This window comes from Myotis daubentonii, chromosome 18 (genome assembly GCF_963259705.1).
Source record: "Myotis daubentonii chromosome 18, mMyoDau2.1, whole genome shotgun sequence".
Lineage (NCBI taxonomy): Eukaryota > Metazoa > Chordata > Mammalia > Chiroptera > Vespertilionidae > Myotis > Myotis daubentonii.
In genome coordinates, this window is record NC_081857.1 from 38,185,672 (window position 1) to 38,309,967 (window position 124,296).

A 124,296-nucleotide genomic window follows, 5' to 3' on the forward strand; every position below is an offset into this window, starting at 1 on the left:
CCGTTGATGAGCAAACATTTACAAGCCTGAGAGGCGGCTCCCCACGGAACCCCGGGTGGGGTTGCCTGCGCTCTCCAGCCTGCTGCTCAGTGGCCGGCAGGGGACAGCAGAGACACGCCGATGCCAAACTGCGCAGCCTGCTGCTCGGCGTCCCTGCTGGGGAAACTGGGTCACTCGGTCCTGCCAAGCGGCAAACATGCCCAGGCAGGTGGGCACACCAGGCTTCCCGGCAAGGGCTTTGCGGGCCAGATGCCACTTGACGGGGCCACCGGCGCCCTCGGGCCTCTGGCCTGGCAGAAGTGGCTCCTGGCTCCTGCCGGCAGAGGAAGGGGGAGGCTGAGGACATGGGATGGCTCCAGGCTCGGGGCGAAGGCTGGAGGGATCCTGTCCCAGCCAAGGGTTGGTTTAGCTGGACATGCCCCGGGGGCCGAGTAGAAGGTTGGAGGCGGGTCTGCCAAGGCTGGGGCGCATGGGTGTTGCTTCAGGGAGAACCGGGGACCTCACTGCGGAGTGTGAGGCCCTCTTTAGGACTGGGTTGACTCTCCATGCCAGTCAGTAAACGGTAGGCCTGCCAGCTCCGTGGGTAGCAGGTAGGTGTGGGGTGAGACCTGGCCACCTATTCGTTATAGCACTTGGATGAGTCATTTTCAGACCCCAGTTTCCTTTCCCATAAAACAGGTGGCTCTATTATAAAGAGGAAGTGGAAGACGGATGTGAAAGTGCCCAGGTATTGTTCTTTCTCCTCCCACCCTCCCGACCCAGGTGGACACCCTCTGCAGGGAGGCCCATGCAAGCCGAGGCCTGTGGAGCACAGCAGTGGGGGGGGGGGGTTGGGGGGGGGGGGGGCAACGGTGCTGCTAGTCCGGCAGGGCGAACTCATCCTGCAGGGATGCTGTCTTGGTCCATGGGGCCGCCTCTCCCACAGCCCTCTCCACCTGCTAGCACTCGCTGCAGAGAGATGGGAGGGTCTGGGGGAAGCAGATCTCCACTCTCAAGCTTGGTCTAAAGTCAGGGAGATGCAACAGACCCGGAACAAGGGGGGACCTGGAGGATGGGAGCAGGAAAGAGCCGCCCCTGACACTCCAGCTCTTCCCGTGGATTCTGTGATGGTTAGAGGGCCATTGAGCCCAAAGTCAAGGACCCGGTAATGTGTTCTTCCAGACTGTGTGCCCCTCCACTCATCTAACACCCCACAGCGCGGGCCCCTCCTCCCCAGCACTGCTGGGGCCAGGTGCTTCCATCTGAGGGCTCGGCTCAGCGCTAGAAATGGAGGAGAAATTTTGGAGAACTGACTTGAGCCTCCAGTTTTACTGATTTGGAAAAAAAAATCACAAACAATCATTAAAAAACACACACACTGGGGCTCAAAGAACAGTGGGAGCGCCGAAAGGAAAGTTCCTACCCTTTTAAATTGCTTCTAGAATCTTCCTCCCACCTGTGACTGTTGGGAGGAAGTGACTGGATCCCTGCAGGGAGCTGCCCAAACCTGAGAGTATCCCCATCTCCTTTGGGATTTCCCTTTGCTCATATACTTCCTGCTTCACCTCGGGCCACTACCCAACCTCAGGCATGAGAAAGACTGAGTCTCCCAGCACAGCCTGGCCTGTAGCATGTGATAAGACAAGTTGCTTCCATTGGAACCCCACCACTGCCGTGTGCCAGCTGTGAGAGTTGGGCAAGCTACTTCGTATCTCTGAGCCTCAGTTTTCTCATCTGTGAAATGGGGACAATGATAGTATTTTTTTTTTCCATCAGAGCAGCTATTCTTCCCAGTCCCTCTTCATCTGAAATGAAAAGCAATAATAAACTAAAGAGCCAGCTTCTTCCCTGGGAAGGCCGAACAGCAGGGCCCAGAAAGAAAGGGGGGGAAGTCAGACTTCGGAATCTTCCAGTCCAGGCACAGGGGGCTCACGGGGCGGCAGAAATCGCTCAGGGGCCGGCACATCTCTGCCCCCAGAGTGCACTGTGACGGTATCCGGTCGCTGGGCCTCTCCAGCCCCTAATATGCTCCACGGCACACGGGGGACGTGGAGCTTGGTCTCCAAGGCCCCTGCCGCCGCTGAGATTCTCAGCCACGGAGCGGCCCTCATTCTCTGGGATGCAGCCCAGGCCTCCCGCAGCCACAGCCGCGGACGCAGCACTCGCCTGGGCCCTGGCCCTCGGCCCGGAGGAGGTCACTGGGCCCCAGGGAAGCCCCTGGTTTGCAGCAGGAACTCCGGCCTGTTGGCATCTGGCTCCGGCCAAGGCTTTCCAGGGAAGGAGGAGAGGAACAGCGGGGCTGGCGGAGGCCCGGCCAAAACAGCCTGCAGCTCGGGCCGGTGGCCTGGCCTCGCCGTCCGCAGCCTCGGCCGCCTGGGAAAGGAGGGGGTGGGCGACACCGTGGCTGGGGCAGGGCAGCTTCCTGTTGGAAAGGCCTGGGTCAGGGGTGGATTCCATGTGAGGGGAAGTATTGGAAGGAGGAGCTCTGCAAAGGGGCCCCAGGTGCCCATCACCGACTGGGTCAGTCCGTAAGCAGTGATGCAGCATGTCCTCTGTGTGTGCGCGACACTGGGGGCAGCTGCGGGGGTGTCATCAGAGGGTCAGGCAGGGCTGGCCTTGGAGGACTTTACAATCCACGGTGTGGACCGTTCGGTGGGGCCGGGCCGGGCGAGGAGAACTGAATCCCAGGGGGCTCCCAGGAAGTGGCAGGAGCTGGCTCCCTTCCTGTGACAGGAGGTCGGTCCGTCTTCCTCCCCTGGGCAGGGAGCCATCCAGAACACCCACCGCATCATTCAACAACTACCGCACGCCTGCTGCTGGGCAGCGGGCCCCACGTGGTGACTCGTTGGCTCTGGGGACCACTCTCCGAGTCACTGGAGGCCAGCGTGATGAGGACCATCCTTGTCTGCAGACAAGCAAACTGGAGACCAGTCACAAGTGCCTCGTCCGGGTCGCTCAGCTTCTGAGGCTGGGAGCTGGGGTTGGAATCCAGGTCCAACTTTCTTCCAGTCCTGGGCCCATTCCATTGAGATGCTGACTCCCTCTGCTGCCTGTAGCAAGGATGGACCCCCCCCCACCCCGTCCCCCGACACCCATCCCATGCAGACGGGGCAGATTTTGCCCGAAATGCAGACATTTCCAGGGGCAATTGGCTGCTCTGGTTGTCCGTCCGCACCGTAAGCAGGAAAACAGCTCAGCGTTTGCAGGGTCACCAGGAGATACTTCAGCTGGGGACCGGGTGTCCTCCGAGGCCCCCTGAATGCTGATGCCTTCACTTCCACTTGGTGACTCCACTCCAGGACTTCTTGGTGACTCCTGCAGAAGAAAAGGCACGGCCTGGAAGAGCCAGGCAGAACCCACTGGAGAAGGCCCTTCAGTGACCAGATGACCTTGAGCAAATTTCAGAGCCCTCGGAGCCTGGCTCCCTCGTCTGTTAGGACAACGACAGCCATGCCAGACAAAACTGACAGCCTGAGCCCGAGACTTGCTGAGTTAATCCGTGTGAGGCCACCGAACGCTGAGAAGATATTTAGTAAATGCTGTGCTTCAGGGGATCCCTGAGCCTTAAAAACATAGTCCAGGTACCATGCTCAGCCCTTTACTTATATGCTTTCCCGTCTCAAGTGAGGCTCCCAGCACTCCTATGAGGCAGGGAGTATCTCCCCATTTTGCAGATGAAGAAACTGAGGCTCCAAGATGTTTGATTACTTGACTAAGGTCCAAGTGATGAAGAATCTGACCCAGCCCTGGCCCGTGTGCTAAGTGATTAGAGTGTTGGCCTGCATACTGAAGGGTGGCAGGTTCGATTCCCGGTCAAGGGCACGTACCTGGGTTGCAGGTTCAATCCCTGGCCCTGGTGTGTGCGTAAGGCAACCAGTCGATGTGTCTCTCTCACATTGATTTTTTTTCTCTCTCTCTGTCTCTCTCTCTTCCCCTCCTTCCTCCTCCCTTCCACTCTCTAAAAAATCAATGGAGAAATAGCCTCAGGTGAGGATTAACAAAAAATAAAAACATAAAAATAATAAAAGAACTCTGACCCAGAGCCCAAGAGCTAAACATCTAAGCCGCTTTGCAACAATTCCCACGCTCCTGCAGGGTCTGGAGGCTCTTCCCCTGACATTTGCTCTCAGCCCATCTGTGGATTTTTGTTTAGATAAACAAGACCCCCGGAAGGGACCTTCACATCCCTCACGCGAACATGACTTCTTCTGAGCATTCAGAGCACTGTGGCTACTGGTCCCTCACACTGTCATGTATGACACGTCTTCTTGACACTCTCTTTAGGGGCACGGACAGAACCTTATTTTACTTCTATTTCCTCTCCAAGTAACTATTTCCCATAGTGCTTTGCATGCTGTAGACTTCTGATAAATGTTTGTTGACCTGAGGGATGGTGTGTTAGGCAGAGTGAGTAGAGAGTATGGCAGACCTGGGTCGGAATCCCTACTCCCACTGACGGTGCGACCCTGGGCAGGTTGCTCAACCTCTCTGGGGCTCCCTCAGTTTTCTCACCTCTAAAATGGGATAACAGGCTACCACCCCGGGGTGCTGTGAGGATGAATGGGAAAATGCAGGCAAAGCATGTACACAGTGCCTGTCACATGTGACACACTCAGGGACACCTGGGGGGGAGGCTGGACAAGGTAGATGGTGGCGACTAGGCTAGAAGGAGGCGGCCCCAGGAGAGAGGCAGAAGGAACGAGAAAGCTGCTAAAGACCAAACTTGCTTACTTCTTAGGGCAGGGTGGAATAGATAGAGATATTTTAAGGAAAACTCAATAAAATGGAGAGGAGCCAACAAAACGAGTGCAAGGCTGCTGGGACGAGGGGGGAGATTGGTTAGAAGCCAGAGGAGTCTGGAGCTGCCTCAGAGGCTCCGTTCAGGAGGAGAGAAGGGGCCTGGATGAGACAGAGACGCCCCCACCCAAGCAAAGTACGAAGGAGGCTGGGAGTGGGGGTGGGGGTGGCCGGGGTCCGACGTTACCCACTAAGGTGGCTGTGGAAGGAGCAGTTTCTGGATCCCAACAGAGGATCCGAAAGCCAGAAAGGATGAATAATGCAGGCGCTGGCTCAAGCCGGGAGGCAGCTGCTCACTTATGGCGCGATGAACACTCACTGAGCTCCTCCGCTGGCGAAGTGACGCCCTCCCGCGCAGTTCGGACTGAGGGCTTTAGCGGGAGCCCCGCCTCCAGGAAGACCCGGCAGGGAGAGCGCGGTCAGTGGGACAGAAGGAGCCCAGACCTAAGGACACACAGTCCGTGGACACTGTCCCTGCTCTCAGCCCCGGGGCGGCCTCTTTGTCCCCAAAAGCGGGGTCTTTCTGAGCTTCAAAACGGGGGCTTCTGCCTACCCCAGGCAGAGGGAGGGAGGAGGTTAGGGGCCTCTTCCGTCATCTAGAAACAGGGGCTGCTTCAACCAGCGCCCGGCTCTCTCCTCTGACCGCCACGTAGCTCCGCTCTCCACAGCGAGGGGGAGAAGCTAGACGCTTGCCCAGTGGCGGGTGTCGAGTCATTCACCAGCCCGCAGGGGCAGAGGTACCTTTCTGGCCGCGGGGCCCGAGTGAGATTGTCCACAGCAATCTGCAGAGCAGCCTGCCCGGTGACGTGGACAGGGACGTGTGTGGGGAAGGAAGTTCCTTCATGCGCGGAGCTTTAGACAGATATGCCCCCCTGTCAGCCAGAAATGGGACCAAACGCCTGAAGCCTGGATGTCGGGACGCCCCGTGGACAGACGCGTGCGTGTGTGTGTGTGTGTGTGTGTGTGTGTGTGTGTGTATGTGTGCATGTGTGTGTCCCCCTCACTCCAGTGCAGGTGGGGCTCTGCTGGACGGAGCTATTCCGGGACTCTGGTGGCCCTGGTTTTGCCACCTTCAACACAAGGCGCCCTGCAGCTGATGCGGAGAGAACAGGAGACTGTGCCTGGCACATCTCCGTGGCCAGGCCCAGTGCACACGCCCGCCATGCCGCCGGCTGGAACTCATTCCCAAGGACACAGCTCAGCTGCGAGGGAGGCTGGGACACAGAGCCCCGTCGTACGGCAAGGAAAAAGGTGGGATGGGTTTGCTGATCTGTCAGCAATCTCTGCCACGCGCCCTCAGGCACATGGGGCTTTTGGGGACCAAAGCTTGGGAAGAGGAACCGGAGAGGCGCGGAGGATTTGCAACCACATGGCACCTCGAGGTGGCCTGAATGGGTGGACCCTCCATAGCCTTGCGGGAAAGACACGTAGGAGTCGGGTGAGCTTTGACTTGGAAAGTGAGAAGACGTGGGGAGCTGTTGGCCTGGGGGAAGGCGTGCTCTAGAGGCCTGGAGAATGTTCTGGAGCGAGGACCAGGGACCAGTCACTCAGGGCGAGATCTGGAGTGAGATGAGGCGGGTGCTGAAGATCCAGCCCAGGCCACCAGGGTAGGAAAGAAGGCGGGGCCCGGGACACACGCGCCACACTGCAACACCCACGCGCAAGTCCTCTGCGCCCCATCTCTGTGCGAGGGGCGCGGGGCGCCAGTGCCCAGCAGGAGGAGGCAGCCTGGAGGCCAGCAGACAAGGGGAGCGTGGCTGCTCAGGAGGTCAGCCAGGAGAACAGGGAGCCCGGGGCGCCTGAGCAGGAGGGCACAGAGTGGGGGGCAGGGACCTGAAGAGGAGGGGGATGGTGCTGCGGACACGGGGTGGGGTGTGCATGGCAGAGCTATGCAACGTGAAAATGCTCTCCCTCGGCGCTGCCCTGCCCGGTCGCCAGGAGCCGCGTGTGGTATTGGGCACTTGAAGTGTGGCGAGTGTGATTGAGGAGCTGAATTCTAAATGTATTCCATTTTAATTAAGTTCCATTGAAATAGCCACATGTGGCTCGTGGCTGCAATATTGGGCAGCGCAGGTCCAGCTCAGCGCAGCGGACGTAGGGGTGGGTCTTCAGGACCCACTGACTCTCCATTCTCCGCCTCCCACTCCTGGCCGCCCCGCCTCGCCCCACGGTGAGCCCCGGGTGCATGGCTTTGGGCCTCTGAGACTCATTTGCTTCCATCCCTGTGGGTCCCTGAGACGGGCCAGCGCGGTGCGGGGAAGACAGATTAGTTATTGGCCGGAGCATTCTAGAATCTTCGTGGTCCTAGTTCTGAGCTGCAGAAGGGACCGGGGCCCTGTGTTCTCGGCCTTTGATTTCAGGGTGTTGGGCTTCAGTCGGAGGGTCTGAGCCCCTGAGGCCTGGCCATGCCTCCTCCAGATGCTCCAGGCAGCGTCTCCCCTGCTCGAGCCTCGGCTGTCTAACCTATAAATGCTTGATGCCCGCTCTTCCCGCCCCTCACCCCCAACCACGCCCCGCCCCCAGCTTCTGAATCATGGCACTGGGTTCCTCTCTGGCACATCCCTCCCCTGGTTCCAGACCAGCGGAAACAGCTCTGCTTCCCGGCTGCTGCTGCTGTCTGTCATCCTCTCTCATCACATCACAATACGGACGGGGAGCATTATTAATAGACGGGACTGTCTGTCTCTGTCCCTGAGGGGCCCCCGGACCCTGGGCTGCCCTGACCGGCTCAGAGCAACCCGGGGGCCTGGAGGCTGCTCTCCCCTCAGCACTGCCCCCTGCCCACCTCCGGGCCCAGGAACAGAGCTGGAGACGAATTCCCACAGCATTTCCTTCCCCTCCTCGCCCAACACACTTCTTTCTCCTCCCCTCCTTTCCCCTCCCCTCCTCTCCCCTCCCTTCCCCTCCCCTCCTCTCCCCTCCCCTCTCCTCCCCTCCCCTCTGCTCCCCTCCTCTCCCTTCCCCTCCCCTCCTCTCCCCTCCCCTCTCCTCCCCTCCCCTCTGCTCCCCTCCTCTCCCCTCCCCTCCTCTCCCTTCCCCTCCCCTCCGCTCCCCTCCCCTCCGCTCCCCTCCTCTCCCTTCCCCTTCCCTCTGCTCCCCTCCCCTCCCTTCCCCTCCCCTCCCTTCCCCTCCCCTCCTCTCCCCTCCCTTCCCTTCCCCTCCTCTCCCCTCCGCTCCCCTCCTCTCCCTTCCCCTTCCCTCTGCTCCCCTCCCCTCCCTTCCCCTCCCCTCTCCTCCCCTCCCCTCTGCTCCCCTCCTCTCCCCTCCCCTCCCCTCCCCTCCTCTCCCTTCCCCTCCCCTCCGCTCCCCTCCCCTCCGCTCCCCTCCTCTCCCTTCCCCTTCCCTCTGCTCCCCTCCCCTCCCTTCCCCTCCCCTCCCTTCCCCTCCCCTCCTCTCCCCTCCCTTCCCTTCCCCTCCTCTCCCCTCCGCTCCCCTCCTCTCCCTTCCCCTTCCCTCTGCTCCCCTCCCCTCCCTTCCCCTCCCCTCCTCTCCCCTCCCTTCCCTTCCCCTCCTCTCCCCTCCGCTCCCCTCCTCTCCCTTCCCCTTCCCTCTGCTCCCCTCCCCTCCCTTCCCCTCCCCTCCCTTCCCCTCCCCTCTGCTCCCCTCCTCTCCCCTCCGGAAGGGCTGGTCTCCAGGATCCCAGGCTGGCTGGGCCACAGGGCAGTGTCTGAAGGTGGCGAGAGGGAGTCTACAGGACAGAGTGGGCGCAGCGGGGCTGCAGGGCTGTGGGCTGGAGTACAGGGGGCTGGGCTGTTCCCCCCCCCACTGGGTCTGGGTTGACTTTTCCTCAAGCCCAAGCTTTTCTTCCAGCCTCGAGGCTGCCCACTCTGCACAGACCTGAACCGAAGCCGCCCTCACGCCCCAGTGAGTCCCCGCCTCTGTTCTCACCAGGCCCTCCAGGCTTCTCAGACGGCCCAGAAAGCTCTTTCTTTTTTTAAAAAAACCCTCACCCAAGGATATAGTTTCATTGATTTTTAGAGAGAGGAGAGATAGAGACAGAGTTAGAGATAGAGAGATAGATAGAGAGGAAACATGGATCAGTTGCCTTCTATATGTGCCAACCAGGGATTGAACCTGCAACCTGGCCTGTGCCTGGCTGGGAATTGAACCTGCAACCTTTCGGGTGTACGGATGACCCTCCAACCAACTGAGCCACCAGCCAGGGCCAGGAAAGCTCTTTCTCAAGGACAAAGCCAAGGTGTCCTGCCCTGTGTAAGGCCCTTGGCAGCTCCTCCGTGAAGGCGGGGCTTCTCAGCATGACGCAGGGGCGTGTGGGAGCCCATTCTCTCCTGTAGCCCTGCGCTCTGATCAGGCCAGATGCTCAGCTCCCCCGGCCCCACCCCGCCCAGGTCACCCACGAGGTATGATGGCCCCACGGCAGGTCTAGTCCCCTGGGCATAGCCAGGATTACTCAGCCCCTGCGAGCTGCCCCTAAGTCCACTCATTTCTCTTCTGCACAAGAAATGGCCTCACTCGCATCACCTTTCAGACCTGACGGGCACACACCCCTGGGAGAGAGTCCTCGTCCCCCTAACACCTTCCCGGTTCTGCACAGCACCTGTGAGGTCACACAGGTGACATTCTCACTTCATCACCTACCCTGCACCTACCCCCGGCACCCGGCACCCAGCACCCAGTGGGCTCATTCCCATCAGCTGGTTGGATGGGACGAAGCCCGCCCTGACCGCCAGCCCAGGAGGCTTCCTCCCGACCTGTAGCCATTGCAGGTCCTGCCTCAGAACTGACCGGTGAGAGGAGGACGCAGGACCTACAGGTGATGCCATTTATCAAGAGCTCTTCACGCCACGTATGGTCCCGGAAGCTGTCGATTCCCCTGCGTGGCCTTCCCTCCCCCTCCCCCCTCTAAGGAGTGGAGACCCGGTTAGGGCTGGTACGGCCCTTTCGGGGAGCAGATGCTCCATAAATATTTATTGATGATTAACTCCCAGTGCTCAGTTCTCAGGATGGCGCTGGGCTGAGATTCAGGTTTGTCACTGCGGGTCATTCTTTGTTGTTTTCTCGTCTGCGGGGAGGTCTGGGGACAGCGGACGTAAGCCACCACTCTCCGCCCACTGCCCTCCTAGGGACCCAGAGCCGGAGATTTCAAAGGAGGGACCAGCCAGCTCTCCCGCCTCTGGACTGCTCTCTTGGGACCAGCTTCCCACAGCCTCCCCCATCCCGGGAGCAGCCAAGGCGCCTTATTCACGAATGCTCCTCCGCCACTGCCACTCCGCCACTCGCTCCAGCGGGGCCTGCCCAGCTCCCTCCTCCACACCTGATGGCGCACCTGGCTGGTCGCAGCCTTACTCCGGAGCACGCTCTTCAGCGCCAAGTCAGGCTGTTTTTCCCCTTCTTCTTGGAAGGAACGCCCATGGTGCTGGGCCATCACCGCCCGACCCCTTTTCTGTCCGTGGGCCTCCTCCCCGGTTGCCTCTCTCTCCCGGGCACTGCTGGGCCCCCCTCAAGCTGGTTTTGGCACCAAACCACACTGGGCCTCTTGAATGTCAGCAGGAAAGCTCTCTCTCCCTCCGTCTTGCTGTGCGTTCCTTGAGGGCAGGTCTGGGACCAAGTACTGCTTTGTAGGCTCCGCATTCCCTGTCTTATCCCACAGGACCTTGCACGCGGCAAGCGCTAATGCCTCTTTATTGATTACTCTGGTGGAGGCTCCTCAAGGGGCTGGTGGAGCTTGGGGTCACTCCCATTAAGACAATGGAACCTGGGATCCTCCCATTAAGACAATGGAACCTGGGATTGCTCCCATTAAGACAATGGAACCTGGGATCGCTTCCATTAAGACAATGTTTCCCAAGGTGACTTCTGCAGGTTGCAGGATATTAATAAGTTGTATAGGATTAGGAGATCCATGATCAACTAAAACGCATTTCTTTGAGCCTTAATTATGTTAGTGTACATGGTGATTTTTCACATATATATATATATATATATATATATATATATATATATGTTTTTATTGATTTCTTACAGAGAGGAAGGGAGAGGGATAGAGAGTCAGAAACATTGATGAGAGAGAAACATTGATCAGCTGCCTCCTGCACACCCCCCACTGGGTGATGGGCCTGCAACCAAGGTACATGCCCTTGACCAGAATCGAACCTGAGACCCTTGAGTCCACAGGCCGACTCTCTATCCACGGAGCCAAACCAGTCAGGGCTACATGGTGATTTTTCCAAGGAAAAAGCTGTGGGAGCCTAAAGGCCCCGGGGACTAGGGTCTGCAGACACAGGAGCCTGGGACAGGTGGGGAGGCTGCTACAGAACATCTGCTCATCTCAGGTAGAGGGGAGAAGGCAACCGGTTAGGGCAGCGACCAGAGTGAGGTCCGCATGGAAAGCCAAGCTCACAAAGATGCTCTCTGGACCCCGCTCACACAGCTAATGCCAGAGGGGGACCCGGCAGGTGAGGGGAGCACGCGTCTCCTCACCATCAGGGGCTTAGCTCCCCAACCCCGGGGGCGCTGGGCTGTCGCCAACAGCTTAACCACTAAACCTCCACTCCAACCACCACACCCTGGACCCCACAGCCAGATTGCAGAGACAATTTCTAACTGAGCTTCAGATGAAGACATTTCTAAGCCAGGACTTAGAGCCAAGCAGGGGCCTCCCCGGAAGCCGCAGCCAGCCACATTTGGCTGCGAAACCCGCATCTCGGGCCTGATGTGCCGAAGAGCACGCCTTGGCAATGGTCTCAGTGGCGTCTGTGATGTTGATAGTATCACAGAAGAGCACTCTGTGGCCCTGGGTTCATAAAGCACCTCTGGCATCTATCCCGGCAGGTGGGCATGCACCCTTCCGCTGGACGGCGAGGCTCACCTGGCCCCTGGCCCCAGCGCGCAGGTGACAGAAGGCAGAGAGGGCACTGGGAGGGAGGGGACATGCACTTGACATCCTGCTCTGCCTGTCACTGTCGGTGGCCAGCTCCCTCCAAAATGGGAAGCTCTCTCTCCCAGGGTGACCGCCAGGACGAGAGGAACATGTGTGTAACACCAGGCCTCCAACAGGCATTAGCGGGCCCGTGCTGTGTGGCTGGGCTGGTCACCAGGAGCCTGTGGGTGCCAGGCCCATTCCCAGCACGTTCCACATGCTATTTCACGTAATCCTCACAACAGCCTGGTGGGGTTGGCGGTCATAATCCCCATTGTACAGATGAGGGAACCGAGGGTCGGAGGTTTGAGGAGGTATGCCCAAGCTCACAGACCTAACATGACAGCCAGGAAACTGAGCTCAGGGCCAAGTCCAAAGCCCACGTTCTATGCGCTTGAATGTTAGGAGCTAAGACGCCAGTTAAAAAAAAAAAAAAAAGGCCTCCCTCACATGCAAAAACAAGCGTAAAAATACTAGTTCTAGCCTGGCCAGCGTGGCTCAGTGGTTGAGCATTGACCTATGAACCAGGAGGTCATGGTTCCATTCCCGGTCAGGGCACATGCCTGGGTTGCAGGCTCGATCCCCAGTGCCGGGTGTGCAGGCAGCAGCCAATCAATGATTCTCTCTCATCATTGATGTTTCTAGCTCTCCCTTCCTCTCTGAAATCATTAAAAAGATGTATTTTAAAAAACAAAACAATAAAACTAGTGCTAAGCTGGGCTGTATATGGTTCTACAGAATGAAGACGAACAGTATTCATGTGAATCTTTAAAATTAAAAACTAAGTTCGTGCTAAAAGAAGTGTGTCCCAAAGCTGAGTTCCGGGAGTCCCTGGCATGGCAAGACCCCCCATTCTCCCGGTCTGGAAAAGGGGGAGAGATTGCGGCTGTTTCCCAAGGCTGTTGCAAATTGACCTAGAATATGCGAAAACAGCTCCAACAGTGCCTGGCTGAATGAGACTCTTTGTAGCTTATAATCTAACAATGACACACGGACAGACATACTGGAGATGCACTGATCGTTAACGCCGCACATGATCCCGGCTCTAATACCGGCCAGCCCATCGGTGCTCATTTTTATAATTGCGTGTGAACCGTCAAGTGGAAAGAGACGGGAGCAGGCGGAGAGCCTAGGGGTTAAGGATCCCCATCCACTTACCAGCTTCGGGCCCTTGGGACGGTGACTCAGCCTCTCCACGCCTGTTTCCTGGTCTGCAGAGGGACAGGGGGCGGTGAGGACGAGAAGAGTGATCCACGCAGAGCGCTCTGAGCCTCTCCAGCAGCCTCCACAGTCCTTGCCGACGCCTCTGTGTGGTTCTCGCACCCGCTTCCCTTCCTAATCCCAGCTGAGGGTCTTTGTTTCCTGCTGGGGCCTGACCCAGCCTCCCAACACCCACCGGAGGCTGCTTAGAAGGAAGGCCAATGGCTTCTTTGCGGGTCAGGCAGGGCCAGGGCTTTCCCGGCTAATCAGTGACTGACAGCGCAGGGGCCAGGGCCTGGAGGCCGGCTCCGCCGGTGGAACTTCAGCTGCGGCCACTCGGCCTCTCCGCTTCCTCTTCAGTCCGTGGGGTTTAGGCAGAGGTTCTCTCTGCTCCCTCCCAGGCCTGACGCCCAGAGAGGGTAAAGGCCTTGCCGACGCTGCACAGCAAGGCAGTGCCGTGAGGCCTGAAATCAGGGGCTGGTTCTCTGCTTGACGCTGCTGTGTTTCCTTCATGGCTCAATAGATACTCCGTCAGGGGCGACTCAAAATGCTCGCCCCGCTTCGTGCCATCCCAGACAGCTTATAGCCTAGAGACTGTCACCGAGCTGACATATCCCGCCCCTGTGCCTGCGGGTCCCCATCCTCTCACCCGCCTCTGGCTTTTCTCACAGGAGAGAGCGGATTGAAAACCACATCCCCAGGTAGTATTTCCGGGGAGGAGCTCGGGCGAAAGGAGGAAGCCGGATCTTCAGGTGGAGACGGGCAGGCGAGCTGCCCTCCCCACCTGTGGAGGTACCTAGAGGAGGTGGGTGTGTCATTCTGGGAGCTCAGCTGTCTTCTGGGACAGAAACACCTCCATTGCCCGAATACATAATCCATTCTGGAAAACATGGTCCCTGGCTGACCCTGCCGCTGGGCTAGGAGAGCTAAACCGCTTCTGTTCCCAGCCCAGCCCCTGGCCTGGTGGGTTTGGAGAAAGAGCTGGGGGAGGGAAATGGGGAAGGGGTGGGGCAGAGGAGGGGGAAGGGAGGGGGAGGGGGAAGCAGGGCCCAGCACCTCTGGGAAGGGAGCATGGCTGGAGGTACAGAGGGTCAGGAGGACACCCCCCTGACTCTGTTGGGGGTGGGGGGCATATAGAGAGGCTCATGGGGGTACGCAGGGGCTGAAGAGGTGGGCACAGGGTCAGAGCCCTCCCAGCCAGGCCGTGTATGGGAAAATGTAGCTTCAATGTTGCCTCCACTCCTCCCTTCAAATCAGTGCTCGTCCCTGTGTGCACACTAGGATGCCGTGCCCTGCGGGGATGGAGGTGGAGGGGACCCCAGCAGCTCGGGCGGGAAGCTCCTCGGAGGGGTGCTGGAAACAGCCTGGGCCGGGGCCAGGAGGAGCCGGAGCCGCAGGGAGGAGACCAGTCAGTGTCTGTCCTCACCCGAGGGAGGAGGAGTGTGTGCAGACAGCTGGGATGCGCAGCAGACAGCCCGGCTGAGGGGAGGGCCTGGGGCCGGCAGCTGCTGGCGGAGGGCAAGTGGGGTGAGCCAATGGGGGAGCCGAGCTTCAGGTATAAGAGGGGGAGGTGCTGTTCCCGCACTTCCCTTTGGGCCTTTGCTGTTTAATTGAGTAATTTCTGGCCCCAGGGCAACTCAGAGAGGCTCTCTGCCTTGCACTAGAGATGCCGTTTAATCGCCTTAGATTCTGCTTAGGGTTTTTCCTCCTGAATTTCCTCCCATGGCCCAGCTGTACCCTGACTGCCACGTGAGTGTGTGCTGTTTTCTCGGCCACCTAAGCCCCTGAGGTTCCCAGCAGAGCACACCCTTCTGAAAGCCCGGGCCAGGCCTGGGGAGACCGGCTCAGGGGCTGCAATCTGGGCTCTGTGCCCCCCTCCCCCACCCAGTGCCCTCCTTCCCAGAACACAGACTCTTGGGCAGTGTCTGAAATGCCACTCAGTTCCTCCTAACGGCAATTCCCTGTGAGAACGGAGAGGCTCCCCTTTAGACCTGGGGGTTCAAGTGCAGGCTCGAGGCAGGTCAGCCGTCTTGCTCCTTGAGGATGAACTTGTTCACCCCTCAGGGTTCGTCCTCCAGGAGGCGCTGATCTGGGAGAGACCGGGCTGCTCTGTCTCTGAAACGTTCATTTCCAACTTGGCATTCTGGCTACAGATCTGTCCTTCCCCCTTTCCCTGAACGTGCCATTCTTCCTCAAGTCCTTCAGCCCTAAGCCCCTGTGAGTCTGTTGTTCTCTCCTCACCTCGCTGCTCCCTGACTAGGTCTCCACTCCTTGGTTGACCATTTAACCCAACCTCCACCAGCCTCTGTGGTCTGGCTGCCATAACAAAGTACCACAAGCTGGGGTGGGGGTGGGGGGGCGCTTAAGACAATGAGAAATGTATTATCTCACAGCTCTGGGGGCCAGAGGTTCAAAATCGAGGTGTTGACCGCATTGCTCTCCCTCTGAAGGCTCCAAGGGAAACCCCTCCCTTAGCCCTTCCAGCTCCTGGTGGCTCCTGCATTCGTTGGCTTGTGGCAGCATCACTCCAGTCTCTGCCTGCATCTTCGCATGGCTTTCTTCCCGTGTGACTTTCTGTCTCTTATACTGACCCCAGTCACTGGACTTAGGGCCCACCCTAATCCAGCATGTCTCCTCTCCATTCTTACCTCGTTGTATCTGCAGAGACCCTATTTTCAAACGAGGTCACAGTCTGAGGTTCTGGGTGGATATGAATCTTGGGAGGACACTGTTCAACCCACTCCAAGACCGCCTTTCTCCTTCTACTGCCCCTGCCTCCCAAACCCCCCGCTCGGCTCATGGCCACAGTCAGCATCTCCCTTTTGACCTTGGGGCTGCTGACCCAGCTTCTTAGCTCTTCCATTCTCAGCTGGTCCTCAGCCAAAAGAGGTCCTCCCACAACCTCTTCCCTCCTTTCCCTCAGGAATCGGGCTTCCCAGAGATCATGGAGGTCAGTGGGCAGGAATTCTCTCGGCTTCCAGCCCTAGGGCCCTACAAACGCATCCCTCTTTTCACCTTTCCCACCTTCCTTCCATCCCATTTAAGGCCCAGGATGTCCCTTCTCTTCTTGGAGCGTCATTCAGACCCTCATAACACTTCTCTGATCTACAGAAAATTATCCAGACTGTGATTTTTTTTTTTTGCCTTTACATTCATTCCACTCTTTTCTCTCCTCTCACACCGTTCTGCTGCTTAAAAGTCATCCATCCACCCATCCATCCATCCATCCATCCACTTATTTATCAGGTGCCTACTGTGTGCCAGGCATGATACTAGCTCCTGCCTGGTACTCTGCCCTCATTTTTTACAACCAATGAGATCCCTGCCTGTTCAGAGCTTGCAGTAGAGAAAGAATTTTCCATGGCTGTGCTATATATAGAATAAAGTGCTCGTCCTTTAGGTTGTGGCTAACCACCTTAACACGTGATCCAATCTCCCTTTGACCTCCGTCTCCCACAGTCCACATTGCTAGCCAGGCCAAGTCGGACTCTTACACTTCCGTGCCATGGTGTTTTCCTCTGGTTGAAACGCGTCTGCCTCCTGTCTGCCTGGACATCTCCTACCCATCCTCAGAGATTCAATTCTAATGTCACCACCTCCTACAGGCCTTCCTGGACAATCTACTGTGGACCACCACCCCACCACCCCTTTTGCCACATCAATTTCTTGTTGCATGAATCACACTGTCTTGCAATGATTTGTATACACGTCTTTCTTTTCCCTTAAAGTCAAGGGCAATGTTTTATTCATTTTTATAACCTCTGCATCTGGCATATGTGGACATTTAATAAATGTTTAAGTGCTTACTATAAGGGCTGGTGAGAGACTCAATCCAGCTGGAAGCTGAAGCTGCCCAGAAGGGTTGGAACCTCTCCCCCTTACTCCACCCTGCACGTGACCTCCCTGCGCATCCTCCTGGGCTACCCACTGCCAAGGAGGGTCCAATGGGTTCATGGAGGTGTCCGGGGCTGAATTCTGCCCCCCAGTTCATACATGGAAGTCTTCACTCGCAGCACCTCAGAATATGATTTTATTTGGAACGAGGGTGGCTGCAGATGTAATTAGTTAAGATGAAGTCACACTGGAGGAAGGTGGGCCACTACCTCAATATGACTGCTGTCTTTACAAAAAGGAGAGATCTGGACACAGACACACAGGGAAAATGCCTGTGGAGATGAAGGCTGAGATCAGAGTGGCATTCTCCATGCCCTGGGATGCCAAGGACAGCCAGCAAGTACCCCCTCCTTCCCTGCCCCAGAAGCCAGAGGAGAGGATGGGACAGGCCCTTCCCTCACAGCCTCAGAGGGAACCAGCTCTGCTGATGCCCTGATCTTGAACTTGTAGCCTCCAGAACCGGAAGACAATAAACTCCTGTTGCTTAAGCCACTCAGTTTATGGGATTGTATGACAACGCCCCCGGCAACTACCACAGGAGAGAGAGGTGCCCAGAGAAGACAACTGTTTTCATGCCTTTGGTCCCCACATAAACCAGTGCAGCAGGGTCCTCAGTGATTATTACCCCCTTTCTAATGTTGAAAATAAAAGACATAAGATTTTAAAGGAAATCAATTCCTTTGAAATAGCTATCAAAAATATTTAAAAATTGTGTGACATACTATATATGCTTTATTACTATTAAATATTAAATAGCAATACCTAGATTCAGATCTTATCACTTGTAATTTTGAAGTGGTAGTGAAATACATGCTATTTCAAGATATCAAAAAATGACGGGAATGTGTTATAAAAATACCCATGACTTCTATCGGTGACAAAGCCAGAGCATTGCTAACCTTGCTGTGACTTGCTGTGCACATCCCTAGTTGAGGTAAATGCCAAATTTTGGCTCGTGGTTAGTGCAAATGAAGATGTGATATTTCTTTTCCCCATTCAGGTTCATGGTCCCGGGTTAAGAGCCTGTGCATAGGAACCACCCGGGCGTCCCGTTAAAAGGGAGATTCTGAGTAGGCCGGGGCAGGCCTGAGGTTCTGCATTCCCTACAATCTCCCGTCCTGGGGCTAATGGTTCCTGGGACAGGGACACACTCCGGGTAGGGAGGTGCTGGATAGTGGTCACCACCCAGAACCATCAGGAATCAGAGCAGGAGCATCAGCTGCTGAGCCGGAGGGCGGGTTAGGGCCTCAGAGCCACTGAGTGAAGTGTCACTTCGCAGCAGTCCTATGGTGACATAGCAGCTGAAGAGAATACAGAGGACACGCCTGGCAAAGCTTCAGGGGACCTGCCATCTCTTCAATGCTCCAGCTGAAGGACTGGGCCTTTAACCGGGATCCCATGTTATCTCCAGGTACATAGTGTCAGAACATAATGAAATGGAAGGTGACCCAACTAGAGTGGGAAAACCCCACACGGGGAACTGGTGTCAGAATCATGGGGTCCAGTCTATCCCGAGACGCGACTGAGATACGACACTTCACCGTGTCCCTTGGTCCTCATGCCCTGTGAGATGACCACCGTTTTGTCCTGAGAAAACCACGGCTTGTGGGGGGTTCGTGACTTGCCCAGAGCAACACGGCTAACAACTGGCTGAGCCAAACCTCAAACAGAGACCTCCGCGCCCAAATCCCCAGGTCAGGGGGCCTGATTTATGGTTCATAAAAGGACTCCATGTACCTAGGGAGCTAAAGAAAGATACTCTTAGAACCTGGAGCTTAAGCCATTGTCAAGAAAGTAAAATAGCTGGTGATTAACAAAAATTGGGTACATTTGGCCGTTTATAGAAAAGATCCACTCTCCCCGAGGTTTGTAAATGTGTATTGAAGAGATTGGGAAATACCCAAACCCAGGAAGGTGACCAGGACTAAAAACGTCGCCAGAGACTCGCAGCCCAATCAATAGTTCTCGAACCGGCTGAAGAAAGGGGATGGTAGCTGAAGGCCTGTGGTCGGCCTGGAGCCCGAAAGGGGTGCTCCGAGGACAAACCCACTCGGTGTGTCTCCAGCTTCGCCTGGGAGACACTTCTTGGCTCTGGAGGGAGAGACCGCGCTGTGGGCCAGGCACAATCCCTCCCGAGTCCTAAAGCCTTGACAGCGCGTCCCTTCGCTCTGTCCTCACCGAGCAGCCTGCGGAGGGTTCGTTTTCTGGGTTAGCTGCTAGGAACGGTCACCCCTTTGGCATTTGCCTTGGGTTTCTCCGTCTCTTGGAGGTTTAATGACTGTGAGTCAGTCCCTCTTGCGCTTGGTCTCTGTCCGATTCTGGCCTCGGGTTCATCGGTGTCCTGTGAATTCCGGGACCGTAAGCCAAAGCCTCTGGGGCATTTGCAAGCCTGTTTACAAGTAGAAACCCAGCGTCTGGAACGGCAAAACAGCCCTGGTGCTCAGCGACCCTGCCAAGTGCCCTGGGAGACCCCCAACACGCACACAGGACGTCTGTAAGGAGACTCCTCCTCCAGCCACATACCTGCAGGGTCCAGCGCGGTTCACAGGTCGCTTCAGTGAATCCCCGCTGGGCACCCCCCACCACCGGAGGCACAGGGGTGCTCAGAACACACAGGCCTGTTGGAGAGAACGAGGACACAGGTGCTCAGTACCCCAAGGTAGAGGGAGAGCAAGAAAGCCTCTTGTCATTTTTCTCCGCGCGGTCAGACGTGCGGTGACTCTCAGGGGAGAGGAGGAAGCAGTGAGCGCGCACAGAGGGAGGCAGGAGGCTTGGTAAACACTGGAGGCTGCGTCTCAGCTCCTCCAGGGAGAAGTCACACGGGTGGGGGCAGGTCCTCCAGCTCCACTCAGGGGATGACAGTTCCCTTTTGTCTCCTTCTCCCCTCTGGGATTTGGGGAGCGATTGAGATAATTTACCAGTTAATGTGGGCAGATGGCTTAATTAAGCAAAATCGAAAGGCATTAGCAGCAGGCTCTGAGTGTGTCGCTGACTCAGGGCCGTGGGACCCTGGGAGTTACCTGCCAGATGTGTCCTTGGCCCTCCGCAGGGTGTCCTGCTTGGTCCCCAGGTGCCGGGGTGCAGGCTGCCTTTGGGGTGAGCTGCGTGGGAATTCAGGATCCTGACGTTGGAAGCAGGTCCCTCCCGCAGCCTCAGCCAGAGCAGCCTGAGCAGGTCCTGGCTCACGCTTGGGCAAAGGCCTCTGGTTTCCTGGGCATCCCCAGGTCTGGAGCTGGACCGGCTCTGGGTATGCAATCACCCCGGGGCTGGTAGCCAAGCTCCTGCCCTCGGGGAGTTCATGGCGGGTGGGGACACCAAACTCCTGGGATTTCCAGGCGACGCCGGAGATCCTGGTCCTAAACTGGACAATCAAGCTCACTGAGGCCGAGACAGGAAAGCCACTGACTCACCCTGAGCTGCAAAGAGGCGTGAACACCAGCTTCCCGGCTCCTGTGCTGGGAGCCTGTGTGCGTGCATGTGTCACGTGTGTGTGTGTGTGTGTGTGTGTGTGTGTGTGTGTGTGTGCGCGCGCGCATATGGGGATGAGAATACGAAAAGCACGGCTTCTCTCATTCCTCCTCCCTCCTCCCAACCCCCCGCTCCTGTCTTCCTCAGTGTATGGGGTCCTTGCCCCAAGGCCAAGCCCCTTCCCCTCTCTATGGCCCTGTCTGAGGGAGGGGTGGGAGCCCCCAGCAGGCTGTGGCTCCAGGTTCCACCAGAACAGGCCCCGGAGGGTCTCCGCTCATTTCCCGGGTGCATTCTGCTTGCACAGCTCATTAACCCAGCCTGTCTGCCGCTGGGGAGAAACCAACAACAAACCGCCCTCCTCTCAGTCGCCGCCCCAAACACCTTAAAATGATTGCCTGGCCCAGAGCCAGGAAGTGGTGATGTTTTCCAAACCGCAAGGCGACGTCTCTGGGTTCATTAGCTTCATTATTTTGCTGGCCAGAAGCTCCTCTACCACGCCCACGGGGAGCCCGAGTCTTGGACGAGGATGCTTGGGGCCCTGGCGCAGGGTGGCAGCCGTTCCCTTCAAGGAGCCGCTAAGCGGGTGAAGGTCACCCAGCGTCTCTGGGCGGGGCGCGTGGCACAGCCCCCAGGGAACTGTGCGGACCAGGAGTTTCCACTGGGGACAGGAGGCGGGTGGATCTGTAAAGCAGGGTTGGCAGGGGGATCTGTGCAGCCCGTCGGGACCTCTAAGTCATTCCTCGCCCACCCTGGGGACAGTCCCAGAGTCAGGTGCTGAGAAGCGAAGTCCTAACCAGGCCAACACCCTGGTCTCCGGCCTCGGCTGTCCCCTGGCACAGGCTTGGCAGAGAGGCGGACCGCCGTCTCCCCCACCCCGCGGCCACCAAGCAAAGCACCCAGACTCCTTCTCTTCCGAGGTTTGTGAACCCCATCTTTGGAGGCACATTGGCCTGGGCGTGAAACTGAGCTGAGTCACCCACCAGCTGGGCATCTGGGGGTGCAGTTAGCTCCTCTGGGCCTCGGTGTCTGAGGAATGGGGTAAAAAGAGAGCCGGCCTATTGTGACCAACCAGTGGGTTCGTGTCTATAAAGCTGTGAGAACCTAGCACTCAATAAATGATGGCTTCAAATGCCAAAAGCCCTCTCATCACGGCAGGGAACCAGGAAGCGGATAATAAAAAACAATCAACGGGGGAAGTACACAAGAACCAGATTCTTTCAAAGTTCCCATTCACAGCCGTTACTCCTCTTATTAAAATAATGGAAACCAGCCTCCCGCAGTCCCCTCTCGTACCTGAGAGTGCAGCGCACTAGGTCACCTGTCCTCCTGCCTTCCTGTCCTCCCCAGGGCGGCTCCATCCAGCTTTGGACCAGAAGATAAGCTATGGATGAGAGCCCATTCAGTCCCCAGAGCCAGGGGGGCAGCGTGCACCGGAGGGAGAGTACAAGCTGGGGGGCTCTTCATTCATTCTACAAACTGTTATTGAGCCTCTCCCGTGTATGCTGGGAATAGACTAGTGAATGAAGCAGACCTTGTCCTTGCCCTCATGGAACTTACAATCTAGTGAGGGTCTCATCCTCTTGCCTCTCCCAACTGCTGCCATATTCCCTTGAATAGTTCAGAGGCTGCGATGGCAAATTGGTTAAAACGAGAATGCCATCTTGGATTATTGGGAAGTGGCAGTGCTGTGTGTAGCCATGCTCCAGTTCAATGGGGAAGAGGTTTGTGATTGATTAGTGATGTCTGCCATGGGTGCAGGGAGAGAAGCGGTACCACGTGTGTCATTGATACGCACCGCACATTGAATGTTGCCTTGCATGCCAAGTCCTGGCATAAAAGCTCACAGCCTGCATCCTGCTAGCCCTTTTAGGACTGAATCCAAGTCTCCCTAAGTCCCCAGTTCAGATGAAGGTGAGTCTTGCAGCTGGCAGACCTAAGTTCCAAAGGAGGAAAAGAAATGGACAGTGAAGTAAGATCCCACTCCCGGGCGCCTGACAGATGGGAACAGAGTTCATCAGATAATGAGAGAAATCTGGCAGTGAGATAAGTCCAGAGACAAGTGACAACCTAGCCAACGGGTGGACTGATGCCACCATGGCCTCTGGCCCCACTCCCATCAGGCGAAATGGGAAAGCCTTTCTCGATGACGAACATTCTGCTCATGGTGGGGATGATACATAAGGTGACAGCAGATGGCCCTGGATCTTGGCTTGGAAGCTGAGCCCCAAGAGGTAGGGATAAAAGCAAGGTTCCATCCTGGTACCCGAGATAGGTGCCTTAGGTCTTGCCATCAAAACTCAGGGGGTCCCCATTATGCATGCTCATGTGGGTCTGTAATACTCAGGCAAAAGGGCAGATACGCTTGTAGCTCGAAGGGAACTTGGATCATGAACTCCAGGGTTTCCAGCCTAGACACCTATCGACATGTTCAGGCAAATACTTTTTCATGGCCAAAGGCTGCCCAGTGCGTTGTAGAGTGTTCAGCAGCATCCGCGGAGAGCAGTGGCCCCGCACCCGGTTACAAGAACATCTCAGATGCTGCCCACTGTCCCCCGGGAAGCAAAGGCAACCTCTCGGTTGACAAGCAGACTCCAGCCACCTCAACTTATGGCTAAAGAAGCGGAGGTCAGTGGGGCGACCTGGCAGGGAAACTTGGCCTTGCTCTCCGGGCACTCTCCCTGGAGAATTCTTCTGTAACACCTCACACAAAAGAAAGGGTCTTGCAAACATGCACCTGATGGGATCGTGCAACTTCGAGTGCAGCTATCTAAAATACTTTGTTTATTTTAAAAATATTTTCCTTGTTCTCCTTCAGTTATAGTCAACGTGTGTGTTTTGTTGTTGTTTTTAATCCTCACCAGAGGATATTTTTCCATTGATTTTTAGAGAGAGTAGAAGAGAAAGGGAAAGACAGAGAGAAATATCGATGTGAGAGAAACACATTGATTGGTTGCCTCCTGCATGCACCCCAACCAGGGCCCGGGCTGGGGAGGAGCCTGCAACCGAGGTCTGTGACCTTGACTGGAATCGAACCCGGGACCCTTTGGTCTGCAGGACAATGCTCTATCCACTGAGCCCAGCCTGCTAGGACTGTCTAAAAACCTTGTCGGGTTAGCCTCCACTGACACAGAGGGCCCTGCTCCTACACCTTCTCCTGGGTGGGGTGGGGCTGGAGCCCTTCACAGCATTGCTTCCCACTCAGCCCTCCCTGGAACCCGTTTAGAACAAAATGTACCAGGCTCTCGAGGTGGGAAGTGACCCTCAGCGCCCGAGGCAGTCCTGCTGGCTGGAATGGCAGACTTTACAGGTCTTGGTATCAAAGGGAACCGAAGACTTGATTTCACCAGGAAGGAAAGTAGCAGGTGAGCCATTTCAGGGGCGGAGAAGGTGACTGAATAAGAAACGTGGTGGGCCGTCCATTTCACTAATAAACCTCCTTTTCTTTTTCTTAAAGAATGTCCCACTGTTCATTTGCGAGAGCCCAGAGTTGCCCACGGCCTTAAAAGTGGCGCCAGGAATAAATAGCACGATCTCTCTGTTACTATTATCTTCCTCACACAGGGAAGGCCTGCTCCCACTAGGCTATTTCACATTCCAGCTAAAAAGCAAGCAACTTCAAAGGCACGTGGCTGGCTGGCCCTGACCGTTTGCAATGATGCGGGCTTTCTTGATTTCATTTACAATACCACCCCTCCTAGCACGTGAGCAGGAGCCCCTGCGATGGCTGAGACAGTGCAAGGGGGATGCTAAATTGAGATTTTGCAGGGTGTGGGGTGTAGGCAATGCAGAGGCTTCCAAAGCGAAGGCCAGTTCACAGGCCCTTTGCAATTCGCCTAAACTCGAGCCTCTGATGAATGAGAAATGTGGGAGCCACATTGGTAAATACATCGGAGCCGGTCTCGCCACGGAGGAGAACTTACTGCGAGAACTGCCTGTCATCCACTCAGCTCCCTGCGTGTCGATCTTTAGTTCGCTTTGGACTTCGTGACATGACGCATTGGATCTGCACGAGGAACGAAGCTGTCGGAGCTCCTAGGACACTTGTTTCTGCGCCGTGTTGAATACAAAATGCCCTTCTCTCTCTGCCCAAAGATGACGCGCATGCGTTTGGCTGCACTGGAGGGTCAGCTCCTGCCAACTAACCTCCTAAGAAGATGGCTGGTAAATCTGAATTGTCTTGAGAAATGTCATTCCCAAGCCTGGAATCGGGAGTTCCTTGGGTGGCCTTGAGGCTGGATGTTGGGGCAGGAGGTTGGCTTAGGTTTTTCATGGGCAATATACCGTGGCACGGGAGCCAGGTCTCTGCTCCGGAAGGGTTTCTGTCAAGGGGTCCAGGTACCCACGGGGGCTGGTCAGAGTCCCTCGCCTTCCGACAAAGCTAGAGACACCATGGTTCATCAGTCTTGTTTGGCCACCATGAAGAGCACCCCATTTCTACTCACTCATCTTTTATGTTTATAGGTCGGAAAGCATGCATTCGGTTCTTAATGACATTCTAGTCCTGGGAGTATTCAGGTCCCTCTACAACGGTTAGAGTCTCAGGTCTGGGTGACCCCCTGGGGACAGGAAGAACATGCAGTGACCTTGGGGGCAGCTGGTTTTGCTACTGGCTCTACTCACAGAGGAGTGGCTTTATCTATCAGCCTCGGGCTCCTCCCACAGACATCACTCACCCATACCCGGAGGGGGTCCTTCCCCTGCAGGGATCTCAGCGGCTTCACCTATGTCCCTCACCCCTCCCTGGTCTCCTTTTATGACCCAGGAGCACGTATTTCCAAGATTTTCTGCCCAGGGCCAGGGTGACCCCCAGAGGACCTCAAAGAGCAACACAGTTCAAACCCACAGCCCAGACCTCCACTCACTTCCTGAGAGCCAGGCTCCGCACAGGCCTCAGTGGGGGGAAGAGAGATGATAACCCAGGGTTCCTGTTCTTTCTGGTCTCTCATCTCATAGAAGAAACCAACACAGAGATGAAGAACTCTCATGGGAGGCTTCGCCCTGGCCAGGGCAGCCCAGTCGGTTGGGCGTTCGATTCCCAGTCAGGGCACATGCCCTGGTTGTGGGCTCAGAGGAAGCCGATGGATGTCTCACTCTCACATCGATGTTCCTCTCTCTCTCTCTCTCTCTCTCTCTCTCTTCCTTTTTCTCTCTCTAAACACCAGTACAAATATTTTATTTTATTTTATTTTTAAATATATTTTATTGATTTTTTACAGAGAGGAAGGGAGAGAGATAGAGAGTTAGAAACATCGATGAGAGAGAAACATCGATCAGCTGCCTCCTGCACATCTCCCACTGGGGATATGCCCGCAACCCAGGTACATGCCCTTGACCGGAATCGAACCTGGGACCTTCCAGTCCGCAGGCCGACGCTCTATCCACTGAGCCAAACCGGTTTCGGCCCAGTACAAATATTTTAAAAAGAAAGGCTTAGTCACAGTCCCAACCAACCAAGTGCTCACGTGTTTGTCTCCCTCACCAAACTCTGGGAAGAAACCGTCTTAGTTCTCTGTTTCCTCGGCACCAAACCCAGGTCAGGCTATATTTGTCCACAATAAGGTGTCCATGGAGTGAATGGAGGGACCAGTTGAGGAAACACTGGTTCCTGGGACCCAGCCAAGCCCGTGGAAGCCACGCTCTCGCTCGAACTCGATGCCTGTCCTCGTTTAGCTCCAGGAAGTTTCCCTGCAGCTCCAGGAGCTTCCCTCCTTCCTCGCCTCACTCTGCTCCTTAATGATCTCTCATCCTGCCAAGCAATCGTCATGGGAACTGTAAAGACTTAGGCAGATACTGCCACCCGCTCGGGGAGATGGGGGAGCGATCGCTGTTATAATACATAAAATCAGATTATGTGGAGATAAAGGCATTTTAGGACGGATTTACTGGATGCAGAGGACGGAGAAGCATTCACGCAAGCCGGAATAAAGGAGGTGAATAAAGTGCAGCCCAGTTTCTTAGAAATTGGACCTGGGAAGTCGGAACTCTGCGGGCTCGAGGCGGGCACTCGCTCCAGTCCTCTTTCTCGAGGGCTCCATGGTGTCTCATGTTTGCAAGTGTGTGTCCTTCTCACTTCGGCATGCATCCTCAAGAAGCTGCTCTGCCTCCTGGGGCTTTGGCCTGTTCGCAGCTCTGGTTTGTGGGAGCAGTCCCCGACTCGCCGCCACCTTTCGATGCTGATGGAAGTCTGGCTACGTAGAACTTACTTAAAATTCCCTCGAGGGTGAATCCGATTGGTCACTGAGAAGCCGATAGATTGTTCAGCATTGAGAAGGCCTGATTCTGGTCCAATCGGCTGTAGCCGGGGTCTCGTGGAATAAATATGGCAGTTTAGGGCTGTCCTCTCAGTAGGCTTTTTAGACTAAGATCTCAGAGAGAGAGTGGGAGAGCGAGAGCGAGAGAGAGAGAGAGAGAGAGAGAGAGAGAGAGAGAGAGAGATCCAGGCAAAACTACGTTAGGTCAGTTTTGAGGTCATCAAAACTGTGGCAGGAATATCTTGGTCACGGTGATGAGCTCGAGGCATATGGGTGATTGTGCCGTGTAAGCTTCGGGTCACTGTTAGCCTTTTATATGTAAGCAGAGCCTCCTCCTCCACCACAAGCTGCCACCCTGAGTCACTCACTGTACAGCTGTCAGCAAAGGGGAAGATTCCGGAATCATGTGATAGGACAGTCCCCTCCCCCACTCCAGAGCCTACCCCCTTCTGCCACAGCCCAAACTGGAAACAGCTCCACATGGCTGTCGGCTTCCCACCAACCCGGGCCTCATGTTTCCAGGAGCAGCTAGCCCACTCCTGTGGGAATGGCCTTGTAATGAAGGAGAGGGGGTCCCTGTGCACCCCACTTTAGGCTTAAAGCCCTGCAGCCAGAGGCCACATAAATACAGCTATTTTGGATAGGAATGAACCAGTCCAAACAGCTCTGGGCTCCAATGAGTCTGGCTTCCCATTTTTAGCTTGTTACTCTTTAAGAGAAGTTTTCTAGGCTAGATTTTCGTGATGCGCTGCCAGGATTCTGATTCAGAACTGCTCTCAGCACAGCCCAGAGACCTGGGGTCCACTTTTATCTCTGCTGCTGTGGCTGTGTGACCTCCAGCAAGTCCCTGCCCTGCCCCAGGCCTCAGATGTGTCCCCTGCAGGCATTTGGAGTAGGTCTGTTTTTTCCTTCTTGACCATCCTTATCCACCTTTGCCAGGATGTGGAGTATCTGCGTCTCCCACACATCGCTGGCAGAAATGCAAAATAATACTTTGGAAAAACCGTTTGGCAGTTTCCTAAAAGTGAAGTATATACTTACCTTACAGCTCAGAAATCCCCTTCCTAGGTATTTACCCAAGAGAAATGCAAACATGTCCACAGAAAAACTCTACACCAATGGCAGCTCTCGTCACAATTCCAGTCTCAGGCAATTGTGACAGGAAACAACCAAATGTTTTTCAGCTGATGGCTGGATGAGCAAGCTGTGGCACATCCGTACTTCGCAATACCACCTCGCACGACGAGGGCACGCATTGCAGCCACGTGCCACGACATGGATGAACCTCAAAAGGATTCGGCTGAGCAAAGAAGCCAGGCTCCCGATCCCACCTACACAACGTTCTGGAAAAGACAAAACTAAAGGGGAAAAGAAACCCCCTTGATTGGTGGTTGTAAGGGGTGTGGTTGACTACGGGGTGCGGTATGAGAGAACCTTTGGGTGGAATCGTTCTGTATCTTCTCCGTGCTGGACATTTGACAAATGACCGGTAGGTGCCTGTCAAAAGTCAGAGAGCTGCAAGCTAAAAAAGGTGCATTAATTACACCTCCGTAAAAGTGACTGGAAACAAAACAAGACAGCCACGTGGTTTAGTGACTATGGTATCGGAAGGCCGAGGGGCCTTGCTTCCTCTGAAGGTGGCCCTGTCCTGAGGGTGAGGATACGGGAAGAGCAGCCAGGAGGATTCAAATGGTGACTGAATGCAGAGGGCCTGCTCCCGCTGAAAGGAGGAGAATAAGAGCAAGGCCAAGGGCATGGCCTAATCCTGAGAGAGGCTGAGATGAAGTTTCACTGTACAGCAGAGGGAGCAGGAGCCAGATTCTAAATGTATTCAGGAGTGTGTTTATGTGGGGGCCTGGGGGTGGTATGAGGAATGTTCAGGAAGGAAGTGGAGGCCGTGGGGAACAAGGATGGGCCTTGGAATCGGCCGAACCGACGTGTGTGAGCACAGCCCTGAGCCAGAAATGCGCTTTGGTGCCTGGGAGCTCAACATTTTGCTTCACAGAAAACCCCTAGACAGCAACTACAATATAAATAGCAAACAGGCAAACGCCAGCCTCTTCTGCAGCAGAATGGAGCGAAAATGCTGGCCCAGAGGCCGCCCGAAGGCCTGCAGGGGGTCCAGCAGCCGCCCCGCTGGTCCCCCACCCCTCCCAGTTGCCCCTCAGCTCCCAGAACCCCCCCCAACCCCCGACCCACAGGTGCCTGAGCCAAGCGGCCACAGGAGCGAGGAAGTGCAGCCCTCCCCCAGGACACGCCGCAGAGGCTCGTGGCGCTCGCTAGGTGGGAACTGTGGAGGCCGCCCGCTGGGGTTGTGCGGCTGTTGTGCTGCAGACTCCGTGGCAGATGCTGCTTGCTCAGCCTGGCTGAGGAGAGAAAGTGGGGTGTCCCGGGGGAACTAACCAGGAGATGGTGCGGGACCTCAAAAAGAGCAAACACCCCACGACCACGGTCATCAAGGCCTGGGGTCCTCAGGGGACGAGGGAACCCAGGATTTCAGGGACCTCCTGCTATTGAGGTGCAGATGCCAGGGATTTCAGGGGGAGAAATGGGGCCGATCATCAAGGGGAATTTGAACAAAGGGGCCAATCGGGGCCAGGGAGTAGCGACAACAGCCGTGCCAGCATGGCTGAGAGACTGGGCTGTTGTTTGACCTTTAGGCAAGTTGTTTAACCAAGTTGTTTAAACTTTCTGTGCCTCATCTGCCAAGTGGGGAGAGTCCCCACCTCCCAGGGTCAATGGAGAGACAACGGAGCTGCCCAGGTTTAGAGGGAGCCTGGTGAGAGTGAGGACTCAGTACCAGATTGCCCCTCCCAGGCCTGTGCCACGAGCCTTTCAGGGTCTGCTCGGTTCAGTGCAGCCACGCCGGCTCCTGCAACCAACCACGTGGGGATCTGGACCACAGCCTGATGGGCCACTTAACTTTCTTTTAAAAAAAATATGTTTTTATTGATTTTTAGAGAGGAAGAGAGAAATAGAAACATCAATGATGAGAGAGGATCATGGATCAGCTGCCTCCTGCACGCCCCACACTGGGGATCGAGCCCACAACCTGGGCATGTGCTCAGACCTGGAATAGAGCCGTGACCTCCGGGTTCATAGGTCATTGCTCAGCCACTGAGCCACGCCAGCCGGGTCCTTCCTTTCTTTCCTCCCTCCCTTCCTTCCTTCCTTCCTTCCTTCCTCCCTCCCTCCCTCCCTCCCTCCCTCCCTCCCTCCCTCCCTCCCTTCCTTCCTTCCTTCCTTCCTTCCTTCCTTCCTTCCTTCCTTCCTTCTCTTTCTTTTTAGCTGTTGCTGGAGACCCAGGAAGACTGAAAATTCTACTCTTCACTCACCTGCCACTTGCAAACCCGTTTTCCAGTCTTCCTGCCTAGCAGGAGCCTAAACACTTTATAAAGGAAGCATCCTTCCCAGGACTTTCAAAGCGTAGGGGCGGCACAGGGTAAAGAGGTCGCAGGATCGTGTCACTGCGTGATGTTCTGATGTGGCAATTGCTTTTGTACTGTTTTCCTCTCTTCTTTTCTTTCCTGCCGAGTCCCTTTCAGAGTCCCAACCTGCCTCATCTGTACCAAGGGCAACACGACACAGGGACTTCTTTCCCACTCGTGCTCTCAGGGGAGGCAACGCCCCGAGGGAAACAGATGCGGGGAAGTGGCCCCCTCCAAGGAAGACCCCCCATTCCCATCGCACTCAAAGCTTGGAGGAGTTTGGCTTTCTGGGGACTGTGCTTCCCAGCGTAGCCTCCCCACTGCACGAGCTGGGTTTTTTTTTCTCTCTGTGTAAAATCTGACCTGGAACTCTCAGGCTCCCACATGAAATGTCCCCCTGTGGCCGGCTCCTTTATGTAAGGGCCACTTCAAACCCCAGAGACAACTGTGGGTCAGATGATGGCCCTGTTTGGAGTGACCCACATATTTCTGGGTGTCTGGCTGCCCGCGTTGTCCAGACCCGCTCCTACTCAGCCTCGGTAATCCTTGCTGGGCGCAGGGCGCCAACATAAACATCAGTCACCCTGTCTCCGCAGCAATCTCAGATGGCCAGCGGGTGTCGGCCACGGGAAATAAATAGCCCTAATATTAGCCCGGACGTGCAGACATGTCCCCCAGCAGGAGCATGTGGGAAAGAGACCCCTTGGGTTCTTAGGTATTTTTACAGCTTGCCTCATGCACCCAAACCTCCCAGGCTGTCGCTGAGTGTATTTTGGTCCAGAACGGCGGTTATTACCGTAACTTACCTCAGCGATGAGCCAGCACTGGCCCTCAGGCCCCTGGGATCAGGGGGGCCGGCTGTCCCCAGAGCAGGCTGAGCAGCCCATGGCTCCTGACCCCACGTGTCCCCTCTGCCCCAGGCAGCCAGCGATTCTGTCCCTCCACCATAGAAAGTGTGCACACGGCTGATGCGGACAAGTGACAGCCCGGCCCCGGACCACGCTGTCACCGGTGAGCACTGACCGTGCCGGCAGTCACGCTGCCCAGTGAGGCCGCGGCTGCGCCCAGCGGGTTCCGTGGCTCACGGGGCAACGTCCTCGGCGCAGCTACACAGGGGCTCAGGGTCCACGCTCCAGTGAGAGACCGTCCCCGATGTGCAGATGGTGCTGTAGAAACGCCCTCCGGGGCCCGGGGCCAGCCAGAGAGGCAAGGAGGAAATGGACGTGAGCGGGTGGGTGCCAACCCAGACCTCAGCTGAGGAGGGAGGAGGAAGCTCCGGGAGAAGGATCCGGAAAGGCGGGTTGATGAGGTTGATGGAGACCAGGTCTGGCAGACGCACAGCTGTGCTGCATAGACGTTAGGGTTTCCCTTGGCTCATGAGGGAGCCAGAGAAGGTTGTTAAAGAAACAGGCCTTAAAATAAAGGCTAGTCCTGGCCAGTTTGGCTCAGTGGATAGAGCATCGGACTGCGAACCAAAGGGTCCTGGGTTCGATTCCGGTCAGGGGCATGTACCTAGGATACAGGCTCCTCCCCGGCCAGGCCCTGGTTCAGGCTCGTGCAAGAGGCAACCAATCGATGTGTTTCTCTCACATCGATATTCCTCTGTCTCTCTCTCTCTTCTGCTTTCTCTAAAAACCAATGGGAAAATATCCTCAGGTGAGGATTAAAAGAAAAAATAAAGTGTTAAAAAAAAAAAATAGAGGCTACCGCTAGAGGCTGGGATCCCTCCTGGCCTGAGCTTCATTCCCAGTAACAAACATGGTTCCTGCAGAACAACCGTAGGGTCAGGGCTGGTGGGCGCGGAGGCAGACAACCAACTGCACAGCGCGGTATGCAGCAAGCACCACATAATTGCTCCCACACCCAAAGTCTGTTCCTTTAAGCAACATTTTCATAATTACTTACTATGTGGTATATATTATTATTTTTTAATAAAATGGTGTCAAAACCGGGGGAGACTTCTCATTTGAAAGATTTTAAAACAAGGTATAAAATTCTGTTTCTAGCTCTTTCTTAAGGTACAGATGTGCAAGATTTAAAGGTATGACAAGCAGGGCTTTGGGCAAAACTGGGTAACAACGGAAACATCCAAACATCTGTTTTCAAGTGCTTTTCCTTAGCACAAGTATATATTTTTTTAAGAGACGACAAAGCATTTATCTGGAAGGGGCAGGTTAAAAGTGTTCACTAAAAAAAAAACCTGACAGGCATTTGTCCTCACAGCGGAGGGCAATAAAGATGGAGCATTTGTCTTTCTAGGGAAAACCTGGGATTGCCCTGTGAGTTGGTAACTGTCTTAAGAACTTGCCATGAGACCGTAAAGAAGGAAGACATCTTACCCTTTGCCACAGCAGGGAGGGACCTGGGGAGGGTTCTGCTAAGTGAAATGAGCCAGTCGAGAAAGACAAGTACCATCTGATCTCACTGACATGTGGAAACCAATGAACAAAATAAACTAACAGACGAAATAGAAACAGACCCGCATACACAGAGAACAGACTGACAGCTGTCAGAGGGAGGTGGGAGGGGCTGGGTGAAAAAAGGGATTCAGAAATCAAAAACAAAAAACCCACAAAACACTCATAAACACGGACAACAGTATGGCGATTACCAGAGGGAAAGGGGTGGGGGAGGTAGAAGGGACAGATGGGATAAATGGCGATGGAAGGTGAACGCACAATATAATACACAGGTGATGTCTTACAGAACTGAGCACCTGAAGCCTATTAATTTTGTTAACCGATGTCACCCCAATAAACTCAATAGAAATAAAAATTAAAAAAGGAAAGGTTTGGAGACTTTGCAAACTCCACCTCCCAAAAAAGAACCTGAGTGAGAAAAGTGGGAGCCTCTTTGCACCTGGAGGCGGCAGGAGTCAGGGCGTGGGCGCCAGCCTTGGTCTGCCGCGGAGCGTCTCTACGCCCTTGACCTACCTGATGTCCTTGAGGAGGACAGGTCCAGTGCATAACGAACCCGCCACCTGTGAGCCGCTGTGCAAAGGCTGAGCCTCCTGGCGGGCCCACGGCGCCCACCCCTGCTGAGCAGCGTGACTCCAGGTGGGCGGGCAGCCCGCAGCCCAGCGCCCAGCCTGGGGCTTCAGCGAGGGGGCAGTGGTGTGTGGGAGGCGTTCCCAGACCAGATGAGCTGGGGTGCGGGGGCTGGAGGCTGGCAGCGGGGGAGGCTCAGGGCTGGGGAGCTGGCTTTGCATGAAGCTATGATTTGCTTCAGCTCCTTGTGGGATCTGCCACTTCTGCGCCAAGCCCCTTCCAAGGGTGACATCCACCAGGCCTGTGCATTGCATTCAGAATGAGCTGAATTGCTGTTCTGGTCAAATCTGTTTGCACCGTCCTTGTGAAAGTAGCATGACATGGGCAGGGCCCACACTCACCTGTGTGGCAGGAGGAGGAGGGATGAGTGGTTTTGTGTGTGTGTTCTCATTGTCCAACAAACATACACACACTGCACACCGTTTAGAAAGTGCAGACAAGGATAAGCAGAAAGCAAAAACCCTGCATAAGTCTTAGGACCCGTGTCTCTGGTGATGACAGCTGACGGTCAGTCTTAGCTGACCTAGTGCCTGACACAATGGGTGTCCGGTGACAGTTGGGGCAGCACGGTCCTCTGCAAAGAGCTTCGGGCGATGTGAAGAAGAGCGGGCAAAGAGCCTGGCCCTCACCCGCCAGCTCCCGGAGCGGCCAAGTTTCGGGCTCCCTCTGGGCCTCAGCTTATGTTCTGTGAAGCGCGAGGGTCGGGCTGAATGCTCTCTGAGAGCGCCTTGGGGTTCTATGGACGGACAGACCTGAGCCCACCTCGGGCTCCATCTCTCGTTAGCTTAGCAACGGTAGGTGAGTCACATGGCCCTCTGGAGCCTCGGATCGGTCATCTCAGTTGCCTCGCGTACCAGGCGCACAGGGAGTGTTTGTTGAATGAATAGGAAGGTGGGGACCACGCCACCCGTCTCGGCTGCCTCCCGGATGACAGCGAGGATGACAGAGACAGCCCTGCACACAGCCATCGGGAGAGCGGGTCGCTGTAATTCCGTGGCTCCAGGACTAGGCTGACCGGGACCCCCCAGCCCCCCACAGAGCTTGTGTTCTAGGTGTTTGTCAGGACTGGCTTCTACTACAAAACGGCCCTGCTGCCTTCCACCCCAGGCAGCTTCCAGGCAGCGTCTTGGATGGCCAAGCCCTCGGGCGAAGGAACAGGGAGAGACAAGCCAGTCCTCCGGCAGGTGCGAGGAAGACAGTCCACCCCTCCCTGGACGAAGTTCCAGACGCGGCGTCCTCCATCCCCCAGCTGACCCCTCTGAGGACACGAGGGACGCCTGCCATCCTCTGCCTTCAGGAGGGGGCGCGTGGCCATCCAGGGAGCTCCTGGCTTCCCATTGGCCTGGAGATCTACCTGGGCCGCTGTTTCTCAACAGGAAGATCGGTTGCCCTGGCACTCAATCTCCATGGCAACCCTTGCTTCTGAGACACGGAGTAGAAACTGCTGGTGTGGGGAGGCCAGTAGCAGAATACTGATTTGCCCGGTGCCTGTAACGCCAACGGCATCTCAATACCTTTCCAGATACCCAAAGAGCTAAAAATACCCCCGGCTCTGTCTAGGGCCCTCCAGCCAGGCTAAACATCTTCAAGTGCATCTGGCTGGCAATGACTCTCGCGTGTGTTATCTCCCGCAACTTGGGCGCGGGGAACTCGGAGTAGGGCGCTGCCTGTGAAATCACAGAGCGCAGGTGTGGCGTGGGGAGTATGTTGGAGAGAAGGTGGGCAAGTGAGGAGGCTCGCTTGAGAGGAAACTGAGGGGTTCCAGGGGGGCGGGGGGACAGTCATCAGCGAGCACATTGAACCCTAACTCCCTGCAGGACGCAGGCGAACGTGCTGGTCCAGCTCCCGTGACCGGCATCTGCTCATTTACTCAACACACATAGCTGCTCTGTTCCCAGCTGTGCCAGGCACTGGGGTGACAGGGGTGAAAAAGACAGCATGTGTGTTCCTTGCTCTCACCAGAGCCTACGGCATGTTTGAAATCAGCGTTGTTTCTGAACGTGCGGGCATCCCGCGTGTGTGGCAGGACGTCTCCTTTGCTAGGCAGCGAGTCTCCCGAGCTTGGCGGTGCGTCAGCACATAGTAGGTGATGAGCTAATACGGAAGGGACTGGAGCGGGATGGAGGTGAAGGGCGTGGCGGGTGCAGCTGTGGCCTGTGCGGCCCTGGGGCCAGTGGGCCTCTCTGTGGGCCGCCCTGGGGCTCCGGCCAGCCCTGCAGAGGCCATGCTCAGGCTGTGAGGCGCTGTATTCGGGAGAGAGGAGCCCACCGCTCCGTGGACACCTGCCCAGGGAGCTCAGTGTAAAGTGACAGGTTGAATGAATTCCTAGCCTCCGTGGCAGGATGGACAGACAGCCCTCCCCCGCCCGTCTCCTTCCCGTAATCCTGCACATGTCATTCAATTAATTCTGCATTTCCCAGAGCAGGAAGCTGTGCGGCGTAGAACAAGCAGTCCCTGCCAGGCTGCTCGCCGAGCAGGTGTCGCACGCTCAGAGATGGAAAGTGACCGTGCTCTTTGGGACTGTTCTGGGACGCACGCAGGCAGAGGAGGGTCCCACGAACGAGGCGCCAGGCTCTTGGAGGGGGCCATCGTGACCCCGACCACCCTCCTGAGCCTCAGGGGGTCAGATCCTGCAGCTGACTGGCTGGTTTGGAACAGAGAGAAGGGGCTGGGCTCCTGGACACACCCCAAGTGCTTTAGGCTGGCTGGCGGGGATGGGATGGTCCCATGCAACCCAATCCTTCTTTTCTGTAAAGCGGATGTGCCCAATGGGGGCACCCACTGCCCGAGGGGGCACCCACCGTTCTGCTTCTGGCTCCTTCCCTGTGTCCTCTGTCGAGTGGGGCAGGAGCAGGCCTATGACGGCTGTCCTTTCCCCTCCGGCTGGAGGAAGGGTGTGGCTGTGGGGATGAGCTGTAACTGCTCACCTGTCCTCACTGCACCGCCCCGGGTGAGGCAGGGCCTGCAGACCCCAGACCTGGCATGGACCCTTTGGGGGCACTGGGAGCATCCGCTCTTGGACCAGGACCTCACCCTGTCAGGTGCCAGGCTCATCAAGGCTTCACCTGAGATGCTTCTTACACCTTAGCTATGGCCAGCCCTGCAGGGCCTATACCCACCTCACCAGGCTCTCAGGACGACTCACCAAAATCACAGACATTCAGGCCTTGGCCGGGGAGCTCACTTGGTTAGAGTGTCATCCCAAGGTGCCAAGGTTGCGGGTTCGATCCCTGACCAGGGCACATACAAGAAGCAAACAATGAATGCATAAATGAGTGGGACAACGAACTGATGTTTCTCTGTATCTATCTCTATCTTCCTCTCTCTCTCTCTCTCAAGTCAATTTTAAAAAAAGATAATGAATTCAAATGCTTTGAACAATAACAAACACATGTGTGGAACTGAGTCAACACCCACGCTGGTTGGCACAGAGTGGGAGGATGTGACGGAGACAGAAGGGCGGCCTCCACCCGGGAAGCTTGTATCCTCAGGGTTGACCTCTCGGGTCCGCAAGCAATATGGCCTCTCAGATGGTGGCTGTTGTTTAGGGACCACAAACAGATCATAATTAAGTGCCTTCTGTTTACTAAATGCCATAGGAGAGCGGGAAGGGAGGAAGGGCCCGGCGTGTCGGGGAGGCGCCGTGGAGGAAGCCGTTCAGGCCGGGCTGCACAGGGGGGCCATGAAGATCGTGTCACTCCAGAGACGTGGCCGAGAGGATGGGTGTGGAGGGTGAGGGGGCCTGGTGAGCCACGCTGGGCCCAGTGTGGGTGGTAGGAGGGAAGACAGCGCACCCGGGGCAATGGGAGATAGGACTATAAACATAGGTCGACCACTGAGCGGCAGTTTGCCCTGGACACGCTCAGTTAGCCCGAGTGTCGGTTCTCTCACTTATGCAAAGCTGACAACAGTCCGCCCTGAAATGGCCCAGTGAAGGTCATGGTGGATCCAGGCCCGGCTTCTGCAACTCTGATCCGCAGAGATAACATCTCTGAACCTCAGATGTCTCCTCTTCAGAGAAGGGGCTACACCTCCTCCAGAGGGTGGGGCTGGGTTCAATGAGCGAATGTCCCTGAAATGTGGGCACAGAGGAGATGCCCGGGGGGTGTGGTAAGCCAGGCCCGCTTAGGGAAGTGGGAGCATTGGGAGAACTTGAGCCAAGAGGCAGGGTCTGCGCCCAGCCCTCCACTCTCTCTCCCTCTGACCAGGGAACCGCGCGTCTGATGCTCCCGTCTCAGGAGGCAGAGCCCAGTGGGGAGCAAACCCCATGAACCGGCTAACCAGTTAGCTGGAGTTTCCCAGGCCAGCCACAGCCCTGAGGGGGGGACTTCCATCCCCTGAACCCAGTGGCCCCTCCAACGGCCATGGCCGAGGCAGGGACGGGACTCGGAGAGGGCTCCCTCTGGCAGCCCGGATGGATGGTCAGCCTCGTGTCTTCGTTGGAAAGAAAAAGAAATCCCTTTAGTGGATTTATGTTCTTGCGGGCACACTGAGGCACAGAACCCGCACATCCGCCCCCAGCCAGAAGCCTCTGAGCTCCCTGGCCAAGGCCCGACGGGGAAACAAAGGCACTCAGGCCGCCAGGGCCCCTATATGAAGAGTGGGGGTGGGGGACCCAGAGCCTCCCCCCCCACCTTCCCCCCCAGCAACCAAACAGCTCAGCACCGTGGGCGTGGTCTCACCATGGGGGACCCCTCCTGGCACCCACGTGGTCAGGCATGCAGCATGACGTGAGCAAGGACCCGGGCCGAGGACAGAAACACTGCCCTCGAATCTCCTTCACCGATGCACTGAGCAGCCGCGAGGGCCTTGGCTTTTCATTGCGTTTCTTCGCCTGCACAATGGCACGGGCCGCCCTGCTCATCTCTCAGGGCTGACTGGAGGACCGTTGGGTTCCTGTCGCCCTCCTAGCACCTTACAGATAATCATGAGTGATCGAATCATTAAAGGGCCTCCTCTCTTGGGCAAATAAGCTCAGTCCTGCCATCCAGTCAAATTCAAGTCCCGCCTCCCTTTCTGCTGCACGTGTTTAAGTCTGTAGCCTGTGGGGCTTGAAGCCTCTGATGGGCAGGCGCTCCCCTTACCCCTGGAGGTAAGCAGTGGCCTCACCAGATACCTGGCTCTGGCTCTCTGTTTGCCTCCTGCCCACCCCCACCCCCGCCTGCTGCATGGCCCTGGTCCACCTGTCCCCTCAGCAAGGCTGGAGCCCCCCCCTCCCCGCCCCCCAGCCTGCAGGTGAGGCCAGTGCGTCCCGAAATCCAGGGGCTCCGCTGCAGCAAGGCCACCTGCTCCCGGCCTGCAGGCTCGGCGGGACTTCCCTGCACAGCCTCTCTCCTCCCAGAGAAGCCCGGCTCCCAGGTGGGGTGCCCCCTGGCCTGACTGCGGTGGCCTGAGCACACAGCATCTCAGGAGTGGGGCTCACCTCCTCTTCTCCCTCAGGTGTGCGCTGGGTGCCGCCTTGGCGTCTGGCTCGGAGCCCGTGGGCGTGTGATACCTGGGGTGACTGTGAATGGAGGCATGCGAGTCACTGCCGCAGGCCTCACAGATCACTTGTCCCCTGGGGATACGCTTGTCCTCCGGAGGTGGAATCTCTACAGCGCTGACGGCCCCTCCTTCCGCGGCCAACCGGCCAACCGTGTGGGCACAGCTCTCCGGGAGGGGAGTTCCATCACGTTTCCTGGGCGTTTCCAACCCCCAAGGGGCTCAGGCTGGTGCAGGGGCGCCCAGCGCGGCACAGAAAGTATTCTGAGCGACTCACAGCCGGGCCTTCCACAAATAGCGAAGCAGAGGAGGATCCTGGTTTCCTGTCTGCCTTCCCGTCTTCCCCGCTGCCACTGATTGGGGGCGTCCCTCCTTCCCGGGTTCCAGCAGCTGCCGGGCACTGGGCACTGGGAGGTGCAGGTGTGCACAGCGACCATGTGAACTGTGCCCCGAGGACCTTGCAGCCAGGAGGGAGTTAGTGGGGAAACCAGCAGTACCAGCAAAGGGAGGCCTGGACGCCCAGGGGAGCATGGAGGAGGGGCCCTCCCCCCAGGGTGTGGCTGGGAAGGACTTCTGGGTGGAGGCCAGGCTGGAGCTGACTGGTGTGGGCTTTAGCCAGGAGGGGGGAGGGGGAGGGCAGGGCAGGAGGCCCTGTGCCTGGGAACCATCTGGAAAACAGCGTTACCTTGGGAGAAAACAGCGATGACCCGTCCTTCGCAGCAACGGATTCCTGCTCAGGTGTCGATTGTTAATTAAGGGAACGTGTTGGCTGCTGCTAAACCTTCTAAGGTGCGGCCCCTCCTTTTGGGGACTGGATTTTTTCATTCCCCAGGTGGCGGGAAGAGTGTGGCTTTGGAATCCAAGTGTGACCTGAGTCCCAAACTTGACTGCTGCTCATCACCTGCAACCTTGAGCAAGTCACTGAGTTTCTGGAAACGTCACAGGGCTGTCGAGTGGATTAAACGCGAGGTCATTTGGACAAGGGGCCGAGCTCAAAGCCAGCAAAACACATCCCTGGACCATTATTCACGAGAGCCGGAGCCTGGGTTGAAAGCAACCCGAGTGCTCATCAAGAGAGGAGCGCACGGACACGATGATGTATGGGCAGTCGTCCCTTTGCCAACTTGCTTTTCCCCGTTGCAGTTATGTGCGGTCAACAGAGGTCTGACAATATTAAGTGGAAAATTCCAGGAATAAATCATTCATAAGTTTTCAGTGGCATACCTTCTGAGAGGCATGATGAAATCTCATGCCATCGCGCCCGGGACGGGAGCACTCCCTTTGTCCAGAGCCTCCGAGTTGTACACGCGCCCCGCCTGCCCGCCCGTCCGTCTGTCAGTCACTCAGCAGCCATCTGGGTTATCCAGGGGACTGTCCAGGTCCTGCCGTACTTGTGCTCAAGTGTCCCTGTTTTACTTAAATGGCCCAATGCCATTCCGTGACTTCCAGTGTATTGTTATAATTCTTGTGTTTTATTATTGTTTTTAAAGATACATTTTTTATTGATTTCAGAGAGGAAGGGAAAGGGAGAGAGAGAGAAACATTAATGATAAGGGAGAATGATTGATTGGCTGCCTCCTGCACGCCCCCTACTGGGCATCCAGCCTGCAACCGGACATGAGCCCTCGACTGGAATTGAACCCGGGACCCTTCAGTCCGCAGGCTGACACTCTATCCACTGAGCCAAACCAGCTAGGGCTGTTCTGTTTTGTTATTAGTTACTGTTGTTAATCTCTTACTGAGCCTAATTTATACACTAAGCCTGTAATAAATATGTACATATAGGGAAAAACACAGTACATGTAGGGCTTGGCATTTTCCTCCGATTCCGCTGTCTCTTGGAGGTCTTGGAACCGATCTCCCGTGGATATGTATACACGATGGAATAGTTTTCAGCCTGAAAAAGGAAGGAAATTCTGACACATGCTACAATATGGATGAATTGTGAGGACATTCTGCTAAGTGACACAAGCCAGTCACGAAAGGAGAGAAACTGTATGATTCCACTTACACGCGGTACCGGCTGTCGTCTCATTCATAGAGACGGGAAGTAGAAGGTAGCCGCGGGACCGGGCTGAGGGGCTGGGAGGGGAGGTTGAGGGGGGGGGGGCTGTTGCTTACTAGGCTCCGTGTTTCATTTTCACGAGATGAAAGTTATGGGGATAGATGGTGGGGTGAGGCCACACCCGTGCGGATGTGCTAGGGCCACAGAGCTATACACTGACAAGTAGTAAATTTCGTTCTGTTTATTTTACAATAAAAAACGTTGCTTTTATTCTCCTTCTCCCGCAGCAGAATCTTAACCGAGGTTTCTTCTCTGTGCAGGGAGCATGGGCAAGGAGACAGTGTGACACTTCTAGAAGGTCACCGCCCTGTCGGCTGCCTCATTATCGGCATTGGCCTCCCAGAGGGGGCGCTGATGAGTCCATGTCTGGCCAGGCCTCGGGGTCCATACCTCAGGCTCACGGAGGGAAGCTGGCTATAGGCTGGGGCTGGGCAGAGGGAGGACTTCACCGACGTCCACTGTGCGCCCGGCAAAGTGCTCAGCAGGTGCCAGGCATACAGATGCCCCGCTCTGCCCTCCAGGAATTCGCAGTCCACTTCCTCCCCTACCTGCCAGCGGCCTTTCCCGCCGCGGAGCCGGCAAGCGGGGCAAGGGGAGGAGACGTGGTTTTGCGGTTGTCCACCTGGACCCAGGACCCGGAGACCTTCCAGGGCCCCCAGAGGACCTGGCTTCTGAGGCCAGGCCTGCTGCCGAGCTTCGACACGGCCGTGCTCTGTGTGCAGACCTGGAGGAGCAGTGCTGAGGCCGGCAGGAGCCCGGGCCAGGGGACGGGAGGGAAGGGGAGCCCATCTGGGGCCCTGCGGGCGCTGGGAGGACCTCTCCTTGAGCTGACTGAAGGGAGTTGCCTTGGCCAGCATCCTCTTGGGATCACAGGCCCCCCATCTCGGGCAGTCTTCATGGGGACCACCCAAATCATTTGGGGCCCTAAAGAGGTCTCATAGTTCCTACATCCCCACTGCCAGGCATATGGCGGAAAGGATGCCACTACGAACTGTGGCTGGCAGTGAAACATAAGGTCCCAAGGCCAAGCTTTTTATTCATTCAACAAACATTTGTTGAGTCCCTGTTTCATACAGGTCTGTTAATTATTCAGCATCTGCTCTCAATCTGGACAGGAGACCGAGATCTGTGTAAGCATAATTTCCAAAAAGTTAAAAGCATGAATCTCATATAGATACAAAGATTTTATTGAACTCATTAACAAGAGAACCAATGAGACGATAAAGCTAGCTCGGAGAGCATTTAAGGAAACTAGAATATAAAAGAAAGGCACATCAAAATACTTTTTTAAAAGTTAAGAGACAGCCCTAGCCGGTTTGGCTCAGTGGATAGCGCGTCAGCCTACAGACTGAAGGGCCCAGGTTCGATTCTGGTCAAGGGCACATGCCTGGGTTGCGGGCTCGATCCTCAGTAGGGGGCGTGCAAGAGGCAGCCAATCAATGATTCTCTCTCATCATTGATGTTTCTACCTCTCTCTCCCTCTCCCTTCCTCTCTGAAATCAATAAAAATTTATTTTAAATAAATAAAAGTTAAGAGACAAATCTGGTATACATCCAATAAAACCGGGGCGATCTCTCCTCCCGGGCAGAAGCCACCCCAATCTCCACCGGACGGAAATCTACACGTTCACAGGAAACCTCACAGCGGAGCCTTCACGAATAGCAGCACATGACGCAGTCAAACCATGAAACCCGGCCGTCCAGGGGGTACAGAATGGGAGCCGCGTGTACAATCCAAATTGTCCTCGAGGCCACATTGACAAGTAAAAGCGAACAGGCGAAATTTATTATTTTAACGGGATATTTTATGTAACCCAACCTGTCCAAACGTTGTCATGGGGACACGGGGCACGTGCCCCATCGCAAGTGCTCAGCACTGAGTCACGTGGTGACAGCACAGTGTGGGGAAGCCGCAGATCCGTGTGGCGGTCCATGACACAAAGCTTCCGGATGACAGCGGGGGAACAGACAGGCATGCTCCCGGCCTTATCTAAGTTTCGGATCATCTCCCCTAACGTAGCTACCCAGGTCCCCGTGACCTAGTGCCCGGGGTTCAGGAGAGGTGAGTCTGCGGGTCCCAGTGAAAGGGCTTGTGCAAGGCAGTCAGGGGAGCACCCAGAACAGCGAACGCTCTCGCACGGATGCCGCGAGGGCCCGCGCTCGGCCGGGAGTTTCACTCGGGGAGAAGGCAGAGTGTGACCCAAGGCAGTTAGTTCAGTGCAGGCCTCCCAAGGGCACTCCTGCTTGGGGTGCGGGGAGGGAGGGCGGGGGCTGAGGCCTGAGAGAACAGCTGGGACATGATGGTCAAGGGTCTCGGGAAGCCATGGAGGCACCTCTGTTACCCAACAGGGAGCCATCCAGGGGGGTCAGGAAAGGAGGGGCGTGGCCAGGCTGGTCTCTTAGGAAGACCCTCCAAGGAGCTGGGGGCCCTGTGTCTGGCCAGACCTGCCAGGCTCCTACCCAGCTGTGAACGGGGATGAAGCTGGCGTCACGGCTGGCAGCTAAAAATAATGTTATAGGCATCAGGTGACAGACGCGATGCCCAGACCCGGAGGGGAGAAAACACGGGGCCAGGTGGCCTCTGAGGTCAAGGCGGAGGGAAGATGACTTGTATGGGCTGGTGGTTGGTAGCTGATACCCTGGCAGCCTTCGGGGAGGTTTGCCCAGGGTCAGAGAAGGCTCGGCAGGACTCAGCCGCTGGCCGAGCGAGGCAAGAAACAGCACGTGCTTGGCTGGCTCGGGTCCCATCATCCAGAGGCTTTGGTTTCTCTGTCCCTTCGCTTCTGAGAAGTTCCAAGTACTTTAGGGCATTGCCTAACATGCTGGCCTCTCGCTCCTGCGAGAGGCGGGTCACACAAGGGCAGGCAACGCCGGAACAGGCACCCAGCGGGCAAAGAACCAAGAACTGGATTTTCTGACCCCCCCCCGCCCGGGTCCCCCACCTCATCCCTGTCCAAGAGGAGGAAGCTGACTTGCTTTACTTCTAGTTAGTCCTCCCGACACGCACGGAGCAGCTCCTTCAGGCTGAGAGGAGGGGGGAGACACTGTAGGAAGGAGAGACTGCGGGATGGCTCCTCAGCCGAGCGTCCCTCAGGTGATGGGTGCACGCATGTGCAAAGGGCCGAGCATCCCTCTGGTGATGGGTGCACGCATGTGCAAAGGGCCGAGCGTCCCTCAGGTGATGGGTGCACGCATGTGCAAAGGGCCGAGCGTCCCTCTGGTGGTGGGTACACGCATGTGCAAAGGGCCAAGCATCCCTCTGGTGATGAGTGCACGCATGTGCAAAGGGCCGAGCATCACTCTGGTGATGGGTACACGCATGTGCAAGGGGCTGGGGAGGCTCCCTCCGCTTCCTTGTGGCTGTTGTGTGTCTCAGCGGCCAGTCTGGGAAGGCAGGCGACTCTGGGTCCTGTTTCCACGTGGGGTTATGTAATCACCATGTTCAGGACCAACCACCCGGTCAAAACAGCCCAACGGATCTGATCTCCAGGGAGATGAGACTTCCCCCGCTTTCCGCCATGAACCCACCACCAGCTGGGGCACCAGCGGGAACGTCCTCTGATGAGAGCAGGCCCAGAGCAGCAGAGGGAACCGAGCTGCAGCTTGGGGCAGGGCCCGGCCTGCAGGTCCCCGACCTCATGGTGGGACACGAGCTCCACAAAACGGCAGATGCGTGGGTCCAGGCACATCCGGCCCGACGTCAGCCGGGTTCCAAAGACCAGAGGTGGGTGTGGTCGCCTGTCCCCACCGTTGAGACCTTGTGCTCACTCAGATGCCCGCTCCCGTCCTCCACCAGATCCAACCTCAGCCCTGGCCCCTCCCGGGGAGGCTGCGGAAGGACCCGCCTTCCTTCTCTCTCCAGGTCAGGGTTCCGCAAAGGGCCGCGACCTGCCCGTGGCCAGGCTCAAGAGCAGCTGCCAGGGACCATTCCCTCTGTCCTCACAGCCTGTGCTGGCCCCACCCCAACGTCTAGATAACAGTTCTTCATAGTGGAGTGGGGGTGGGGCGGGCACACAGTCCTCTGAGTCCGATGAGAGGACTGGATCTTGTCTCTAGAAAATGTCTATCCACACACACCTACGTACGACTTTGGCTGAAATGTTGGGGGTTTCATGGGCCCCGAGAGTCAGTGAATTCTCTTTGCAACCAGGAGCCTCCCTGGGGGCCTAGTTGGGGAAAGAGAGGAAGAGGGAGGAAGAGGGAGGAAGAGCGTGCTATCTACGGGGAAAGAGGTGGAGTCGCTGGGGGTCAGGGACGGAGGCAGCGCATGGCAGGGCCTCAGGTGGCATGGGCACCTGCCAGGGTGGTTTGCTGGCATCACGTATGGTCAGCAAAAGGCATGGGAACCGGGGGGGGGGGGGCTGGGAGAGGCAGGGCCCCCGGGCTAGTCCAGAGCCTTCTGGGAACTGGGTTTTGTTCTAATAAGGGAGGTGACAGTCCGTCAACCGCTCAGATTCCTGTCTCCATTTGGAAAGTGGATTAAGATCCCTTCCCCTGAATCAGCAGCGGCCGCAGTTAGAACAAAACCCCGAGTGGTCTTGGTTTCAAAGTAACCAAAGCTCCCCCGGCCAAGGATGGGGCGGCATCAGGCTAATCCAGCCGCCGGACCAGCCTGTTAAAAATAATGGTTACGTAAAGAAAACGTCTTCAGAAAACGCACCGGCTCCGCTGGCTGGGCTGGCAGGGCCCCCGCTCCGACCAGCCTCTGCGGGGAGTGACCCGCTCCTGCCTGGAATTGCGCCCCCAGTTCTGTTCACTCGCGCGCTCAGCAGACACCCAAACAGAGCGTTTGGGCTTGCCCAGCTGTGCTATTTCCAGCCTGTTCGGTTCATTCTAGGTCCCACTGTCCAGATTGGTCCCTCCTCCTTACCCCTCCTCCCCTCCCAGTCCCCCCCTTCCGGCTCTCTTCCTCCTCCTGCCTGGTTTTCCCTCCCCACCTCCACCTTCCACTCTTCCTTTCTCCCTGCTGTCCTCTCCCTCCCCTCCCCCTCCCCTCCTGAGATCCGCTCTGTCTCCTTTGCTGCTTCCTCTTACCTCACTTCCTTCCCAGTTGCCATTCCCAGGGGGGCACAGGTGTGTGTGGAAAAGACTTGGGGGCAGCTCCTGACCCCCAGGCCTCAGGGGAGACCCAGGTGCCCCAAGCACAGGTGGCGGCCTGGGGGGCAGGCAGCTTCGAGGGCGGGCTTTGCTCTGACTCTCACTGCTTTGGGAAGCAGGTACACAGGTGTCGCTGCTGAGTCACCAGGAGCAGCCACACCTCATTCATGCCCCACGGCCCTGCATCAGGAGGACAGACGGACAGACGGACAGACGCAGCCACCATCTCGTCATCTGCGCAGTGAGCAGCCCCAGCAAGGACATTCTGGAAAAGGCTTTCTAGTACTTTCTGTTGTGGAAGTCGGGCCTGCCGACTCGACCCCCCAGCCCTTCCTCTCAGTTGACATGGGGAAGGACACGCACGGGGCACCATCCCCCTCCTGGGTCTGCATCCCCCTCCGTTCACTCCTCCTGGCAAACTGCAGGAGGTGTGTAATTTCACAGATGGACGGCCAGGCTCAGAGAGGTTAAGTCATTTACCCAATGTCACACAGCTCCTAAGCGGCAAAGCCAGTGGCAGTAAATCAGCGAGAGTGGTGCTGAGGGCCAGCTCCTACCTGTGGCTGTGTGTGGCCACAGAGCCAGGGCCCAGGAGCACCGAGGGCAGAGCCAGGCGGCGTGGGTTCGGGTCAAAGTCAGGCTGTGAAATCTACTGAGATCTCTGTCCAGGTCATCTCTGTGCCTTGATTTCCTCATTTGTAAAATGGGAGTGATTAGAAGAGCCCTTACCTCCTGGATTTGTTCTGAGGACTGATTCACACAGAGGGCTTAGAACAGTGCCCAGCCCTGTATTAGCTGAAAGCACTGTATTAGCTGTTACTATTTCCCACGGTACTAGCTCTCTGGCTGTCGAGGTCCCAGAAAACCCATCCACCCACTTTCCCATTGAACCTTCATATCACCCTTGGATAAGGGCCAGGGAGATTGGATTCCCAGGGAGGCCCTCATTCCATAAATTGAGAGGGGTTCTGGTAATCCCATGTCCTAGGAAATAAAATATAACTGGGCCCTAATTTATACTAGAGTGTGGTTGACTGATACGAGGTACTTTCCTATGCATGGATTAGAAAACAGACTGAAGAGAACAGAGGGACCCTGGAAATGTGTGTCTGCTTAAGGGTCAGTGTGGCAGTTAGTGGGAGCCCCTGGCAAGGGGAGAGAAAACCCCAGGAAGAGAGAGGAAGAGTCCTAGTCCTATCCAGGAAGTCCAGCGGGTGGCAATTCAGCACACAGAGGCCTAGAGGGAGTGGCACCACTGGAGCCTTCTCACCTACCCCCCCCCCGCCCCTCCCATCCTCAACACTCAGCCTCCAGACCCTCTGGGAGCTGGTTGCCACCTCCAGTGGGGTCCTGAGAGAACCGAGGTCCCTGGTCGATTTGCCAGGAGCACAAACAGTGTGGGCCTTCAGGGGAGTGCGGGGAGGGGGGTGTCCCGAGGCAAGGCTGGCTGCAGCTGGGGTGGTGGAAGGGGCTGGGTCTGACTCCTGTTCCTGGTCGTATGGTCGCCTGGGGCACTGAGAGGATGTCACAGGCCGGCACCAGGCTGACCATCCAGAGGCCTCGAAAGGGGTCAGGACCCCGGGGCAGCCTCTCCGGGGTGGGGTGGTGGCAATGGCACAACCCTGCTCTCGACAGCCACCTGGGAGCCGCCGCCCCAGGGAGGGCACCATGGCTACAGCTGGTCCTGGCGCAGCATCTCTGGGCCTGGAGCCTCCTGGGCTCGCCCAGCCTTCCCGAGGGCACCTGGCCCGGCCTGCGCCTGGGCCGTGAGGATGGAGCTGCAGGTTTTGTGTGTGTCCCTTTGTTGCTCTGAACATTAGATCGCTGGTAGCAAATTTGAAGTCATTGTCCTTAGACCTGGGGCCTAAATATGAGGCACTGGAAGGAGGTGCTATAGGGGGTCTCTAGGGACATGGGGTGGGGTTGTGCCCGGGGTTAAGGCATCTCAGCTCTGGTGCCTGCAGAGGTCTCCTCAGGCGCAGTCACAGCCCAGAGGCCGCAGGGTCTGTGTGCTGAGAGCTAAGGTTGCCGCTGGCTGTCCCACCGAGGCCTGAGCAGGAGCAGGAGCAGGAGGCTCTGGGTTCCGGAAAGACTGCATGGGGATGGGGGTTGGGGTGGGACTGGCTTGAGGGCCATGCCGGGCCAGGCAAGTCCTGGCTCCAGGTTTTCCTCCCGTCTCTCCCACATCCCAACCTCACTTCCCTCCATCCTTCGGTTCATCTCATCCCCCCTGCCTCGCCCCTCCCTCTTCTTCCTCATCTCTCCCTTTTCCAGCACCGTCTTCATTCCCTTGGACATTCCCTGAGCACCTGCTGTGCCAGGCCCTGATGGGAGCCAGGGGGAGGGGAACCTTCCAGCTATGCAAGCCACCGGTACAAACGCTGAGTTCCAAAGGAAGAGAAAGGAAGAGCCATGGGAACTCTCCCCTCCCCTCCCCCTCCCAACCCCCCCCCCCCCCCATCCTCCTCGATGTTCCTACAGTCTCTCAGGCAGGAAATGAATAATGTAAAGAGGGGAGCTTTCAGGCTGTTCCCCAGGGCTCCCCGGAATGCCCTAGAAGTGAGGTGCAGAGCCAGCTGGGGGGGGGGGGGCTGGAGTTCAGCAGGGCCTTCTCCACCCGCCGCTCATTCATAAAAGATGGATGGGCCCGAGCACTGGGCCAGGCCCAGGAGCTTACAGGGAGGCAGGCGAGACCCAGCACAGCCTGACAGGGGGTCTAGGCACCAGGAGGTGAGCCTGCGGCAGTGACAGAAACACGAGGGGGAAGGGAGGGGGCAGGAGGAAGGCATGCCGAGGAAGGGACCCTGAAAGCCACCCCAGAGGGTGAGAATTCAGCCAGGAAAGGAGCTGGGGTTTGGGGGTCCGCATGAGGGATCAGTGAGCGCAAACCCTGAAGGTGGAAGAAGGCTCAGGGCTGGGGGAGGGGGCAGGAAGGCCCTGCTGAGCCGCTGGGATTTTACTGGAAATGCAGCGGGAATCCAGCCACTGAGGTTCGGCAGGGGTAGCAGGATCACCTCCATTTTAGGAAGCTCTCTCTGGCTGCGGGGTGGAGGCTGGGTGGTATGAGGGCGGGGGGACCTGGGGCGACCAGGTCAGGGGCCGGGATGGAGCCCCACCACCCTGTTGGAGTGAGGACGGGAGATGGAGACGGTGGAGATCTCAGAGCTGGGCAGGCAGAGCTGGCTGATGGGGTGGCATGCTGTTGGTCCCCCCCCCCCCCCCCCCCGATCTTTTGGCCGACCTGCCTCATTAGACTGTAAGCTCCGTGAGGGCCGGGAGCCTGTTGGTCTTGTTCACGGGTGGTTCCCCAGGACACGGCACAGGCACTTCATAAAGATCTAACGCGCGATGAGTTAAGGAATGAGAGCGTGGGCGGACGTAATGACGACACCCCCGTTTCTGGCTTGGCCCTGGGAAGGGTGGTGACCGCACATGGAGAGGGGAGGACGGGGGCAGAGGGGTGAAAGCAAAGCCCGGGGTCAGGGGGCGGTGGAGGGGCCTGGAGGGACCCGGCAGGCAGTGCGAGTGGCATGGAGAGAGGGAGGGAGGGGGGCTGGCTATTTGGGTCACTATTGTGCCCCCAGCATCCTCTGGAATAGAGAAAAGGCTCATTATGTGTTTGCTGAATGAATGAGTGAGTGAGTGAATGAATGAATGAATGGAGTTGAGAGGAGAGTTCTGGGCTGGAACTGTAAACGTGGCTGTCACCCGCCTGGAAGGTGTTTAAGGCTGTGGGAGTGAGTGAGGTCACACAGGAAAGAGGAGGGACCCCTGCTGCCCACCCCATCCCCCAAGCCAGGCATTGCTGATTTAGGAAGCAGAGCCCGCAATGCCAGCAGGTCTTAGGGAGTAGCCCAGAGGCAGGCAAATGTGGCCTAGGGGGGGCTGGCCCACAGCCCAAGGGGGAAGGAGAAGCTTCCGGCGCCCACAGAGAAGGCCCTGACCCTTGACCTGGAGCCACAGGTCTCCTGCCTCCCTCTCCTCAGACGACGCCCAACTCGGCGTGTTGGTAGCGGCATCTGCCCGCCGGGGGGCTCCGTTGGCCGAGTGAGTGAGTGAAGGGCTGCTGTTCGATTCCCAGCCGGGCACGTACCCGGGTGACGGTTCGGTCGCAGGTGTTTCTCCTTTCCGCTCCCTCTCTCCTTGCCTCTCTCTAAGCCTGTCCTCAGGTGAGGACTGAAAAGGAATAAAGAAAGCGCCTCCTATTCAAAAGGCCTGCAAGGACCCACACCAGACGGGAGCAGTGTCACCTGGGGGGGTGGGGGGGGACAGCGGGGCTGAGGGGCGTGGCGGGGCTGCCTGCTCATTTGTGTGCGACGCTTCGACACCACGTGTCAGACGGCCACGGCCAGGGCCACAGCAGGCTCCTCGCTGAATGCCGTCCGCCTCCCGCACATTTCCACCTGCTGGGCCGGCTCTGCTCTCTGGGACCAGGGAGTCTCTGAACCCCCTCCCCCTCGCGTGCCCTCCAAGGGCCTGAAGGGGGGGGTCACCTTTGCACCGGGTCGTCTAACTTGGTTCCCAGACGGGTCCCCACGGGTCACCCCCTTCCGAGCACAGACGATAAGACTCAGAAGGAAGAAGCAAGGGCCCCCTGAGCGGGGTGTTACCTCCCGCTAACCAATCCAGGAAGCCTTCTCGACCTCATGTGAGGGGCGGGGCAGCGACAGGATCAGATCCCTCACTTCCTCCAGCCTCGGTTTCTTTTCTACAAACGGGGAAAACAACACCTATGCTACGAGAATCGACGGATGGTGAGAACATAAAAACGTGAAAAAGCACACGCCCCTGCCCTCAGGGTTAGGACTTAGGTGCTCCGTCCGTCCGTCTGTCTGTCCGTTCAGACGGCAGCTAAGCGCTGGGCCCAGAGAGCCAGACTCCTTGGGTTCGGTCCCAGCGTCGCACGTATGTGCTGTGTGACCCTGGAGAAGTGAACTGACATCGCTGTGCTGTTCTCTCCTCTGGGGCACGGATGACGACACCACCAGCCGTGAGGGCATTTTCAGGAGCATCGGCGGCCCTGCCCAGCACCCAGCGTCAGCCGCCGGCCATTGCCACCCTGGGTCTTGCTCCTTTGCCAGAGGAGGGCGTCACCACCATGAGGCGAATCACAGCACCGATCCGAAAGGCGAGGCCGTCCCCCAAACTGGTCGTGTGTTACCAGGGTGAGCTGTCCCCCCACCTCCTAAGTGATGATGATGATGATGATGAGTGGGCGCTGTGCTCCGGCCTCACTGACCTCTCCCAATGGCTCCAGACGTCCACAGCGTTACTCCCATTTCACAGATGAGGAAACAGAGGCTCGTACAGCATCAGTAATCAGCCCAAGGCCACACACGTGGAGTGACGGAGCCAGGACTCGAACCCGAGTCCCTCTGACCACCGAAGTCAGTCTGTCACCAGCGCCCCGCTCTTGAACCAGCTCCCTCCCTCGGCTCCCCACCAGCTTCCGGACCAGAGGAAGCCCAGCCTGGTCCCCAGACAGACCTGCCTGCAGTTTCTGGAAGATGAGAGGAGGGGCTCCCCGGCTCCTCACTGAGCTCTCCGCCCTCTGGCACCCGGCGCCGCTCCCCTCCAGGGGCCACCGGGACCCCAGCTGCATCCCCTCAGGACCACCTGGCAGCTGGTACCCGGGCTGCTCGCTGGGTTCTCTGCCCGCCATGAAATGGTGCCACATGATCTATATATACAGACCCAGCCGTCTCGGACGTGGGCCCTGGTGCGTGACGTCACGGAACCAGCAGCGCTTCCCACCCCATTATGGCTGGCCCCGCGGAGCTGGCTGCAAATGGCTTCTCCTGTCTGGGGGGGGAGGGGGGGAGGGTCAAAGCCCCGACTTGCCCTCCACAGCCCAGGAGCGATCTTATCTTTAATTGACAACTGGCTGCCTGCCATGCCTCGCCTCTGCGGCCCAGGCTCCAAGCCCAATTCTCCCTTTCGCTTCAGGAACAGGCTTCCCTCGCATTCGCATCTTCCCTCCCCTCCCCTCGGCCAGTGTCCTCAGTCCTCACCCGGCTGCTCTGTCCTCTGTCGGTGTGGCTGGGTGCAGACGGCAGAAACCTGGGGAGAAAGCCTGAGAGCTACAGGAGAAGGGTGGGGCAGGAACGGATGCTGTCTGCATCGACCGCATGTCCTACAGAGACTCCAGGTCTTTCCGCTCGCTGCTGTCTCTGGAGTGGGGCTACCATTGTCCCCATTCTACAGACCGGGAAACTGAGGGTCAGCGAGGCTGTCCCAGAGGGCTCACCTAGTGAGTGGCAGGTGCAGACTTTAAACCGAGGCCCTGTGACTCGATTATGCCTGGAGTAGGAGGAAGAAGTAAGACAAGAGAAAAGGGACCAGCCAGGCCGGTGTGGCTCAGTGGTTGAGCGTCAGCCCATGAACCAGGAGCTCACAGTTTGATTCCTGGTCAGGGCACATGCCCACTTTCAGGCTCAGTCCCCAGTGGGGGGCGTGCAAGAGGCAGGATGCTTCTCTCATCATTAATGTTTCTCTCCCTCTCCCTTCCTCTCTCTGAAATCAATAAAAACATATTTAAAAAAAAAAAGAGCAAGGAGAACAAACATACACCCAGACCTGGCTGCGTAAGCCCAGGGCCCCTACAGAGCCATGAGTCATGTCAAGTCAGCGGCAGCTGAGATAAGTCAAGCGTCGGGCCCTTTTGAGCAACTGCCCAGGCCACAGGCCCGTGAAGCCAGCCCTGCGTGTGCCCTGATGTGACAGTGAGGGGCGGCCCCGACACTTCCCACCGCCCCACCCTCTCTGGGCCCTAAGTGGTCCCGGCTGTGCCACCAGCCACTTGCCGGCCTCGGTTCACCAGCCATCCAGGCTGCGCACGGCTGTGGCATCCCCAGGGCCCTGGCCCACATAAGGTGGTGCGACTTCGGGGGGAGGGAGGCCCTCCACAAACACGCAGGGACACAGGGGCGGCCTAACCAACGGCCTCTTCTTCCAGGGGCGGCGGGAGGCCCCGTGGCAGGGGGACCCAGAACCCGCCTGGGAGGCAGGGGAGGCTCAGGGTGTGACCGTGGGCAGCTCACGCTTCCCCTCTGAGCACCAGGGTCTCGCTGCTTCCCCTCTGAGCACCAGGGTCTCGCTCCGAATGGATGGTGCCCGTGGGGGCGGGGTTACGCGGAGGGCGTCGCATTTCTCAGGTGTTGGGGTGGGAGCCCTGGGGGGTCCCCACAGACACAGAGCCGGAAAGGAGAGGCGGAGGCGGCCGCTCACACGCAGGAGCAGCTGGTCGCTCCAGATGTCTTTATTGAGGGTCGAGCACAGCATGACAGTCGAAGGCATGCAGACAGGGTGACAGGGCCCTGGCCTAGGCTTGCCTCAGACACACAGGAGGGGGCAGCTTTAGAAAAGGACCAACACCAGGGAAGGGCGGGGCGGGCGAGGAGTGCGGAGGGAGAGCCGAGGGAGGGGCAGAGGCCAAGGTCGAAGGGGTCACCCGGCCTCCGCTATTGCACGCATCCTCTGGCCACCGGCCAGGAAGTACAGTATTGCAACTGGTCTCCACTCGCCCGAAGCTTCCCCCTTCTCAGACCCCTGAGCCCGGTGGGCAGACAGGCCCCTTCCCTGCCTGTCTGCCCGGCAGCGTCATTGAAAACAAACGGACCAGGGAGACAGAAAAACCAAAGATTAAAAAAACCCAAAATGAAAAAACAAAACAAACAAAAAAAAAACCCAAAATGCCCCCTCAGTCAAGGACACAGGGAAGGGGTGAAAGAAGCTGCAGAGAAGCCCCTGGAAGTCCCCCCACAACTGGGGCGTGGGGTGGGAGGTAGAACCCCAGTCTGGGGTGGGGTGGGGCTGGTGGGGCAGTGACCCCGGGGGCAGCCTGGCCTGGCACAGGCCACCGGCCCACAGGGAAACACCCCCACAGGGAGAGTCTAGCCTGGGCCCACCCAGCTGGACGGGCGGCTCCCAGGCAACTTTTCCTGGGACATTCCACACGCGGCACGTACAACGCGAACAGGGAATCGGTGAAGGGAAGGGAGGGGGGCCTGGGGGAGGGGCGAGGGCTTGGGGAGACGGCCTGACGGAGACAGACCACCGATAGCACGTGCACTACACACACGAGTACAGTATGTATGAATATAGATGCTATGTGTGCATATACATCTCTTCAATCACAACAGGACAAAACGCCGGACCCGGGTGGCTCCGGGCCCCAGGGGTCGGACGGGAGGTTTTCCATCAGTCCTGTGCCAACAGGTCTTGCCCAGCGAAAGGTCCTTGCCTGGGTTCCAGAGTTCCCCTAAGCCTCTGGCTTTCTGTCTGTCTGCCTGTCTCTCTCACGTTGCTGCCGCGTTAAGAGAGGGTGAGGACTTCGGCCTGGGCATAGTTGGACGAGAGAGCGTCTTGGCAGGTCTCTGTGTTAAAGAGCACAGGTGTGAGACACTGGGACGCACACTTTCGGCTCAACATGGCCTTCAGGGGGCGGAGGGCAAGGAGTTCAGCAAAAGAAAGGGAGACACAAAGAACGAGACGTTAGGAGGAAGGCAGCTGCCGAGGAGGTGGTGGGCTAGAGAGCAGGCCAGGGGCAGAGCTGGACAGCGTGGGGACACAGGGCTCAGGGGCCCGCAAGGGCAGGGATGGGTCAGGGTCCGGGGTGAGTCCCTTCACCACCCTTCTGCCTCCCGGGTGATGTGATGGCTCAGCTCCACACCTGCTCGAGACAGAGGGACCACTGGCCCAGGAGAGAGGGACCCAGCTCTGCAGCCCGGCACAAGGCAGGGGGGACGCTCCTGCTTGGCCTGTCACCCCCGAGCCAGCAGCCGGCTGCTGCCTGCCCACTCGGGCTCCCCCCTCCCCTCCCCACCCGGCTCCATCTGCCACCACCACCTGGGGCCCGCCCATTGTTCCAGGGGCTCAGCCATGGCATACCCAGCCCCCCTCCTCCATCAGGCAGGTGGAGTCCCCGGGCTGGAGGCTGAATGCTGACCAGGAGGGCTGGGGAGCGTGAATGTGCCCCTCCTTGTTGAGAAAACAAACCCGGCTGGTCCCAGCTCACAGCCTCGCCTCTCAGAAGCCCTGGGGCTGAGAAGTGGCCTCCAGCCCCGATACAAACTGTACAAACTGAATGTGAGGCTAACTCCCAGGCTGCTCCCCTGCTTGGCGGGAGAGGCTGGGCCCAGCTGTGGAGGAAAGGCTTCTAGAAGCCAAGGACCGGGTACAGGTCCAAGTCAAGATCCAAGGTGAAGTGCACAGGGCTGTCAGACTGTGGGGGAAGGGCGAGGAGAGCCTTCCCGGGAGGGGGGAGGCCCGAGTCTGGGCCAGCCTGGGGCCTTGCAGGCAGTCGCCTGCCCCGCCGCCCCCCCCCCGGCCCCCCGCCCCCAGGGTCTCTGTCAGCTCCAGAACCTGCTTTGCCTTCCCCAGGGCCCCCGGAGGCCGAGGTGCTGAGAGCGAGAGGGGCAGACACCCGTGTGGCTCTCCATTGGCCAGGCGCTGGGTCAGGGTCTCCCCTACAGAAGCCAGGGGGCCGGGAGGGACGTGGGGGAGCCCCTCTCCCAAGGCACTAGGGGCTCCAGCCTGGCACTCCTGCCTCCCGTCGCCCAGGGACATCTGTGCCCACCACCGGGGTGCCGTGAGCATGCCCATCCCCGTGGGAGGAAAGGGGGCGGTGGGTGCCGTGGAAACTTGGGCTCCTGACAACTCAGGGGACGGCTGCCACAGAAATAGCCGCCTCGGCTCCCTGAACCAGAAGCGCCAGGCAGAGGAGAAAATAGCCGCGGCGCCCGTGCTAAACTGGACGCCCAGCTCGTCACGTCCCGGCAGAGCCAGGCCCGGGGGCCAGGTGCCAGGGAGCCCCGCGGGGCAGGACCAGCCCGTCCCCGTGAGGAGCGGCTGGGCCCTCGCACTCAGCCCCGAGAGAGAAGGTCCCTGGCATCTCCATCCAGAGCCCAGGGCTGTCCGGTCCCTGTCCCTGTCCCTGAAAGGACCTGCTCCCTCTTAAGGGTGGTCCCATGGATCCCCTGTGTCTTCTCCACTCTTAGGGGGACACTTCACTGTGAGAGCCAGTGGGAGGCAGCCCCCCGAGACCACAGCAGGGCTGGGCTCTCCCAGCCCCCCCAGGGAACAGACCTTCTGGAAGGCGCACCCCGAGCCTGCCCAGGGCTGGAGACACCAAGGGGGTGCTCCCGGTCCGGAGCGAGCTGACCTTGGCTCCCAGTCCCGCCACACCCATCCCTGCCCACCCTGGAGGCAGCAGACGCGGCCCTTCTTAGTCACTCCCGCAACCAAGTTGCATAATCTGACTCTAAAAATTGCCAGTCGCACGGCTCCCCTGTCAGCTCTCATTCCCATCAGGTGGAACAGGGAGCCCTGGGCTGGCCCTGGCTGTGGAGGGCCGGCCTGAGGGCCTTGCTCTGCCCACTGCTGGGGACGGGCCCTGCGGCTCAGCTCCCCCCCCCCCCGCCCCCCCTCCCCGGGCAGTCCAGGGTGGCTCCTGCTGGAGTGGCGGGCAGGGTGGCTCTGTCCCCCCACTACCCCTCAGCTGTCCCTGCCAAGGTGCAGCCCTGCTCACACAGTGACTTACAACCCTGTTGTGCTCCTGGCTCGTTAGGTAAATGAATACACTTAATTAGAGAAATTAGATGAGTCTCCGGTTCTGGCAGCAACACGGAGCGCAAGGCTGGTGGGAGCGAGGCGAGCAGGGGCTGGGCTGGCAGTGAGGCGCGGAGGGGGAGGGGAGGCAACAGCTTGGAAGCAGAGGAAAGCAGCGTGGAGAGAGGGGCTGAGGCGGGGGTGCAGATGGGGTGTGGGTGTCCCCCGGGGGGGAGGGCCTCCCCGCACCCCCGGCCACAGCAGAGATGCTCATGCGACAGCCTTAGTCCTTGCTGCTCTGGGTGTGGGATGGACAGACAGACAGACAGACAGAGACACTGGTTGCCAGCTGTTTGGTTACTGGTTGAAGGCCCCAAGGAATGGAGATGTATTTGGTTAAGGTGGGACTGTGTGGGGGAGGGCAGGGCTCAGAGACACAGGTCCTGGGGTGGGGGGCCCTGAGAGTGATCCCCTCGGCCCTCGGACCCAAACCTGAGCATCGTGGGGAGCTGGGCGCTGTGGGGAGAGGCTCAGGGGCCTGGATTCTCCTGCATCCACCCGGCTCCCTGAGGCCCCAGGAGCGGGCCGGCGGGCACGAGAGTGGCTCCCTGTGTGTGCGGGCCCAGGGGCGGGAGGGCCGGTGCAGCTAAGGGGCCGAGTGTCCAGGCGGCGGGCTGGTGAGGGGGTGCGGAGGGAGGGAGAGCAGGAGCTTTCTTGGAGAGTAGGGCGAGCTGTATCGGGGTGCCAGTGGAGACAGCCCCAGACTGGCTCCGGCTGCTGCGGCTATGTTGCTTAGACTCCTGGACTTTTCACGGCCTTGGTAGAGAAAAGGCACAGGTCAGAGGGCGCGCTGCTCACCGGAGCGGCTCCACGGCCTCGAACTCCAGGGGACCCAGCAGGGCAGGCGGCCCAGCCGGGTGGAGGGGCTGGCCTCCCCGAGGAAGGCTCCCTGGTCCCCTGAGGGTGGACTCCAGGGCCACACACCCAGCTGACCTCTGCCCTGCGCTGGCCCCAGCTAGGTTCCCCTCCAGGTGCATGAAGATTCAGCGCCCCCCTTTCAGAAGCCCTGGGCAGCACCGCCACCTCCAGGCCGTCCTCACTCTGATGCCAGGGCAGCGACAGGCTCACCGTGGGGCCTGCGTGGCAGGAGGAGGCCTGTCCGCTCTCTCCTGGTCCTACGTGAGCCCGGTGCGGAGAAGTGAGAGCAGCGGGCCGGCGCAGGGGAAAGTTGCCGAGAGCGCACGGCACAGCCTGTTTCCTGGCAACCCACCTGTTCCTGCTCGAAGGTCACTCTAATTGGCTGAGTTACACGCTTGTTGCCAAGACGCAGTGTGGAGGCATCTTGAAGACAGAGCAGCCGGTCCCAGGAGCCCCGAGATGCAGGGGTGGGACGCAGGCCCCGCGCGCGCAGTGAAACGCCTTCCCCAGGGCCACCTGCTCCCCATACCTCACGGTCCCTCCTCCACTCCGTTCCTTCCACTGAGCCCCTCACAACACTGGGGTGAAAGCAGGGGTGCTCAAGTCCTCCGTGAGGTGGGTGCCTGTCCTCATATTCTGGGCTGGCCATTTAGTGAGCTGCAGCCAGAGTAGCATCTGGGTCTGACCAGGACACAGTGGAAGCCACTGCCTGCTGGGGTGGGGAGCAGGGGGAGGCACTTCCAGCGCCAGAGGATTGGGGCACGCAAGAGCCAGGGGCGACCGCAGGCACACAGGAGAGGGTGCAGCGGGCTGAGCACCGCCATCCGGGCCATCTCCTTCCAGCTGCCAGGTCGCTCCTGTTTCTGACGCCCAACAGGACTCACGCTGACATCCACCCCTCGGGGCCTGGTGGGGTCAGGGCACCCCAGGGTCCCTGTGAGAACAGCGGTGCTGAGAGGGCCGGGAACAGGGCCTGGGAAGGTGGCTCTGGAGGCCACGTGGGCTGGACAGGCCAGGGGACATCCTTGGGGGGACAGGCTATTCCTGCAGCAGGTCTGGGGTTTGGGGACAGTGAGAAGTGTTGGGGGGACTGGGCTGGAGGAGGGCTGGGTAAGAAGTGGCCCGAGAACCAGGGCACGGCTTTGTTAGGGGGGATCAGGGTTGATTCTGAAACTAGGCAGGGCGTGTAGGGAGGTTGGGCCACAGGACAGGGAAGACAGACAGACAGACAGACAGACACACACACACACACACACACACACACACACAGTGACCAGGGCCGGGCAGGAGCACCTGGACCTGAGAGCCCTGGTCCCCAGCCACTGCTGACTGGACCATCCTTCATCACTCCCGCCCCCCGCAGGCCAGGAGCCCCAGCTCCACCCCCACTTCTGTCAGGGCCTGTGTGGGTCTGGGGCCTGCTGATGGTGCTGCAGCCTTCCTGACGGGAGGCCACGGCGGCCTCTGTGCACTTCCAGCCCTTCAGAACACACCTAGGAGGGGAGCTCTACGCTGCCCCCCCACCCCCACTCCAGCCTCCCCCTCCCTGTCACCCTCTGGCTCTACTTAAGTCATATCTGGGGCTGCAGAGCTGGGTCAGCCCCTCTGGGCTCCAGGCCCCCAAAAGGCAGGACGGAGGAGGTGGGCCTGTGCCAGGGGACCTCATACCGGCACCCCGTTCCTCCCCAACTCCTGAGCGTTATGGGGACTACTTACTTGGGAGAGCCTTAGCTGGGTCTAAGGGAGGCCAAGGAAAAGGCAGGCAGTGACCCTGGGAAGCCAGGCCTGCAGGTCACAGCAGGCACCAGCGGAAGAGAAGTGACAGGATGGAGGGGAGGGGCAGGGACCCCTGCTCCCATGAACCCCTGCTCCCAGTCAGCGCTTGTGTTCCCTGTGGGCACTGGGGTACGGGCCATGTGTACCTCCTGGGGATGCTGCGGGCCTTTAAGGAAATCGGACTGGAAGGTCAGGGTACCCATCCTAAAAGTTGGGGTGCATCCAGGGAAGAGGAGATGATGGCCATGGCCTCGGGGGAGGAGGGGGCTTCAAGTTTTGTGGGGAACACTGGGGGCTCCCCACCTGCCCAGCCTGGGGAGCCATACCTTTCCGGACACTCCCGTCGGCGCAGGCATAGTCCCCGGCGCTGAGCAGGAAGCAGGCGGCCGCCTTCTTGTTTCTGTCTCGGGTGCCGGACCGGCGCAGGGCCCGGCGCTCCTCCGGCGTGGGGGTCGGGGCCGAGGCCAGGGGCTGGGTGAGGCCCGCCCCCTCCTCATCTGACAGCATGGCGTTGGCGTCTCCGTTCTGCTTGGAATCTAGGGGGTCAGACAGAAAGGACGTGCTGGGTGCTGCCCGGCCTTCCTCCCTGGTCACCTGGGGTCACTCCTCCAACCTGGGGAGGGGCAGGGAGGGGCCTATCCTGGGGGCAGCGGGCAGGTGCTGGCTTCCTCCCCAGCCTTGGCCTAGCGTCTTTCCTGGGAGATGGGCCACCGATGCCCTAAGCAAGGACTCCCCGAGTCTGCTACCCCGCGAGATTGCCTCCCCCCGCCCGCCCCCCCCCAGGCGGCGGACTGCTTCCTCCTTGGGTCTGGCTCAGGCTGCACCTGATGGGCTCGGATCCCCTCGGACACCGCCTGGCTTGTCGGGTGCAGGTGGCACTGCCAGGGCTACGCCAGGAGAGTGGCGCTCCCAGCTGTCCGCCCGACCACCCGAAGGCTGTTACTCTTGTTCACCAGGCATCCAAGCTGGAGTCGAGCGCCTGAAGGATTCAGAGCTCCCTGCGCTCGGGGCTCCCCGGTGTCTGGGGACCCTGGTGGGGCAAGAGGCTCCAATTCCGCTCCCACGGCTGTGGGCTCTTCACCCGGCTCCTGCCTGGCTAGGCCGCCGCCCGGGTGAAGCTGGGCCCTGGGCCCGCAGAAGGGGGGCCGCTCGGTCTGAAGGCGGTGGCCCTGGCATTGCCAGTAAAGCCCTGACTGTGGCCAAGCAGTGAGGGCCAGGCTACGGCACGGCGGACGGGCATCGGTTAGTGTGTGCCGGCGGCTGGCCGACGGACGTGCACACTGTGGTGGCAGGTTCCCTCTGAGCCCTGAAAGGGCCTGGGGTACAGCTCCAGTTCCCTGGAGCGCGGGCTGGAGATTGATACTCAAGGGTGGGGGAGGGTACCACTTTGGGGGGGGGGGAGGAGAGGAGCCCAGTGGGTGCTGTTCCATCAAGGTCTACGGGAGACCCAGGCGCCTGGAGGGCCCCAGGCAATGAGTGGTTTCAGCATGTGTGATGGGCACCCCCAACAGGCCACAGGTGCGTGTCCCCCAACAGGCTACAGGTGCGTGTCCCCCAACACGCCACAGGTGCGTGTCCCCCAACAGACCACAGGTGCGTGTCCTCCAAGAGACCACAGGTGCATGTCCCCCAACACGCCACAGGTGCATGTCCCCCAACACGCCACAGGTGCGTGTCCCCCAACAGGCCACAGGTGCGTGTCCCCCAACAGACCACAGGTGCGTGTCCCCCAACAGGCCACAGGTGCGTGTCCCCCAACAGGCCACAGGTGCGTGTCCCCCAACAGGCCACAGGTGCGTGTCCCCCAACAGGCCACAGGTGCATGTCCCAAATCAGGCACCTGCCCTGGGGGATGAGTCCCACATTGCCCACAAGCCTAGCCAGGAGCTGCTACCTCAGTGTCCTGGCCTCCCCCTAGCTCCCTGATGGTCTCCCCCTAGCTCCCCGATGGCCTCCCCCCAGCTCCCCGATGGTCTCCCCCTAGCTCCCCGATGGCCTCCCCCCAGCTCCCCGATGGCCTCCCCCCAGCTCCCCGATGGCCTCCCCCAGCTCCCTGATGGCCTCCCCCAGCTCCCTGATGGCCTCCCCCCGCTCCCCGATGGCCTCCCCCAGCTCCCCGATGGCCTCCCCCAGCTCCCTGATGGCCTCCCCCCAGCTCCCCGATGGCCTCCCCCCAGCTCCCTGATGGCCTCCCCCCGCTCCCCGATGGCCTCCCCCAGCTCCCTGATGGCCTCCCCCCAGCTCCCCGATGGCCTCCCCCCAGCTCCCTGATGGCCTCCCCCCAGCGGTCCCCCACACCAGGAATCCCAGCTTCCCTTAGGAGCCCATCCCATTCCCAACAGCGAGGTTCCATTCTCGACCTGACTCCAGTGCCAAGGCTGAGCCAATCTCCTCTCCCATCTCCTGACTCAGGTGGGGGCGGGCTTTCCTGGGGGCCCCTCCCATCCTTGAAGCCCGAGGTTCAGGCCCTTGGGCCCTCGGACAGATGCCAGCTGTTGCAAGGCTTTCCCAGCAATGCCCGGCCACTGCCTCTGGGCTCCCCCGGACCCCCTGCCCGCCTCCCCCGCCATACCATGTCCAACCCCGAGCCCAGGACTCAGTCTAGCTTGTGCTGAGCAGCAGGCAGCCCCCCACTGCTGTTACGTGATCACACTAATTAGCCAGAGACAGCAGACTGGGAGGTTGGGGAGAAGGGATTCACTGTGGACGCACCTGGGGAGAACAGCTGCCCTGCTCTCCAGCTAACGACGGTGCCTGATGGTTGTAAAGATCTTTAAAGGCTCTCTGTCGTTTGTTTGGGTCCCATCGAAGTCTGGGGGTAGGCTATGAATATCGTTTTACAGGTGCTGCATCTATGCCCACAGGGGGTGAGTGACTGGCCTCAGAGCACACAGCAGAGTGGGCACCGCGAGATTAGGGACCGAGGCTGCTAACTTACAGCCCAGGTACCGCCCCCTGCAGCCCAAGTTCAGCAGGACACTCACCCCCCAGGCCCGCCCTCACAGGGCACAGGTTACGCCCGGGGAGCCCAGAGCGTCAAGCACAGTGCAGGCTCCCTGGGCCGCTGCGGGAGCGGGGCCTTCCCTCCCCAACGCCGACCTCACCTGCCCGCTTCCTCTCCACCAGACCCTCCTCCTGGGCGGCGGGGCTGGCGTCGCTGTAGGTGCTGTCCCGGGGCGAGGTCTCCTCGGACTTGCAGTAGACGGGGGACTCGAGCTGGGGCGGGCGCGGGACGTGCTTCTTCCGCTTCTTGGGCAGCTTCTGCTTGGCCATGGCCAGCGAGTAGTACATGCCGAAGTTGTTGACGATGACGGGCACGGGCATGGCGATGGTCAGCACCCCGGCCAGCGCACACAGCGCCCCCACCAGCATGCCCGACCACGTCTTGGGGTACATGTCCCCGTAGCCCAGCGTCGTCATGGTGACCACGGCCCACCAGAAGCCGATGGGGATGTTCTTGAAGTCGGTGTGGTCGTTGCCGCGCGGGTCGGAGGGCCGGGCGCCGATGCGCTCGGCGTAGTAGATCATGGTGGCGAAGATGAGCACGCCCAGCGCCAGGAAGATGATGAGCAGCAGGAACTCGTTGGTGCTGGCGCGCAGCGTGTGGCCCAGCACCCGCAGCCCCACGAAGTGGCGCGTGAGCTTGAAGATGCGCAGGATGCGCACGAAGCGCACCACCCGCAGGAAGCCCAGCACGTCGCGGGCCGCCTTGGAGGACAGGCCGCTCAGCCCCACCTCCAGGTAGAAGGGCAGGATGGCCACGAAGTCGATGATGTTCAGCAGGTTCTTGACGAAGTCCAGCGTGTCCGGGCAGCACACGATGCGCACCAGGAACTCCAGGGTGAACCACAGCACGCACACGCCCTCGATGTAGGTCAGGATGGGCTCCGTCTCCACCTCCCGCCGGAAGCGCACGCTCGTGGTGTTCCCCACGCGGAGGATCTCCGTCACGTTGCGGTCGATGTTGAAGGCCTCGTGGGTCTCCAGGCAGAAGGTGGTGATGGAGACCAGGATGAAGAAGAGAGAGGCAAAGGCCACCACCTGTGGGTGAGGTGGAGAGAGGGGGCGGCTGTCAGACAGGGGTGGGTGAGCCCGGGGGGCGGGGTACGTGGGTCACCAGGCGGTCCATTAGAAAGACGGGGAGGGGTGGGGTTAAAGTTCACAGCCAGGAGCTAAAATTCCCTCCTCACAGGGTCTCCCCCCACCTCCCTGGCTGCTCTAGGGCAATACTTCCCAGTCGCTGTCACGGAGCCCAGGGGCTCAAGGCTGGTCTTGGCTGGAAGCAGCTATTGCTGCCGGGCCTGCTCCCTGCCTGGCTCTGCCTGTCCCTAACCCCGCTGTGCTCTGAGGCTTCTCAGACTGGTACGGAGAGGAAACCATCGGGGACTTTGTTAAAGTGCCACCCTGCTTCTGGGTGAGGGCAGGACCCGCGGTTCTGTATTTCTAACACGCTCGCGGCTCGGCTGCCTGTCCGCAGGCCGTGCGGGCACAGCCAGGCTTCCGGCAGCGTTCCTCCAAGCGGGGCGCTGGACCAGCAGCGCAGCATCACCTGGGAACCAGTTAGAAATGCAAATTCCCAGGCCCCGCCCAAGCCCACTGAGTGACAAAGGTGTGTGTGTGGGGGCGGGCACACTAAATGCCCTCCCAGGGGACTCTGGGCACACTGCATCTGGAGGCCCACTGCATGATGGGATGTGCCCGAGGCAGGGGGCGACCCGGGGCCTCTTCCTGTCAGCTGAGCCTGCGAAGCTCGGCCATGACCCACATCCGGAAGCCCCAAGTCCAAGCCCCTCTCTTGCCTCTCACCTTAGGATGTCCCAGCCGACTGCTCGGCAGTGGGAAGCGCCTAAAGGAGGCCTATATTCCACCGCAGGGGACAGGGTGGTCTGCCCAGAATAACCACCCTCCCTCTCCCCCAACGGGCATGTCCTGGCCCCTAAGCTCCAAAGAGAACTCGGCTGCACCCGTGAGGGCCTGAGCGAGGCAGCGGCTGGTCCAGACAGCTGCTGGGACCTCGCAGAGTGATGACAGCGGCACTCGGCAGAGGCACTGCGGGGTTAAGTGTCCAGCCATTATGAATGGAGATGAAATGCATGTGTAATAACACCAATTACGGAGCCGTCATCTGTTATTCATGCGATGCCATTCACCGCTCTCAGGGCGCCGTTGCCGGGGTCCGGGGCCCACGGTGCTGCCTGCTCGGCTGGGTGGGTGGGGGTGGGCTCCTCCCCGAGCACAGGGCTGAGCCACAACCGGCGGGTGAGAGGGGACCATGGCCCCACCCCCACCTGGCCACCCCCACGCCGGATTTCCACCTGGCCATGGCGTGGCCGTCTAATGAGGCCTCAGAGCTGCTCCCCTCCCTGGGAGTCTGCACCTGGATGGGGAGTGGGGGCAGCACACACCACCAAGAACACGGGGGTCTGGGAGAATGGAGCGAGCGCAGGCGAGGAGGGAACTCTGGGAATGCACATCCATCACTGTCTGTTCCGTGCCGGGCACAGCGGGGCTCTGTGTGTATCGCCTCAGTCCTCCCAGGGACCTGGGAAGCAGGCCTCTTCACGGACTTGCCTAACGTCACACAGCCTGGAAGCCGGGGGGGGGGGGGGGGGGGGCGGGGGGCTTGAACTCAGCACTGCTAACTTCCGAGACTGCACGTTCTCTTCACGTCAACCTGCACCACCTCCCGGCCAGGGCCGATGCACAGGCCCGGGACAGCCTTCTCTGAATCGTCCATACTCTCCCAGCCGGCTCCCTGATGGCTGTAGCTCTTAGGGCTGTGGACCTGTGGCTTAGGGCAGACACGCGTCATACACTAAGACTTATTTACTTTTTTATTGATTGGGGGGGGGCATTGATCAGTTGCCTCCCATATGCACCTGACCGGAGATCGAACCCGCAACCTAGGAATGTGCCCTGCCTGGGAATCGAATCCACGACCTTTTGAGGGCAGGAGATGACATTCCAACCAGCTGGGCCACACGGGCCAGGGCAAGACTTATCTTATTTACACTTGAACACGGACGGGCTGATCCGACAGGGACAGAAGAAGAACGGGGGAAGACAGACACACTTCCCCTCTTGGCAACTTTGCCGGAGCTTCTGCCTGCTCTGCCCCATGAAGCTAAATGTCAAGTTCCTTTCCTGGCCTCAGTGTTCTTCCCGAGAAATGGGCTGTCAGGGCATCGCATTGGGCCAAGGGCTCCAACCTCTGAGCTCTCCGCGGCATCCAGAGATGAGCTGCCCAGTGGCCACGGTGATGTGAGCTGGGAGCCCACAGTCCTGGCGCCACCCTCCCCCCAGAAGCAAAGGGGTGGGGACAGCACACCCAGCTCTGCGGAGAAGCAAGGGGAGCAGGAGCCTGCTCTCTGAGGAGAAGTTAGCCCGGAGCTTGGCCCACCTGGGAGGAGGGTGAAGTAATTAGTGATTCAGAAAAACAAGTTCAGGAAGCCTGCCAAGGGGCGGGGCAGGGGGTGCAGAGGGGAGAAGGGAGGGAGGACCCTGTGCCCTGGGCCACTCTTACCCCAGGCCAAGGAGCCGCCTGGTGCCTCCCTCCCCTGCTGCCCCAGAACCCCTCCTGGTGAGTGCAAAGCACCCTCCCCGGCAGCAGGAACTGCCCCGATCCCCGCAGTGCGCACACACGGTAGGTTTTTTCCAGACAGAACTGTCCCATCTAGTCACTGCCACCCTCACCTCCACCTGTCAGAGCTGAGGGCAGGTAAAGGGTCGCCACATGTGCCCATTTCTCAGGATCAAACCGAGGCCAGGCCTCCTGCCTCAGCTCAGAGCTGTCTTTCCAGCCGGCCCCCCAGATGAGGGCCCAGCTATTTCAGCCAGTGGCCAGCCCTGTGCCCAGCCTCCTCCACCAACTCACCCTAGAACTGCCCTGGATGGAAAGGTAAAGTCACGCACTTCCGGGTGCAGTCGGGCTCCATCACTGACTTCCTGGGAGACCTGGGCGAGGTTCTTGGCCTCTCTGATCATGGTTCGTAAAATGGAAAGCTGGGCACCTACTTGGTGCCAGACACTGTTCGGGGGGCTGAGGCACAGCAGAGAACAAAGCAGGGCACCCCCATCCCTTAGACCTTACACTCTCGTGAGGGAGACGGTCCACAAAGAAAGAAGTAAACCATGTACTACGTCAGATGGAAAGGCCTTAGAGAAATAAAGACAAAGAGAACAAGGAGTGTGAGGGAGGGGAGCTATTTCAAACAGGGTGGTCAGGCAAGGCCTCAAAGCCAAGGTGACACCTAAGCAGAGACTGAGGCGTGAGTTAGAGCCGATCCAAAGGAGCTGAGGCAGAGGGAGCAGCTGTGCAAAGGCCCTGGGGCTACAGCATGCTTGGTGTGCTGCGGGGAGGAGAGCAGTACTTCCCTGACGGGCTGTTTTGAGGATTAAAAGAAATGGTATTTGTACAACTCAGCACAGAGCTAGAGTGTCTGCGGGATCCGGCACCGGCCAGGGGTGGTTGGGAGGTGACAGACACCCGTCATCTGGAACTGAAGACAACCAGCGGGGCAGGGAGGGGAGCCCACGGAGGAAGGGCCAGGGGGACAGATGGACAGATACACATCAGGAGACTCAGCCCCAAAAACCTGTATTAAGGATGGAGTGTAGGAGAAGAGGAACTTGAGACCACAGCCAAAGACACTTGCAGAGGAAGACCTGTGGGGATGAGGTGAGGAGCTGAGCCACGCGGGGAAGCAAGATCCTAGTGCCCGGGCAGCGCCGGGAAGGGAGTGGGCAGCCTGCGGCTAAGAGGAGGCGAGGAGCTGGTCTGCAAGGCCAGGCACCTCTGAGCGGTGCCTGGGCTCCTGGGGCAGGGCCTGCACTGCGAGGCCCAGGTTCAAGCCAAGAGACCCCCGCTCCGCCAGGAGCAGAACCTGGCCCACTGGCTCCCATGCCCAGAGCCAGCCTCTATCTAACCCCACCCCCTGCCAAGGCAGCACTTGGGGCCCCTGAGGGCCCCAGAAGGCGTGCAGTCCAGCCCAGACCACTGGCCAAGAACTGATCTGGCCAAACAGTGCCCATCCGTGTCCCAAGCCGTCCTGTCCCTGCTCAAGCCGGTCCCCTGGCCGGGAAGCCCCCTCGCCCCTAACTGCATGGGTAAACACTACCCACACTGGAGACGTATTTATAACCCGCCTTCTTCTAAAAACCACTTCAGGGAGCCAAGTGGCTATCCTGTGGGGCCTCCCGGCTCACCTCCAGCTCTTCCGAGAAGCTGCCTGCACTCACCCCCCCACCCCTCACCACCAACCAGCTGCGTGGAGGTGGGACTTAGTCCTTCCTCCTCTCACCTCCTAGTGAACTTTTAAGACGGGGACAGGGCCCCTGATCCATCTTGTATTGTCATTACTGTCTCCTGCCCCCAGTTTCCCCCGACAGCCACCTGCTGTACCTGTACCTGGCCCGGCTCTTTTCAGGAACAAGTGCCACCTGACTGGTCTTTATATTTAGAGCCCAGCTCGGTGCCAGCATGCAGTAAGCGCCCACTCGGTGCCGGCATGCATTAAGCGCCCAGCTGGGTGCCAGCATGCAGTAAGCGCCCAGCTGGGTGCCGGCATGCAGTAAGCGCCCAGCTGGGTGCCGGCATGCAGTAAGCGCCCAGCTCGGTGCCGGCATGCAGTTAAGTGCTCAAGACATGTTTTCTGAGTGACTGCTGCCGAGGGGGCTACCGGCTCCCACTCCTGGTCCCAGGGAGCCTGTCGCGAGGAGAGATGGTCAGCCTGCCTAACTGGGGCTAGAAGTGACAGGTGTGCCCAAGAACCCCTCCAGGCATCTGGGTGCTCAGACTCTGGCTCTGTGGTTGGGCCGAGTCTACTGACTGATGGGGACCCTGCCAGAGGCCAGGTAACCCTCCCCCAGCCTGGAACCCGCAGCAGGGCGCTGGGCAGAGGTCCTGCCAGGGAGGCTGCTCAGGCACAAGGATGGCCTGAGTGCCCTGGTGCCAGCATCCCAGGCTGACACTGCCCATGGCGGAGGGCAGGGGCCTGGGGGCTCCCTGTTCCCAGGGCCCAGCTGCCTGACTCTGCTCTTGCCTCCTCTTTCCCCAAATCTCCAGAATAGTCCCCATTTATCTTATCCCCTCCCCCACTTCACACCCAACCCCCACGGTGACGGAAACACCTCGCCATCCAGAGACAAGATGTTCAAGAGGCAAACGCGGGGCTGTGAGAGCCAGAGAAGAAACACAAAACCAACCCAGAGGACATGGAGGGCCTCAGGGCAGGTGGGGGGCTGTGGCTGGGCCCGCTGGCACTGGGCTCAGAGGGCAGCGGGCGAGGGACCAGGGAGTCCTGCCCTCATTCTGAAGCCTGTCGTGCCCACCGACCAGCTGGTCCTGGCAATGCCCAGGCTGAGAAGCCGGGGCCTTCAGCAGGGGCGAGAGGCCTCGCTGGGCATTTCCCTCTAGGCCTTGGCTCTGGGCACCTGCCTGCGCCAAGGTTGCCAGTCTCCTTTCTTTGTCCCATGACAGTCCTACAGGGAGAGGACAGAGAGCGAGCAGCTCAGATGTGAGCCAACCTGGGGATGGAGACGGGGCTTCAGACTGGAGGGAGACGAGCGGGAAGTGGGGGGGATAGCAGACGGAGCCCTCCTGAGTCACAGGCCTCCAGCAGAAGCCGCAGGAGGCGCTGAGGCACCGGTAGAAGCAGCCTGGACTCATGAGTCTGTGTGACCTTGAGCCAGCCCCTCTGGGCCTCAGTTTCCTTCTCTGAAAACCAGTAACAATCCCTGCCTCGCATGGGCCAGCTGAGACGCTGGAAGAAAGCAGGGGTGACACCCGACACCTGGCGGATGCTTAACGGACATGAAAGCGCAGCTCCAGCAGCCTTCCTGGGGCGGTGGGACCCAGTGCGTGGTGTCCTCCGTGTAGAAGGGCGACATTGTGGGAAAACCCAATCCAGGGACGGATTTAGCCAGAAGACCATCACCCTGAAGAGGGCTGGTCAGTGAGCCCAGCCCCTGGCACCTCTGCAGACTGGGGCGGGGGAGGGAGCGTCCCGGGCCCACTCACAGGCCTCCTGCCCGCCCCGGGAAAGGAGCAAGGCGACTGCAGCTCTGGATGCGGCCCAAACCACCGCTGGTCCCTCTGGGCCTGGGAGCCTCCCTGCCGGCTGCTGAGCCCCGCTCTCCCTGGGACTGAGACAGTGGCAGGGGGAGGCAGGAACCACAGCACCGCCACCTATGGGTCCAGCCACAGTGAAGGGAGCAGGGTGAACACCCCCCCCCCCAACTCAGAACTGCCTAGGCCAGGCCGGTAGCTAGGCAACAGGCTCCCACAATCAGCTCAGTTCCCTTCCTGTTGGTATCTGGTTTGCGCCTGTCATTTGTACCAGATGCTGGTGCGAAGGGATGCCTGGGGCAGAGCCCTGCTCCTGGGGCTCCTGGATCCTACTGGCCCTCGGTGAGGACCCCAAGGCCACGGGCCGCAGTGCTGCAGGCCCTGCCAGGGAAGGTCCGCGCACAGACCCCAGGGTCAGAGCAGGGCGGGCACAGCCCCCCAACCCTCAGACCTAGGGGGTGAGAAAATAAGTGTCACTTCTGACGTCACCGTCTGCCCTGGGGTTTTCTGATGTCACTCACAGGAGGCGCACACCTCAGAACACCTCCCAGGCCAGAATCCTGGAAAACAGCCTCCTTCAGGGGAGAAAAGCTGTTGTAACGGGAGGGGGGGGGGTGCTGGGGGGCCGGGGAGCCCTGGCTTTGATTCTCAGCTGCCACCATCGGGCTGTGCGATCTGACAGGTCGATCCTCTCACAGCCTCAAGCTATTAAAGGGGATGGCACCTCCTCTGCCGGTGCACTGGGGGGATTAGAGATCAGTGCAGAGCATGTGCATGGAGGGCTCAACAAACAGTTATTCATTTTTTTAATTCTCTATTTTCATTTGCGTCCCAGGAACAGCTGCCGGCTCGCCTTGGCCGGGGCTCCTTCGCAGGAGGCACGCGCTCTTGGGCAGGGCGCCGCCAAGGCCCGGGGCAGCTGCGCACATCCGTCTCAGAGACCGGCGGCCGGGAACTCCACCGGGAGGGGGGCTGGCTCTGCTACCCGGTCAGTGTCTTTGAGGAGACACTCACCGGCTCTGAAGCCTGGCATTGCTTCCGTGGGGGAGCGTGAACCCTGCCTCGCCCCGATCTTCAACCTCACCTGGGCCGCCCTGCTGACGCCCTGCTGATGGTGCTCTACACCCAAAGGGCAAAGGATGTGAGCTCCTGGCCCCCCGGCTGGGCCACTCTTTGAGGAGTTTAAGGAAAAAATGAACTCACTGATGTCACAGTCCCTTGGGATCCAAGAGGGAAGAACCCGGGATGGTGGAAGTCCCCAGAGGCCTTAGAATGCTCAGGTCTACGAGGGCCTAGCTCCCCCCGCCCCGCCTGCCTGGCTTGTCCCACCTCCATCCAGCTAAGTGTGCCTCCTCTCCCCTGCCCCTCACTTGGGAAGAGCCTGAATGAACCCCGCTTGTCTCTGCCCCCCTAGTGCACACAGCCAGGGTCGGGGAACTGCTTGGAGAGGCCCACAGAACTCACAGCAGACCCAGGCCAGGGCACGCTGGGCCCTCACCTTCTGAGCGGGTCTCGGGGCTGCAGGGAAGAAACAAGGGCAGCTGACTAGCTTCACTCTCAGGCCCGAAGAAGGTCCCGGCTTCCAGGGGCTGCCCTGGGACGCCCACAGCCCTAGCCTGGCTTCCATGGCCACTGAGCCCTCTGTTCCCCCTTCTCTTCCAGGCAGAGAGCCCCCTGCCCTGGTCCAGCCCAGCCTGGCCCCTCCCGGTAGCCCCATCCCCAGCTCCTGCCCTCCCCTGGAGGGCTGCAGAAGGGAACTTTTCCTTCCACGACCCGGCCCGGCTGAGGGCCGGCACAGGGGGTGCTGGGAGGACAGCAGGGCTCCAGACTCACTAGCGTGACAACCTGGGATGCCAGAGGTGACAGGACCAGCTCCCACAGCAGCAGGCGGTCCCCAGACCCCACACATGGGTCCCGGACAGACCCCAGCCAGGAGGTCAGACCCCAGACCCCAGGGTCCTTTTTCAAAGAATCTAAGCCATCCTTCATGGTTGTTTTCTAGCTGCCCAAGCATGTCTCCCCCCCCCCCCCCCCCCGCCCCCCGCTTCCACCCGAGAGGGTTTGGGGCAACTGGATTGACTTGGGGAAGGATCTAAGCCACCCCCACCCCCACCCCATACACCCACTTCAAGCAGAACCCTGAACCAGGGCTTTCTGGGAAGCCAAGAGGTGCCGCAGCAGAAAGAAGCGGCAACAAACATGGGCTCATCACCCGGCAGCCTGCGCTGGCCACTGGCCTGGGAGCCTGCAGGGCCCAGACCTCAGGCAGCTTCCTGTCTAACTCTCGCTCACCCCAGCACATCCCGGGCCCGCAAGAAGCCTCAGGGGCATGGATGGGGCAGGCATCTTGTCACCCTGAAAAGAGGCCTCTCCCAAACCCGGACCACAGGCATGAGTTCTGGTCCCAGCTCCACCTTTATGAGCATTAGAGGCCGAAGCCGGCGCCCACCTCTCTGAAACTCCAGCTCCCAGCACTGAGATGATGGAGGGCTGAAACGAGGGGGCCCATGGAGGCAGCGCATCTCGGGGCTGCCACACAGAGTAGGCGCTTGACACTCGAGTTGCTCCCCTAAACCCTGCCTGACCCCAGCAGAAGGCCTCAGTGGGCTCTCCAGGACTCTGACCCTGTAGAGGGGTGGCGAGAAGAAGAAAAGGGGCCTGTCTTCTCCAGGGGCTGGAAGAGCTCAGCTAAGGGCCCCCCACTGGCCGGGAGTGGGTGCAGTAAAGCAGGCTGGTCCAAGAAGTCAAGTGTGTGCAATTTCATGAGGAGGCATGCAGGGGAGAGGGTGTGTGTGTGTGTGTGTGTGTGTGTGAGAGAGAGAGAGAGAGAGAGAGAGACAGAGAGAGAGAGAGAGATCCCTGGGGCCCATGGAAGGCAGAGGGAATTGGGAGGGAAGCAGGGAAAGGTAAGTCATTTGGGGCCAGGCTCCTCCCTGCCCCTACCCACCACCACCACACGCCTCCTTGCAGACCTGAGCCATGACCCAGGCTCCTGCCACTCACCCTGGCCGCCCTGGAGGAGTAGGGATCCTCGAAGAGTGCCCACATGCGGGGCTGCCAGCCGCGGCAGCCCCCGGACCCGGCGCCGGAGCCCGCGCCGCCCTCGTGGGGCCCCAGGCGCTGCAGGGCCAGCTCTCGCTCCTCGTCGCCGGCCTCGTCACCCGGCCCCGCGCCGCCGCCTCCGTCCGGGTTCTCGAAGATGTCGAGCGCCTCCTCGGCGTCGCGGTGCTGCCGGTAGGTCATCCAGCAGCAGGGCTCCACGTCGGTCTCGTCGATGCCCCAGAAGGTGAGCTCCTCCTCGAAGAGCGGCCCGCACACGTCGGCGGGGCAGTGCAGCTTGCCGGTGCGGTAGTAGTTGAGCACGTACGCGAAGACGCCCGGGTGCCGATCGAAGAAGAACTCGCAGCCCCCGCCGCCGCCGCCGCTACTGCCGCTGCTGCCCGCGCCGCCGCCATCGGACTCGGGCCGGCCGCCCCCGCCGTCCGGGTCGGCCAGCCAGGCGAGCCGGGTGCCCGGGAGGGTGCGCAGGGTGCTGCGGTAGGTCTCATGTCGCGTGCCGCCCACGTTGATGATGATCTTCTCCGACGCCTCGCCCTTGGCCATCTCCTCCTTCAGACATGTTTTGGATGGAGGCTTGTTCCCCGACTTGCGCCCGCGGTAGGAGGAGACACACACCGAGCTGATCATAAGAAGCGCTGCGGGGCTTCGGCTTGGGGCGGCCGCTGCCCTCCAAACACCCTTCCCGAGGAGGCAGCGTCAGACCGGGGCGGGGAGGAGACGGCGAGGAGGCAGGAGGCGGCAGCGGCCCCCTCTGCGGCGTGGCCCTGCCCCCGGCTCCCCCCGGGGCGCCGAGCGGGAGGAGTTGGGTTTCTCGGGTGCACAGGTGGTTGGGTTTGGGCACGCAGCGCCGGGGAGGGAGGCGGGGGGGGGGGACGGAGAACCAAGAACCCCAGCGAGGGTCCGGGGTGCGGGAGAGCAGGGCAAGCACACACACTCCCCCGCGAGGACCGGACACTCAGACACTCGCCCGGACACCACCCTCCAAAGACCAGGAGGCGCACCGCCGGGCGCACTGCGAGGCTCCGGGCGCGCGCGCTCACTCACTCGGGCCGCCCCCGGCTCTCGGACCGCACCGAGCCCGGCAGCGGCGGCTTCTCCGCGGCGGCGGCAGCGCAGCAGCAACAAGTCCTCCGGGGCCGGGACGACGCTCTCACGGCAGCCGGGGCTCCTCGGGTCCGGGCTCCGCGCGGTCAACACGGGGCGGCGGCGGCGGCATGTGGCCTCTTCCCCCCATTCATAAATCCGGCGCCGGGCACCGAGGGCGGGCGGGGCCGCGCGGGGAGCGGCGATCTGGCGGGCGGGGGCTGCGCAGGGCGAGGCGGCGGCAGGAAAACAAGCGCGCCCGCAGGAGCGAGCCTCCGGTCCTGCGTCCGCCGGGCGGCGGCGGCGGGGAGCGGCGCCGGGGCAGAGGGGGCCTCGGACGGGGCGTCCTGCGCGGCGCCGATCCCGGGGGGCGGGGATGCTCCGGGGAGCGGGGCTGTAGGCGCTGGCGGAGGAGTCTCCCGGGCGGCGGCCGGGCGGCCAAGGACACCTGCAGGCTTTCCGGGCTGCGCCGAGCGGGAGCCTCAGCGCAGCGCCCCGGCGCCCGGCTCCTGCGATCTGGCGGCGCTGGGAGCCGCGCCATCCACGCGTCGGCCCATCTCCGGGCGGGGCGCCGGCCTTGGCTCGCGGCGGCAGGGGGCGGAGAGGTAACCCGAGGCGCGGGGAGGGGGGGCCGGGGTCTGGGGGTCCAGGGGCTCCTCGCCTCCCTCCAGCGAGGCCAGCGGACACCACTCTCCGGTGGCGCCTTTTCCTCTCGGCCCCGCCTCGCACGGGCGCGCCCTCCGCGGGGCGGGGTGGGCGGGGCGCGGCGCGGGGCCGACCCGGTCGCTGCAGGGCCCCGGCGGCCGGATCTCAGCCTTTCTCCGCGAGCCGAGCCCCACCGAGGCGCGTCACCCTCTCGCCACCGGCGCCCAGCCGAGCGCGCCACCCTGCGCGCCTCCGCCACCCGCCCCTCCCGCCCCTCCGCCCCGCTTCCCTCTCCCCCGAGCCCGCAGCTCCTCCCACTGCAGCCCCGGTGACCGCGGAGCGCGCCTCACCCCTGACCTCTCACCTCCGCTCGCCCCCTCCCCGCCCAGCTGGTCGCATTGTGGCGGCTTCCTTGCGGCCGACCGGAGGCGGGGGAGAGAGCGAGCGGAGGGAAGGTGCGCGGAGGAGGAGGCAGCCCCCTCCCGCTCCAGACTCCGTGCTGGGGCCTCCTGACCACCCCGCCCGCATCCTGCGCCGGCCAGGCCCGGCCAGGCCCGAGATGTCCGTGGTCCTGACGCTCACGGGGCCTGTCACACTCGCCAAAGCCCCCCTGGTGGTACGGGTGACCCCTCGGGCTCCTGGCAATGGGTGGGCCTGAACGACGATTAAGCCTGGCTCACCGTTGCCAGGGGACACGCAGGAGGTGCGGCCCTGCCTGGGACCCCCTCCTGGTTCTGCTCTGGTTTCAAGCCTTGCAGTGTGACTTCGCCCTTTGTTATGTCTTCTCCCCTCCCCACCCCGAGCTCTCCAGGAGGGCGCTCCCCCAGCGCCCGCCCCTGAGAACTTGTTTGCTAAGTGACTGCGAAGCTGCCATGCCCAAAACGTTGGGCACCAACAGCTTTGACTGGCCTCATCCCAACAGCAATTCCCAGATTCATTTGTTTTTAGGTCCAGAACTTCTTAATCTTGAAATTAAGCCTCTTTTTGTTTTTAAAGCAGGTCCAGGCAGCCTTTCTATATCCGCCTGGATGATGTAAGGAGGATCTTAAGGCAGAAATGCAAGTGACGGACGCACCTGCCCTAGGCACCTGTGCACCGTCCTGTCTCCAGGGCAGGAGTGCCTGGCTCTCCTGGGACAACCAGGACAAGGGCCGAGGAAAAGGGAAGAGCCCAGTGCAAGTTCAAGGGGTTCTTCGAAGCAAAAGTCTCATTAAGAATGAAATCAGGAAAGAAAGAAAAAAAAAGAATGAAGGCAGAGCTCAGCCAGCGTGGCTCAGGGGTTGAACATCAACCTATGAACCAGGAGGTCAGGGCTCGGTTCCCAGTCGGGGCACATGCCCGGGTTGTGGGCTCGATCCCCGGTGTGGGGTGTGCAGGAGGCAGCCGATCAATGATTCTCATCATTGATGTTTCTCCCTTTCTCTCCCTCTCCCTTCCTTTCTGAAATCAATAAAATATATATATATATATATTTTTTAAAAAGCATGAAGTCAGAAAACCAAAATGACAATGATCTTTGATGATCTACTGATACGCAGAGGAGGTGGGTACCATCTGGACTGTAGTCAGAAACACACATTCACTGGCACCCCTTTTACATCTGGTCCCCCCACCTCTTGGACGTGATGTCTGCATTTGAGAGTTCAGCTGCCTCTGAGTTTGCTGCGGCAAAAAAGAAAACCCCCACATGTGACTGGGAAGAGAAGACCCGGGCCTGGCCAGAAGCTGGAGTGAGGAAGGAAGAGCCACAGCGAGGAAGGTAGTGAACCGACCGCGATGCATGGCTGTGAAGTCCTATCTGGCTGGGCACCTCTCCCCCACGTCCTGTTCTTCACGCTGCCTGAACTCAGTCACCCCAGAAGGAGAGGTGAAAGCCCACCCTACTCCTGAGTCATTTGCTCATTCAATTAGCGTTTCTTGAGTGCCTACTATGTGCTGAAGCTGTTCCAATAAAACGAAGGTCCCCCAATACTTGCCCTACTAAACCTCTGCCTCTGGGAGCGTGCATTCTGGGGTGTTTGCAGATGGTGTTCCATTCCTCCAAGACCGTGGCATGTGGGGAGATGGGTGGAGGGAGAAAGCTGCCCCGGGGAGAAGGAGAGGAAGAGGGGAGGTCAGAACGCTGGGGTTGAGGTAAGGGAACCCTGGAAGAGCCAAGGAAATCCGAAGGCCCCGCCTGGGAGGCGCAGCGGGAAGAGGTGCCCTGGGTGGGAGGACCCCTGACTCGGCGCACTGACGGGCTCCTGGCCGGACTGGGGAGCTCAGCCTCACGTCACGGGCCTGCAGAGAAGGCCTCACCATTTGCTAAAGGTTTTATGCTGGAGCTCTGGGCTACCCTGTTACTGGGCCCTGCTGGAATTTTCTGGGGGACTGAGTGCGCCACAGTTGGCATCACAGGGCTTGTCCCCCATCAGTTCTGTGTGTATGAGGTCATGCTATTTCCCCAAAGCCCAGAACCCAGGGAGGGAGGAGAGCCCCCGGCCTGCCTGCCCTGCGCGTCTACTGTGGGTGGGTGGGTGCTGCCCCCTCGTGGTGCTAGGAGACCCTGCGCCAGACTTCACAGCAGCTGGGGGCTGTGGTGGTGAGAAAAAGGGGCTAAAAGGCCCGGGGTGACCCCTGATTCTGGATTTCCTGTCAATCCCAGCACCTCATGCAGCTCTGGCAGCATAACTCCCTGCTCCCTCCCCTTTCCATTCCTCCAAGACCTTGGTAACTGACAGGCGTGACCAAGACTCCGACGCAGTCAAGTTGGACGTTCCTAAACCTGTGTTCCTCTCCCTCCATCACCCCCGTTCCTCCACCCTGTCCCCTGGTGCTGGCTGTCTTCGGCGGTCAGGAAGGAACGTCTGTCTAGGAGCCAGTTCAGGCGGAAGTGCCAGCCACGGGCCTCCCTCACCTGGAGTGAAAGCGTGGCCAACGACTAGGGAAACGGGGTTTGGCTCCCGGGTGACACTGACGGGGCTTGTCAGCACCTGCAGCGTCTCTGGAACCCACCAGCCCAGGCCCTGGCTCTCAGAGCTGCGCGGACCCCGCCGGCGTGCGGCTCGGCTGCTTCCCGTGACAGGAGCCATCCAATCTCTTCTTTGGGCTCTGCTTGTTTCGAGGGGCTCCAGGCCGAGAAGCAGGTCCCATCTGCCAAGGCAAGGTCCTGTCCATTGGTACTCACGCCCCCCCGCCCCCCGTTGGCATTGGAGCTCTGCCAGGAGCCACCCCCTTCTCCCTCAGGTCCGGGTCAAGGAGCCAGTGTCCTTTCCCGGCCTGCCCTGCTCCCAGCCCAGTTAATTGAGTTGCTTTATCAGCCATCAGCACTGAGGGGAGGGCATAGGGCCTTTCCCCTCGTGGAAGGAGAAGGGAAGGAAGGGCGAGAGGAGGCTGCCGGCCTCCAGATTGCTTATCGGTTGATTTAACCCCGCCCCTGCCCCCCCCCCCCCAGACACACAGGCTCCAACCCAAATGCTGAGAGCCTTCCCAGGCCGGGTCTGGGGAGGACCCGCGTGGAGCACAGCCCACGGCCCCGTGGAGGTCAGCTGAACGGCTCTGCACGGGGCTGAAGGCAGGGTTTGGTGGCTGTGAAAACCCTAGTGACGGCGCATTTGGGGCTCTGGGGAGCTCCAGAGATGGCCTTGATGGCCCAACTCTTGAAGGGAAAGGACCAGAAGGGTGCAGGCCACACACTCGGGCCTGGCCAGGACTCAGAGCCTTGTAAAGCATGGACTTGGAACCAAGGGCTGTCAGGGGCCCGAGTGCCTGCTCCCAGGCACATTCTCCGTGAGAGGTTTCAGGCCCTGGAGCAGCAGTGAGCTCCGGGGACCGAGCTGCGCCTGGGATCGGGCCAAGGGCAGGGAGTGACACAGGGGACTGTGGCCTCTGGTTCATGGGAGTCACAGGGCCAGGGCCAGGGCCAGCTAGGTGGCCCCAGAGCCCTCCTTGCTCAGGGCTGCCGGGTAGAGACCCAGCCTCCGTCCAGAGCGCACGCACGTACCTTAGCTCAGGCCCAGCTGGCAAGACTCAGCACTCAGCATGGCTCCATCTCCATTCCTCCCACCTGGGCTAAATTCCAGCTTAACTGGTTCATTCCATTACAGTTCATCAGTTCTGATGGACCGGCCCCTCCCGCAGTGTCCCGGGGACAGGGAAGCCTCAACTGGAGAGGCAGCCGAGCCCTGGCTCCTCGTAGATGCTCGCAGAGCCCAGGGGCAGCGTGGGGAGAACGAACACCCAGCACCCAACCGGCTCCAGCCCAGGGAGCCCCAGGGTGGCTCAGCCCCGTCTTCCTGCCCCGCGGCTGGCACTGTGCCAGGCACGGAGTAACCCCAACAAGGGTGTGTTTTTTGTTGAGGGACAGACGTCGTCTCCTCCTCATTCTCCAGGTTTCTTCCTACAGAAGACGATGTTTAAGTAAAGGACGCAATGGCGTGCCTGGCACCGTGGGAATGAGTGGCAGGACGTTCCACGCCGGGTTATGAGGCCTCCGCAAGGCAGGCCCTGCCTGTCCTTCTTTGTATGTAATTCTTCTCAATGCTGAGCACAATCCTGGGCACTCAGAACGCTCCTTGCATGGACCCGATGAGGCAGAGGGATGGGGGCAGAGGGCGGGGACAGCTTCACCTCTTGTCCCTTGAAATGGCCTCTCGGGCACCCTGAGCCATCACAGGAGTCTGCCCTCCGGAGATGAGCGACGCTCCCAAGGCCAGTGCGGATGCTCCTCTGGTGACACTCAGAGCCCAGCCCTGCAGCCACTGTCCCCAGGTGCCAGCCCTCGGAATGAGCGCGAGCGAGGCTGCCCTGGACCCTCCCACCGGCGCGTCTGGCCTCAGTTGACACCAGGAGAGTCGCTCAGACAAGCCCTGCCTGAATCCCTCCCTCAAAACACCATGGGTATAATAAAACGGTTGTTTTAAGCCACTAAGATTTGGGGTAACCTGAATCACAGCAATATGCATCGTCTCATTTCAATCCGTTCATTTTACTTGTTTTACAGACTCGGAGATGTAAGCGCCGAGGCCTCGGGCTCCCAGGAGCCAGAGGGCCTAGCTGGCACTTGAACTTGAACGGGGGAAGTCTGGCTCCGTACTCCCTCAAACCCAAGCCGTGTTAGACTGCTTCTTAGGGGGTTGGTGTGTCCCTCCTGATAGGAGGGTTGATAGTTCAACCAAAAACATTACCTTCAACCACAGGATTGAATACATTTTCAAGGCGTGAGATTTCCAGCACCAAGATATTCCCCAGTTAGAGAGACATATGGGGAGGTTTGGGGTCGGTGTGGGGGAGTGGGGGGAGAAGGGGTTCCCTTCCCTTTCCCCAACTCAGGACAATGGGAATGGTTTCTTTATCCTTGTGCAGCCATAGCTGGCACAAAGCCTGTTACAGTGGATGCCTAATAAGTGTTTGTTCATCCCTGGCTGGGTAGCTCAGTTGGTTAGAGCGGCGTCCCATGAGGCCAAGGCTGCTGGGTTCAATCCCCGCCCGACCCCCCCCCCCCCCAGGGCACATCCAAGAATCAACCAATAAATGCATATAAATGGAACAACAAATCGATGTTTCTCTCTATCTCCCTCCCTTTCTTCCTCTAAAAACAAAATCAGTTATAAAAATAAGTGTTTGTTCAACGAATAGACTAATCCACAAAGGAGTGACGGAAGACGAGGGGACCAAGATCTGGATAGAAAGGTTTTCCTGCCATCTGCTGACCGTTCCTGGAACAACACCGTCTCCTCCGGCCGGAGAAGGAAATGGGGGGCGGGGGGGGGGGGGGGACCTTGGCTGGCAGCTCATTCCAGGCTGGAGAGGGGTGCCGTGGGGGGAGGGGGCCTTCCCCCTCCCCCGGAGCCAGTCTGTGCTCCTCGAGAGCGAGGCACGAAGCAGCACTTCCCCCACCCGCAGCTCCGTAGGTGCTTACTAAACACGGAAATTCATGACAAATTCCCCATTTCATCTTTACCTTCTGTTTGAAGAGAGGGGCTGCTCTCTCACGACTTAGACCGTGGCTTGCTCCAAGGAACCCTGCTGCCCCTTCCCCGGCTCTCGGGCCTGCCCAGCCCCAGCCCCTCCCTGAGCTGGGTCCCCCCCCCCCCCGCCCCCCACCCCGCAGAGCTGACAGGCAGAGCTCTCCCTGGCAGTAAGGCAGGGCAGGGATTTCCCCCTCAAAGCCGGGGCCGTGGACACCAAACACCGTCCTCACGTCGATGGAGCCTCATGTTCAAGTGGACAACCACCAAGCCGGCCTTGAACAGGGCGGTCAGAACCCCAGTAGTCGGGTCCCTTATAGAAAGGGACACAGGGCAGTGCGTCAGGCTTCCCAGCGGCAGACGTCGACCTAGGAACCGGGAGGTCACGGTTCGATGCCCGGTTAGGGCACGTGCCCGGGTTGCGGGCTTGATCTCCAGTGTAGGGTGTGCAGGAGGCAGCCGATCAATGCTTCTCTCTCATCACTGATGTTTCTCTCTCTCCCTTCCTCTCTGAAATCAATACAAATATATTTTTTAAAAATTCTGTGTTCTGTTGGTTGGATTCATAGATGGGAAACCCTTGGGTATGAAGGGCCAGCTGTATATTTATTGGGGAAAACCCACCTATAAGTGGTGCCGTCAGTTCAAACCTGTGTTGTTCAAAGGTCAGCTGTCTTCCTCAGACAGCTGTTGCGAACATCCCATGAGTGGACGTGTAGAGTCCTTGGAGCCCAATAAGGCCTGCTACAAGGGCACCTAGACAATTCTTGGAGAATAAATACATGTCCCTCCTCCTCCTCCCCAAGTCCCAGCCAGCCAGCCACACCCACAGCTCCCACAGCACCCATCCAAGCTTTTACCCCAACGCGGCCCCCTCCCATCCCCGATCCTGGCAGGTCAGAGGCAAGAGGGGGTTGGTAAGAACAGACACTTTATTGCACACGATGGGGGGAGCAGAGAGGAAGGGGGCTCCAGGGTGACAATGCCTCGTCCCCTCCCCTGGCTGAGGGTCTTGACCTACCCAGGGCTCTGCCAGCCATGAACTTGCGCCAGGACCTAAAGTGATGCTCGCTGTCTGCACCTGGGCCTGTGCCAAGCAGCGCTCGGGGTGCGGGGGGACCCTGGGCCCCCGCCCCAGCCCCCAGTCGTTAGGCCTCAGGGAAGAGGCAGTAGGTTCCCCAGTTTGGGGGCCTCGTGGATGCTCAGGGCGTCAGGTGCCTTCCAACAGGTTCATCTCTTCTCTGTGGGGAGGCAGTGGCAGGGGTGCGGCTGGTGGACGGGCAGAAGCGCGGCCCCTGCCTGTAACGCTGCAGCCCTGCCGGCCTGGGAGCACACAGCTTCCGGCCCCCAGCCTCACAGCCGCTGGCTCAGGAGGCGCCTCCCGGCACTAGGAAAGCAACAGTCTCTGCAGATTTATTGCTGGAGGGCAAAGCCGAGCTCAGCGGGATCAGCTCGTGCCCCACTGTCGCCCGCTCTGGGCCTGGGGCGTCAAGCTGCCTCAGCAGAGTCGGCTCCCTGAGCAAGAAGCTGGTGATCAGGCTGAGGGGCAGGGACCGGGCAGGGACGGGGACTCTCTCAGGCACGCCCGCCCTGGAGTCGCCGTCTCCTGCGGTGCTAGTGGGGGTTGGGGACCCTGTGCCGGGATGGAGCCCCTTCCTGTGCCCCCAGGAAGCCTAGGCTGGAACTTCCCTCATCAGAGGCCCCACCTGCCCCAGCCTCGCCCACTGAGGAGCGAGCGAAGGTGTGTCAACAGCGCAGGCCACAGGCCGCAGGTCGCTCCGGACGGACGGTCAGGACCTCTGAGACCAATGCAGGGCAGGGCGCTGTGAGGGGCCCTCCTGGGGAGGGGGGTGTCTCACCCGCTTAAGAAGCCTGGACTTTTGTCAGGGTGAAGAGCTTGTGACTCCCGTGGAGACAGCGAGAAGGTGACTGGAAAATGAATCGGGGGGCGGGGGGGGGGGCTCCATCCCCAAGGCCCCTCCTTCCTTCCGTGTCTGGGAGCCCAGTGGTGGCACCAGCAAGGATGGCCGGCTTCCCCCACAGCAGGGGCTTCCTGCAGCCCCGGGGCCTGGCTGAGAGGAGGGGGAGCAGGGAGGGCAGCGGGTCTTCAGGACATGGGGGACACTGGGGTTCACAAATCAGCACCCACACACACCCACACCCACGTATGTGCACACATCACACACACACACGCACACACACCAAGCTCTGCGCCCTACGACTAACACAGCAGAGAGAGAGCCGACAGGCCGGCCGCAGCCAAAGGCGAGGAGCGCGCCAGCCGCAGGGACCGCGCCCCTGCCCCAGGCTGGCGGGCTGGGGCCTGGCCCCGCCACAAGCTACAAAATTAAAAATATATCAAATATACAATGAAAATAGATCTGTGCAGCACTGAGGGTGAAAATAGTCCGGCAGCCACAGTATACTGGGTTGTCCTTTAACAGCGTTTACACCCACATGTACAGATTGCATATACAATAGAAATAGAATACACAGAGGAGTATATATAGCATGTCTCCCCCGGGCCTTGCTCTTCCTGCTGCTGAGCTGGTGGGACTAGGCATGGGGCCCGGTGGGAGGTGGTGTCAGGGGAGGGGCCTAAGGCGGCCCATTATGCCCCAAAGGCTCATGTCTCTGGGGAGACTTGTGCCTCCCTCTCCCCTCACTGGAAGGGCGGGGGTGCTGAGAGGCCAGAAAGGGGAGGAGGGCGGGGCAAGTAAGGGAGATTGTGGGGCGGGGGGATGGATCCCCAGGCAAGAGGGGGGCACAAGAAACTAAGGGGCCAAGGAGGGAACCTGGGCCTAGTCTGTCCTCCCCTTGCCCCCCAGTGCTGAGAGCAGTCAGTCACACGCGACTCAGAACCTTCTGTCATGGCGCCCAGGCCTGGAGCCTCCCTGCCCAACACAGCTCTCAAAGAGGTTTGCTGTCCCAGCCAGTTTCCCTTCCTTCCTATCTTCCATCCATCCATCCATCCTCCCATTGGCCCATCCATCCATCCACTCATCCCCCCACCCATCATCCATCCACTCATCCCCCCACCCATCATCCATCCATCCATCCATCCATCCATCATCTATCCATCCATCCTTTCCTTGGTCCATCTATCCATCCATCCATCCATCCATCCATCCATCCATCCATCATCTATCCAGCCATCCATCCATCCATCATCTATCCATCCATCCTTCCCTTGGTCCATCTATCCATCCATCCATCATCTATCCATCCATCCATCCATCCATCCTTCCTTCCTTCCATTGGCCCATCCATCACTCTGCAGGCAGTTGTTCTCTGGTCAGGTTCTATTCCAGGGTAGGCAGAAGGGAAGAGTGGGGGTGGGACACAGACACCTAGCCCCTCCCCTTGGCTGCCTTCAGCGTCCACAGCACTGTCTGTGGCCCCGACCGCCATGGACTGGGTAGCTGTGCTTACATTACAGAGGGGGAGTGGCAGCCCAAAAGGGCAGTGGAATGATCCCTTTCCCAGGTGCCAGGCTTCCTGGACAAGGGCCCTGAACTCCAGGAACCCCGTTCCAGGGAGAAGCTGCCACTAGAGAGAAAGTTGGGTCCGAGGTGAGAGGAGGGGATGTGCTTTGCAACTGTGCTCCAAACCACCCGAATTGTGCTGTGGACAAGTGTGCTCTGGGACTCGAGGAAGAGGCAGAGGCCACCACTCGGCTCCAGGAGGGGGCGGGAGGGCAGGGGACAGGGAGATGCTAAGCCCCAGTGGAGGCATGAAGGGTTCAGACCTGGGCATGGCCCTCCCAGGCAAGAAGCGGGAGCACCTCCCACCACCCAGGCCGGGCCTAGGACATCGGAGACCCCACCTAGAGCTGAGCCCTGGGTCCGGGCACATCCGTCCCCTCCCCCGCCTTCAGCCAGGCAGCCTCTGGGATACCCCGCCCAACCCCGGTGGCTGTCACCACCCCACCACCTGGCAGCACAGAGGGCTCTGAGACCAGGATCTGCAGGCAGCAGGTTCGGGGGAGAGAAGGGAGGGGTGACCCTGAAAGTGGCCCCTGGGAGCCTCCCCTGTATGGGAGTCAGAACTTCTGGGCTGTTCCAGTTACTCGGCTGCCACGCGGTGATAGGATCTCGGAGGGTTAGATGGCGCAGCCCCCACTCTGGTCTGGGGTGCAGAACGGGCTGGGGGATGAGGCAGGGCAGCCCCTCTCCTGGAGGAGGGCCAGGCAGGGCGGGGCTGGCTGGGAGGGGGCGAGGGGCGGGCGTGGTGGGGGCGGTGGTCACAGCTCCGATTCCGGGGTGCTGGCCAGGAGGTAGCCGCTCCCATAGCGTCCGTTGGGGTTGCCGCTGGGCTCCAGGGGCGACGTGCTGCCGGGCCCCAGGTAGGAGCGGTGGGTGGGCATGGGGGAGGGCGCCTCGCTGGGCACCTTGCTGAGGATGAAGCGGGTCTCGTCGTTCTCCTCCAGGTTGGAGATGTCCTTCATCATGCGGCCCTTCTTGTAGGACACGGACAGGGTGTTGGAGCCGTCGGACAGCAGGTGGAAGTGCCTCAGGACGAACACCACGGGGATGGGCAGGGTCGCCACGACGATGAGGATGATGAGGAGCGCCATGGCCCAGTCGGGGAAGTACAGGTAGCGCTCGGCAGCCTGGGGGTGGGCGGGGGTGAGGGCCGGTGCCTGGCACTGCCACCCCTCACCCGCGCAGGGCCCCTCTTCCGCCCTCTCCCCACCCACCACCGTCTGGCACCAGCAGAGATGAGGGGCAGCAGGGACTGCTACTTGAGGTAGCCGGTCATCTGCACCCCCGTTTCTGCACTTGTACAAAGGGAGGTGAGTCCACTCCACACCAGGGCGAGAAAGCACGGGTCAGAAGGAGGGACAAGGGCGTTAGCCTTTCGACCCTCGTGTCCCTGTCTGTGCCACTGGGACGATACCGCCTCGCCCTGGGTTGTTGGAAAGGTTACAGTCAGGTGTGCAACGGCCCCAGCAGGGCCGGGCACATAGCAATTGCCCCACTAGGATTGGTCTCTATCACCTGTGGCATGAAAGGCCTGGGAAGGCCCCCATGTCCCCGGGCCCCGGGCTGCCACCCTCACCTCCTCTTTGATCCAGGCGCTGTAACCTGGGGGCGTGACCCCCAGCTGGATGACGCTGGCCGTGGTGAGCACAGCCATGCACAGGGGAGACACGAACTTCCACATGTAGAAATAGAAGCGGTAGGGCCGGAAGCCCAGCATCTCTGTCAGCTCCTGCATGAACCTGCGGGGGCAGCAGAGGGCCGGGAGCTGGCACCCCACTGAGCCTGCGTCTTCCTGCACAGCCTCCTCCTCCAGGAAGCCTTCCCTGACCATCCCACCCATTCCTCACATTCAGCGCTCCTGGTATATCATCTGTGGCCGCTGGCCTCGGGGCAGGCTCTGCCGTCTTCCGCCAAGATCCTCTGACTACATCAAATCACGCCCACCCAGGATATAATACAACCCGCAGGACACACACTGCCTGGCAGGCGGCACCAGAGGGCTTTGTGCTCTGGGCAGCACCCACCCCAACTCGCACTGGCCTGGCTCTAGACTCCCCCTGCTGGAAAAGAGGGGGAAGTGCGCTTTCCTCGTGTCCAGAGGCTGCCCTGACTAGGGGTTTCTAACTACAGTGCCTGTGGGTGGAATTCTGGGGGGGCTCGCAGACTGTGCCCATGAATGGCATTTAAAAAATCATCTCTACCTCAATAACACCTAGCCGAAATCCTGCATTTCTTCCCATTACAAATGCTAACAAGCACAGTGGTGTTAACCGTTCCCGCGACTGCCAGCAGCTGATTAAATCTCAGATATGTTCCTGTCACATTACAACTGAAGAGACCTCCTAAGATCACTTCTGCTCACAGCTGCTCCGGAGTTACCATGGCCACGAAACCCACAGCCAGGTCCTACAATGTAATGCAGTAAAAATAAAGTCAGAGCCCGCCTGGTGGGAACCAGGAGGTCACGGTTCAATTCCTGGCCAGGGCACATGTCCAGGTTGTAGGCTTGATCCCCAGTGTCGGGCCTGAGGAGGCAGCCGATCAATGGTTCTCTCTCATCATTGATGTTTCTATCTCTCTCCCTCTCCCTACCTCTCTGAGATCAATAGAAACATATTTAAAAAAATAAAGTACACAGGTATCACATCTCAGATTTGAAACAGTATTTTGCTAATTGTCAATCTAACGAGTTGCCTGTGCAATGCTCTCTATTTTATCATGTGCATTTAAAATAGCGTTCCAAGACGGGCATGGGGGCTTCCCCAGGCTGCCCAGGTCAGCACCTCTGAGCAGCGTGTCCCAGCCCTGCTCACGGCTGCGCCCTGCCTTGTCACCGCCCGCTGCCCTGTCCCAGGAAGCGGGTGGCTGGATCAGCGACAATGAGCGAGCCAGATTCTAAGGCCAGGTCCAGACACCGGGGAGGGGAGGGGAGGGCCGAGCAGGTTAGTGGAGCCCTGACCTTGCTGAGCAAGTGAGGGGGACCTGGTCGCAGGGCTTTCTGGGAGTACAGATTGGCTCTCATGAGGCCAGGGGCTGTCCTTGGCTCAGGCCACAAGACCTAATCTCTTCTTATTGCTGAATGCTCTCACCCAAACGGAGGGCCCAAACCATGCCCCGCCTCACATCCTGTGTAAATAGCCTTAACGCTGAGTAGGGCTGCTGAAGTCCATGAGTGCGGAGGGCAGGGGCCCCTGTACACCCACTAGGTGCTTACACTGGACTGAATTCTGAGGAGCTGGTACCCAGGAAAGGTGCTGTGAGCATCAAGGCAGTTTAGGGTGACAACGGGACCTGAACCCAGGAGACTCGCGCCCGCAGCCCGAGCAGCGCTGCCCTCTCTGCGTCCCAGTCTCTCCATGATCTGCAGGAGCACCTCTGGCTCTGGCTTCCTGACTCTGGGACCCCGGCCCCTTGGGGCCGTGGGAAACAGCGCTCCCAGGGGAGCCACTCCTGCCCCCACCCCCCCGCCCCTTACTTCTTGGTCCCGTAGATCCAGGCCACAGCGATGTTCTCGAGGATGACGATGACGGTGAGCGGCAGGGTGGCCGAGTAGTCGTCAAACATGGTGACAAAGTAGTTCCCCGAGCGCTGGACGAACAACAGCCCCACGAAGAATGCAAAGACACAGCAGCCCACTACAGAGAGCCGGAGGCCGGTGTGGGGGCAGGGGTGCGGTGGGCGGGCCCGGGGCTCCTGGGGGCACCCAGGCCCCCCCAACGCCCACTCCCCAGGCCTACCGCCCACCCTGCAGCAGGCCCAGCCCTGTGGGTCAGGAATGAGTCCGAACCCAGGGTTTCTCCGTCAGAGCCACACCCCGTCACGCCCACAGGCGGGGGAGGCTGCCAGGAGGTACCTGTGAACATCTCCTTGGGCACCTTGAAGGTGTCGATGATGGGCGTGGTGATGCCCGCCATGGTCCCGATCATACTGCCCAGGCCCAGGTTGATGAGCATCAGGAAGAACATGACGGACCAGAACGGGGAGGCGGGGAAGTGCGTCATGGCCTCGGTGAAGGCGATGAAGGCCAGGCCTGTGCCCTGCACGGACTGCGGGTGCGGGCGGAGGGAGGGCCAGGCCTCAGTGAGGGCCCTCGCCCACCCTGGGAGCCCCTCAGAGCTTTAGGATTGACTCTTCCCTCTTCCCAGGGGTCCCCACCCCCACCTACATCCCGCTGCTTTGGCCAGCGGGGCTCGGGTTTGAGTTTGCATCAGAATCCTGCCCCCACCAAGGCAGTAAAACACCAACCAGTTCAGGAGTTCAGCGGTGGGGTCTGGAATCTGCAAGGTGTACAAGGACCCCAGGTAATTCAGATGAAGACGCTCCCTTTTAGCAACACACCCAGCTCAAGACTCTCCTCCTCCAAGAAGCCTTCCCTGATTGCTCCCAGCTCTGAACTCCAGACCTGAATGTAGTGATCTCATCCCGCCTGCCCCATGATCACAGTGGAGCCTTTAAAAACATCGATGCCTGGCTCACCCCAGGGACAATGATTTGATTGGTCGGGAGGTAAAGCTGGGTATCAGGGTTTTATAAAACCCCAGGTGACGCTGATGGGCAGGAGAGGTAGAGGACAACTGCAGTAATGCTGGGCCCCTGCTCACCAGGGCTCAACTGACCTCAGAGCAGGGGTTTGAGCTGATACCTTTCCTCTCTCCCTCTCTGGACACATGAAAATAAGGTCCTTGCTTATCAAGTAGATGAATGGGTCCCTGGTGGCCTTCTGGAGCCCACACCCAAGCCCCAGCCACCCCTGGCCTGTCTGCCTCCCAGCCCGTCCCACACCTTGTCCAGCTCGTCCTCCAGCACGCAGGGGTCCAGGCCCAGGGCTGAGAAATGGTCCTCCTTCACGGTCATGATGACCTTGTACATCTCCGAGTAGTCCTTGGTGGTCAGGTGGGAGAAATTGACGTGGGGAGGGATGAGGTCCTGGCTCAGGACGTTGGTGTGGAGGTACCCCAGGATTTTCTCAGCATTCCTGCAGCACAAAGGGGAGGAGACGAGGTAAAAAGGCAGCGGTGAGCACGAACCTGGGGGCCCCTCCTGGCACCCAGGCGGGACCCGCTGGCCATCAGCAGACGCATCTGTGAATCTGCCCCTGTGGTCCGGGGCTGGGACGGAGAGCTCCCTGATCTCCATCCTCAGCCCAGGGACAGGGACCCCCCACCCACGGCCCGCCTGCCCCTCCCGGGGAGGGTGGACAGGGAGGGGAAAGGGCAGGAGGAGGCGCCACCTACTCAACCACGCATTTCTCATTCATGATGTTGGCCTTGAAGCCCAGCACGGCGAACACCACGAGGGTGGCCAGCACCGAGGTGAAGAAGTTGATCAAGGCCACCAGGGCGGCGTCGAAGTGGCAGTTGTTGTCCTGCTTGTTGTAGCTGGAGAAGGCGATGACGCCCCCGAAACCCAGCCCCAGGGCGAAGAAGACCTGCGTGGCCGCCTCCCGCCACACCTGCGGGTCCAGCATCTTGTCCAGCTATGCGGGAGGGGACCGTGGCACAGGAAGAAAGGAGACACACAGTAACGGTTTCATTCAAGCGCAAGGGAGTTCCCACCAACCCCCCTTTCCGCAGCCGCGGCGGAGTGCAGAGGCCCCGAGGCGCAGTGGGGAAGAGGGGAGCTGTGTGACCTTGGCCATGTCCCCTCACCCCCTGGAACGGTGTCGCCGGTGAAACGCAGATCCAGGCGCACGTTGGTAAAGGCTCACTGTCGGGCTGAGGGAGGACAGAACGGACGCACACACTTGCACAGTCGGTTCCCTGCCCATTTTAACTGCGATCACGGCTTACCACGGGGCTATCCCGCGAAGGAGCATCTCCAGGGCCATCAGACATGGTGTGCAGTGCATGACTCTAGGGAGTGCCACTCACTTAGACTAGAGTGTGAATGGTGCCCGCTAGAGTTGTCCAGTGTGCAGCCTGAGAACTGCGAACATCCAGGTCTCCCTGAGACCTCCTCCACCTCAAACCATTAACAAAGACACCACCGTCTTCCTCCTGCCCACCTGCTCTCCCTGGTCCCAGAAAGAAAAGGTTCACTCAGACACACCTACATGCCCCAGGTCACAGAGGGACCCACCCCGCTCACCCAACCTGAGGCACAGATCTAAGACCCTTCCAGAGAGGGGGAGCCCCTGCCTGACCCCATCTGCTCTCAGGCCGGTCAGGAGGCTGAGCCACAGTCTGCTCTCAGGCCGGTCAGGAGGCTGAGCCACACAGCATGTAGACGGCCTGGGGCAATTTCCCACGCCTTTTCACATCCTGTCTCCTCTGTTACACAAAGCTGGGACCGCAGCTGGACCCAGCACAGGGCTTCAGAGTCAGACAGACGCAGCTCTAACTCTGACTCCCACCTTCACTCGGCCGAGAGGACTTGGCAAGTGGTAGTGCCTGTTTCTTGAGCCTCAGTTTTCTTATCTGAAAAGTGGGAATAATAGTAGAGTCTCCCTCCCAGAGTGACTGTGAGAATCAAATGTACAGCCAGCAGTCATGCCTGGCACGTAGTAGCATTTGATCCAGCAAATGCCTCCGACCTGGTAGAGACAGAGAAGTCTGGGGGGCGGGGGCGGGGGCAGGGGTTACTGAGAGAGTAAACTGAGGCCAAAGGTGCAATGAGTTGCTCACCGTAATGGAGCTCACTCGTCCAGGGCGGGGGAGTTTCTAAAATATAGACCACCGCCCGCCAGGCCACGGTGCCCTCCTCCCACCGCCTCCTGACTAAGGCGGCTGTAAAGCAGGAGGCGAGATCACCTGCTGGGGCCAGGTGGGCTGGGAGGGAGGGCTGAACGTGCAGACAGGTGGACGCGGTGTCCGTTGGTCCCAGAACGGAGAGCGAGACCACCGGAGAAATGGAGCAGGGCGCCTGCATTCCAAAAGTGATCCAGGCCCACGCTTTCTTACCGACACACCCGGGGCCAGCCTGGTTTGGGAAATCAGGGTTTCGTTTCTAATTCTAGTGTCAAAAGGCAATACGGTGCGTATGCCACAGAGCTACACACTACCCTGAGCGGGCCTGGGGCAAACCTGTAATCAAATGCATTCGTGTTTCTGCCGCAGAAGATGGCAGTTCACACCAGCGCATCCGTAAGGACTATAAATAGCCTCCCAGCTGTGCAGGTCATTTTGCCACAAGATGAGTTCCCTCCCAGAGAAAGAAAATCACTTCTGTTTTCCGGGGCTATTTGGGTTCGGGCATTGTGAATAAGGAACTGGGGCCTAGCCACGCTCCTAATAGAAATGTGAAGATTAGAAAAAAGAAAAACATAGTCATCCTCCCTTATCTGTGGTTTTGCTGTCCATGGTTTTAGCTGCCTCTGGTCAACTGCAGTTCGAAATTAAATGGAAAATTCCAGAAATAAACAATTCATAAGTTTTAAATTGTGTGCCAATCCGGCCAGTATGGCTCAGAGATTGAGCGGCAACCTATGAACCAGGAGGTCACGGTTCAATTTCCGGTCAGGGCACATGCCCGGGTTGTGGGCTCCAAACAGATCAATGATTCTCTCTCATAATTGATGTTTCTATCTCCTCTTCCTTCCTCTCTGAAATCAATAAAAATGTATTTTAAAATAATAATAATAAATAAGAAAAGTAAATTGTGCGCCATTCTTCGAAAGCACCATGATCTCCTGCCTGTGGTCTTTGCCCAGGCTGTTCTCTCTGCATGGAATTTCCTTCCTCCTACTCATTTTTTGGTGAACTCCTATTTATATCTCAAAACCCAGCACAAATATCACCTCCGCTCTGAAGCTTTTCCTGCCGGCCTCTAGCAGAGCTAGTCACGGTCCTCGGCTCTCACAGCACTCTGTAACATCGGAATTATTGGTGTGTGTGTGATCTTCTTTTCTACACTTTGTGCTTCTGAGGGATGGAGCCCACTTGCTGTCTTTGCATGAGCAGTGCCTGGCACATGGAAGGGGGCGGGCAGACAGACAGACAGGCAGGCAAAGCTGACCTGTGTCCTAAGGTGACCTGAGCTGGAGGCTTGCAGTTCCTTGGACCTGAAGGGGCTCTTTCAGGATTGCTGGGTGATGGCACATGATTTCAACAAGGTCCCGATCACAGTGTCCAGAGAGCGAGCCCAAGGCCCGACCTTAGGAAGCTCAGTGTCGTTTCGGGACGTCAGAGTGTGACTGCAGGAGGGGAGGTGGGAACCGGGCTTCCCCACCGAAGACGAGGCTCGCACCCTCTTCGGGGTGCCTCCCCCAGAGCAACAGCTTCCCGTCACTTCCTTGGCACAATGGCTGAGTCACTGCCTCGCGCAGGGAACAAGGTGTCCGTGGCATTTGGCTCAGCGGCACGAAGATGCTTTTTGAATCCACAAGCAGCTGCCTAGCGCCCAGCCCGAGCGGCTGGTGACGGGAGCGCACGCCCTTGTTCCCTGGCCCTGCCAGGCCCCTGCCAGTGCGAGAGCCAGACAGACTGCGGGACACCAAGTGGCACCGGGGCACCGGGCTCCCACTGCCTACGGGCAGAGTCACCTTCAGAGGGACAGAGCCATACTCCCTAATGCTCACAGCGCGCTCTGCAAGCAGCAGCGGTCCTGCACTCTCCCGACAACTGACAACTGTGCCAGGGCCGCCAGGGCTCCCCCCATCTAGCAGCCGAGGAAACGGAGACCCAGAGGGGCCAAGGACCCTGCCCTCAGGCTGCCAAGCGCCAAGTGATGAGCTGGGATCTGGCCCCATCGCCTGGCTCTGAGCCTGCCCTCTGGTGGCCAGGCTGGGCTGCCTGGTCCTGCTCAGAGCCGCTCTAGCTGTGGGAGCCTGCTAGTCCCACCACGAACTCCCTCTGGGCCTCTGGGCCTCGCAGGGAGCTGCCCTCTTCTCTAGCGATCCCGGCACACCCTGGCCCTGTGGCCAGTCGGCTCACTGTCAGGACCACCCACTTGCCCAGACCCAGAGGTGGCGACGCCGGGAGCTCAGCTGGTGCTGATCCCAACCCCGAGGCTGGCGCGGCTCCCTCCACGGTGACTCTTACAGGTAACACCGTCACGCGGTTCAAAACCAACAGGCGGGAAGGGTCCACAGTTAGGCCTCCCTCTCCTCACCTCAGTGTCCCAGGCGCCCTGCTCCCTCCCTAGAGGCAACCATGACGTCCGTCTCTTGCATACCCTCCCGTGATGTTTAGTGTCAGTGTACTTATACACACATACGTGCACACGCCTGTGTGTGTGTATTTCTCCCCCTCTCCCCTACTGTCCACACCGGAGATGTCCGCGTGGTAACAGCAGTGCCTACCTCTAGGGCTGGTATGAGCTTAAAGAGCAGATGCGTGGGAGGTGCGTGCCACAGCGCCGGCACAGGAAGCACCACGCATTGGGAAACACGCGATCGATCTAAGCACACGCGGCCCAGCCCACCGCACGCTCCCCTCCCCTGCCCTCCGGGAGCCCTGCGTGCTGCACGCATCCCCCCCCCCACCCCCCCCCACCCCCCGCCATGCAGTTACTCACACTCACTCCTGAGGCTCCAGCCCTCCTCCCTCCTTCTAACTCAGCTGGTGACCTTGCTGCTACTTCTCAGAGAAAAATGACACCATCGCAGAACGCCCGCCATGAACAGCTCCTCACCACAGCCCCTCAGCTGCCAGTGTCTGTGCCCGCAGGCCGGCCCGTCCCTCCTGCTCCTGCGGGGACAGGCTGTGCTCCCCACTAAGACCAATTTCCCCCGGGGCACGGGGTCCCGTTGCCCCTGCTTATTCAAGGACACTGGTCGCCTTCTCTCTGACGGCATGGACTCGCCCTTTCCTGGATTTGTTTGGTGTGTGATCCAGTGGTTTCTAGCACATCTCAGAGCTGTGCGCTGTGGTACTGTGACGATGAGACACTTGGTCTCCATCCACCGTCCCCTCCCAGTTCCTGAAACCCTCGCATGTCCTAAGTGTGGAGAGCGATAAAGGTGCCTTGTGTTAGGTGAGTGAGGACCCTAACTAAGGGGGGGGGGGCTGGTTGCCAGGAGAACCCACCAGTGATTAGAAGGTTGGAACTTCCACCCCCACCCCAGCATCAGGGAGGGGAGAGGGACTAGAGGTTGAATCCGTCCTCAGTGGCCAATGATTCCATCAATCATGTCTACGTAACGAAGTCTCCATAGAAACCAAAGAGGACTGGGCCCCAGAGCTTCCAGGCTGGTGAGAAGGTGGAGATGAGGGGAGAGTAGCTCACCTGCAGGGCGCGGGAGCTCCCACCCTGCCCCCGTTCCTTGCCCCAAGCATCTCTTCCATCTGCCTTTTCCTGAGCTATATCCTTAATTATAAACCGGTGATGTAGTACCACGTCTCTCTAAGTTCCGTGAGCCTTTCTACCAAATTAATGGAACCCCAGGAGGGGGTTGTGGGAACCTCTTATTTCTAGCCAGCAGGTCAGAAGTCCAGGTGACATCCCAGGCTTGTGACTGGCATCTGGGGAGGGCGGCCTTGAGGACTGAACTCCTAACCTGGGAGATGTTATGCTACCTCTGGGTAGTTTCAGAATGGAGTGGAATTGAGCTGAATTCTCAGACTCCCAGCTGGTTTCCGAGAAGCGCTTGTTGGAGGCGTGGGGAATACCTCCCCCCATATTGGAAACAGAGTCTCGGAACACAACTTAACAGCCATTACCACACTAGATTTTAGAACATGGAGCAGCCATGACCATCACCAATGTTAGAGCATCTTCAGCACCCCGAAAAGAGAGCCTGTACCCAGTAACGCTCACTCCCCATTTCTCCCCCAACCTGCCCACAAACCCAGCCCTGATCTGCTTTCTGTCTGTACACATTTGCCTGTTCTGGATGTTTCGTGTAAATGGAATCATACGACATGTGGTCTTTGTGAATGGCTTCCTTCATTTAGCATAATGTCTTCAAGGCTCACCCACACATGGATGGGAACCTCACCCCTTCTGATGGCTGGGTAAGGAGTCCATCGTATGGATAGGCCGTCCTTCACTTTTCCATTCGTCCACTGATGGGTACTTGAGCTGCTTCTGCTGTTTGGCTATTGCGAACAATGGTGCACGAACACTGGCGTACAAGTCTTCGTGTGGACACATGTTTTCAGCTCTCTTGGATGTGTGCCCAGGAGGGGAGCTGCTGGGTCACGTGCTAACGCTGCCTAACCTTCTAAGGAACTGCCAGATTGTTCTTCCAGAGCAGCTGCACCGTTTCCATCCCCACCAGCAGGGTCTGATGGCTTATTTTTATATAAAATTCTGAAATAACACCTTTGATCCCATGGCCCTATCCAGTTAGCACCCCACTTCTCATGTCTGTGCCCTGTTACAGCAAAACTGAAAATAAGTGGTTTCTATCCCTTGTCTCCAATTTCTCACCTTCAATGTTCCCGTGAACCCATTACTACGAGACTGTCCCCAGCATACCACCACCTCAATTGCTCTTGTTGAGGTCACGCGATCCCTCTGTGGCCAAGTGCTTTGGCCGTTTCTCAGTCCTCATGACCGGATCTCTAGGCAGCTTTGGACAGGGCTGACCTTCAGGCCCCCTTTCTTTGTTGAACACATCCCTCCAGGGTCAAAGGCAGGAGCTGCCCCGTAACTGCTCAGTGGGCAAAGTCTCAAGATGGACCCCACAGATTTCATCGGGACCGAAAGTCACCAGGTTCAGTGGGCCAGGGGCCACGCCTGCTGGTTCTTGGGGACCTGGATCCTCCAGAGCCTTCTGGATTTATTTCTTTATACTTCGCCTCATGAAGACTCTGGCCTCTGCTAAAGTGGGATTACATGGTTTCCTGAACTCCAGGAAAGGGTGCTGGAAAGGAGCGCCCCGCCGCTGTTCAAAACGCACATCAACCATTCTGCACCCATATGATTGATGGTAACTGAAGTCTACCAAATGTGGAGCCACTGGGACTCACACACACAGCTGGTGGGAGTGTTAACAGACGCAACCTCTTTGGAGCAATTTGGCCAACATCTAGGAACACTGAAGCTACGCATACCCTTTGGGACAGCAATTCCACTCCCCAACACATACACCCAGAGGGCCTGTGCACATGAAGACCCGTGTAATAATGTTTATTGTAGCGTTACCAGCAACGGTGAACACTGGGAAAAACCTAAACGATGGTCAACCAGAGAATGAATAAATCCATTTGAGTTTAGTGCTACAGTGGAATACTATATCGCGGCGAAAACGGATGTACTAGAGCTACAAATACCATTACAGCTAAATCTCAAAAGTGTTGAGCAAAAATAAAAACAAGGTTTATATAAGATGATGCTCTTCATGTAAAGTTTAGAAGTACGCAAAATGGCTATGTGTTGTTTATGGACATGCCTATATGTTTTACAAAAAATAAATTTTAATGTAGTAGCAGGATAAACCCCAATTCAGGATAGTGGTTACCTTTGGGGAGGAAGGGTGTGGGATCAGAGTACGCTGTGACGATACGGCATCTGCAGTATTTTTTTCCTAAGAATGTTCATTGTATATTAAGTATGTGTGTTTATATGCCTGAGATAAAACAACAAGATGTTTTAAAGAGCGTCTGAATCAAATGGGAGCGGCGTTGCCTGTGCTCGCCCGGCAGCCGGCGTCACAGTCCAGTTCCCCTGCTCCTGGAATTAAACCCCCGCTTTCCCACCACCACCAGGGGCCCATCTGGAGACCTGGTGCATCTCCACATTTACCACCATCTCTGGAGTCTGTCCTTTGCTCACAAGGCTCAGTAAAGTAAAACTGAAAGACTCACTGTTCACATCAGGCAGCTTCTAGAAACAGAGTTGAAGTCATTCATAAAACAGTCGGCTTTCTTCTTAGGGCTGGTTTCCCCCAAAGAAAGCAGGTTTGCATTTTTCTCCTTTGTCAGACGCCACGTGTTCACAACCACCCGCCGGCCACGTGCCCGAGTCACACTCATGCCTCTGGAGATTCACTAAGTGCTTCGTAAAGTGGACCTCCGCGGTGGTTCCCATGGAAACCTTAGAAGTCACTTCCCAGCATGCCGAGGGCCGGCTCCTGCGGTCTGGCGGCGAGGGAGCCGGGTGTCCTGCACATTGCCACCCCCGACACCGGGAGCTGTGCACAGCTGCACGCATGGGGGCGTGGGGAGGGGATGGGGTTGCAAACCCACTGAATCAGGGCTCTTCTGTGTGATCTGCACGAACTTTCTGTGTAACTGTGTGCGTGTGTGTGACACACGTGTGACATGGCACTATTGAGGGCCAATGCTAAGACCTGAACTTGGGGGGGTTCTGACCCAGGCCCATGGGCTGGGGTCTCACCGGCCCCTGCTGGTGGCTGGTCAGCTGGCATTTGGGGGTGGGCTTCTCAGCCTGCCCATGGGGTTACTAATTCCATTGCTTGGGGTACCTTGAAGGACATCGCAACCTGCATTTGACATTCTCTTGCTCCTCAGTGGACCAGCTATGCCCGGTGGTCTAAAAGGGAAGGGACACATGGTGGGCAGAGGAGGAAGCCTGGGTGACCATGTTCAGGACGCCTGCGCGGGCGTGTAAAACGGGCACAGTGGTCCGGCCTGGCCCCAGCCAGGGCCACGGGGAGGAGAGATGAGGATGGAGTCGCTGAGGGCAGTCACTATCCATGTGGTCCATTGTCTCTGATAAAATAGTCACACTGTTCTCCTGACCTGGGTACAAGCTGGGGTTCCCGGGGAGCGTCCTTCTCTGAGGCACCTTCTTGGTTTCTGCTGTCACAGATGCACCCATGAATCCCCCCTCCCTGTCCCCGAGCTCCAGCCAAGCCTGACTTCCCTCAAGCATACCCGGTGCTTCTCACACTCATGCTCACGCGGTTCCTTTGACTGCAACGTCCTCCTGCCACTCATGAAATCCTACCTGCTCCTGAAGGCTCAGTTCCCGTGTCACCTCCTCCCTGAAGCTGTTTCTGATTCCACCCAAATAAATTCGCTGTCCCTTTCCTGGGGACCCTGAGGGCAGGGCCCATGCTCCGTCCCCAGGGCATCCCTCCAGGGCCTGACACCCAGCATGTCCCCCGGAGTGTTATGCCCCACAAGGCTGACGGACCAGTGCAGCTGGGGTGCCCGGATGCCTACCTTGGGCGTGAACATGTGCAGGATGCCATCGACGGCCCCTCGCAGCAGCAGCCCCCGGACCAGGAAGCAGGCCAGCACCACGTAGGGGAAGAGGGAGCTGAAATACATCACCTGCAGGGAAGACAGGGACCCACCGTGGGACAGGGCCCTCCTGCAGCTGGCACCTCCCTCCCCCTCACAGCTGGGGCACATGAGCCCCGCTGATAGCTGCAGAAAGCAGAGCCCGGGACCCTGGGCACGGGGCCAACCCCACCGCATGTCTGGCCTGGAGCCAAGGCAGAAACAGGAGCCCAGAAAGCTGGAGTCAGCATGGCTGGGCCTGCAGCCCACCCCCAACCCCCCGGGGCGCCCAGGGGGCGAGGAACCCTTTGCTCTCCCTTCCTCCGTTTTTTCATGTCTGGAGCCTGCGTTTCTGTCCCTGGCTCCAGCGGACCCCCTGAGGGTCCCCCCTGTCCTTAGAGGCCTTTGACAGAAGGCCTCCAGGAGGTTACAGTCACGGCTCCCAAGCAAAACCATCAGCAGAAGGTCCTGCCTCTTGTGATTATAAATCATGTCCTATTTTCTAGCATGTGTGTTTCTTGCGCGTTTCCACATCCCCATGTGCCTGGCACCGAGCCTCACGCGAAGAAGAGGCTCACGCCATGTTCGCTGCACTGAAACAGATCAGGAGGACGGCCGGGCAGGCGGTATGGCCGTCAGGAGCGTGCGTGTCCGCCGCCAGACACTTAGGAGGCACGTGACCTTGGGCTATGTACTTAGCCTCGGCGTGCCTCCATCGCCTCATCTATAAAATGGGCACAGTAACTCCTAGCAAATAAGGTGGCTGCGGATCACAGGCACTCATACACCAAGCGCCACAAGGTGTCGGCTACAATTTTAAACTCTAGAGAGGGACGAGGAGGTGGCTGAGACCACGCTGCTGTTCCAAAGGCTTGGCGTCCTTGCTCATCAGGTCTGTTAAAGAACCCGAGGCCCCAGCCAGCCAGCCAGGGCTCTAATTCCAGCTCCAGGACGGACAGACTGACTGTATGATCTCAGGGAGGTGCTTTCTCCGCCCTCGGCCTCAGTTTCCTCTCCTGAGAAATGAGTGGATTGGGCTGCAGGATCCCTAACGTCCTCTCCAGCCCTGGCAGTGCATGAATAGTGACAGGTGACAAAGAAGCATGAGCACATTCGGAGGGGAATGAACGGGGGAGAAGGTGTATGGGCTCTGCTGGTCTGCACTGCAGAGACCCGTGTGCAGCCCTCTGAGGATCTGTCCCCAGGAACAATGCTGTAGCAATGACACCCCATGGCCTCCTCGGGAGCCTGTGACCTCATCCCGAGCCATCCGGAGGCCAAGCCCACCGACAGGACCCTGCGTGGGGCGACCCGGATCTCTTGGCCCCCTGCCCTCCACCCTTTTCTCAGGCTGTGGGTCTGAGTGCCCCTCCCAACTCACCTTCCCCGAGGACTGGATGCCCTTGATGACGGCCATGCCCACGATGGTCCAGGCCACAAGGAGGCACAGCGTCATCTTCCAGTTGAGGCCCCCACTCTCCGAAATGGAGTTGGAGATGTCCAAGGCCTCTCGGTACCAGAAGTAGGTGGTGGCCGAGCTCTTTTCACACTCCGCCTCCACCACTGCAATGGCAGCAGAGCCTCAGTGGCGGGGCCTGGACCCCCACCCAGGCAGGGGCAAGGGGGCAGGGCCAGGGAGGGGCTGTGCCTGTTCTGGGTTAGCCAGGATCGAAGACCCCGAGGACTCCTGGGCTCCCGACAGGGCTTGGGAAGCCTCAGGACTCATTAATCTATATTCCCACTCATGCCACCCCCTGCCCACGCCCATCAGTGGAGGGCAGGAAGGGTAAGACAGAACTCGGGAAGGTCCTGAACTGGGAGCAGAAGACCTGGATTCCCTCGGATTCCCTCCCTTGGTTAAATCAGGGGTGTGACCACGGGAAAGTTGTTCTGGGCCTCAGTTTGCCCATCTGTGAGGTGGGATAAATCATCCAGGCTTTGATGGAAAGCACATACAAATTAAAACTGTGTCAGGAGAGGATGGTATTTGAGTAGCACAGGGTAGTGGACAACCACCTAAGAAGAGTCCCCATTTGCAGAGTTTTACCTGCACTCACTAGTTCATTCAACCCCATTAAGAACTACAGGCTGGCTCTAGCTGGTTTGGCTCAGTGGATAGAGCATCGGCCTGCGGACTCAAGGGTCCTAGGTTCGATTCCGGTCAAGGGCATGTACCTGGGTTGCGGGCACATCCCCAGTAGGGGGCGTGCAAGAGGCAGCTAAATCGATGTTTCTCTCTCATCGATGTTTCTAACTCGCTATCCCTCTCCCTTCCTCTCTGTAAAAAAAAAAAAAATCAATAAAATATATTTAAAAAAAAAAAAAAAAGAACTACAGGCTGGTGAGAGGGCATCGGAAGGGGAAAGGAGGATCAGAGAGGGCAGGTGTCTTCTTCAAGGTAACACAGCGGGTCGATGCAATCCCAAATCTGTGCCTAAGCCTCTTTGGCTCATTTGACTCCTTCCTGGGACAGGGCTGGCTGGGGTCCCCGGCTGGTCACATTCAGGGGCCCCCGAACTTGCCTGCCGCGGTCCCATTCCTGACGACAGGACACTCGCTCCAGGGCAGTGGGTACTGGAAGGACTTGAAGAAATAGAAGATGCTCCAGCCGATGATCACATTATAATAGAGCCCGACAAAGAGGCAGACCTGAGGGCGAGGGCCCGAGGGCAGGGGTCATGGGGGCGGCAGGAAGACCCCCCCACCCCCCCACCGGAGGCTGGGCAGAGCACAGCGTTGGAGGAGGAGGAGCGGGGAGGAGATGGGGCAGCCAAGGCCCCCCCTAACCCTCCATTCATCTGGTATTCAAAGAATCCACCGAGGAATGCTTCCCATAAAGTCTCTCCTTTAAGCAATAAACGCATAACATGTTAATCCTTTCCAGTTTCTCGTTTTTCTAGGAGGCTGAGAGCACTACCTACCCTTCCCAATGCCTCGGCTGCACAGTGTCAGAGCTGCCCCGGGCGTGGGACCCGCACAGCTCTGCCTCCATAGTCACTATGCCCAGACTGGGGTGCCTTTTGGGATTTTCTGGATGCTTCTTATTGGTTTCCTGTGCCCACCTTTCTCTCGGGACACTCCTCTCCCTTGGACGGTCTGCAGCCGCCTCTACAAAGACGTCAGTTCTCGTTTCTCATCTCCAGGAGAATGTCACCTCTCATTTCTTGGAAGCGATAGAATTACCTTTGGTAGAACTGACTGAGGCTCCCAGGCGCTTCTTTGAAAGCAGTGCTTTCTCGCACTGCATGGACCATAACAGGCCCGGCACCTCCCGGGGCAGCGATATGACTATGCACCAGTGACCTGCTGGCCCGTGAGACAGCTGAGGGCCCCTCGCTTCATCGACTTCACCTGATTTCACCCGAGCCCTGGTGTGCAGGAGCGGACGCTCCCATAGCACAAGTTAGGGGATATAGAGGGGCACCCACTCCTTTACTCGTGTGCTTTCAGTCCAAGAGGACCCCCTCCCACTCACGGCAGCCCCAGTGGAGTGGGCTGTGTACAGCCGTGTGAACCTGTGCAGGAGCGATGCCCAGAATGACCCTCCCCCGGGCTCTGCATCCTCGGTCCCTTCCAGAAGCAGATCCCCGTTTTGTCCCAGGTGAGCGTGGGCACCTGGGCTGTATCCCTAAGGGAGGCTCGCTGTCCTCCTCAGAGCACTACTCAGGCCTGTGGATGAGCCGAGAGCCTCACAAAACTCCCCGTCCAGGGGTTTCCTACCTCCCACTGTGCCAAAGCCTTACCCCCTCTCCCCTGGGCGCTCCTGTCTGACCCTCCTCCAGCTCTGCCCATAAGCACAACAACATGACAAGGATGCCCGTGCCCAGGGCCGCCTTTTCCTGCCACCCACTTGCCCAGTTAACATCCTCTTTACCCACGGAAAGAGGAAGGGCCTCCCTCGCAGGGAGCTACGGGCTGTAAGCAGAGCGGAGTACCGGGGTGGCTTACATGTGCCTGAACGCCAGCAGAGATGTCCCCGCACCCCCTGTGACATGTCCTGGCCTTTCCTCCTTCGTAACATTCCCAAATTTATACCCTGCTTCAGGCAGTGGCAACAACTTCCAGTCTCGGAAATAACGGTCCCGAGACCAGCTGGGAGCCATTCCCACGTTGAGGGGCTCCTTCCCTGTCCTGGCCCTGGCCCAGGACTCCTGTCTGGAGCCCCTCTGCCTCCCAGGAAGGGCCCGGGGCCAGCCCCGACTCACGATGCAGCTGGAGAAGCCGATGCCGCCCAGGCGGGGACACACGTAGTGCCACACGCCGATGCTGCCCCGGCGGATGCGCTGGCCCACGGCCAGCTCCAGGAAGAAGAGCGGGATCCCGATGATGATCAGCAGCACCAGGTAGGGCACCAGGTAGGCACCTGGGCGGAGAGGGGGATGTGGAAAGGTGTCTGAGGCTGGCACCAGGGTAAGGAGGGCTGGCAGCCAGTCCTACCGTCCGGCCCACATCTCTGATCATCTCAAACCACCCCTGGTCCTTGTGCTCCTCCAGGGATGGTCTGGCTCATTGGTGTGGCTGACCACTCCGGTCACCCAAACCCTCCCCTTCCCGGATTCCCCTCACCTGAAACACGAAGGGAGGGTCCACGGTACATCAATGCCTCCCGCTTACAAGGCTAGACCCAAAGACAGACAGGCAGGCAGGCGGGCAGACAGACACTGTACTGCCTCTCAGAATCCACATATCCAGTCACACGCCAGCAGACACACTGACCAGCGATGTACTCTGGGCACAACTGTTCACCACCCTCCTACAGAGCAGCAGCCCAGGTGGAGTGGCCCCGGGCACAGACCCCGCCCCGGGCCAGGCAGGGCGGACTGGGGGAGCGGAGGCTCCGCAGGGAGACAGGTCCGACCAGCGTGGCCGCGAGTCCATAGCCAAGTGGGAGGAGCGGGAGAAATGAGCAGCTCAGGACAGTGGAGCTGGGAAGACCATTAGGAGAGAACGGAATCGCTGAAGATTCCAGATGATAAATTAAACTCTGTCCTGGGCTTCACAGCCGACAATCTCGTTTCCAGTGACAGGGCAGTTAGCAGGAAAATTAAAATCTTGTCTGGACACAGACGAGCGATCCCGTCGAGAGCTGTGCCAATGACCTAGTCCTGTTAGCAATGCTGTTGGCACAGCCCTGCCTGTCCGCCTAACGGGGCCAGACCAGCACCAGTCACCAGTGCCCTGATGGTCACCCAGCACCCCCAGACCAAGCCCAGTGAGCTGGGAGTCTCCAATAGACCCTCCAGCCTCACCGCTCTGCCCCCCATCCCATGACATCCCACATGCTCCCCAATATGTGCTCAATCTACCAACAAACCTGAGGGATGGGCATCTCCTGGGCACGAGACCTGGCACTGGGCAACAGTCAGCTGTTATCTAATCTGTACCAGGCACACGCAAGGAGGGGACGTCAGGACAACAGAGGGTCAGACGCTTTCCAGGGAGCCAGGGCAGAACCTCCAGGTTCACACGAGCAATGTCAGCACACGCACATGCACATGCACACGCACACACATACACACACATACACACACACCACACACACACACACACACACCACACACACACACACACATACACACACACCACACACACCACACACACACACACACACACACACACACACCACACACACCACACACACAAAACCAGCTGACCACAGAGCTAACTGGGAAAGGCTTCCAGGGCAGGCAACCCACTGAGCCTCACACATAGCAGCCAGCTCGCTAACTCACACATGCACACATCAATGCCACTCGTCACTGACCAGCAGCCCCATCACGGCCCTACCAGGAGGGCGGGTCAGTCTTATAACCTATTCTGTCTCGATCCTGGGCTCAGGAAACGGGAGAGGAGAGACATGACCTGCAGGACAGCAAAGGGACACAGCCAACTGGTTGTGTATTTCACCCCCATGTCCTTGGGTGGCAAGATGTGCAGGGAGATGGGTTTCGGGGTGTCAGAGAAGTAGGTTGGCATCTTCTGTGGCTGCTTTTCTCCTCTCCCCGAAGAACCAGGGAAGCCTCGAGGGAATGCTGCCCAAAGAGGGGTCCTCAGCAGACTGGCCACCCGCCACCGGGCACCCTTCCCTCAGCCCCGTCCCCTTCGCAGGCCCAGGCGCTGCCTTGCCTGCTGGGCTCCCCACCAGCCGAGGCCGCGCTAGTAAGCACAGTGATCGGGGGATGTGAGCTGGGGCAGCACTTCGGGGCCATCAGAGGTGCTTTTCCACATTAACCCTTGTTGAAATCACTTGGAAATACACCCTCTTCCACCTTAGCAAATACACTTAGGGACACACCTGGATTTCCTTTGATGTCCCAGCCTGCGAGAGCCTCAGGCCATCAGCCCGAGCAGCAGGGAGCGCCGCTCAGGGGGTAGCAACTTCCGCAGAGGATGGCGGTAGGGACTGGGTCCCAGGGACTCTGAGGTCTCCTGGGTCGCTAACAGTCCATGTCTCAGTGTAGTTTTGAGTCTCATTCTGGCCCACCCCAGGGTTATTCCTGGGATTTGAAAGACTGCCTCGGGGTGTTGAGACCCAGTAGGTGTTGAGACTCAGGCTCTGGGGAGAAGAGGTTTGATACCAGAGTAAGATCCTCTAGGCCAGTGGTTCTCAACCTTCCTAATGCCGCGGCCCTTTAATACAGTTCATGTTGTGGTGACCCCCAACCATAAAATTATTTTCGTTGCTACTTCATAACTGTAATTTTGCTACTGTTCTGAATCGTCATGTAAATATCTGACACGCAGGATGTATTTTCATTGTTCGCGACCCACAGGTTGAGAACCGCTGCTCTAGGGGATTCAAACTCAGCGAGAGGCATGAGGACCCCTCCTAGGTGTGGTGATTGCGTGCGCAGGCCCTGGGGCCAAGCTGTCCAGGCTTGAATTCTGACTTTATCAGTAGCTGTGTGACCTTGAGCAAGTTACCTAACCTCTCTGTGCTTCAGTTCTGCAGTCTCTTAAACGAGGATGATAACAACATGGGGTTGTTGAGGGGATTCTATGGCTGAACCACATGAAACTGATGCTTTGATTATTCCAAGATGCTCAAATATCAGCAGTGTCATCAATTTCAGACTAATATCCAGTAAGTGCTTAGGCACCTAGTAAGCATTTAATATAATGGCCAGAAGCTGCTCTTCACAATGTGTAAGACACCATGTTATAAGCACTCTACATGCAAAGCTCTTTTCATCTTCCCAACTCTCCTGTCAGCAGGAATAACTATTATTCCCATTTTACAGGTGAGGAACAAAGAACTGAGGCTGCATGCAAAGAGCTGACTGGCTTGGCAGGGACTTGAACCCTGGCTGTCCGGGTTCTTGACAGCTCTTAGTGCTTAGCAGTTCCTGGGGGTCTTACTCCGCAACACTAAGCTCCAACCTACAAGGGTTCCCATTCTGCCCAGGGCGGGGGAGCGGGGGTTCCTTTTCACCCCTCAGCCCAGCCCATGCGCAGGGCACCCCAGGGCCAGCAGGCCTGCTTCTTACCGCCTCCGTTTTTCTGGCACAGGTAGGGGAACCTCCAGATGTTGCCGAGGCCCACGGAGAAGCCGATCTGGGCCAGGATGTACTGCAGCTTGCTGTTCCAGGCCGGCCGGTCCTCGGCGTCCAGCTCCTCCTCCGCCGCCGCCTGCTTGCCACCTGGCCCGCCCGCCACGTTCAGGACGCTCTGCTTGTAGTCCACCGGCTCCTCGAGGGCCAGCAGGTCGGCCACCGACTCCGTGACATGCTCGCTGCTGTGCTCACGCTGGGTCACCTTGCTGTTCTTCGGCATCGGTGACACTGGGGCCACGGGCCCTGCTCCCCAGCACACAGAGAAGGTGGGACTCGACTGCTGTCAGCACCTTCTCATCCGGGACCTGTGAAGCCGGGGAGCAGAGGAGCGTTAGCTGGCCTGACCAACTAAATCAACTCCTTGTCACACGCGCGGAGCTGGTCCGTGGCATGAGCTATTGAGCTGGCCCTCCTCCCCGCCGGGACTCAGTTTCCCACAGGCCTTATCTGAGCACCCTCAGAAGGGCAAATCTAACAGGCAAGAGGCCACACCAGACGCCAAGTCCCAAGCAAGGGTTGCCCATGGCAGCACCGCCCCCTTTCCCACATGCAGATCCAAGTGCTCAAGCGCCCCTGGGTCCCACAGCCGTCGCTCCTGGGGCTCAGCCAAGTCCACGCTCTCTGTTCTGTGGAGCCTGAACCCCTGCAGGGACCCGGGAAGCCAGTGGCTACCTTCTCTAGGAAGGGTCTTTCTATTCAAAACATCGTGGGCCAGCGGCATCCAGGGGCTGGTTAGCAATGCATGTCAGGCCCATTCCACCCTATTCAATCTTTCTCTGTATTTTTATAGGATCTCCAGGGGATTCAAAGGGATTATGAATATTTGGTGGGGAAAGGGTTAGAGTTCTCACACGGGATCCCCAGACACCAGGCCCTGCTCCTTCGTTCCCTAGGCAGGAGCGCTGACCAGGCTCGGCTAGGATTCTGGCACCAGAGCCCTGGAGGTGCCAACAAACCCTGGGTCATCGCTCACCAATGACATTATCTGAGGGCCACTGCAGCCAAGAGCTGGTTCTCCATCCTTCAGCGACAGTTTTACAGCAGATAATGTCTCCACAAGGGGGCGGGGGAGGCACCGCGCTCCCCTGCCAATCCTCATCTGTCTCTCATGCTTCCCCTTAAGAAAATAAAGCACCAAGGAAGTGAATCCTTTGAAGGATCCCGCATTCTGCTTCATTTCAAAGCACTTCCTCATCAAGCGGAAGTCAGAGAATGTAAAATTAAACACATGTACACCTGGCCTGCAGTTGCCCTGCATCTTCCCAGAGCTGTAAACTGCCCGGCTCTGTAATTGCTGACCTACGGGAGGAGCCGCCTCCGGAAGCCGGCTCCTGTCTGTTCCCCTCGGATATGCCACCTAAGCGGCCGGGCAAGGTCACTGCACAGCAGAAGCGTGCCCAGCTGCCCTCCCTGCTGGCCTCGGCCCACACCTTCTGACTCCAGCAAAGATTGAACTTCAAGGGGACCTGGCCAGCCGAATCCTGCTGATGAGGCTAGGAGGCCGGGCCGATGGGGACAACTGTCCACGCTGGTCTGCGGGGTTAGCCAACCCGCCAGGCCAGGCCTTGGACCACATCAGTGAGGACAGGGAGTCTTCAGTGACTGCCAGCCCAGGAATAGTCAGGGTCGTGGGCTTTGGGGAGCCTGGGACAGAGCCAGCTTGCTTAGGAGACCCCAGAATTCCCTAGAATACACATGGCTCTCTGTTGAGACTCTGCAGCGGGTCAGCCGAATATCCCAGTACGTCCTGGAGATGCCCCAGGCGGGAGTGTGTGCCCACGGACCCTTCAGTCCTCAGCCTCCCGGGGCTGCTGTCCTGCCCATGCTACACAAGCAAAGGCTGCCCAAGGGCACTGTGCCAGGGAGGCCTGCGATCTCACCTGGGCTTCCAGGTGAGGCCCTCCCCCCTCCCTGCCAGCAGGTCCCGGTCCCCAGGTCACTTAAATGGAGCGAGCCTGAGGCACCCGCCATGGCTGCTTGTCTAGCTGCCCCACCTTCCCTACAGCTGACACCGAGAATTTTGATTAAAACTGGAGCTGAGAGAAGGGCCAGGTCCTGCTGGAGACTGCAGTCGGCAGGGTGCCTCAGCCCCAAGCCTGCCTCCAGGGCCGCCTGCAGCAGGATCTGATCAGGGCGATCTGCAATGCATTAGGTTTGATTTACTGCACATCCTGCCACAACTGAAGCAAAGCAAGGGGGATTCCGCAAGTCTGCAGAATTTATCTTGATGCTGACCCATTGGAGAGCGTGCTTCCCCATAAATAGCCTAGTGAGTGGCAGCTCTGGTCACCAACAGGAGAAAGGGCTGGGGGCGGGGAGGGCGCATCATTTTAGACGAGGAGGGCTCAAGGACAAAATCAGCACGCTGTGGTAAAGCCAGAGAGAGATACCAGAGCAGCAGCAGGGAAACCACAAGAAACAGCTCAATGCGAGCGGAGCTTCTCCCTTCTTCTCAAGACTCCCTGCCGTGCTCAGCACCCTGCACTGCAGGATGGGGCCCAGGGGCCTCCCATGCCGTCAGGTCTGAAGGATGCAAAGTGCTGGAGTGTGCGCAGGCTGAGGCTCCGGGCTGGGCTGCAGCCACGACTGGGCCGAGCCCAGTGGATGTGCTCAGATGACAATGCCCACGCCTGGTACTAAAAATATGAAAGCTTGAGGGACCCTAGCACCATCCTCATTTTATGAATGGGGACACTGAGGCCCAGAGAGAGCGAGTGAACAGCCCAGAGCCACTGGGCCAGACTCCTCGGGGATGGGCACAGCAAGAAGGCGGTGGTGGTGAAGATCAGGGGCCCGGAAGTCAGACAGACCTGGGTTTGAGGGCTCCCATTGCATTCATTCATTCATTCATTCATCGCTCCATTGCTCACCTGACATACATTTTCTGAGTGCCTCTGCTCAAATGTGTCCTCCTCAGGGATGCCTTTCTGGAGCCTAAAATAGCAGCCCTCCAGGTTGCCACCCCCGCAGCCACCCCTTGTTATTTCTCTCTAGAGCAAGGACCACCCCTGGCCCTGATATGTCTGTTTCTTTCTTTAGTACCTGGCCCTTCTAGGAGAAATGGGTAACTTCCACAAGAAGAAATATTTGGCTTATTTGATCGCTGCTGGATCCCTCGCACCTAGAACGGAGGGAACATAGGACGTTGCCCAGGTGGCACAGCTGTCAGCACCCAGGCCTCCTCATGCCTGTGCTCTCTCTGTGCTTTTAAAGGGGAGGTGGGGCCAGCAGTGACTTGAAACAACCCTCCCCCCCCCATCCCTCCTGGGGTCCCTATGCTAAGGAAGGTCAGCTTGCAGACCAGTGCATGGGAATCCAACGTGGATCCAGCCAATGAGCCCAGAGCACAGGCTGGGACAAGCACCCAAGTAGAGAAGGACCCAGAATTCCTCTCTGTCCTCCCTTTGCAGGTTGGGGAGACAGCCCCCATCTAGGTATCAGAAGGCCGGCAAGGTGCAGGGCACCTCACCACCAACTGAGCACACGGCACCATCGCCCTGACCTCCCAGGGCCTCGCGCTCCCTGTGTGTGAAATGGGTTGGTCTGGATGATCTCTGAGGCCCTGTCAGCTCTGCATACATCCCAGGAGCGCTCCTTGTGCATGTGGGTGAGAGTGAGGCCTGCGAGCCCCAGGCTCTAGCCGCCGCCGCGCCTGCTTGGGCCTGTGTCATGCCACCCTGTCAGTTGAGAGCTCGCTGTCTGCTTTCCCCAGGATGCTGGCTTCTCCACTCAGCTCCCCTAGGGTCCCGACTTGGAAAATAAATGATTCCCTTGAGTTTCGTGGGGCGCCCTGCGGACACTCTGACAGCCGGCCCAGCCGGACTGCAATCGTCCCCCAGAGTAGCTGGGTGGGCTGTTAAAGTTGCTTTCTCGAGCAGCACGGGAGACGAGGTTCCATGGTGTTCTCTGAAAGGAAAGGCTCCATGACTTAAAGCACAACGCAGCCGGGCTCCAAGGCCCAGGAAGCCGCGTGCCACGTCTGTCACCTAGCAACCATGCAGCTCGCAGCTCAGAACAGCACGTGAGAGCGGCAGGCCTGCGCCACTGAATTGTGTATCTTCCTAAAGAGATAAAACACCGACTAGGAAGCAGACAGGTAAAAATATCTCCTGCCCGGGGGAGGGCTCCACCACTTTGCAATAACAGTACTCAGCAATGACCTCAGGGGTGCAGGATGGCCGCTCAGCCCAGGCCAGGGCCAAGCGGGAGTCCCTCCAGCCCACAGGCCCTGCTGCAAGGCTGAGGTCCGCCCTCTGAGCACCCGCCTCCTGGGGTTGGGGCGTCTCTTCCTTGGGAAGGTTGTACCACGTAATTCAAGGGAATCACTTATTTTCCAAGTTGGAACCTTAGGGGAGCTGAGTGGAGAAGCCACCATCCTGGGGAAAGCAGGCAGCGAGGGGACTACAGATCCCACAATGCCCCGCTTCTCTGAGCCCATGGGACATGCCTAGCTTTGCTGCCCTTGGGTCTTGTGGCTCTGGAAAGAGTGCTACACCTTCCCAAGCCAAAGCAGGGAGAGCCCCTGGGTCCCCAGGCCCTAAAGCCAAGGTCCCATTCAAGAGGAATCGCTTGGGAAGGAAGTAAGTTGAGTCCTGTTCTCTCTGAGAACTTGATGGCTTCCCAGTTTCCATGTGGCAGCGGGTTTTGGCCCCAGCAGCTCTCCTAATTGTCTCAGACCCGCTGGGCTTCCACTGAGCCCAGAACAGGTGACTCCTGTCACAGGCATACAATGTCCTCCAAATTATCTTTGTTTTACTGGAACCACCTGGAGCAACTGCTCCTGACAGGCCCTGGCCTTGGCTGGGTGGCCGCCCTCCTTGGGTTTCTCACCCGGGACACACAGGCAGGGACCCCAACACCATTCTGGACCTCGCATCCCGCTTCCTCCATCCAAAGTCACCTGTCAGTGTGTTCCGATCCGTCCTCCTTCCCACCCTGCAGGCTCTAGTCCAGACCTCCCAGCAGGCTCCCGGCTCGCTTTCCTTCTAGGCCTTCAGAGGCAGCTTCATGAAATCCCACACTGCCTGGCTCCGGCTCCCTGTGACATTTACGGCTCCTCCACTAGGCCCCTCCACCTCCCGTCCCCCGCCCGCCCACCTCTCCCTCTGCATGAACCCCTCCCAACCCCTCCGTACTGAAGTCCCTGAGGGTGCAGCTAGCTCAAGGCCCACTGCCTGGCCTCCATGACACTGTGATTCTCTAAGTGAGAATGAATGTCCTTTCTTTCCCCTTCGCAGCCGGCTCCTGGCAACACTCTTTTACGCTTTTACCATCTGCCTTTCTAGTAGAGCTGCTTGTTTACACGGCTGATTCCTTTTCTAAGTGTCCTGCCTGGCACATGCGGGGCAGAACGTGGTCCTTATGGTTGTCCCAGAGTCCTCGCCTTCCCACCCTCCAGGAACAACCTGCTTCCTAGGTTGACATCCTACCCACTGCCTTCGCCTTTGAAACATAGGGGCAGGCCTGGAGAGCCAACAGATCTGCCTGGGGAGACGGTTAAGCCTCCCAGGAGGTCTGCGCGCCCAGCTAGGGGGCCCTGGTGGAGCGCAGCCTGCAGCACATGTGTGGGGGACCCCGGGGCTGGGGCACCAACTTTCTGTTCCTTATTCATCTGGAAAAGAGGGAACAGTGCTTACCTACCCACTAGGCCTGGTTTCCACATGGACAGGAGGGGAAAGAGAATGAAAAGCTGATCGAGAAGCCAGACAGAGCGATCATCTCTAACTCCATTTCACCAGCTTGAGGGGGTTTGACCCCATCCTTGCTTCTACCAGGCCAAATCCTGGCGTCTTACTATTACACATGCTAATAAATATGATATGAATGAACTGAACGAGTAAATAGATGAACTGATGCTTGAGCCCCCCCAAATTTTCTAGCCTGATGTAATTTCCAGCTTTAATGCCCCTCATTCTGCTGCGATATTCTGATCCCAAGACCATCATATGCCCACGGATGGCCCAAGAGGAAGTTCAAAGCTAAGGAAAAAGAAGTCTGGCCATTGCTCATTGACTTTTGCTTCTTATAAAGGAGCCACCCACTTTCTCCACCCGGTAGACAGCACCCACCCTCACCTCCAGGAAATAAACACCCGACAGGCACAGTCTTGGCACAGAGCGTGCCAGGGGGCCGCTGGGCCCCTTCCTAACACTGGCTCGGGCACAGTGAGCCTTCTGCAGCCATCCTGTCATGCTCTCCAGGCGCGGTCTCTGCAGTCAATATTTTGTTTTCTTAGTCAAGGAGGAAGGGAAGCAAAAAAACGGGCAGATGGTCGGGAGGGGTTTGGGGCAGGAACTGGCACTGGAAACCGTGGGCGGGGCCAGTGCAAACCAAAGCTTGTGGTTTAGATTTCCCATTTCACGTGGGGGAAGACGTGCCGGTGGGGATGTAGCAAGACCAGCACCGTGGCCGCCCACAGACGCCTGGCCCTTGCGCTAGAATTCAGGTAGAGTGGGCGTATCAGTAATGACAAGGACAAGAGCAACACGCAGGCAAGACTTCTTGAGGACTGACTCTGTAGCAGCCACTGCGTGGAGCAGCCGTTACGTACTTTAACCGCCAGTAAGTGTGTGAGGCTGGTACCACTGTGATAACCATTTTACAAATGAAGAAGTCCAGGTCTAGAGGGATGAATGACCTCCAGTTCACTGAACTTAAGGCCTTTGATGCTGCTACTTGCTTGAACTTACCAGAAAGGCTAACGGAAGGGTTTTACGCAGCTACATCACCACCACCTCCTGACCCACAGCTGATCTGAGACGTCACTGATTGCACATCATGTCCTGATTCTAAGGTGTAACAATGTGCGAAACTATGCATCTTGGAACTGATAAAATAAGGCACACAGTCAGAAAGTGGAGGCCCTGGGTCCCCACCACCATCTGACCCCAGAACCACAACACCGTCACAGAAAGGTCATGGGTTTGGGATCTGGGGGAACCTGGGTTTGAGTCTGGCCTCTCACAGTACTAGCTGTGAGTCTTTGGAAAAGGACACAGCCCCTCTTTGTTCCAGCTTCTGGATCTGAAATGATGGGGTTGAGGCTCTGACCTCACAGGGTTGCACGAGGATAAAATGAGATAACGCAGGGGCACCCACAGACCAGCGCCAGGTTCCTGTGAGAACACAGGGAAATGGGCTCCAGGAACAGAGGCGCATCCACCCACTGCCCCGCAGTGACCTGGAACTGACCTGAACAACACGCAGGCGCCTGAGGACGCGAGGGCTGGCGGCGGGATACAGGGGCTTGGTGCTCTAACCGACCTCCCGCTTCCCTCTCCGGCTGGAGGAGACTGGAGCCCAGAGACTTCTGTGAACTAGAGCTTCTGCTGAGAATAAATATGGGATTCTAAAAATCCCTCTCTCCCTCCTTCTCTTCCCTTACTTCCTTCAATAAATATTTACTGAACACTAACTTCGGACCAGGCCCTAGTAGAGCAGGGAACGGAGCAAACAATGTTCCTGCCCTGTAGGATGTGTATTCTAGAGCAGGAAGTGCAAAAGCCCTGAGGCAGGACCAGGCACGCTGGATGAGCGCAGGACCAGAAGAAAGGACCTCATGCCTAGAGCAGCCAGGGCAAGGGAAAGGTGGACATGCTGGGACTGGACGAAGCTAGAACCCTGAGCAGGCAGGACTCGGAGGCCATGGACAGGACTTTGGGTTTCCTTTCAAGGCCAACAGGAAGCTGCTGGCAGTTTGAGGAGGCGAACAATGTTACCCACCTGCTTTAAAAGGGACCACTCTACAGTGGAAAAAATATCCTTGGTGAGGATTAACAAAATAAATAAATAAATAAATAAATAAATAAATAAATAAATAAATAAAGAGGGGGGATCACTCTAGCACAAGTGAAGAAACAAGGAGGGTAGGTAAGAGATGATGGTGACCTGGCCAGGGTGGTAGATGAGGTTTAGGCTTTAAGTAGAGAGATAAACAGATGACTCCCAGGTGAGGAAGGGCACACCAGGGCCCACACAAGTAGCCTGTCCCGATTTGGAAAGCCAAATATTTTTAAAAGTCAGATGTGAAAATTAAAGTCCAGGAGTCCCTCCCTTCTTCCCTCCTTCCGGGAGGCCCTTGGTGGTGACAGATGGGTCCCCACAGCCTCTGCCCAAATCCTCTGACCTGGATTTTCTTAAAGCCACTGTTTTCTCTTGTCTCAGAGAGAGAGGCGGAGGGAGCCGAGGGTGTCCAATTACCTGAGCTCCCCAGCAGACTGCTGAAGAGCACTTGAAGGAACAGGATCAGGAACCCTTAATTAGTCCCAAAAGGATGTCTCTCCCCCGAGAACCGGAAACGTCTGTCTGTTTCCTCACCAGCCTTCAGAGCTGCATTGCGGAGGGCTGGGCAGAAAAGCCCTCCTATCAGGAACAGGTCGCAGGACACAGTGGAGGGAGCAAGCATCTTTGAAGACCTACTATGCTTACGTACGTTATGTATCCTCCCCCCCTCAACAACTTGGCATTCAATAGATGTATTGAACAATGTAATCCTCATTTTACAAACAGAGAAGCCCAAGCTAAGGCAAGACAAATACCAGGTACAAGAGGACCCAGCCATGAAGTGGGAGAATGGGGATTTGAACTATGGTCTCCCAAACTCTGCAGCCCATGCTCTTTCCGATGCACTAGTGCTTTCCGATCTTTTGCATGTCTGACCACAGAGAAGAGCCAACGGGTATGGCACACTGGGGTCCATGGAGGGGACCCTCCACCGAGGCTGCTCCAGGCTACTCCAAAGGATGAAGGCATCCTGATTATGGCCACACACCACCCATCTGTGGCGCTGGTTAGGAAGTTCCCCAGCGTACCATGCTGCCCTGCAAAGCGATACACCTGAGTCTCATTCAGCAAGTCAACAGCGGGACAGTCCAGCTAGCACCATTTCCCCCTGAGGCAGGACCTCCATACCTGGCCAGGTCCTTTCCCAAACCAATGACATAATGCAGTTTGGGGAGCAGTTTTCGGGGATTTCTTCCAGTCATTCTAAAGAACTCCGCACATCACCAGCAGACAGGCTGGCTCTGCGGTGTGCCAGGACCGTGGACAGCGCCCACCAGGCCCTCCTGGGAGTCAGTGAGGGGCTGCCCAGCACAGAGAATCCACTTTCTGTCCCTCAGACACACGCGGGGGAGGAGGTCTGTGTCCTCTCTGAATGCTCACCTGGAAACACCTGATGAAGCCACGCCACCAGGTGACTGTCCACATCTCTTGAAAGGTAGCTTTATCACACAGCACCCCCACCTGCAGTGGGATTTAAAACCACTGGAACTCAGGCCTCTTATAATTAAAGGCAAGATGCAACCAGCAGGAATTTGGGGTGTGGACCAATGAATTCTATTTGCAACTGAAATAGGTGGCAAATTAGCAGTGCAAGGAACTCAGCAGAAATTCTAATTAAACCAGCAATTAGAAATGATGGACCACAGTGAGAGGCAACCTCTTATCTTAAACGAGCCCTCCGCTGGCTCTGGGAGGCAGAGTGGCAGCTCGGTGGGACCAGTGTGGCCGGGGAGATGCCCCCGGGCCTGGGAGCTGGGGCGTGTTTTCCTCTGGCCCCACGCTTGCCCCATGAGGCCACATGAGGGCCGTAAGTCCCACCTCCCAAGTTGGGGACTCAGGCTGCCCGGAACTCACCTGACCCAGAATTGTTCTCTAATGGATATACCTGGTTCTGAACGTGAGAATAATGCAGTCCAGTAACTCACCTGGTCCCCTTGTACCTGAGCTCCTGTTCTCACATGTGAGTTTCCTGCACAGTAAATATCTATGGTTTTGAATACCTGGATATACCCATAGATGAACAATGTTTTTATTTCTTAAATTAGTCATGCTGGGTGGGGAGGGGTGGTTATCAAAGGCATCTGCACAGAATGGATGCCCATGAAGCAGGGGTGTCTGGAAAGGCCCTTGGTATCCACTGGGGGGGGGCATTAATGCCTACGCTCCAATGATCCCCCTCACTTACAGGACCTTCCCACCAAGATCACGGGTGGTTTAGGGGTGCCAGGCGGGCTAGGATAGTGTAGGCCTGTGTCTCAGGGTGATTTCTCAGAGAGAGAAGAGATGGAGAAGCAGGAGGAAGCAGATGCCAAGTTTCCCAGAATGCCAAGGACACAAGGGGCAGAGCCCCCGAGGTGAGGAGGGTGGGCAGTCCAGGGGACAAGACCAGGGAGCAGCAGCATCCCTCTGAGCAGCCCATGCGGGCAGCTGCTGCCAACAGCCCTGGAGTGTTAGCAGTGCTGCCCTGGGTCTCACCAGACGCTTCTGCAAGGCCCTGGCTCACACTCTCCAGCAGAGAAACCTGACCCACCCAGTTCCCACCGGGGTCCTGACTCTGCAGATGCAAAAGGCCTCCTCTGGGCACCATCCAGTCTGCTCCTGCTCTCCCCTCACTGCCCCAGCACCAGCCCTGGCCTGGACAAATGGAGGGATCCAGTCTGTGCCCGCTCTCCCCTCACTGCCCCAGCACCAGCCCTGGCCTGGACAAATGGAGGGATCCAGTCTGCGCCCGCTCTCCCCTCACCGCCCCAGCACCAGCCCCGGGCCTGACAACCTATGAGGAAATGAGGCCAGGGAGCCAGAAGTCCGAAAGAGAAGGCCAGACGTGACCTTCTTCTGGATTCCCACCCTCGTGCAAGCACGTACCGCATTCCCCAACCTTGCCAGTTTAGGGCTGTCCATTCTCCACCAACTTCCCATTGGCGGAGGCTCACTGCCCCCTTTCTCAGGGCATGAGCTCAAAGAACCGGACACGCATTCAGACAATCTCGTTTGGATAAATGCCTGGGTGGTCACCAAACATTTATAAAGAACTAATAATGGGACATATCACATCGTGGTCAAGGGCAGGAAGTCTGGAACCCGACAGACCTGAGTTCTAATTCTCAGGTTGCCACGCACGACTCGGGTGACCTTGACCAAGTTATTTAACCTCTCTGAGCCTCAAGTCCCACATCTGTACAACCGCCAAGAGCAAGATCGGTTTCCTGGGATGGTAGCAAAGATTAGACAGGCTGGTGTATGAATAAAGCACTTAGCACAGCGCGGAAGCCTCCGTAAAAATCAGGATATTATCGCTGGATGCCAAGACCGGGGTGAGCTTCCGGAGTACAGGCCTGCACCCGCCCCTCCTAAAAGCTCACAGTAGGCATTTCCCCACAGATCCCCATCCCACCTGAGTTGGGGGCGTGTACTAACAGCTCTACCCCTGGTACTGTGCTTCTGACCTTTGAGAGCCTGGGACAGTAGCAGCAGGCGGGGGGAGAGGGGGGAGAAGGCTGATGTAGGGGGGCTTTGCAGGGCCGAGTAACCGTTTATTTCCCACCCCCGAGATCCAGGCTCCAGATGTGTGTCTGTGAGGACCTCCTGAGCCCAGCCTGGGAGTGGGTGATAAGTCAGACCTACTTCTGGGGAAAAAAGCTCCAATTCATCCTCCCTTTAAATATTCTGCTGCTTATCTTAGCAGCTTTGAAGGGATTAATGATGAATCGTCCTCCTGCAGCAAATCCGACAGGCATGAGGGAAGGGAAGGTGCCCAGACAGAAGGCGCCTGCTTCTCAGGAGTCCTCTCACCTCTGTCTCTAGTACCTTGGAATTTGCCAGATCCAATGGGAAGGGCATGGATTTCCAGGGTGCATGTGCCCTCCCCCACACACATGCACACACACACATTTCCAGGAGCAAGCTAGAGTCCCCTGGGCCAGCTGGCCTTTTTGCTGCACTGGGGATCCCCCTATTGCCTTCGCTCTTTAGATAGATAGATAGATAGATAGATAGATAGATAGATAGATAGATAGATTGATAGATTGATTTTGGAGAGGAAGGGGGAGGGAGAGAGATAGAAACATCAGTGATGAGAGAGAATCATCAATTGGCTGCCTCCTGCACGCCCCCTCACTAGGGATCGAACCTACAACCTGGGCATGTGCCCCAACTGGGAATCAAACCATGACCTCCAGGTTCATAGGTCAATGGTCAACCACTGAGCATTACCTCCACTCTTGAGGCAAACACATCTCAGCTCAGCACCAAGTCTACACACATTACAGAGGAGGGGAGCCAGAGCCCGAGTCCTTCAGAGAAGGCAGGGAACACACTCCGTGGTCTTGCAGCTTCCAACTCCCCTACAGAGAGGGCAGGTGAGGAGGAGGGTGGCAAGACCTGCTCCAAGGGCAAGGACCCCTGCAGTCCACCCAGCAGGCATGTAACTTGGGACCAGGCCACAGTCAGGGACAATCTTAAGGAGTCAAGGTCTGTGCTGGAGTCTCAGCCAGCCCAGGGCACCCTGCAGACCCAGCCCAGGCTCCCTACCAGCCCTGTGCTCACTCGGGCTTCCCCATTCAGGGTCTCCTGGAAGAACTGAGGGGTGCAAGTAGGTCAGTTTGCAGCTGAGTTGCAGGTGCTTCTCTCACGTGTGAAACCCTGTCACTTTCCTTTGTCTCCACCCCAAGGAGCAAGGGCAGGGAGGGGAAAAACCTCTCCTGGTTAAGGCGCATAAAGCAAGAGGCGGGGAACTCACACTTAATGAGCACCGGCTCTAGGTCCACACTGGGCTCAAAATAAGCCTGTGGCAAAGGCACCATAGGTGTCCCTGTTTTCCAACTGAGGAAACCAAGGCTCCAGAGGTAAACTGACTTGCCCAAGGTCACCCCGCGCTGGCACATGAAGAGCACTGGGCCTTTCTGACCACAATCCCAGAGCCTCCCCTGCAGCTCTCCTCCACCTCCCCACCCCAGCCTGACCCTGCTTGCCTTTCCCAGGGGTCAGAGCTCCAGAACCCTGGCCCAGGAGCCAGGCAGCCTGGGTCTGCTTAGCTCCCTCTGAGGACTTGCCCACTTCTGGTTGGTGGCCCCCCAACACCGGGCGGGCGCTCTGGCTGTTCCCGCTCACAAGTCCCGGTACCGAACTCCATTCAACTCACAAGCAGCTGACACGGCCCTGCCTGTGACTCAGGCCTAACAAACTCACTCCAATCAGAGCGAGTGGGCACGACGTGCCTCCTGCACTGAGTCACCTCCAGGCTGAGCTGTAGGGATTCGCTGAAACTCACCACCTACTTAGCCACAGCTGCTCCATCTGAGAAAAAGCCAGCAGAGGAGCTGGAGGTTCTGATGGTCTCCATGGCTGGGCCACGGCCAAGGACAATCAGGTGTGACCTCCTAGCCCTTCCTGCCAGGTGATGGGCCCACCTCACCAGGCCCTGGGACAACGTAAGCGCAGCATCAGGTAGACAAGCCCCCACGGTTACCCTCCACACACTCTGACCTTGGTCTCCAGACACCAGCCTAACAGGATCTAACCAAAGTTTTGATTTTTTTTTTTTTTTTTTTTGCGTCCTTAAGGATCTTCTTAGTTTCTGGAAATTCCTGCTAACAAGGGCAGTGCCCTCCAATGAATCTTCTATCTCTCCAATCCAACCCCACCAGCTTCATGTTCACAGCTGAACTGCTCCAAAGACAGGTCTGGTTAGAAATTTCTAATCCAAAGAACTAGATAAAACATTTCTCAAAGCAAAGAGGAGTAGGATCAAATTGGTTTTAAAAAATTTCTCTTGACAGCGACTTGGTCCTGTAAGGTGAGTGGCCTCGGGATTTCTGAACTGGGAGGCCTAACAGGGCTGTTTGGGCTTTAAGAGGAAACACAAGGCTTCCTTCCACTGCGCGACCCTGGAGTACAGCGAGCATCCGAGCCCCTGACGCACAGGTATAAACGGGGCGGAGGCCACTCTCAGGAGGGGGCGCCCTGGAGACCCCACCCCGCGCACGTCCCCCATCTCCGCCATTCCGCTCCGATGCGCTTACCTCGAGGGAGTATGGGCTTCCCGCTAGCTCGGAACTCAGCGAGAATCAGCCCTAGGGATGGGAATTAAATACTCATCTCAGGCATGAGCGCTTTGCTTCTCTAGCCAATGATACCGTCAAGGTCACGGGCCTGAAGCAGAGAGGCAGGGGCTGGGGTCTCCAGCCGCGCAGGAGCCTCCCCGCAGGAACTGCGGCCTGAGCCAGCGCAGCTCCAGGCGGTGGAACCAGTGGCCTCCTCCCGGGTTCCCAGGCGCCAGCCTGGCAGCTCCGCCTCAACACCTCCGGAGTTCTGAGGCCCATCTAAGCCCCGGAAGCCAGCGTCAGGTGTCCAACCCCTGAGCTCGGCGCCAGACACCCCCGATGCGTCCGAGGAGCGCGACTCTCGGGCTCCGTCACCAGGCAACGGAGGCTGGAGAGTGGGGAGGAGCCCGGCCGCGCAGAGCCCGGAGGATACCCGGGCAGTGCCGCCTGGCATCCCGGTTCTTAGGCCTTCCTGGCTGGGCGGGACCGGCACAGCTGAAGGTGCAGCGGCTGACCCGGTAAAGCCAGGTCCGGCTGCGACTCACCTGTGCCTTGCGGACCGCCGCGCACTCTGCCCCTGCACTCCCTCGGAGCAGCCGCGTCCCCGACGGGCGGCGGGCGCACAGCCCCCTCCTCGGGCAGCCCGAGTCCGGCGGCGACGGCACCGGCCGGGGCTGGGAGGGGACGCGGAGCCGCGCGCCACCGACTCTGCTGGCTTCCCGCTCCCTCCCTCGCCAGTCCCGGCCCAGCTCCCGCCCGTGGCGCGCTCAGCCCTCTGGGGAGCGGCCCGGGGCTCAGGTCCCGCGGCAGAGGGAGCCCGTGGGGCTGCGGAAGCCGGGACCGAGTGCCGCCCGCCCTGCGCTCTGGTCACGCCGGCTCTGCAGAGCGGAACGAGCTGGGCGGAGCGCGGCGTGCTGGCTGTTCCCTCGCTTTGCGAAAGGCCACCCTGGCGGCGGGGTGCCGTGACGCAGGCTTGACTCACGCGCGGGCCCGCGTCAATGCGAGGCTTTGGGGCCGCGAGCGAGGCTCTGGTGGGGCGGGTGGGCAGGAGGAGGGGCAGGGGCTGCCCTGGCAGCAGCCTCTTGGGGCCCCTCACGGAGGGGTCCAGACGCTGGAGAGGAGTCACTGGGGCTTCTGCCCTCAGAGCGGAACGGGACCCCCATGGCCAAGGCCCTCCTGAGTCCTGGGCCTCCATCATTTCAGGCCCATCTCCTTTGGCCCCTTCATGAACTCAGCCCCACCCAAAGCGGTTTTGCTCCCTGCCCTAGCAGTTTGCACCTCCATGCCTTTGTTCCCTCTCTACTCCTCACTTGGAATGCCTTCTCTGCCCCCACGGCCCTCCCATCCCGTCTCCCAGGAGGATCATTCCCTGTGCAGCTCAATCACTCATCTCTTGAGCTCCCACCTAGGCAGAGGCTGCAGGGGTTGAGATAACAGGAAGGGTGGTAGGGGGCCTCTGGGAGAGGTTTGCCCAGACAGCCGCAGTACGAGGCAGAAGGACCGAAGACCCTAGAAGATAAGGAAAGTGAGGGTCAGTGAAGGGAGAGGGAGGTTCTGCCTGGGCTCTGGGCAGACCTTATGGAGGAGGTGAGGCAGGATCCTGGCCTCAGAGGGTGGAAGGGGAGAAGGATGACCCTTGTGGAGGGGACAGCATGACAAGACAAAGATACAAGAGAGTGGAGGTGGGGGGGAGGGGGTGGTGAATGCCTGAGCTGGAGCAGGAGTGGGTAGGCAGGCAGGAGCCATGCTCCAGAGCCTGGGAGGGCTGTTTGCAGAGTCTGGAATGAATTACTTCTGCTCTAGAGCAGCGGTTGCCAACCAGTGGTCCATGAGGTCCGAAAGGTTGGCGACCGCTGCTCTAGAGGACATTAAGGGGACCTTGGCATTAGACACAGGTGTTTGGGAAGGATCGGAGGTGGCAGCTGTCTCCGTGGTCCTGCTGAAAGGCAATAGGACTGTGGTCATGAACTCCGGAGGCTCTGAGATTCTACCCTTGCCGTCTAACAAATGAGCCTGACAGTTTCAAGGATGCTGGCAGGAGACATGAGACTCTTGGGCCAGAGACAAAGGATCTTATTCCTCAAGGCTCAACAGGAAGCTTGAGCTTCAGTCAACTCAGCTTACCTTCACTCTAGTCCAAAGGAGGGAAGTGGGGCTGTGCTCAGATAATACTGCACCAGCTGGGGAACCCCAGCTTAGGGAACCCCAATCTTTTATAGCGGGCTGCCGGCAAACCTGCCCAACCTTGGCCCCAGATGTTATTCTACTTAGTATTGTTATTATCCCGGACAGCAAACAAACCTGTCCTCCACTGGGAGACACTATCTCCAACTCCCAGAGGTGTCTGCTATGCAAACATCCTCAGCAAGACAGCCTGGAACAAAGAGCCACCAATGCCTCCCCTTTAGACGCACGAAGATGAGTGGAGCCTTCTCAAGCTCACAGTTTCGCCCCATCTCCAGCAGGTCCTTCAAGGCCCTCCGCATCCCCGGCTCATTTCACACCCCTCTCCCACGGCCTTTCCTGCAGCCCACTCCCTACCCCAACCTTCCCTCAGCTCGACTCGCCCACTCCTTCCTGACTCAGCCTTCAGCGCATGTGCCCTCTCTGCTAGGAAGCCGCTAGGTCCCCCCTTTTCCTCTCTCCTCACTCCCGGCCCACTCACCAGAGTTCACCTCGGACCCCAACTCTTCATGCCCCTCCTGGCCATGGAGAATTCGGTCAGCCTCCCAGCAGGACATTTCTTCTCCTTCGTAGCCTTCGTCACAATGTAGTTAAGTGCTTATGGTGTGACCGGCTGCTGCTGATGGTCACCTTGGCTGCTGTGGACATTCCACAGGGCAGAGACCATGCCCGTCTTGAACACAGAATGAACTCTCCATACAGATTTGCTGAAAGAATCCAGAACGTGTGGTTAGAAATATGGGTATTGCCTGGCCAGTGTGGCTCAGTGGTTGAGCATAGACCTATGAACCAGGAGGTCACGGTTCAATTCCCAGTCAGGGCACATGCCCAGGTTGGGAGCTCGAAACCCGGAGGGAGCATGCAGGAGGCAGCCAATCAATGATTCTCTTTCATCATTGATGTTTCTATCTCTCTCTCTTCCTCTCCCTTCCTCTCTGAAATCAATAAAAATATTTTGTAAAAAAACAGAAGTAACACGTTGCAGAAGTAGCTGCAGTCTGAGCTACATGTGTGAAATTACGGTTTGAAGTACAGGGTTGCGTTAACAAGTCCTCCCGCTTCCTGTCTGGAGCGAGAGGACAGACATGTAGAGGAATAAAGACAAGCAGGAAGGAGCAGGTGATGGAACTCCCCAGGTCCCTGACCTCGCAGGCCTGGAGGGAAGCTGTGGACTCAGGGGACAAGTGGGAGAGAAGGCTGGAAGGTGAGTTGAATTCTCTACTGTGGAGGCCTGGCCTGTCAGCCTGGAGCTGCCCCTTCTGTTGGGAGGATATAAGGGAGCCGCACAAAGGCAGGCCAGCCCCAGTCTTTTCCTTTACTGGGACTCAGTGGTTAGAAAGCTGCCCCGGAAACTGAGTCCAGAGTCCTTATTGAGCAGGGTGGGGTGGCCCAACTAAGCACACCCTTGCATGAGCACCCAGAACACAGATCAAAAGGAGTGATGACAGGGACCCTCCACTTCGCAAAAGGACTGGCCTGGTCTCTCTCTGAGACAGCATGACGTACAGTCAGATGAACACGGGTTCTAATCCAGCTCTACCTTCCCAGGTGACCTCTGACCAACTACTTCATATCTCTGACCTTCAGATTCTTTATCTGTTCTCTAACCTCATGGGGTCATTGTAAGGATTAAATGAAATTAGACCCTGTGTAAACTCAAGGCCATATTATGACTGTTGCTATTACCAGTAACTCATAAGATGGGCCCGGCACTACTCTAAATATCCTACACTTAGGAACTCACTGAATTATGAAATAGCCACTTACTCCAGGGTTGTGTGTGTGTGTGTGTGTGTGTGTGTGTGTGTGTGCATCCTCCTCTTAAAGGCTGAAAGCTTCATTTAAAAAATAATTCAAGCCCGGATGGCAAGACTCAGTGGTTGAGTGTCGACCTACGAACCAGGAGGACACAGTTCAATTCCCAGTCAGGATACAGGCCCAGGTTGCGGGCTCATTCCCAGTAGGAGGGTGTGCAGGAGGTAGCCAATCAATGATCCTCATCATTGATATTTCTATTTTTCCCTCCCTCTCCCTTTCTCTCTGAAATCAATAAAAATACATTTTTAAAATATAATTCACAACTAAAAAAAACAAAAAAGGATTCAGGAATGTGATATATGCAAAATTAATATGTAGAATATCATAACCTTCCAATATACCAACCAGTGAGGAAATATAAGAAATGCTTTAGTTACAAGAGCAATAACCAGAAAAGAAGAACATTTGGAATAAACTTTAAAAGCTGTGTAGGCTGAAATCGGTTTGGCTCAGTGGATAGAGAGTCGACCTGCGGACTGAAAGGTCCCAGGTTCGATTCCGGTCAAGGGCATGTACCTGGGTTGCGGGCACATCCCCAGTAGGAGATGTGCAGGAGGCAGCTGATCGATGTTTCTCTCTCATCGATGTTCTAACTCTCTATCTCTCTCCCTTCCTCTCTGTAAAAAAATCAATAAAATATATTAATAAATAAATAAATAAATAAATAAAAGCTGTGTAGGATATCTTACATGAAGAAAGCATCTGCATGCTACTGAGAGTTCATAAAAGGGCATTTGAACATAAGAAAATAAATGATATTCTTAGATTGGGAGAGAAAACATATAAATTAATTTATACTTTAAAAAAGACTTGATGGAAATAACAAAAGGGTTACTTTTTTCTTTGTAATCAGACAAGCTGCTTCTAAGATTCATTAGGAAAAAGAAACAAGCAATTAGCCAGGAAATTAGCAGGGGAAGTAATGGGTGTGATGGGAATCCGCCCACCAGTCGGTAAGGCACATTAGGAAGCTATAAGTTTAAGTTAGTGCAGTCCTAGTCCTGAGAAATACGAAGCAGAACCCTGAGTCCAGAAGTGCACCCAATCCAGTCATTTAGAAGATGACGGAGATTACATTTCATCTGTGAAATGGGGATAACAGCAGTTTCCACAGCACTGGATGGGTGAGTGTTAAATGAGAGAACACATACCCAGTGAGTGCTCAATAAACAACAGTTACCATGAACATGTCCTTGCTTTTCTGGGACATCCGACCCTTCCAAGGCTTGCTCTATCTACAACGTATTCCTCCTCCATTTAGCAGCTTCTCCCAACACAGAAGGAAGGGGTGGCCGAGGCTCTGAGTCATCACAGTAACTTCTAGTATTTACTGAGCGCTGCAGGGACATGCCTCTTGGTGGTACTTGAGGGAGTGGTGCAGGAGGGTGTCCTCAATTGCCCACCGGCCAGCATCCTGGGCCCCCAAACTCCCAACCAGGAAGAAGGCTTTGTGTGTAAACAGAAGGGGTCTGCTGTAGTAGGAGGGGCAGCAGCGGGGACTGGTGTGGGGAAGGGAATGTGCCGGTACACAGAGGAAGGGCGGGGACTGGGCGCCCCCACTCCAGGCTTGGGAAGGGAGAATCAGATGCAAGACCTGCCTCTCCCTAGGACCAGCACAGAGCTTTCTGTACCTGAGTCAAATATAGACCCATTTCCATAAAAGCACCAGCCTGCTTCTATAAATACCTCAGCCAATTTTCTGGGGTTCTCATGTGACTTTGATGCCTACC

At 58.4% G+C, this 124,296-nt stretch overlaps 2 protein-coding genes across 6 annotated transcripts; both read right to left on the minus strand.

The window, feature by feature from the left end:
• Nucleotides 1-52,810: 52,810 nt before the first annotated feature.
• Nucleotides 52,811-72,599, minus strand: KCNC4 (potassium voltage-gated channel subfamily C member 4). Of its 3 annotated transcripts, none has more exons than XM_059675633.1 (4): nt 71,899-72,599; nt 61,934-62,870; nt 59,156-59,365; nt 52,811-53,962 (listed from the first exon to the last, which is right to left on the minus strand). In XM_059675633.1, exons 1-4 carry the CDS (start codon nt 72,580-72,582, stop codon nt 53,901-53,903), a joined length of 1,893 nt encoding a protein of 630 aa, XP_059531616.1. In that variant the 5' UTR covers nt 72,583-72,599; the 3' UTR covers nt 52,811-53,900. The 3 variants fall into 3 exon arrangements, with proteins under 3 accessions (XP_059531616.1, XP_059531617.1, XP_059531615.1); XM_059675634.1 differs by having other exon boundaries at nt 52,811-54,020; XM_059675632.1 differs by lacking the exon at nt 52,811-53,962 and adding an exon at nt 56,049-56,951.
• A 10,207-nt stretch (nt 72,600-82,806) lies between these two features.
• SLC6A17 (solute carrier family 6 member 17) lies at nt 82,807-121,386 on the minus strand. Of its 3 annotated transcripts, none has more exons than XM_059675361.1 (12): nt 121,230-121,386; nt 104,676-105,046; nt 101,394-101,551; nt 99,711-99,837; nt 98,570-98,751; nt 97,129-97,239; nt 88,351-88,592; nt 87,899-88,091; nt 86,970-87,162; nt 86,592-86,751; nt 84,693-84,855; nt 82,807-84,243 (listed from the first exon to the last, which is right to left on the minus strand). In XM_059675361.1, the coding sequence occupies exons 2-12, from the start codon at nt 104,959-104,961 to the stop codon at nt 83,875-83,877; spliced, it is 2,184 nt and encodes a 727-aa protein (XP_059531344.1). In that variant the 5' UTR covers nt 104,962-105,046; nt 121,230-121,386; the 3' UTR covers nt 82,807-83,874. The 3 variants fall into 3 exon arrangements, with proteins under 3 accessions (XP_059531344.1, XP_059531342.1, XP_059531343.1); XM_059675359.1 differs by lacking the exon at nt 121,230-121,386 and adding an exon at nt 119,110-119,487; XM_059675360.1 differs by lacking the exon at nt 121,230-121,386 and adding an exon at nt 118,544-118,740.
• Between the last annotated feature and the right edge of the window lie 2,910 nt (nt 121,387-124,296).

What these genes read in the sequence shown, in the direction of transcription:
- KCNC4 (XM_059675632.1), bottom strand. Translation starts at nt 72,582, where the DNA reads ATGATCAGCTCGGTGTGTGTCTCCTCCTACCGCGGGCGCAAGTCGGGG. An exon ending in ACTCCTCCAGGGCGGCCAGG is followed by an intron (nt 62,871 to 71,898) that starts GTGAGTGGCAGG and finishes CCTCACCCACAG; the next exon opens with GTGGTGGCCTTTGCCTCTCT. An exon ending in CGACGGGAGTGTCCGGAAAG is followed by an intron (nt 56,952 to 59,155) that starts GTATGGCTCCCC and finishes TTCTCTACCAAG; the next exon opens with GCCGTGAAAAGTCCAGGAGT.
- SLC6A17 (XM_059675361.1), bottom strand. Translation starts at nt 104,961, where the DNA reads ATGCCGAAGAACAGCAAGGTGACCCAGCGTGAGCACAGCAGCGAGCAT. An exon ending in AATGAGAAATGCGTGGTTGA is followed by an intron (nt 88,092 to 88,350) that starts GTAGGTGGCGCC and finishes TTTGTGCTGCAG; the next exon opens with GAATGCTGAGAAAATCCTGG. An exon ending in GCGCCTGGATCAAAGAGGAG is followed by an intron (nt 84,244 to 84,692) that starts GTGAGGGTGGCA and finishes GCCCACCCCCAG; the next exon opens with GCTGCCGAGCGCTACCTGTA.